At 43.5% G+C, this 120,070-nt stretch overlaps 1 protein-coding gene across 1 annotated transcript; it reads left to right on the forward strand.

The window, feature by feature from the left end:
- Positions 1-11,014: 11,014 nt before the first annotated feature.
- lman1 (lectin, mannose-binding, 1) lies at positions 11,015-100,142 on the forward strand. Its single transcript, XM_085974228.1, has 13 exons — positions 11,015-11,235; positions 20,136-20,290; positions 20,381-20,488; positions 23,220-23,281; positions 25,184-25,283; positions 28,076-28,199; positions 28,368-28,426; positions 43,503-43,635; positions 44,867-45,057; positions 46,810-46,880; positions 73,391-73,535; positions 75,230-75,351; positions 100,006-100,142. The coding sequence occupies exons 1-13, from the start codon at positions 11,052-11,054 to the stop codon at positions 100,040-100,042; spliced, it is 1,491 nt and encodes a 496-aa protein (XP_085830354.1). The 5' UTR covers positions 11,015-11,051; the 3' UTR covers positions 100,043-100,142.
- Positions 100,143-120,070: the final 19,928 nt, after the last annotated feature.

The following is a 120,070-nucleotide window of genomic DNA, read 5'->3' on the forward strand; positions in this document are numbered from 1 at the left end:
GTTGATTTCTCTGAAGGTTTATTGGGTAAAGACACCAATCCCTGATCTGTGTTGATTTCTCTGAAGGTTTACTAGGTAAAGGCACCAATCCCTGATCTGTGCTGGTTCCCCAATGGTTTACTAGGTAAAGGCACCAATCCCTGATCTGTGCTGATTCCCCAATGGTTTACTGGGTAAAGGCACCAATCCCTGAACTGTGCTGATTCCCCAATGGTTTACTCGGTAACAGCACCGATCCCTGATCTGTGTTGATTTCTCTGAAGGTTTACTGGGTAAAGGCACCAGTCCCTGGTTTGCCCTGATGTTTTACTGGAACAATCTTTCATGCTCTGGAATAATACTTCTTTTAACAGCTGGGCTTGGTAAACTGGATCTCTGTCGGCTACAGCTGTGGACAGAAGCAGCCTCCACCTCCAATGAGGTGCTCCCACTTCCCTCTTGCCACTTCCTCTGCTCTGCTCAGCTGTGCTCTGTACATCAGCTATATAGTGCTATTAACATACTGACTAGCTAAATCCCCCAGGGTGAGAATTACAACTTACTCTATCATAACTCTTCATAATCTTGAAGACCTTTATCAGGTTAACCTGAACCTGGTGAAAAAAGCCCTAACTAAAAAACAGAGAGTAGGAATAAACTGGTCATTTTCGGGTTGGCAGGCTGTAACTAGTGGGGTACCGCAAGGATCAGTGCTTGGGCCTCAGCTATTCACAATCTACATCAATGATTTGGATGAGGGGACCAAAATATAATATATCCAAGTTTGCTGATGATACAAAGCTGGGTGGGAATGTAAGTTGTGAGGAGGATGCAAAGAGGCTTCAAGGCATTATAGACAGGCTAAGTGAGTGGGCAAGAACATGGCAAATGGAATATAATGTGGAGAAATGTGAAGTTATCCACTTTGGTAGGAAAAATAGAAAAGCAGAGTATTTTTTAAATGGTGAGAGATTGGGAAATGTTGGTGTTCAGAGGGACCTCGGTGTCCTTGTACACGAATCACTGAAAGTTAACATGCAGGTACAGCAAGCAATTAGGAAAGCAAATGGTATGTTGGCCATTATTACAAGAGCATTTGAGTATAAGAGTAAAGACATCTTACTGCAATTATATAGGGCCCTGGTGAGACCACACCTGGAGTGTTGTATACAGTTTTGGTCTCCTTACCTAAGGAAGGATATACTTGTCATAGAGGGAGTGCAACGAAAGTCCACATAACTGATTCCTGGGATGGGGGGGATTGTCCTATGAGGAGAGATTGAGTTAGACTAGGCCTATATCCTCTGGAGTTTAGAAAAATGAAAGGTGATTGTTAGATCCGTGATTCTTAAAGTAGGATGTTTCCCAAGAACTACACGGAGGCTGTAACTTAACAATCAACAGGTGTTTACTGGAGTAGGGTAGTCTCAAGACTGGGAGTACAGAGGCAGGCTCAAGGCTTATATACAGGTGTGATCACTGCCGGTACTACAGTATACAGGAGCTGCAAAAGTAGTTCTCTCTTAAAGGTACATACACTACAATTCCTCCCCTTTTAGATTAGCAGTACCCATAATATGCAAATAACAATTAACACTTTAACATGCACATTAAACAGAAATAGTCCATTTATAGATTCAGTCTTTGGGATCAGCTTCCTGATCCTTTCTGGATAGCGCCTTACCTGAGGTTCTTGTTCTTGGTGCAGCGGCGATTCTGGCCCCCTTTCATCGGTTTCCACTGCTACTGTTTCTGAGGTAGATGCTACCAGTATGTCGGGTTCATCCCCAGGTACGCGAGACATGGGGTTGACTCGTTCCTGTGATTCTAAGATCTGGTTGACGTGGCGTCTCAAAATGTTCTCCCCGACATTCACTGTGTACATTAATGGCCCCTGCCGTGTGCATATCGTTCCGGGTTGCCATTTCTCTGTTCGGTAGTCACGGGCCAAGACTGGTTGTCCTACATTGAAGCTCCTTGTCGGCTTCTCATTGATGTGCTGGAATTGTTTATCCTCAACATTTCTTCGCACATTTGGTCTGAGCAAATCCAGACGAGATCTCAACCTTCGGTTAAAGAACATCATGGCCGGGGTCTGGTTGGCAACTGCATGTGTCGCATTTCTGTAGGCTAACAGGAAATTGTCCACCTTATGCTGCACTGGAATTTCATCATCGCACATGGCCTTTATCGCCTTTTTAAAGGTTTGTACGAAGCTCTCAGCCAATCCATTTGTGGCTGGATGATACGGGGCGGATGTGTAATGCCTTACCCCATTCCTTCTCATAAATTTCCGAAACTCTTCGGACACAAACTGTGGTCCATTATCAGAGCAAATCTGCTCTGGCAAGCCGTTCCTAGCAAATATGGTCCGTAGGACTGCAATCGTTTTCTCTGTAATGGTTGAGGACATTTTTATCACCTCAGGCCATTTCAAGTGCGCATCCACTGCTATTAAGAACATTGAGTCCATGAATGGACCAGCAAAATCAATATGCACCCGTTGCCATGGAGAGGAGGGCCACTCCCATGGGTGTAGAGGGGCATGTGGTGGTGCATTTTGGACCTTCTGGCATCCTGAGCAGCTCTTAGTTAGGTCCTCGATTTGTTGATCAATCCCCGGCCACCACACATAAGCCCTAGCAAGGCTTTTCATTTTCACCCCTCCCAGATGACCTTCGTGAAGCTCATTTAGCACTCTCTCCCTTAGCTTGGGTGGAATTACCACTCGGGATCCACACATCACTGTCCCCTGGCACACTGACAGCTGTTCTCTTCTGGATGAGAATGCTGGCAACAGTGAGTCGCCATGTGTTGGCCATCCCCTCACCGTCAAATCATATACCCGAGACAGTGTCGGATCATTGCGGGTCTCCTTCTCTATATCCGCGTTAGTTACTGGCAATTGTTCAATTATTGACGAATAAAATATCTCGATAGGGTCCACTGCTGGTGCTTCCTCCACAGTAGGCAGTGGCAAGCGTGATAGCCCATCAGCGTTTCCATGCTGGTCCGTGCCTTTATGTTCTATTTCATATTGGTTCGCCCCTAGAAAAAGGGACCATCTTTGTAACCGTTGTGCAGTCATCACCGGAACGCCCTTCTTTGGATTAAAGATGGAGACAAGTGGTTGGTGGTCAGTCAGCAAGGTGAACTTCTGCCCATGCAGATAGTGGTTGAATTTTTTTACTCCCCATACTAGGCTGAGGGCCTCCCTGTCAATCTGGGCGTAGTTGCGCTCGGCTGAGGTTAGTGACCGAGACGCAAAGGCTACTGGCCTTTCCAACCCGTCTGGGAATTTGTGCGACAGCACCGCTCCAATACCATAGGGTGATGCATCACATGCCAACCGGATTGGTAGTGCTGGGTTGAAATGGGCCAACACCTCTTTTGATGTGATGAAATCTTTGCACTTCTGGAAAGCTCGTTTACATTCGTCATTCCACTTCCATAGTACCCCCGTTTGCAGTAAGATATTCAGTGGGTGTACTACTGTAGACAAATTTGGTAAGAACTTATGGTAGTAGTTTACCAGCCCGAGGAACGACCTCAGTTGTGACACATTTTCCGGTGCTGGAGCCTTGACTACTGCCTCAATCTTTTCAGGGGACTTATGTAACCCCTCTTCATCAATAACGTGGCCACAATACGAGATATGCTTCTGGAAAAACTCGCACTTGTGGCGATTAGCTCGTAGCCCATATTCCTTTAATCTAGTGAGCACCTTCTCCAGGTTGGCGAGGTGATCACTGTCATTTTTGCCCGTGACCAGGATGTCGTCCAAATAACACTGGGTCCCTGGAATCCCTTGCAGGACTTGATCCATTGCCCTTTGCCAAATAGCCGGAGCCGATGCTACCCCGAATACCAGCCGGTTGTATTGATAGAGACCTTTATGAGTGTTGATCGTGAGGTATTGTTTCGAGGCTTCTTCTACCTCCATTTGCAAGTACGCCTGGGCCAGATCAATTTTGGTGAAGCGTTTACCTCCAGATAGCGAGGCGAAAATATCCTCAATCCGTGGAAGCGGATATTGTACCATGTGAAGGACTGGGTTCACTGCCACCTTAAAATCCCCATGGATGTGGACCTTCTTTGGTTCCCCAGGCATATTACTCTACGACCTCTTCATTACAGGGACGATGGGTATAACCCACTCGCTCCAGTCTACTTTGGACAGTACTCCTGAATGTTCCAGCCCTTCCAGCTCTGCTTCGATGGCTGGTCGGATCGCATAAGGCACCGGTCTGGCCTTAAAAAACTTTGGACTTGCATTTTCCTCTATTTTAATCGTTGCTGTTATGCCTTTTAGTGTTCTGAGTCCCTCCTGGACCACTTCTTGTGCGTCAGTTAACATTTTTGACAGTCGTCCAGTTGTGACGTCGTCATCCTTTTTGGCCTCAACCTTCAGTGCCTGTATGGAATGCCAATCTAATTGTATCTTCCGGATCCATTCACGTCCTAGTAGTGGTGGTCCTCCATCTGGCAATACATATAGATCCATTTTAGGTATTTCCTGGCCTTTGTATATAACTTTCACCCTTATTTTTCCTTTGGGGTAGACTTTTTTGCCCCGTGTACGTCTTCAAGACAATCTCTGTAGCTTTCAAGGTTATATGTGAAAATAGCCGCTTGTAGTCCCTTTGGTTTATGACTGTTAGGGCTGATCCAGTGTCCAATTCCATTTTCACTTGGACTCCCTCTATCTTGAGTGTGACCCAGATAGTCTGGTGATCCTCCATTTTAGTTACCTTATGCAGTTTCAGGCAACCCAGCTCCTTGCTTCCGGAGTCTGTATCACTTTCCTGTTCGTCTGAACTACTGTCCATCACCTTATGTACCTTTTTGTACTTCTCCTGTGGAGATTTCTTGCTGTTGGTTTTCTTCCCTGACCTGCAGACTCTTGCTATGTGTCCTGTTTTTCCACACTGTCTGCACACTTGGTCCTTGAATCAACAATCCTTCTGGTCGTGTGTTGTTCTGCCGCAGCGATAACACTTCCCTGCTCCATATGACATTTCATTGGTGCCATATTCTTGCGGTCTCCGTTGTATCTCTGCAGCGCCCCGTGCGGCTGCTTTGTGTGATACTGCCATGCTGAAAGCCTTGTCCAGCGTAAGATCCTTTTCTGATAGAAGCCGTTTCTGGGTTCCTTCACTTTGAAGCCCACACACAAACTTGTCCCTTAACGTATCTGTTAGTCCCACTCCAAACTGGCAGTGTTTCGATAACTTGCGCAGTTCCGTTAAATACTCAGCGTTACTTTCATCTTTATGCTGGTTCCTTTTGTGGAACTTAAATCTTTCTGCTATCAGCAGCGGTGTGGGGCTTAAGTGGTCCTGTAGGATTTCTACTATGCTTTCGAAATTCTTATCCACGGGCTTCTCTGGGGTTATCAGGTTTCGCAGTAAGCCATAAGTTTTTGCACCCATGGAATTTAACAAAACCAGTGCTTTCCTAGCATCTGGCACTTTATTCACCCTGCAGTACACCTCAATGCGTTCCACATATGTCGCCCAATTTTCGACTTCATTGTCGAACGCAGTGATACTGCCACTCTTCGCCATCCCTGGGTGTGATTTAACTGTCTAAAATGGCGTCTCCCGCGCTCTCCCTTCTTCTCCGCTGGCACAAAATGGCTTCTCCCGCGCTTTCCTTCATTCCCGCGCTCGCCCTTCTTCTCCGCTGCGGCTTCTAAAAATGGCGCCTCCCGCGCTCTCCCTTCTTCTCCGCGGCTCAATGGCGTCTCCCGCCCTCTCCCTTCTTCTCCCCGTGGACGCGGTTCTGCCCTTGAGCCCTGGCTGTGCTCTGCACGTTCTCCTGTGCGCCTTTCCCGTTGCCGTTGCTCGGTCCTGAACCCGGCTGCTGCTTTACCCTCTCTCTCTCTCTGTTTGTTTTTTCCTCGACGCCGCTCGGTTTTCAACCCCCGGCCGCACCCTGTACGCTTCACCCTCTCTCTTACCCCGTCGACGCTGCTCGGCTTTTCTACGCCGTCGGTCGGCTCCAGCCGCCGCTGTCCAGGACGGGTGTGCGCTGTACCTGTTGCCAGTCTGTTGCTGGATCGTCGTGGTTGGGGAACCAAGCCCGGCTCTCAACAGCCTCTCCTGCGATATTTACTCTCTGCCGGATGACTGGGCGGTTGCTCGTGGTCGCCGCCCGTGCTTCTGGCCTCGACTTTCTTCCACCGTCCTCCCGGAGCGAATCCTTGAAGGGAAATGCAGAGTTGCAGGCAGATTCTAATCGACCTCGTCGCCACTGTTAGATCCGTGATTCTTTAAATAGGATGTTTCCCAATAACTACACGGAGGCTGTAACTTAACAATCAACAGGTGTTTACTGGAGTAGAGTAGTCTCAAGACTGGGGTACAGAGGCATGCTCAAGGCTTATATACAGGTGTGGTCACTGCCGGTACTACAGTATACAGGAGCTGCAAAAGTAGTTCTCTCTTAAAGGTACATACACTACAGTGATCACATTGAAACATACAAAATTCTTACAGGGCTTGACAGGGTAGATGCAGGGAGAATGTTTCACCTGGCTGGTGAGTCTAGAACCAGGGGTCACATTCTCAGAATAAGGGGTCGGCCATTTAGGACTGAGATGAGGAGAAATTTCTTCACTGAGAGGGTGGTGAATCTTTGGAATTCTCTACCCCAGAGGGCTGTGGAGGCTCAGTCATTGAGTATATTCAAGACAGAGATCGATAGATTTTTGAATATTAATAGAATCAAGGGATATGGGGATAGGGCAGGAAAGTGGAGTTGAGGTAGAAGATCAGCCATGATCTTAATGAATGATGGAGCAGGCTCGAGCTGCTAAATGGTCTACTCCTGCTCCTATTTCTTATGTTCTTATGTTCATAAGTTTAATCCCCTCATCCCTTGTAACATCTTAAAAATCAGCAAGTGGGCAATGGACCATCGACTGTGATATTGAAACATACAGACCAGGAAAATCCTTGGTTTATTCTCTGGTCTGTGCTGAGTTAGCTCTTCAGAAGAACCAGAGGGGAGATGAGAAGAAACTAACACCCATTTCCTGCTCCCTTGACCCTATTCCCACCAGACTGCTGACCACCTAACTTCCCTTCCTGGCCCCCATGTTAGCTGATATTGTTCATATTTCCTTCTCCTCATGTACTGCCCCCCTCCCCTTCAAATCTGCCATTATCACCCCTCTCCTCAAAAAACCCACCCTTTACCCCTCTTTCCTGCAAACTGCCACCCCATCTCCAACCTCCGTTTCCTGTCTAAAGTCCTTGAACGTGGTATCACCTCCCAAATCCGTGCCCATCTTTCCCACAACTACATATTTGAATCCCTCCAATCAGGTTTCCCCCTGCCACAGTACTGAAATGGCCCTTATCAAAGTCACAAATTACATCCTATGTGACTGTGGCCATGGTAAACTAGACCTCATCGTCCTTCTCGGTCTGTCTGCAGCCTTTGATATGGTTGATCACAACGTCCTCCTCCAACGCCTCTACTCCATCGCCAGCTGGGTGGGACTGCCCTCGCCTGGTCTCATTTTTATCTATCCAGTCATAGCCAGAGAATCATCTGCAATGGCTTCTCTTCCCACTCCCACACCGTTACTTCTGCTGTCCCTCATAGATCTATCCTTGGCCCCCTCCCATTTGTCATTTACATGTTGACCCTCTGCAACATTATCCGAAAACACAATGTCAGGTTCCACATGTATGCTGACGGCACCAGCTCTACCTCACCACCACCTCTCTCGGCCCCTCCACTGCCTCTAATTTGTCACACTGCTTGTCCGACATCCAATATTGGATGAGCAGAAATTGTCTTCGGCCCTCTCCACAAACTCCGTTCCTTAGCCACCATCGCCCGACTCCATCCCTCGCCCTGGCAGCTGTATGAGGCTTAATCAGGCCGTTTGCCATCTTGGTGTTGTATTTAACCCCGAAATAAGCTTCCGACCACATATCCAGTCCATCACCAAGACCACCTACTCCCACCTCCATAACATCACCCCTGCCTCTGCTCATCTGCTGCTGAAACCCTCATCCATGTCATTGTTACCTCTAAACTTGATTAATCCAACTCCTCCTGGCTGGCCACCCATCATCCACCCTCCATAAACTTGAGCTCTGCTGCACATATCGTAACTCGCATCAAGTCGCATTTGCCCATCACCCCTGTGCTCGCTGACCTACATTGGCTCCCGGTCTGGCAATGCCTGAATATTAATATTCTCATCCTTGTTTTCAAATCCCTCCATGGCCTCACCCCTCCCTATCGCTGTAACCTCCTCCAGCCCTACCACTCTCCGAGATCTCTGTGTTCCTCCAATTCTGGCCACTTGCGCATCCCCGATTTCAATTGCTGCACTGATGGCGGCCATGCCTTCAGCTGTCTAGGCCTTAAGCTGTGTAATTCCCACCCTAAACCTCTCCGCCTCTCTATCTCTCTCTCCTCCTTTAAGACGCTCCTTAAAACCTGCCTCTTTGACCTGGCTTAATATCTTCTTATGTGGCTTGGTGCCAAATTTTGTTTGATAATGCTCCTGTGAAGCGCCTTGAAACGTTTTACTACTTTAAAGGCGCTATAGAAATGCAAGTTGTTATTTTTGTTGTTGAATGGCAGTAGCATGCCACAGCACCAACAATTACCCTTTTATAGAACTATTTTGCACCACAAGTTGCACAGGTTGCCTGCCACACAATATTGTCTTGTCCAAGTTATCAGACCATATCATTCAGACTATAACTAGTAATCAAACTTATTTCCAAAATTTACACATAAGCAAAGGAACACAGCAAAATACGGACAAGTATAATTATAAAATAACAAAGATTGAATCAGTCTGCAAGAGTTTGAAAACTTATTTTTCAAAGCTATTTGTTACTGACCCAACAAACTGCAAGGTTTGTGCATCAAGCTTTCAAAAACTGCCTGTTATGATGTTCGTATGTGGGTGCAGTAATGTTCCTGTCTACCACTGCAGGTTTCTGCCATTCACCAGGAATTTCCTCGGACCTTCTCCCACTTTGCCACTCTAACTTTGGCGGAAACCCCATTTATGCATATAAATAAAGTTTCTGCCTATTTACTGCAGAACTTCTGCAGAAGATATGGCAACAGAACGGGAGAAGCCCCATTGGAAATTGCTGCCAGTCTTTAGACATAACTAAAGCTGAATTGCAGATTTCAGGAATAGCAGCTATATATAGGAACATAGGAATGGGAGTAGGCCATTCAGCCCCTCGAGCCTGTTCCACCATTCAATGAGATCATGGCAGATCTGTATTTTAACTCCATCCATCTGCCTTGGCTCCATATCCTTTTATACTCTTGTCTAGCAAAAACCTATCAATCTCAGATTTAAAATGAGTAATTGAGCTAGCATCTACTGTTTTTTGTGGGAGAGTTCCACACTTCTACCACCCTTTGCATGAAGTAGTGCTTCCTAACTTCTCTCCGGAATGGTCTGGCTCTAATTTTAAAGTTATATCTCTTGTCCTATTCACCCCCACCAGCGGAAAAAGATTTTCTCTATCTACCCTGTCAGTTCCTTTCAAAATCCTAAAAACCTCAATCAAATCACACCTTAAACTTCGATATTCCAGGGAATACAAGCCTAGTTTATGTAATCCTTCCTCATGATCTAATCCTTGGAGCCCCGATAACATTCTGGTGAATCTGCGCTGCAGTCCTTCCAAGGCCAATATATCCTTTCTAAGGTGCGGTGCCCAGAACTGTACACAGTGCTCCAGATGTGGTCTAACCAGGGCTTTGCGTAGCTGTAGCAAAACTTCCTCTCCTTTATATTGTAGCCCTCCAGTTATAAAGGCTAACATTTCATTAGCTTTTTTGATTTTTTTTTGTACCTCATTACTACATTTTACTGATCTGTGCACGAGACCCTAAATCTCTTTGGAGCTCTACTGTTCCGAGCTTTTCACCATTTATTCCATCAACAGGTCTCTGCAGTGCCTCCACTGGAAGAGGAGTGTAATTACAGCCTGACTCGTTTTTAGAATTGCAGATTCCGTTATAAATGTGGACATAGGAATTTACAATAAAAAAAAGTTGATACGAATTCCAGATGTAAGATTTTAATATATTACGAGTTGATCTCCTGCAGTGTGGCACATGATGAGTCAGAGAATATTGTTACTCTTTGGAAGAAAGAAATATAGGGATTCAGGAGTAGTGTGGGAAGGGGTAAATGTAGTGGGAGGAAGCTTGTGTGGAGTATAAACCAATTGGACTGAATGGTTTGTTTCTGTGCTATAGATTCTATGTAATTCTTACTTATCTCTGATATATTTGTGTTGCTGTTTCTCTCTATCTCCCCTCTTTGCTTCTCTCTCTTCGGCTTTCTCTCCTTTTTGTGACTTATTTCCCTTGAGATGGGGCGGGGTGGTATGGCAGTATTTTAAGGGATTTGTGGAACCCAGAGGTCACATTGCACAATGAGTGATAGCTTACATTGGCAAAACTCATAATAAACGAGGGCACAGGAATTTATAATGGGAAAAAGTTGACACAAAAAGTGTGACAAAAATTTGAGAACAGGAAATCAAGTAGTGCAGACAAGTGCAAGCAGATTTAAGGTTTTTAATAGATAGAAAATTAAATAAATTACTGTTGCCTCTATTAGCAGATGAACTCTTAATGCATTTGTAGGGCATTCCTCTCTCCATTACAGGTAACATTGTTTTAAAAAGGTTAACGCCTCCATGAAAAAAAGTTAAACAAATGCAGTAAGTCCATCTGCTAACACTGCCAACAGTACTTTGTAGTTTTACAGCTGATTAGTTACCAAGCTTGGTTAGCCGCAAGTCTAACTGGTTAAACACAACATTTACTGGTTAAGTAGTCATGTTGACGATGCAGTTGATCAGTGTTGTCAAAGCTGAGACTCTGTGGTCCCCTCTCTCTCCCTCCCCCAGCCCTGCAGGCTGCACATGTTCTACGTGTGGGCTAGTCTGCGTACCCCTTGACCCGGGCTGAGCAGCGGCCGCACTGTCCAATGGGAAAGCGCCGTGTTGGCTCTAGCAGATCTCCCGGCGTGCCTCGGGCGCGGCGTCGGCAGTGCTAAGATGGCGGCGCGGGTAACGGTGACCGGCTTGTTCGTCCTCCTGCAGCTCCAGGTTTTGCTTCAGGGCATCGACGGCGGGGTAACCGCCGAGCTGCCAACCCGCCGGTTCGAGTATAAGTACAGCTTCAAGGGGCCTCACCTAGTGCACAGCGACGGCACCGTCCCCTTCTGGATGCACACCGGCAGTAAGTGGGAGCGGAGCGAGTCACTGTGTACATCACTAGGCGGTGGGTTTAGGCTAAGCTGCTCCCTGGGGGGTCGCGGCAGGTAGCGAGTTCCCCCGTGTCAGTCACTGGTCTAAATAAAGAAAAAGTTTGCGGCCGATCGCCACTTTGGCTTTCATGAAGTTGGTGCAGCTTCCCCAGAGCTGCCAGCAGCAGGAGTGAGAGTGGAGGTCAGAGAGAGCGAGACACATCTGGCTGGCGTTGAGCCTTTCTTTCAAGTATTGCACATTAGAATAGTTGACTTTTTTAAAAGCAAGAGTGCGCGCCACTACCAAATGAAAGCCCCAACGGGCCTTATTTTAACCGTTTTTCTCTCATCACTGGAACTGTTCAGGTTTTCTAAGTCCCTGGCTAACGGAGTTAAATTTAAATTAACATTACGTTATTTCTGTCTGTTTTGTATAGTGAGTGTACACAGGTAATAAAGTGTGTGTCTCTTTTGTTAAGTAAAAAAAGGCTTACTGAGATGAGTAAAAAAAAGTTGTCCAGTGTCTTTTTGTTTTGATGTGACTTTTCAGGCAAATCTGAACATTTTAATATTCCACTTGATTCTTGACTAAACCGTTCTGGGTGCATTCAGACATCCAGTACCTCTGTATATGGACTGCAACATACTGATTCTAGTGTGGAGTTAAAAATGCATGGAAGAAAATTATGTTTTGTTACATCCTTACATTGCTATATGCAACTACTGAACTTTATGGGAATTTTTGTACAAATATAATATTATAGACATAATATGGAGCCTTGCTTCATATAACTGAGTAGCTTGCTAGGCCACTTCAGAGGGCATCAAGTCAACTTTTATTTTATTTGTTCTGAGGATGTGGGTGTTGCTGGCATGGCTGCCATTTATTGACCATTCATAGTTGCCCTTGTGAGGGTGGTGGTGGGACTTCAGTTGCAGTCTGTGGTGAAGTTGCTGCCACAATGCTGTTGCATAGGGAATTCCAGGATTTTGACACAGCGATATATGTCCAAGTTAGGATGGTATTGGAAGGGAAACTTTGAGGTGATGAGGTTCCCATGCACCTGCTGCCCTTTCCCTTCAAGGTGGTAGAGGTTGTGCACTTGGGAGGTGCTGCTGAAGAAGCCTTGGTGAGTTGCTGCTGTGAATCCTGTAAACAGTATGCACTGCAACCACTGTACCCTGACAGTGGAGGGACTGGGTGCTGACCAAGTGGACTGCTTTGTCCTGGATTGTGTTGAGTTTCCTGAGTGGTGTAGTTACACTCATCCAGGCATGTGGAGGGTATGCCATCACACTCATGATTTGTGCCTTGTAGATTGTAGAGTAATGGGCCTGGTTGGAGTTGTCCTGCTGTATTGTGTGGGACATGATGTAATATAAGCCAGATTGGGCGAAGGTGGTAGATTCCCTTTGCTAAAAGACGGTGGATTTTTGACAGTCCAGTGACTTTTATGGTCATTTTTTTCTGGTGCTAGCCCACAAATGACTAAATTTAGTACATTTAATTTCACAGCTTTTCGCTAGTAGGATTTGAAATCAGAACCTCTGGTTTGTTAGTCCAGTATCATGACCACTACACCTACCCACGATGTCATCACAGATCAAGCACTGAGACTACACTGTGTCTGCCTTTGTTAACTCAAAGTAAAAAAAATCCCCAAATAATATATATTAAGTGCTGGACAGCGATGCTCCTGTCCAGATTTTCATAAGGCAGGGAATGTAATCATTGCAGAAAACATTTTCTTTCGCTAGAAATGTTTTTTCTTGCTTAGACAGTTTTATACGCTTAATGTACAAATATGGTAGCAATTCTTGGCATTATCAATTTGTACAGCTCAGTATATAACTTGCCAGTAGGTCAACAAATAAAAGAAAATATGTGGAAATAAAATCTGTAGATATTTTGCTCATGGCCCAGCCCCTGGCGGACTGAAGTCTGATGACCTTGGGCACTCTGTGAAATTCCTTTGCCGATTCCATTTTGAAAAAGCAATGACTGTCTATTCCTAGTAACTCTTAAGTTATAATTTGCACTAAAAGGTTTTTGAATTATCCAGTAATTTGAATTAAGTAATGTGACTAACATAGCAAAGTATAAGTTTAGTGCTGAAAAAATGTTTAAACTATCAGATAATTTGAATTTAAGTGGAATAGACTGTACATCATAACCTATTGCAAGAGAGTAACATGTTGAGAGGTTGGAGTGTTGCCATGAATGGTCAGTTCTCACTTTATTAGCATCTTCTCAACCTTGCTTTATCCATCAGCCTGTGTTCTATATACGATAGCAAAATACTGCGGATGTTGGAAATCCGAAATAACAACAGAAAATGCTGGAAAAACTCAGCAGGTCAGGCAACAACCGTGGACAGAAATTTGAGTTGACGTTTCGGGTCGAACCCTTCTTCAAAACTGGAAAGAAAAGATGGATCGCAGGCAGGGCTGCGATCGAACAAAACTTAATAAAAGAAACAAAAGAAGTAAAAAAGAGACAATGAAAGGTGTTAGAAGTTAGACGAGATGGTAATAGGCTGAGATTGGGTGTAAAGTGTACTGGCAGGGCAAGGGATAGCTGCCAGGTGTGAGAGCGAAACAGAAGGGGGGGGGGAAGGAGTGGAAAAATTACAAGAAAAAATGAAATAGGGGCCGAGGTTATGATCTGAAATTGTTGAACTCGATATTGAGTCCGGAAGGCTGCAGAGTGCCTAATCGGAAGATGAGGTGCTGTTCCTCGAGTATACGTTGAGCTTCCGTGGAACAATACAAGAGGCCAAGGACGGTGAGGTCCGAGTGGGAATGGAGCGGTGAATTAAAATGACAGGCGACCGGAAGCTCGGGGTCACCCTTACGGACTGAACGGAGGTGTTCCGCAAAGCGGTCACCCAATCTGCGTTTGGTCTCCCCAATGTAGAGGAGACCGCATCGCGAGCAGTGAATACAGTATACTAGATTGCGAGAAGTACAAGTAAATCGCTGTTTCACCTGGAAGGGGTGTTTGGGGCCCTGGACAGTGGGAAGGGGGGAGGTATAGGGGCAGGTGTTACATCTCCGCTTGCACGGGAAGGTGCCAGGCGAAGAGGAAGGGCTGTTTGGGGTGATAGAGGAGTGGACTAGGGTGTCTCGGAGGGAGCGGTCCCTGCGGAATGCTGAAAGGGGAGGGGAGGGGAAGATACGTTTTGTGGTGGGATCACTTTGGAGGTAGCGGAAATGCCGGAGGATGATCGTTGAATGTGGAGGCTGGTGGGGTGAAAGGTGAGGACAAGGGGAACCCTATCGTGGTTCCGGGAGGGAGTGGCAGGGGTGAGGGCAGAAGTGCGGGAGATAGAACTGACACGGTCGAGGGCAGTGTCAATCACTGTAGAGGGGAATCCTCGGTTGCGGAAAAAGGAAGGCAAGTCTGAAGCACTGGTGTGGAAGGTGGCATCGTCGGAGCAGATACGACGGAGAAACTGGGAGAATGGAATAGAGTCCTTACAGGAAGCGGGGTGGCCCTATACCTCCCCCCTTCCCACTGTCCAGGGCCCCAAACACCCCTTCCAGGTGAAACAGCGATTTACTTGTACTTCTCGCAATCTAGTATACTGTATTCGCTGCTCACGATGCGGTCTCCTCTACATTGGGGAGACCAAACGCAGATTGGGTGACCGCTTTGCGGAACACCTCCATTCAGTCCGTAAGGGTGACCCCGAGCTTCCGGTCGCCTGTCCTTTTAATTCAACGCTCCATTCCCACTCGGACCTCACCGTCCTTGGCCTCTTGTATTGTTCCACGGAAGCTCAACGTAAACTCGAGGAACAGCACCTCATCTTCCGATTAGGCACTCTGCAGCCTTCCGGACTCAATATCGAGTTCAACAATTTCAGATCATAACCTCGGCCCCTATTTCATTTTTTCTTGTAATTTTTCCACTCCTTCCCCCCCCCCCCCCCCCCACCTTTCCTTCTGTTTCGCTCTCGCACCTGGCAGCTATCCCTTGCCCTGCCAGTACACTTTACACCCAATCTCAGCCTATTACCATCTCGTCTAACTTCTAACACCTTTCATTGTCTCTTTTTTACTTCTTTTGTTTCTTTTATTAAGTTTTGTTCGATCGCAGCCCTGCCTCCGATCCATCTTTTGTTTCCAGTTTTGAAGAAGGGTTCGACCCGAAACGTCAACTCAAATTTCTCTCCACGGATATTGCCTGACCTGCTGAGTTTTTCCAGCATTTTCTGTTATTTGTGTTCTATATACGTTGGCCCAGAATTTGCAATCGATAATAACAGTGAAGTAACGGTGTTTGCCGTTATCGCCCTTTTGAAACTGACTGCAACTTCAGGATGTAGCACATGCGCGTGTAAATGCAGAAATCCTGAAGTTGTGGTCAGACATTTACCGCTCTGACACTGGTTGCGCTGTGGCGTCTCTCTTCCCCACCACCCCCCCCCCCCCCAAAAAAAACCCGGCAGTAGCCAGCAATCAGTGACACTGATGAAAACTTTGGCTTTTCTGCAGTAATATCACTGTTAAATACCCCATTTAAATGTTAGGCCTTGTTGGATTAAGTGTAACCGGGATTTTAACTGCTAAATAAACGTTAAGGCCTTGAAAAACTAATTTAAATTTTGTGGAGTGTCAAATTTCTCCATAATGATAAATTACAATTTTTAAGAAACTTAAAAATAAATTTTTTTTTTTTTTTTTTTTAACTTTGTTCATATTTATTTCAAGTTTACCTTTTCACCATGTGAGAGCCCCAATCTGTGTTTTATTCTAACTTTTTAAAAAAGTCTGAACAAAAGCAACTTCTTCATTTACTGATTCCCTGTCTGAGAGAATTCTGCATTGTGATTGGCTACTTTAACACAGCTTGTTGACATCACAACTGCTCACACTGGGGAGTTCCCACTATTCTACACTGATCTCACTTGCGCATCGAAAGGCAAACTTCTCGTCAGAGATCTTTGTGGGCCCCTTTCTTCGGGGCCAGTGGCGAACACCTTTGCTTCGCAAATTACTGTAAATTCCGGGCCATCATATAAATTGTAAGGTTAGTTTTTTGTGCATTTTTGCCAGTAATTAATGAAGTAGCAGGTGAGACTCCTGTAATTGAATTAAGCGTTTTGAAAATAAATTCTGTTGGGTTTTATTTCACTGCATGTGACTGCATGGCATACCCTGTAAATTCTATTTTTATAATTAGTTATCACACCAGAATTACTACTACAGGTAGACTATCCTTTATCCGAAAACCTCGGGACCAGCCGTGTTTCGGAAAATTTCGGATTTCGGAAGGTATTTTATAAGACTGGGAAATTTGTCGGGGTGGGGGTCGGCGGGGGGGTCGGCGGGAGTCGGGGTCCGCGGGGGGGGGGGAGTCCGCGGGGGGTCGTCGGCGGGGGTCGGGGTCGTGCGCCACTCTGGTCATGTCGTGCGCACGACTTACGCTGAACGAAAAAACCTTCGGTTTTTAGAGGGTTTCGGTTTTCGGAAGTTCGGATAAAAGGTAGTCTACCTGTACTTTTGTGTGGTGAACCAGGAGTGCTCTTCACAGCTAGTCTTGTCTGTTTGAAATCATGTTTTATAACTTAAAATTCACAATCCTTTAACTTTTTAATTTTATTAAGATTGTGCTCCTGATTGTAATGGCTGTGACACCGTTTGATGTCTGTGTATAATCTCCAGTAAAATTGTGAGGAATTATTGCGCTGGAATTTCAACGTGGAAAATTTGTGCAGCTACAACAGCAATAATCGTGTGTTTATGTTGGGGGAGGGAAAGCTGATCATTTTCATTGAACCTTGGAACATCTAGACATAAATTACTGTTGTGAAAACACCATTTGCTACATGATAGACCTGTAATATATGTATACTTTTTTTGTATGAGAGGAATTTGCTGTTCTGCAGCTGCTGTAGACATGTGAAAAGTCAAATACTGGCTGTTGTATCACTAGCAACTTTAATCTGACTAGTCATTTGTTGCTTTGGTGTTCTTGGGCTTCTTTACATTTTATCTATGTTGCACTCATTAGAAATGTTAAAATATTCTGGTGATATTTTGTATTATTTACCTCTTGTAAATTTCTAATAAATTATAACTTTACATGTGAACGGTAATGTGCTGGTTATGTTACTGCATTAATAATCCAGAGTCCTGGACTAATCATCCAAAGTGTGAGTGGTCAAATCCCACCATGGCTGTTTGAGAATTTGAACATTTGCAAATAAAAAGCTGGGAACAGTAAAAGTGACAAAAGAAGCATCGTAAAAGAACAACTGATCCACTAATGTCCTTTAGGGAAGCAAACCTTCTTAACTGAGCTGGCCTATATCTGACACACCACCTCAACTTTAAAGTTGCCTAGTAAGTCACTGTTATATCTAACCACTATACGGACTGCAACGGTTCAAGAAGGCCGACCACTTCCTTCAGCGAGCAACTAGGGAGGGGCAATAAATATGGTCTTGCCAGCAATGCCCAAGCTGCAAGACTGCAGAATAAATTAAAAACCAGTAACTTCTCTCACTTTTAGTTTTCAAATTCCAAAGATATTATTGGTATTCTTCTGACCCCAGCAATTGCTCTGTTGTGAAATCGGAAAGCAGGATAAAAGCTCTTATTGTTTACGTAGCCACTGGCTTGAAAATAATGTGTAGGTTGTTTAAACATGCCCCTAGAGTATTTTTTTAAAGATCTGGAGAAGTCAAAATAACCTAAAATTTTGATTAGAAGTCCTTGGTTGAAATCAGAAGGTAGTAGATTTTGGAGCATGGTTTTGTGGAGAGTTTCTCCCCCCCCGCCCACCACCACCACCACCACCACCCCCAAGTAAAAGCCAACAACTCATTAGAAAGCATCCAAAACATAAATCCAGAGCAATAATCAGGGTGGGCAAAACATGCTTTTGGTGTTAAACCAGCGCAGCCAAAATGTTTATTTAAACATCAAAAAGTAAGAATATATTAGTCTATCGGGCTGATCATTTTGAAAGTAGCCAGGTAGTCATGAAATAAGTTTCTCATTACGAGTTGCTGCAGAAGTGTCTTAAATTTTGAGAAAATTCATTAATACAGAAATGGCTTACACAGCCCAGCTATATGGATGCAATTTGAAACTGAGGTATATTGGTACAAAAAGTGATTTTGAGAATGCAAATGCTGCGTGCAGTCTGCTTACTACTGGGCGAACATTTGTATGGTGAACAATATTCTCCATTTTTTTTCTCTCTTGCCCCTGCCCTTCCTCCTCCCCCATTCAAAATATTGTCAGAACATAAGAAATAGGAGCAGGAGTAGGCCATTTGGCCCCTCGAGTCTGCTCCGCTATTCAATCAGATCATGGATGATCTTCGACCTAATTTTCCTGCCTGATCACCATATCCCTTGATTCCCCTAGAGTCCAGCACCCCTGGGTTAGGAAGGGGAAAGTAGAACACTGTTGATCTATAGTTGATCATCCCTGCTGGAAATGGATGTTGGGTGAAGACAGGATCGGGTTCTGTTGTAAAGCCCCAGGTGGTCCAATAGCTGGCTGATGCTGTTTAGATTTATTTTGCATGAACAATGAACAGGAAAGATTAACTTCAGTTTTTGTTGTACTTGTAACCATTACTACTGCACATGTAAGACTAAAACTTGGGCATTGTCAATTATCCTAGTGGTTTTACCATATCCGGAAAAAAAATGAAATTTGTATTTCACATGGATTGGTACATTTAGTTAGATACTGAGAATTTCAAGCAATTAACCTTTGCTTCATGATTCATTTGATGATGAATTCCAGTCTTTGCTGAAACGTGCGATAATTGAGTTACTGATGAGTCAATGTAAAGCAATCAAAATATCACCGGTATCCAGTATAAAGCTTCCAAATATAACACGGCTCTTAGTACCTGTATGTTGCTGATGGTTCCTTTGTGAATGGTTTAGCTGTATAAACTGCTTGTATGGCTCTGATTTAGGGTAAAGTATACTCTACCAGTAATCAAATTATTTTTTAAAGAAAATCTTTACTTATATGACAGTAATATTTTTTGTTTGGATGTTCTTGTTTTTGGTAACTTCATTAATATATTTTACAATGCTTGCCTTTGTCATATTTGATGCCCATCATTAAAATTTATGAAAATAGACATAGAGGGTCAGTTTAATATGCTGTGAAGAAATCATCTGGTGGAAGGCAGCTGGTCAGATTTGAATATCAAACATAGAAACATAGAAGATAGGAGTAGGCCATTCGGCCCCTCGAGCCTGCTCCGCCATTCAATGAGATCATGGCTGATCATCCAAATTCAGTATCCTGTCCCTGCCTTCTCCCCATATGCCTTGATCCCTTTAGCCTTAAGAAATATATCTAACTCCTTCTTGAATATATTTAATGAATTGGCCTCCACTGCCTTCTGTGGTAGAGAATTCCACAGGTTCACCACTCTCTGGGTGAAGAAATTCCTCCTCATCTCTGTCCTAAAAGGCTTACCCCTTATCCTTAGACTGTGACCCCAGGTTCTGGACTCCCCGACCATCGGGAACATCCTTCCTGCATCTAGTCTGTCTAGTCCTGTTAGAATTTTATAAGTTTCAATGAGATCCCCTCTCATTCTTCTAAACTCCAGCGAGTATAAGCCCAATTGACCCAATCTCTCCTCATACGTCATTCCTGCCATCAAGATTAATATCATGGTGTTTCGCTTGATTACCTTTTAGGCATCAGTGAAACTTCAGAGTTTTATCTTTTTGGAGATCTTGCCTGTAGTTGGTTGCCTGCATCGGGAGATTGAGTGGGCTGGGTCGACTCCAGGATGGGATTATTTGAATGTGGTCTGTAAAAGGAACCGGTTCAGTAGGCCAAATGTTGTTTCATCATTCTATGTATTTTGCATGCGTTGAGGCATTTTCTTTGTTTTTAGGCGCAATCGCTAGTGCAGATCAAATCCGTATCACGCCATCACTGAGGAGTCAGAAGGGATCTGTTTGGACAAAAAGCAAATTTAACTCTGAAAATTGGGAAATTGAAGTTACTTTCCGTGTGACAGGGAGAGGAAGGGTCGGAGCTGACGGACTGGTAATGACATCTTAAAATTTTATTCTATATTGTGGGAAATTGCTGCAGTATTTGCAACTATAATTCACTTCTCCCGCCTCCTCTGATTAGGCAATCTGGTACACCGCAGATCAAGGATTGGATGGTCCAGTTTTTGGAGCAGCTGACTCGTGGAATGGTGTTGGTATTTTCTTTGACTCCTTTGACAATGATGGAAAGGTATGTACAAATACAAGAGACTATTTCACAAAAATCAAAAGCTGAAGCAGTTATTTTGACTTGATCAAGTAAAATCTCATCAATGATTATGTTCAGAAATGTGCACTCTGCATTTTTCCTCTGATTTGGGCAGTTTGGAGTGTACCATTTGACAAAATTTCATAACATAAGAAATAGGAGCAGGAGTAGGTCGCAAGGCCCGTCGAGCCTGCTCCGCCATTCAGTGTCATGGCTGAACTTCTACCTCAACTCCACTTTCCCACCCTACCCCCCATATCCCTTGATTCATTTAGTGCCCAAAAATCTATCGCTCTCGGTCGTGAGGGAATTTGAATAACCATTTGACAGTTCTCCTATAATCTGTTTCTTTTTTGACATACCAATGATGCATGTTCATTTTTAATCCACAAATGGCAAAGGTTCATTATTTTTCAGCTCTCCAGCTTTTCCTCACTCCACAAATTGTGGCTCTTCAATCCTTTCAGACTCCACATTTAGCAGACAAAAAACATTAGTCCATCATAAACAGTTTGCATTGTAGATTCCTCCCCAAGCATGTCGTAATATGTGCTCTACAGAATTGACTTTAACCATATGAATCGAGTCAGTTCAGAAGTATTCTAGGATATACAGCACAGAAATAGGCCATTCAGCCCAATCAGTCCCTGCTGATGTTTATGCTCCACTCGAGCCTCCTGTCTTTCCTCCTCTAACTCTATCAGCATAACCCTCTATTCCCGTCTCCCTCATATGCTTATCTAACCACCTCTTAAATGCATCTATACTATTTGCCTCAACCACTCCCTGTGGTAGCGAGTTGCACATTCTCACCACTCTCTGTGTAAAGAAGTTTCTTCCGAATTCCCGATTTGATTTCTTGGTGACTATCTTATATTGATGGCCTCTAGTTATGCTCTTCCCCACAAGGGGAAACACTCTCTCTGTATCTACTCTATCAAAACCTTTCATGATTTTAAAGACCCCTCCGCCTTCTCTTTTCAAGAAAAAAGAGACCCAGCCTGTTCATCCTTTCCCGATAGGTATAACCTCACATTTCTGGTATATTCTAGTAAATCCTTTTTGCACCCTTTCCAGTGTCTCCACATCCTTTTTATAATATGGCGATGAGAATTGTACACAGTAGAGGCCACACAAAGATGTTTGAAATTACCCCAGTTTGGTATCATTTCTGGACCGGAAAGGATTATTGTATCAACTTGTGTGTATCTATACAATAAAATACAGGTTAAAGAGAAACTCCAAAATCATGCCACAATATTCTATTACTTGAGTCCAAACATTAACTTGATTTGATTTTCTCTTTTTTTGATTGAGCTAAACTTTCAGATAAAACATTTTCACTTTTTGAATGCAACTGCTTTTTGTTTGAGGAGCTTGTTTTGATACCAGATGACACAGCACTTGCTGGCTGAAGTTAAATGTAAATTGAAGAGTACTTTGTTAGTGTACTAGGTAGGGTTCTAGATTGCAATGACATCAACACGGACGTGATGTGATTGCAGAATCTGCCTTTAATGTTTGCCATTCATTTAGATGCCAATGGCTACTATTGTGATGTGATGCATTGAATTCTATGGTTTAAGGTCTGCAATCATGTTTTGGCTCTGTTCTCAATATTGTAATTGTGTAGAGTTGCTTCATCTGGCTTTTGATTTGATTTAAATATTGCTGTTTTAATCCTATTACAATAGTTTACTTCTCTGACCTATCTATTTTTTGAATGTGTTCAGCACAGTGCATTTGTCTGAGGCTGAACCAGACTGTTTGCAACCTTGGTGTCATATTTGACCCTGAAATGAGCTTCTGACCACACATCCGTGGTATAACTAAGACCACCTATTTCCACGCCTCTAACGCCGCCCGTCCCCACCCCTGCATCTACTCATCTGCTGCTGAAACTCTCATCCATGCCTTTTTTAACTCTAGACTTGACTATTCCAACGCACTCCTGGCCTCCCACGTTCTACCCTACTTAAACTTGAGATCATCCAAAACTCGGCTGCCCGTGTCCTAACTCGCACCAAGTCCCGTTCGCCCATCACCCCAGTGCTCGCTGACCTACATTGACTCCCGGTTAAGCAGTGCCGTGATTTCAAAATTCTCATCCTTGTTTTCAAATCCCTCCATGGCCTTGCCCCTCCCTACCTCTGTAACCTCCTCCAGCTCCACAACCCCCCAAGATATCTGTACTGCTCTAATTCTGCCCTCTGAGCATCCCTGATCATAATCACTCAACCATCAGTGGCCGTGCCTTCAGTTGCCTAGGCCCTAAGCTCTGGAATTCCCTCCCTAAACCCCTCTACCTCTCTTTCCTCCTTTAAGACGCTCCTTAAAACCTACCTCTTTGACCAAGCTTTTGGTCACCTGCCCTAATTTCTCCTTGTGTGGCTCGGTGACACATTTTTGTCTTAATACTCCTGTGAAGTGCCTTGGGACATTTTACTACGTTAAAGGCGCTATATAAATACAAGTTGTTATTGTAGTGGTTCAAAAAAAAATTCTTTTGAACATTAATTATGTAAGATGGTAATCATTGAATCAGTGTGTTTATATTGAACTGCTGATGTGGAATCTTTTAAGCTATGCCAGAAGCTGTTGTGCAGTGTTAATTTTCCATCTTCAAAACTAGAGTTTAAAAAAGCAATCAAATGATGTTGCAAAATAATTATTGTGGGAAACTAAGCTGAATGTTTCTTTTTGTAACTTGCAGAAGAATAACCCAGTAATACTAGTCGTTGGAAACAATGGGCATCTTCTTTATGATCATCAGAAGTAAGTTTTTTAGTAATTTATGCAACTACAGGTAGACTATCCTTTATCCGAAAACCTCGGGACCAGCCGTGTTTCGGTTTTCGGAGAATTTCGGATTTCGGAAGGTGGGTCGGCGGGGGGTCGTGCGCATGACTTACGCTGACGCTCAGCGTAAGGCGGGGGGGGTCGGGGCCGGCGCGGGGGTCGGGGTCGGGGGGGGGGGGGTCCGCGGGGGGTCGTGCGCACGACGCTCAGCGTAAGTCGGTCGGGGTCGGCGGGGGTCGGGGTCCGCGGGGGGTCGTGCGCACGACTTACCCTTTATCCGAACTTCCGAAACCGGAACCCTCTAAAAACCAAAGGTTTTTTCGTTCAGCGTAAGTTGTGCGCACGACTTACGCTGAACGAAAAAATTAGAGGGTTTCGGTTTTCGGAAGTTCGGATAAAGGGTAGTCTACCTGTATTTAGCTTTTTCACAATTAATGTAGATATTGTTTGGACTGAGGCACATTGTTGGGTTGGGCGGGTGGGGATTGAAGGGGGTTTACTCTGTATCTAATGGGCTATATCTGACCTGGGAGTGCTTGATAACTGAGACTGAAAACCTGAAATAGTATGTGTTCCATTCCCCAACATGGATAACCCTCCTTGAGCAAAAAAATCATTCTGAAAAAAGGTCTCTCTGTGGTTTTGCAATTTATTTCTCCATCATCGTCCACTGAACCTTTAAATAAAGTCAACAGGGAAAGAGAGAAAATTGACAGGAAGGAAGAAGCTTTGAGACTAGTTCACAATCATCAGAAATTGATTGTTTTACATGGTCAAATTTAACCAACCTATTTTCTGATAAATGTATAAGTGTTGCAACAGTCAGCTTGGCTCAGTTGGGAGCAGTCTTGCCTCTGAATCAGAAGGTTGTGGATTCAAGCCCCTCTCTAGGACTTGAGCTCATAATCTAGGTTGATCCTCTAGTACAATGTTGAGCGAGTGTTGCATTGTCAAAAGTGCCATCTTTTTGGATGAGACACTAAACCAACATCCAGTCTGCCTCTTTCGTGTTTCAGTGGATGTTAATAGCTCCATAACACGATTTGAGCAGGAGATCTCTCTCTCCTGGCTAACTTCTTCCTTCTTCCAACACCACTGAAAATAGACTAACTGGTTATTCATCTTGTTGCTAGCTGTGAGCAAAATAAAAGTGCCTGTCCACATAAGTGACTGCACTTTAGATGCAAGTTCCTTCTCTCTGCTGATTTCACTCTTGTACTTTTTTAATGGAAGTTGTCTTTGCAAAAGTGACCAATCTCTTGGTTTGCTTGTAAATGCACAGTATGATGCAAATTGTTGCATTGCATCATGCTGTGATTGTATGCCAAATTCAGAATGTTCTATTTCTAAATGTTTGTCAACAAATTTTTCTTTAATTGAGTAATTCTTTGAAATATGTTTAGCTCCCAATTTATGAATAGTAACTAAGAATCTGCAGTGTCATTTCTGAATTATGTCCAACTAAGATGTGGAAATTAAGATGGGGGCACATATTTCTCTATAGCAGATAGGCTCTGTGCACAGCAATTCATTGATGAATAATCAAGGTCCCACTGTCCGTGTAAAAGTGATTTTTGTATCATTGGGAAGAGGGGAGCAAAATGATTGTATTTTAAAGAGCCCTTTTAATAATTAAAGGTGTATATATAGACCAAAAATATGTCCAGTACTTGGTCAGTAAAAATGGATAGCACAAAAACAGCAAGAAAACTGCACACTAAATTTTGATTACTTTTAAACCAGATTTAAGGAAGCATATGAAACTATAGTCAATTTTATGTTCAATATATTTGCTGATTGACATAACTTTTGTATAGTCTTCAAAAGATTAACTTATGCCAGTGTCAAAACACAGTAATAACTTACTTGCTTCTGCAGCGATGGTGCAACACAAGCATTGGGCTCTTGTCTGAGAGATTTTAGGAACAAGCCTTACCCTGTGAGAGCTAAGATCATCTACTACAGAAGAACATTGACCGTAAGTCGCTTGTGCTTTGACATGTTCAAAATATATTGCAGCCTTGATGAGATTGCTCCATTTTATCAAATAAATCTGGTCTGAACAATTATATTGGGAACAGCCACAGCTTCTCTGGAGAACCTATATTTGTTTAAAGTTTTTAAAACAGTTTTTCAATAAGTATATCCAAGATTCAGAAGGTAAAATAAAATGTTTTTTGCAAATACTACAAAACATTTAGATTTCCTGTGGTGTTGCTTTAAGACTAGTTGCTTTTTCAGCGTGGCTATTTCAACACCATTTATGAAGTTTGTGTGTTGTATATCTGTCCTTTCTATGTGCAGTACTTTGCATTTGTCTACATTACATTTCATCTGCCATTGTTCTGCCCACTTGCATATTTTGTCTAAATCATTCTGCACTTTCTGGCCTAACTCCTTCAATTCCACTGCCTCTCCTAGTTTGGTACCTTCTGCAAATTTGCTAGTTTTGCATTGAGTTTCTGAATCTGAGTCGTTGGAAGCAGCAGTGGTCCCTGCACCGATCCCTGAGACACACCACTCTACTTTATCCACCTGTCCCCCACTCTGACACAACTCCTCCTCCAAGTACTCATTTGCTACCCTTCGTCCAGTTTCTTATCCATTCCTAGGATTTACCCAGAATCCCCTGCTTTGAGTTTACTTAATAGTTTGTTGTGTTTTTTCTCAAAAGCCTTTTGGAAGTTGAGGGCCACCATATCCTGTGACAGTCCTCTTGGGTTGTCACTTCTTCACAGAAGCCAAGGAAGTTGGTCAGGCAGGATCTTCCCCATCTACATTCATGTTGACTGTTGTTAACTAGGCTATTGTAAAGATAGTTTTCAAATTTACTCTAATCTATTTCATTATTTTACAAGGCATAGAAGTAAGATTTATAAGCCTGTAGTTGACGATGTCTGTATTGTCACTCATTTTAAATATGGGTACCGTTCCCACCATTTATACCTTCCCTGCTTATCCCAGACAGCCACTTGTATCGGGCAAATGGCACAAACCATTTGTCATTACCGTAGGGGTCAATTACAAAGTCAATTGATTGTATTAAGCACTCCGACTATTTTGCGCATTTCAAGCAGCTGTTTGCACCTCGTTATCAGACAGCCCTGCCGCTTTCAGTCACTAGAAGTCATTATTTTACTTGAGGCATATTTATCTGGAATGGGCAGGCTGCTCCTGTTTTCTTGAGAATATTTGGAGGAAATGGTCATTCGGTATATTTATTACTTTATGGTCATTCTGTTTCAAGCCTGTTTGGATCTTTTTATAGTTTTCACATCTTCTGTCTGCTTGCTGTTGTAGTACTGAGTTTTTTTTACTGTTTAGCCTCACTCCTATGTCCGTTTTACAGGTCTTTGCCCTCTAGTCATCCAATTGACTTGTTTTTGCATTTTCTTCTTGTCGTCCCAGTGAGCCACTCCTCTGTTCCACCTGTGGGATTTGTCCAGGCTGTTTTTCCTCTTATCTCACTTTAATTTGGTTGTCCAAATAGGGTCATGTTTATTTCATTTGAGTCTTAAACGCTCTATACTCCTGAATGTTATATTTACAGTATTTCCATCCTCTGTATTTAACCATGTTTCTTCGTCCTCCAGGCACAGTATTATACTGTTAAAAGGTGTTCCACTGATGTGTTGAAGAACGCCCCAATTCATTTGCTTTAGTTGTTCCCTCACTTTTGTTAAACTTAGCCCTTTTAAATGTTATGTACCTAACTCCTGGTCTTAAGTACTTCTGACTAGCCGATTATGTTAAACTTCATCATTCTGTGGTTGCTGTCCCCAGGGTGCCATGATTTCCATATCTTGGACATTTTCTAGATCATAAACAACTATCCGATCAAAATGAGCATGCATGTCATGGTTTTGATGCACTGGTCCAAGAAAGACCTACACTACATTTACCACTTGGGTTTTCTCAGTTTATGTTGGATTGATTAAAGTCTCCTATTAACATTATTTTCCTGTTCTCACAGCCTTCGTGGAGCAAGTTGTCCTTCTTATTCTGATCAAATGGACTATAATAAACCATTAGTATTAGCTTTGAATTTTAGCATTTGAGATCTCTAGCCAGAGTAGTTCATTTTGTAGCTTTCTACATCCCACAGGATCAACTTTTACCTTAGAAATAACTTTAACATGTATGTACTGAGACCAGTGATAGAGAACCCACAGATAATCCACCACAGACAAGAACTGCATTGGGTAGGGCAGGTACTCACTGAGCCAGCAGTGCAGCTCCAATTTATTTCTTTATTTTAAAAAAATTTGAAGAACATAATTCTTTTTGTTTTGCTTCTGAGAGCTTTGAGACCTAGGTTTTAATTGCGGGTTTGTTTTAATATTTATCTGATGGGGGGGGGGGGGAAATAGTGCCTTTTTTTAACCAATTGGATAAATAAAAGATAATCTTGCTCCAGTCTGTTAAGGTTTGTTTGCTCCTATTGGCTTTCATGCCTTGATGCACAAGCTCTTCATGTCGGTTTTTAAAAAATATATTTTTACACTGTTGTATTTTGAAGATCTCTCCAAAATAGGCTATAATATTTTTAGTCTTTGTAGAAAGAACTCACCTGGCTATGTTCCATTGACAGCCAAAGGGGATCCCTTTTAAGTAGTTCTTTTATTCAGGCAGGTCCACAGCATTTTTGATGAAACATGAAGGGAAAAATATAACCAGCCTGCATAATTAAAAAAAAAAAAAATCAAACTTGGGCCACTATTGCACAGTCATAAGACTCACAAATACAAGTCTATATGTTTTCTGTTGTAGGTTATGATACATAATGGCTTTACTCCAAATAATGACGATTATGAACTTTGTGCCAGAGTAGAAAATATGGTACTTCCACCTGAGGGTTATTATGGAATCTCTGCAGCAACTGGAGGTCTTGCAGGTGGGTTTGTAGCAAAAACGTGAAGGTGTGCAAAATTATTTTTGAAGTGTTGTGGAAAAGTTTGTTTGAAGCTGGAACTCGTGCATAGCATAGTATCAACTTCTCAATCACACTTCCCTATTAAGACAAGTTGATTAGAAATGTTGCATTATATTTGTTTCTTGACAGATGACCATGATGTCTTGTCTTTGCTGACGTTCAGACTTTTGGAACCTGGCAAACCAGTGGTAAGATTTTGTAATTATTATTAATTGAGAAAGATAGGTAACAAGCCAAAGCAGGTTATGCAGGTGAATACTACTTAAACTCAGAGAATATGGGTAAATTGGGAAATAGTAACTGAAAGAGAAGGGGAAGACAATTTTGTATCATTGGTGGGGGGTGGTAGAATCCTTTTTTCTTGTCATGTGATTTATTATTCCAAATTATTATGGTAATTTTAATTAATATCCTACTCTTAAAGCTTGTCTGTAGTTAGGTCTTTTAAAATAGGAAGTTTGTAACTAAATTTAGTCTGCTGGATATTAAATTGCCTGGAATGAGATGCGAGACATTTTTATGTTTTTAAAAAAAAAAAAAAGTATCTACAGTAAACTCTTATTTCAACGGCACTTAATCATCCGGAATTCTTTAAAACCGGCAAAATAGATAACCGGTAATCTTACCGAATCCATCCATTTTTCATTTTTCTGAGTCAGTCCGTGGTGTTTTTTTTGTTAAAAATTGCCTACCTCTCTGTTATCTGGAATTTTTCATCAACCGGCACCATCCTGGTCCCGTAGGTGCCTGATACGAAAGAGTTTACTGTATGTAGCTGAGCCAAAGTTTCCTTAACTTGCAGCATTTTTGGATTACACTTTCTACACTACTGAGATCAAAATAGGGAAACAGATATTTTAAATAATTTGGCTAAATTTTCTGGCATTCTAAGAGCTAATGAGTATTTTCATTTTTGGAGCTGATCGTCCATTTTAAACCTTAAACTGCTAACTGGTTCAGAAACAACTCTAATTTCTGTGGGCTAATTAATTTTGTTTGTTTAGTTCATGTACTGAAATAAACCATTAAAGTAGTAAAGTGACTCAACCTTTTTGGAATGGCCTTGTTACTGTAATATGAACTTTAAACCACTGTCATCCGAATCTCAAATAACAACAGAAAATGCTGGAAGCACTCAGCAGGCCAGGCAGCATCTGTGGAGAGAGAAACAGAGTTAACGGTTCAGGTCTGGGACCCTTCAGAACGGGAAAAGGCCGGAGATGTAACAGATTTTAAGCAGGTGCAGAGGCAGGGAGGGGGAGGATCTGAAGGAACAGTCTGTGCTAGGGTAGGAGGCCGGAAAGATTAAATGTTGCAAATGGGGATGGAGGAATCATACAGCCTGAAAAATGGGGGCAGGGGTTATAGTCTGAAATTGTTGAACTGAATGTTGAGTCCAGAAGGCTGTAAAGTTCCTAATCGAAAGACGAGGTGCTGTTCCTTGAGCTTAAGTTGAGCTTCATTGAAACAGTGTAGGCGGCCGAGGACAGAGAGATCAGTGTGGGAGTGAAGCGGAAAATTGAAGTGACAGGCGATCGGAAGCTCGGGGTCACCCTTACGGACTGAACGGAGGTGTTCCGCAAAGCGGTTGCCCAATCTGCATTTGGTCTCCCCAATGTAGAGGAGACCGCAGTGAGTACAGTACTAAATTGCAAGAAGTAGAAGTAAATCACTGTTTCACCTGGAAGGGGTGTTTGGGGCCCTGGACAGTGGGAAGGGAGGAGGTAAAAGGGCAGGTGTTGCATCTCCTGCACTTGCATGGGAAGGTGCTGGACGAAGGGGAAGGGCTGTTGGGGGTGATTGAGGAGTTGACCAGGGTGTCTCGGAGGGAGCAGTCCCTTCGGAATGCTGGAAGGGGAGGTGAGGGGAAGATGCGTTTGGTGGTGGGATCACGTTGGAGGTGGTGGAAATTTTGGAGGATGATCCATTGAATGTGGAGGCTGGTGGGGTGAAAGGTGAGGACAAGGGGAACCCTATCGTGGTTCTGGGAGGGGGTGGGGAAGGGATGAAAGCAGAAATGCGGGATATGGAACAGACGGTCAAGGGCCGTGTCAACCTCAGTAGAGAGGAATCCTCGGTTGAGGAAAAGGGAAGACATATCGGAAGCACTGGTATGGAAGGTGGCATCGTCAGAACAGATGAGACGGAGAAACTGGGAGAATGGAATAGAGTCCTTACAGGAAGCGGGGTGGGAGGAAGTGTAGTGCAGGTAGCTGTGGGAGTCAGTGGGCTTGTAGTAGATGTTTGTTAATAGCCATGTGAAGGTGAGGGAAGGGTGGAAATTGGAAGTAAAGTGAATGAACTTTTCTAGTTCAGGGCGAGAGCAGGAAACGGCACCAATACAGTCATCGATGTACCGGAAAAAGAGGTGAGGGAGGGGACCCGAGTAGGACTGGAACAAAGAATGTTCCACATATCCCATGAAAAGGCAGGCATAGCAAGGGCCCATGTGGGTTCCCATAGCAACAGCTTTAATTAGGAATTGAGTGGAGTCAAAGGAGAAGTTGTTCAATGTGAGAACAAGTTAAGCCAGGCGGAGGAGGGTGGTGGTGGATGGGGACTGGTTGGGCCCCTGTTCTAGGAAGAAGCGGAGCACCCTCAGGCCGTCCTGGTGGGGGATGGAGGTGTGGAGGGATTGGACGTCCATAGTGAAAAGGAGACGGTTGGGGCCAGGAAACACTAAACTGTTAGTGGCGGAGGGTGTCGGAAGAATCGTGAATGTACGTGGGGAGAGACTGGACAAGGAGGAAAAATAGAGTCGAGATAGGAAGAGAGAAGTTTTGTGGGACAAGAACAGGCTGAAACGATGGGTCTACCAGGACAGTCCTGTTTGTAGATCTTTGGAAGGAGATAGAAGCGGGCTGTGTGGGGTTGGGGGACTATGAGGTTGGCAGCCATGGAGGGAAGATCTCCAGAGATGAGGTCAGTGACAGTCTTGGAAACAATGGCTTGATGTTTGGTAGTGGGGTCATGGTCCGGGGAGGGTACGAGGCGGTGTTGGAGAGTTGGCGCATCTTCCTTCACCTCCCCTTTCATCATTCCGAAAGGACCGCTCCCTCCGCGACACCCTGGTCCACTCCTCAATCACCCCCAACATCCCTTCCCGTGCAAGTGCAGGAGATGAAACCCCTGTCCCTTTACCTCCTCCTTTCCCACTGTCCAGGGCCCCAAACACCCCTTCCAGGTGAAACAGCGATTTACTTGTGCTTCTAGTATACTGTATTCGCTGCTCACCAAACGCAGATTGGGCGACCGCTTTGCGAAACACCTCCATTCAGTTCGTAAGGGTGACCCCGAGCTTCCGATCACCTGTCATTTTAATTCTCCGCTTTACTACCACTCTGATCTCTCTGTCCTCGGCCTCCTACACTGTTTCAACGAAGCTCAACTTAAGCTCAAGGAACTTTATAGCCTTCTGTACTCATAATCGAGTTCAATAATTTCAGACCATAACCCCTGCCCCCATTTTGCAGGCTGTATGATTTCTGCCATCCCCATTTGCAACATTTAATCTTTCCTGCCTCCTATCCTAGCACAGACTGTTCCTTCAAATCCTCCCCCCCCCCCCCCACCTCTGTCTGCCTCTGCACCTGCTTAAAATCTGTTACATCTCTAGCCTTTTCCAGGCCTGAAACGTTAACTCTGTTTCTCTCTCCACGGATGATGCCTGGCCTGCTGAGTGCTTCCAGCATTTTCTGCTGTTATTTCAGATTGCCAGCATCTGCAGCATTTTGCTATTGTCGTCCTAACCTCCTTCCCTAGTTTTTGTCTGCTATATTTTGTTTCAAATTTAGTTTCACTTTTCTATTCTAACTGTTTTCATTTTCTCGTTAATTTTTCTGCCTCCACGTTTCCAATGGACAATTTTGAAAGTGAGGACTACAAGTTCAACCATTGGCTGAAAACCAGCATTACAATGAAAACTTTAGCACAGAAAGAAGCCCGGCTCTTCTTGCCTGTACTGAATTTAGACTCCCTTTGGGACAGAATCCCATTTTCTCCCCTGACTCTTCCCATTTTAATGAATTTTGCTCCATATCACGCTTGTGCAGATCATTATACATTCTGGTAACTCTGGAATAAGTATCTTCTGATCTTCCCCTTTGATGTTTCTCGTGCTTATCTTGAGATGATGGCTTGTGCTTGTCTTTAATTTACCTATCAATGGAAATGATTTGTTTACAGTTTCTATTTCTTTATCAAATCCACCCTCAATCTTTAGTTGGAAGGAATGCAGCTCTAGTTGTTTTAGCCTTCTATTGTAACTATACTCCATTGTAACTTGGCTTCCTCATCCCCAGTGTCATTCCAGTAAATCTGATTTGTAAAATTCTATAGAGCATTTGTATCCCTCCTATAGTGAAGAGCCCAAAAATGCACAGCATTGTAAGCATGGCATCATCATTTTGGAGAGTCATCGGCTGGGAATTTCCTGCAACGATGATATGTCTTTTCATCAAGACTATCTTCCCCCATCAGTGATCCAAAATAGTCTTTATGATTTCAGGACAGTACTTGATTCTGCAAGTTGGATCACTCATATCCAGAATTGGTGTGAAGAAGGTTTGGACCAGATATAATGCTCCACATGGTATTTTAAGTCCTCATACATTTTGTTTTCATTTACCCTTGTGCCATTTTTTTGATGCCACGTTGTTGGGAGGAAAATGCAGACAATGTGTCCATTTTACTAAACCTATTCACAACATTCTCTAACTCTTTCCAGTTCTGACGAAAGGTCGTCAAACTGAAACGTCAACTCTGTTTCTCTCTCCACAGATGCTGCCTGACCTGCTGAGAATTTCCAGCATTTTCTGTTTTTATTTCAAATTTCTAGCATCTGCAGTATCTTGCTTTTGTATCATCCATTGTTTTCTGTGTGTGTATATTGACCAGGTCAAAGAACACTTGTAACCCAATTTGGTTGTGCAACTGTAATCAATATTGCTGCATAGAGAAACAATGAGAAGTGAAGGCTGTACTGTACTCCAGCAGTTCTTCATTACTGCATTTGTGTTTTTTTTTTATTCGTATGTGGGAGATCACTGGCAAGGCCAGCATTTATTGCCCATCCCTAATTGCCCTTGAGAAGGTGGTGGTGAGCAGCCTTCTTGAACCACTGCATTCCGTGTGTTGAAGGTACTCCCACAGTGCTGTTAGGTAGGGAGTTCCACGATTTTGACCCAGTGACGATAAGGATCGGCGATATTCTTCTAAGTCAGGATGGTGTTTGACTTGGAGGGGAACTTGAGGTGGTGGTGTTCCCATGCGCCTGCTGCCCTTGTCCTTCTGGGTGGAAGAGGTCGCAGGGTCTGGGAGGTGCTGCCGAAGAAGCCTTGGTGAGTTGCTGCAGTGCATCTTGTAGATGGTACACACTGCAGCCACAGTATGCCGGTGGTGGAGGGAGTGAATGTTTAAGGTGGTGGATGGGGTGCCAATCAAGCAGGCTGCTTTGTCCTGGATGGTGTCGAGCTTCTTGAGTGTTGTTGGAGCTGCACTCATCCAGGCAAATGGAGAGTATTCCATCACATTCCTTACTTGTGCCTTGTAGATGATGGAAAGGCTTCGGGGAGTCGGGAGGTACGACACTCGCTGCAGAATACCTAGCCTTTGACCTGCTCTTGTTGCCACAGTATTTATATGGCTGGTCCAGTTAAGTTTCTGGTCAATGGTGACCCCCGCCCACCCCAAGGATATTGATGGTAATGCCGTTGAATGTCAAGGGGCGGTGGTTAGACTCTCACTTGTTGGACATAGTCATTGCCTGGCACTTCTGTGGCGCGAATGTTACCTGCCACTTAGCCCAAGCTTGAACGTCGTCCAGTTCTTGTTGCATACGGGCATGTACTGCTTCATTATCTGAGGAGTTGTGAATGGCACTGAACACTGCCGTCATCTGCGAACATCCCCATTTTTGATCTTATGTTGGATGGAAGGTCATTGAAGAAGCAGTTGAAGATGTTTGGGCTAAGTACATTGCCCTGAAGAACTCCTGCAGCGATGTCCTGGGGCTGTGATGATTGACCTTCAACCACCACAATCATCTTCCTTTCTGTTAAGTATGACTCCAGCCAGTGGAGAGTTCTCCCCCCCCCCCCCCCCCCCCCCCCCCCCCCCCCACAATTCCCATTGACTTCAGTTTTACTAGGGCTCCTTCATGCCGCACTCGGTCAAAGGCTGCCTTGATGTATAAGGCAGTCACTCTCTCCTCACCTCTGGAATTTAACTCCTTTGTCCATGTATGGACCAAGGCTGTAATGAGATCGGGAGCTGAGTGGTCTTGGCGGAACCCAAACTGGGCATCAGTGAGCAGGTTATTGATAAGTAAGTGTCGCTTGATAGCACTGTTGATAACACCTTCCATCCAGGATTGGGAGCAGTTTAGGATTCAACAAAGGAGAACAAAGGGATTAATTAAGAAAGGGAAAATAGAATGAGAGTAAGCTTGCAGGGAACATAAAAACTGACTGTAAAAGCTTTTATAGATATGTGAAGAGAAAAAGATTGGTGAAGTCAAGCGTAGGTCCCTTGCAGTCAGAATCAGGGGAATTTATAATGGGGAACAAAGAAATGGCAGACCAATTAAATACATATTTTGGTTCTGTCTTCACAAAGGAGGACACCAATAACCTCCCAGAGATGTCGGGGAACATAGGGTCTGATGAAAGGGAGGAACTGAAAGAAATCGGTATTTGTACGGAAATGATGTTAGGGAAATTGATGGGATTGAAGGCCGATAAATCCCCAGGGCCTGATAATCTACATCCTAGGGTACTTAAGGAAGTGGCCCTAGAAATAGTTGATGCTTTGCTGATCATCTTCCAGCATTCAATGGAATCTGGAACAGTACCCATGGATTGGAGGGTAGCTAATGTTACCCCACTATTCAAAAAAGGTGGTAGAGAGAAAATGGGGAATTACAGACCGGTAAGCCTGACATCGATAGTGGGGAAAATGCTAGAGTCCATTATAGAGTCATAGAGTTTTACAGCACAGAAAGAGGCCCTTCGGCCCATCGTGTCTGCGCCGCCCATCCATCCCTGTCCAGTCTAATCCCATTTTCCAGCATTTGGTCCATAGCCTTGTATGCAATGGCATTTCAAGTGCTCATCCAAATGCTTCTTGAATGTTGTGAGGGTTCCTGCCTCTACCACCCTTTCAGGCATTGAGTTCCACATTCCAACCACCCTCTGGGTGAAAAAGTTCCTCCTCAAATCCCCTCTAAATCTCCTGCCCCTTACCCTGAATCTATGCCCCCTTGTTATTGACCCCCCTACTAAGGGGAAAAGTTCCTCTTTGTCTACCCTATCTATGCCCCTCATCATTTTGTACACCTCAATCAGGTCCCCCCTCAGCCTTCTTTGCTCCAAGGAAAACAACCCCAGCCTGTCCAGCCTCTCTTCATAGCTGAGGCGCTCCATCCCAGGTAACATCCTGGTGAATCTTCTCTGCACCCTCTCCAAAGCAATCACATCCTTCCTATAGTGAGGCGACCAGAACTGCACACAGTACTCCAGCTGTGGCCTCACCAGCGTTTTGTACAGTTCCATCATAACCTCCCTGCTCTTATATTCTATGCCTCGGCTAATGAAGGCAAGTATCCCATATGCCTTTTTAACCACCTTATCTACCTGTTCCGCTGCCTTCAGGGATCTATGTACATGTACACCAAGGTCCCTCTGACCCTCTGTACTTCCTAGGGTCCTACCACTCATTGTGTATTCCCTTGCCTTATTTGTCCGTCCAAAATGCATCACCTCGCACTTTTCAGGGTTAAATTCCATTTGCCACTTTTCCGCCCATCTGACCAACCCGTTTATATCGTCCTGTAGCCTGAGGCTTTCCTCCTCGCAATTTACCACCCCACCAATTTTCATGTCATCTGCGAACTTACTGATCATACCTTTTACATTCTCATCCAAATCATTAATGTAGATCACAAACAACAAGGGACCCAGCACCGATCCCTGAGGTACCCCACTGGACACAGGCTTCCAGTCACAAAAGCAACCTTCGACCATCACCCTCTGCCTCCTGCCACTCAGCCAGTTTAGGATCCAATGCGCCAAGGCACCCTGGATCCCATGGGCTCTTACCTTCTTGACCAGTCTCCTATGCGGGACTTTGTCAAAAGCTTTACTGAAGTCCATGTAAACCACATCCACAGCATTTCCCTCATCCACCCCCCTAGTCACCCCCTCGAAAAATTCAATCAGATTTGTCAGACATGATTTACCCTTGACAAAGCCATGCTGACTATCCCCGATTAATCCTTGCCTCTCCAAGTGGAGACTAATTTTGTCCCTCAGAATTTTTTCCAATAATTTCCCTACCACAGATGTTAGGCTCACTGGCCTGTAATTCCCTGGTTTATCCCTGCTACCCTTCTTGAATAATGGTACTACGTTAGCTGTTCTCCAGTCCTCTGGTACATCCCCTGTGGCCAGAGAGGTTCTGAAAATTTGTGTCAGAGCCCCTGCAATCTCCTCCTTTGCCTCCCACAGCAGCCTGGGATACATCTCGTCTGGGCCTGGGGATTTATCCACTTTTTGGCCTGCTAAAACCGCTAGCACCTCCTCCCTCTCGATGCTAATATGTTCAAATATGTCACAGTCCCCTTGCCCGATTTCTATGTCTGCATCGTCTTTCTCCATAGTGAACACAGATGCAAAAAATTCATTTAAAACCCCGCCTACATCATCTGGCTCTACACACAGATTGCCACTTTGGTCCCTAATGGGCCCTACCCTTTCCCTGGTTATCCTCTTGCCCTTAATATACTTATAAAACATCTTAGGATTTTCCTTTATTTTGCTCGCCAGTGTTATTTCATGGCCCCTCCTCGCCCTCCTAATTTCTTTTTTAAGTATGCCCCTGCATTTTTTATACTCCTCTAGGGCTTCTTCCGTCTTTAGTCTTTTGTAACTGCCAAAAGCCCCCCTTTTATTTCTAATGCATTTTTGTATATCCCTTGTCATCCAAGGTTCCCTTTGCTTGTTGGTCCCACCCTTGACCTTTACAGGAACATGTTGGCGTTGTACTCTCTCTATTTCCCTTCTGAAAGTCTCCCACTGTTTTGATGCGGATTTTCCTATAAGTAGCTGCTCCCAGTCCAATTTGGCCAGATCCTGCCTTATCATATTAAAATCGGCCTTCCCCCAATTTAGAACCCTTATTTCCGGGCCGTCTTTGTCTTTTTCCATGACCACCTTAAATCTCACCGAATTGTGGTCACTGTCGCCAAAATGCTCTCCTACTGACACTTCCACCACTTGCCCGGCTACATTCCCCAGAATTAGGTCCAGTACCGCCCCCTCTCTTGTAGGACTTTCTACATGTTGGCTCAAAAAGCTCTCCTGGATGCACTTTAAGAATTCTGCACCCTCTAAGCCTTTCACACTCTGACTATCCCAATTTATATTGGGGAAGTTGAAATCCCCCACTATTATTACCCTATTATTTTCACACTTTTCTGAGATTTGCCTACATATCTGTTCCTCTATCTCCCCCTGACTGTTTGGGGGCCTATAGTACACTCCCAGCAAATATTATAAAAGATGTAATAGCAGAGCACTTGGAAAGCAGTGACCGGATCGGACAAAGTCAACATGGATTTACAAAAGGTAAATCGTGCTTGACTAATCTACTGGAACTTTTTGAGGATGTAACTGGTAAAATAGATAAGGGAGAACCAGTGGATATGGCGTATTTGGACTTTCAGAAGGCTTTCGATAAGGTCCCGCATAAGAGATTAGCGTGTAAAGTTAAGGCACATGGGATTGGGGGCAAGGTATTGACTTGGATAGAGAACTGGTTGGCAGACAGAATGCAAAGAGTTGGAATAAATGGGTCTTTTTCCGAGTGGCAGGCAGTGACTAGTGGGGTACCGCAGGGATCGGTCCTTGGGCCCCAGCTATTCACAATATATATTAATGATCTAGACAAGGGAACTAGATGTAATATCTCCAAATTTGCAGATGACACACAGCTGGGTGGGCGTGTGCGCTGTGAGGAGGATGCCGAAAAACTCCAGGATGATTTGGACAGGTTGGGTGATTGGGCAAAAGCATGGCAGATGCAATATAACGTGGATAAATGCGAGGTTATCCACTTTGGTGGCAAAAACAGGAAGGCAGATTATTATCTGAATGGCAATAGATTGGGAGAAGGGGAAGTGCAACGAGACCTGGGTGTCCTTGTGCACCAGTCGCTGAAGGTAAGCATGCAGGTGCAGCAGGCGGTTAAGAAGGCAAATGGCATGTTTGCCTTCGTAGTGAAAGGGTTTGAGTACAGGAACAAGGATGTCTTGCTGCAGTTATATAGGGCCTTGGTGAGACCACACCTTGAGTATTGTGTGCAGTTTTGGTCGCCTTATCTGAGGAAGGATGTTCTTGTCATGGAAGGAGTTCAGCGAAGATTCACCAGGCTGATACCTGGGATGGCAGGAATGACACATGAGGAGAGATTGGGTCGATTGGGCTTGTACTCGCTGGAGTTTAGAAGAATGAGAGGGAATCTCATTGAAACTTATAAAATTCTGACAGGACTGGACAGACTAGATGCAGGAAGGATGTTCCCGATGGTCGGGGAGTCCAGAACCAGGGGTCACAGTCCAAGGATAAGGGGTAGGCCATTTAGGACAGAAATTAGGAGGAATTTCTTCACCCAGAGAGTGGTGAACCTGTGGAATTCTCTACCACAGAAGGCAGTAGAGGCCAATACATTAAATATATTGAAGAAGGAGTTGGATATATTTCTTAAGGCTAAAGGGATCAAGGGGTATGGGGAGAAAGCCGGGACCAGGTACTGAATTTGGATGATCAGCCATGATTGCATTGAATGGCGGAGCAGGCTCGAGGGGCCGAATGGCCTACTCCTGCTCCTATCTTCTATGTTTCTATGTTTATCACTTTGCTGATGATTGAGAGTAGACTGATGGGGCGGTAATTGGCCGAATTGGATTTGTCCTGGGTTTGTGTTGCAGTTATCTAGGGTCTTCAGTTCTTAAATGCCAAAGAGCAATGTTTAAAATTATAATATTGTCTACGGAGCACTACGTGACTAGATCTCGTTTTCTGTGTGTGGATTTTGACCAGGTCAAAGAACACTCGTAACCCAATTTGGTTGTGCAACCATAACCAATATTGCTGCATAGAGGAATAAATGAGAAGTGAAGGCTGTACTGTATTCCAGCAGTTCTTCAGTACTGCATTTGTGTTGCACAGTTGTCTAGGGTCTTTGGTCTTTAAATGCCAAAGAGCTAAAGTTTAGAATTATATTATTGTCTGCTGAGCACTGCGTGACTAGATCCAGGTGTGGCTGTTTTTTGAAGAAGAGGCTTCTGGACTGGAATAGTTTTGTGCTCCTCAGTGTTAAGAATGTCAGTACTGGGGAGAGACTTTTTTTGGGTTCTCCGCCCCCCCCACCTGCCAGACAATTATCAATTGTCTGTATCCAGAGTTCAGTATTGCTCAAGTTACATGCTATAATATATTGTAGAGAATCAAAATGGAGCTCCCAATATCCAAGTAAGAACTGGTCTATGGAGACAAACATCACCCATTCCTGGAACAAATTGAGGTATTTATTCAGATTGCATATTGTTTAGATTATATTGTAAACAGAGATTCTGCAAAATAGAATAAAAAAAACAATGATTTATCTAATGCAGTGGTCAGCTCCAGAATTGAAATGTGTAATTAAAGGGCTGTCAGTAAGCTATGCAACCTTATGGTGTCTGACTAAGCACCTGTATATTCTCATTAAAATTTTGCAAGTTGCTTTGTGCCAAAAGCATTGATTGAAAGATTACAGGTCCACTATCAACAAAATGGCATGACCCTCAAAACGTTCAAGGCTGTCCAAGTGTGTAGATCCATGCCAGCAGACCTAATATATTAATGTAGGCTCCTGCAAATACCATGTGAAAAAAAAATACAATGACTGAATCCAAATGTACATCCAGTAAAACTGGAAAAATAGTTAATTCTTTAGTATCTTTCAAATTTATAGTGGTATACTTTTAACCAGCTACGGTACATATCAATTCTTAAGTCTAGGGTTTCATGATAGTTTGTACAGAACCAACAACCGCATACCACTGGAACATTTTGCATTTGGCATATAATTGGCTTTTCCTATCTAATAACCCTTTTGAATATCACTTCTAAACAATTTGTCTGATTTTTATGTGCTATGTGATTTTCAATCCAATATATAGAAGCTAGCAATAGAGAAATTACTTTGGTGTTCATTAGCAGTTCATGTGAAGCAACGTGCAATGATCAATATGCTGGAACAAAATGCTGTCATCAATCCTACTGTTGCTGCATTTCCTCTTCAATTTTGTGCTAACAGGAGGGAAATATTTAAAATGGCTACAGTGTGGCAGCTGATCTGTTGGGCATTTACAGGGTCTTACAAATACTAGAATTTTAGCTTTTATAGTTTAAATTGTAAGAGATGGCTAAATGAATTACTCGCTGTAGAATTAAAGTCATGTGTCTTGAGTTTAAACTTTTTTTTTCTCTTCCATATCTCCTCCCCCAGAGTTAGCCACTCATTTCTGGGGGCTGGTTCCACAGATACGAGCAACCCTCACCCAAGTGGCCACTCGTGAATTCACACAACTGTCCAAGCCCAGGAAAACTGTGACCCATTGTACCACCTCCCTGCTGTCTTGGTTGAGATCAGCTGACTCAACAAAGACCAGGGATTGAACTGGGGTCCTTAACATAATAAGAACATAAGAAATAGGAGTAGGCCAATCGGCCCCTCGAGCCTGCTCCGCCATTCAATAAGATCATGGCTGATCTGATCCTAACCGCCAATCTACTATCACAGAACCATCTCCTGAATCTAACAGAATTAGACACACAAAATAGGAGCAGGATCAGGCTACACGGCCCCTGGGCCCACTCCGCTACCCACAGGGCCATGTCCGATCCGAACCTAGACTCATGTCCAAACTTCTGCCCGTAACCCTTAATTCCCTTTACTTCTAGGAAACTGTCTATTTCTGTTTTAAATTTATGTAATGATGTAGCTTCTACAGCTTTTTGGGGCAGCATATTCCATGGACCTACCACCCTCTGAGTGAAGTAGTTCCTCCTCATCTCAGTTTTGAAAGAGCAGCCCCTTATTCTAAGACTATGCCCCCTAGTTCTAGTTTCACCCATCATCGGGAACATTCTCCCCGCATCCACCCGATCCAACCCCTTCACAATCTTATATGTTTCAATAAGATCGCCTCTCATTCTTCTGAACTCCAATGAGTAGAGTCCCAATCTACTCAACCTCTCCTCATATGTCCATCCCCTCATCCCCGGGATTAACCGAGTGAACCTTCTTTGTACTGACTCGAGAGCAAATATGTCTTTTCAGTATGGACACCAAAACTGTATGCAGTATTCCAGGTGCGGTCTCACCAATACCTTGTACAACTGAAGCAATACCTCCCTATTTTTATATTCTATCCCCCTAGCAATGAAAGCCAACATTCCATTGGCCGCCTTAATCACTTGCTGCACCTGCATACTAACCTTTTGAGTTTCGTGCACCAGGACCCCCAGATCCCTTTGTACTTCAGTACTTTCCAGTTTCTTGCCATTAAGATAATAACTTGCTCTACGATTTTTCCTGCCAAAGTGCATAACCTCACACTTTCCAGTATTGTATTCCATCTGCCAAATCTCTGCCCACTTACTTAGCCTGTCTATGTCCCGTTGCAGGTTTTTTATGTCCTCCTCACTCACTACTTTCCCTCCCATCTTAGTATCATCTGCAAACTTTGATATGTTACACTCGGTCCCCTCCTCCAAATCGTTAATATAGATTGTGAAGAGTTGGGGACCCAGCACTGACCCCTGCAGAACACCACTAGTTACTGATTGCCAGTCTGAGAATGAACCATTTATCCCAACTCTCTGCCTTCTGTTAGATAGCCAATCCTCTATCCATGCCAGAATATTACCCCCAATCCTGTGATTTTTTATCTTAAGCAATAATCTTTTGTGTGGCGCCTTGTCAAATGCCTTTTGGAAGTCTAAATACACTATGTCCACTGGTTCCCCTTTATCCACCCTATATGTTACTTCCTCAAAAGAACTCCAGCAAATTTGTCAAACATGACTTCCCCTTCATAAAACCATGCTGACTTTGTCCTATTAAATTATGATTATCCAAATGTCCTGTTACTGTCTCCTTAATAATGGACTCCAAAATTTTACCTACCACAGATGTTAGGCTAACCGGTCTATAGTTTCCAGCCTTCTGTCTACTGCCCTTTTTGACTTGTATGGTTCGATACAATATGGTGTATTTAGTTACAGACCCATAATTGAACTTAATCTTTATCGAACAAGCATTGTTGCACTTTACGCTGGTTTTTACAGAGCTATGGAAATATTAGCCTGGATTGTGCAGTCAAATGCGAAGTGACAGCGCTCGCCACTGACCTTGAAGAAAGCTGCCCACAAAGTTCTAGCAATCTCTGGCATTAATTTCACCTTTCCTGGTAATTTGATTCTGGTGCCAAGTCTAGGGGATCTCCAGTGTCCAGCAACAGTGATGTCATCATGCAGGCTAAGCAGCCAATCACATTGAAGAATTCTCACTGACTGCAAACCAAGAAGTAAAATGCACTGATTATCCTTCACTTTTAATAAATTTTACAGCGAGTGAAATAAAGATTGGGACATGCACATGGGATTAAAGTAGAAACTGAAATATAAACTTTAAAAAATTTGACATTCCACAAATATAAAATCAGTTTTTTGGGGCCAGAGAGGTTGTACAGCAGTAATTATGACTTAGTACATCATTAAAAAATCCAATTACACTTCATTGAACAAGACAACTTTTTTTGGGGGGGGTGGGTGGTTTTACAGCGATACTACAATGTATAAGTTGAAGTTCAGTGATTTCTCAAAGATTGCCGTCTGTGGGGTCTTCAACAGCGCACCCTGTGGAGGAACAGGGAATCACTGACAACAACTTGAATTTCCGCGTTTAACTGCGCATATGTGGACGCCAAAAGTTGCTGTCAGTTTCACAGGGTGATGACTGCGAACCTTTGACAGTTTCACCTTCATTACAACTGCAAAATCCGGGTCAATATTCCGTCTTGCATGTGCTTTGAAGATGTAGTTGCTCTAATAAGTAACTGGTCCTGTTTGGTTTTTAAATCATTGTCCCTAAGTTGCATTTGTTGTTAAGATTTTTATATTTTGGTTTAAATATGATAACTTTTGGTGTCTGGTATAGGAGCCTGCTGATTCTGCAATTCCCCAAGAAGAAAAGGAGAAATATCGAGAGGAGTATGAAAATTTCCAACAGGCGCTTGATAAAAAGAAAGAAGATTTCCAAAAAGATCACCCCGATATGCAAGGAGAACCAGGTTGGGAGAAGATTTTTTTTTAACAATTAAATTCATGTTTGATTGCATATATATATTTTAAAAAAAAAAGTTGAGGTTTTGTTCCCTTGCTTGTGATTTATAGTTTTGTGCAGGAAATCGTTGAAATTTTAATGTAAATTCCTCTTTTCCCTCTTAACACAAGGGAGTAAAAGCTCAGTTTTGAGTCTCGAACTAGTACTGTAGTAGAATGGCTAAATTCCACATGTACAAGAATTATTTAATGAAAATTTCAATGTGTAGTTTGTATTCGTTAAAAAGATCTTCTCTCTTGTCCCCACCTTACATGTACATATCAGAAGATTGGATTGGGATTTTCCATTCATATCTAGGATTTATAGAATACCTAACCTTTGGACTGTCCCACACTCATTATATCAATAATTATCCAAGCCAAATCTAATCTCCACAGTACAGCAGTACACTTGTAAAGTTATTTAACAGCATGATAGCACAATTAATACCATCACGAGGTTAAGCACTGAGGATTACTTAGTGATGCATTATCAGTGAATATTGACGGGCTCTTTCACCATAGGGCAGCATCAGACCCACACCTGATCCTGTCCTTCCCCATGTCCACACAGACACACATTTGACAGGGATAGTGATCAGGAACTCGGAACATTTTTATACCTCTCTATAACTCCGCTCTAACACAACACCAATTGTAATGCCCCTGTTGCGGTGCAAACTAAAATCGGCTAACTGCACAGACCAGAGAATGAATCTGGAAACTACTTGCTCTGTGTGGCTCGGTTTCTCACTGAATAAATTCACTATCATTGGAGCAGCCCACTAAAGGGAAATTTCTTGAAGGGAATCCAATTCTCACTTGGTTGGATAGTTGTCAATATCCTCCTATTTGTGGATGTAGAACTTCAATCCAGTAATGAAGAAGACCATACCTAAGGTAGGGTAATGTAAGGTTCACTTTGGAATTTTTTTCTCTAAAGGTGAAACTTTTTTTTGTGTTTCTAGCAGGGAGCCTCATCGGCCAAGAGCATTTATCAGAAAAGTGGGCGCATGTCGTCCATGATTTTCTGGTCATTTAAGCTGATGGTTGGATAATCATGGGCAGTATGTGCCCAAATTTCCGATTATGCACTCCTGAAGTGCAAGGTTCGTAATGAGTATAAATAGTTCTGCAACTGGCAAACAGTAAATCAAAGTGACCAGAAGCCCAACCGAAGTTTACTTTACATTTCTGTAGCTGATTTGTTTGAAACTGTGAATGAGCGAGAGTTGAGACAGATCTTTGAAGGTCAGAACCGCATCCACCTTGAAATCAAACAGTTGAACAGACAACTCAACATGATTCTGGATGAGCAAAGGAGGTATGTCACCCTCGTGACCGAGGAGATGTCGAAGAGGGGAATTAATACTGCACCACAAACGGGACAAGTGAGTACTGCTCTTTAAGTTAGTTTTTCAGACTAAAAGCAGTGCTTCAATTTTCTTGTCACTAAGTTTTTAGGTATAAGCCAGATCAGGGGCTGAGTGGTAAGCTGTCAGCAGTGGCTCAGTAGTAGCATTTCTGAAGATGTTCCTCTTGTACCTCTCATCAGTTTCAACTCCGTTTTGTAGGTATCGGGCTGAAGAACAAACTGCCTTCTATGCCCGCAAGTTGATACTAAGTTGGACAGCCTATGAAAATAGCTCTGTTGGAATTGAGGAACAAATTTGGTACAAAAGTCCAAGAATCTTTACTAATCATCTGTGTCTGTTCTATAGCCTAGACACTGGATATCCTGATCATCACTCAGTTGAACTCAATTACAAAAAAGTAGTTTCAAATCATTTTCTCTGCTGTTCTGTAAATTTTTGTCTAGTTTTCCAGAAGTTCAGTGTAATGTTTGAGTCAGAAAATAAGCTGATTTTAATGTAATTAGAAAAGAAAAATCACTGTTAAAAGGATTTCAGTTCTGGCCTAACTATTTCTTGCCTTTGTGGGTTGAATTTTGTGCTCATTTCTCCCTTCTGCTGTCCTGTATCAGCATTAAGCAGGCTTGGGTTGAATCTAGCAGGCAATGGGAGCAGAGTGCAGCTCTTGCTGTTCTCGCCCATCAATATGGCTTAACCGCCTGCTTGATCAGCCCTACTGAGACATTATCATTTGCAGACCAGAAATCCTTGTAACCACTCTAAGGCTTCCAATTTATACTAAATTATATTATATGCAGTTTTTTTGTGTGTACTGTGAATCAATGCCTATTTGGAGATAGATTGAGGCTGTCTCAAACTTTCACTTGCAACCAAAGGTGAAAAGTGACTTATTCCAATAGTCTAGGTAAGATTCAAGCTCTAGTTTCATAGATGTGGAAATGCTGCAACATTTTTACAGCAATGATTAAAAGAAACTTGAGACCTTTACAGACGTTTGTGCAAAATGAGCAAGAAACTAGTGCTTTTATTATGTCGGCATGAATATTTTATGGAGTTATTATCAATCAGCTCACTTATCCATTGTGCCAGATGTGCCTGGGGTTTAACATTTATTTTTAAGTGTATTTGAGTTGGTGAAATTGTGGTTTATCTAGATTTAATTGTCTTATTAAAATATCCACTATGGCATTACTAATAAAATTTTAAAATCTAGTTGCACATTCGCGATTGCACATGAGGTGGGGGGAGGGGGAGAAGAGGGAGGAGTTCAAGACAAAGGCGTCAGGTGAATTAGGGTTAGAGGGTAGAGGATAATTGGACCATGGTGCAGAGATGTACTTTAGTCCCGATTTTGAATTGATGCATTCTGTGCTTATTTTTATATTTCCATTCTAAAATCCTGTCTTTACATTTATAATGGAAACTGCTTATGCAAACTTGGCACACTAAATAGTCTCTCGCCAGTAATGCTGCAGCGCCTCCACTGGTGTGAAGGTATTATTAGTGACAAATTTGCATAAGTAGTTTGCTTTATAAATGTAGATGTAGGTTAACATGAAGTGTTCAGGTGCAAAAAAAATCATATTGATAAACTGACTTTTTAATCCACTTTATATCTACACATGTGAAACTGACTGCTTTTTAGAAGTTGTCAGTGTGTACTAATTGATACAAAATATGGGAAGAACAATCTTTTTAAAGCTGGTTTGTATGTAACATTGCTGTCCTGTTAAAGTTTAAAGAAAACTTATTTTCTGTATTCTATTTTAGCTCCCTCAAGGAGAACTCGACAATATTGTGAGATACCAGCAAGAGGTGCTTAGGCATGTTGGTGAATTGAAGTGAGTGACTAATGGTTTCCAATAATACTTTTTCTTGTGACTCTCGTATTGCATGTAAGATGTAGCTCAAGAAAATCATTGTATTGTAAACATTTTAAAACTTGTGTTCATAATATCCTCTTTTAATTGTGTTTGGTGAGTAAAAGAAAGACTTGTATTTATATAGCGCCTTTCACGACCTCAGGACGTCCAAAAGTGGCTTACAGCCAATTAAGTACTTTTAAAGTGTAATCACTGTATGAAATGCAGGTGCCAATTTGCGCTCACAAACAGCAATGTGATAATGACCAAATAATGTTTTTGTGATGTTGATTGAGGGATAATATTGGCCAGGACACTGGGAATAACTCCCCTGCTGCTCTTCGAAATAGTGCCATGGGATGTTTACGTCCACCTGATGGCACCACCAACAGTGCAGCACTCCCTCAGTACTGCACTGGAGTGTCAGCCTAGATTTTTTTTTTTTTTTTTGTGCTCCAGTCTCTGGAATGGGACTTGAACTCACAACCTTCTGACTCAGGCAAGAATGCTACCAACTGAGCCATGGCTGACGGGTAATTAAATGCTTGCTCTTCATCCAACCACCCACACCAAAAATCAAGGAATTCTAAAATGGTAACCCTCTTAACTTTCAGCAAGAAGTTATTACACTGATGTTGGCAATTGGTGCAGTTAATGAACGGCTCTATAAAGAATCCAATGGATCAGATTTTGAACAAGTCCTAGTTCAAATTTGTGTGCCATACCAGCTGGCAAACTTCAGTATCAGTAATGAAAGAAAAATATGCACATTCTTTGCAGTTGATTGGCTCAAATTTCATATTCCTAAAATAACAAATGATAGCTGAAGAGGTTGTGAATGAATCAAACACAAGAGAAGATAAATTTCCAAAAAACTACAAGGAAATATAAAACAGATCCAGTATGAACAGTGGATAATCTACCAATAAAAGAGAGAAATTAATGGTAGCTTCAGATATTGGGCCGGATTTTCCGATCGGAGGCTTCCTACGGGCGGATGCCTCAGATCGGAAAAAATTTACGCACTTACCTGCTGGCTCCGCAGGTCCCAAGACTTCCAATCCTGGGCCTCTGCTCTATGAAATGCACAGGGGCCCAGGTATCCCAGGGGCGCGTGCGCTTCGCAAGCGTCCCTGGGATCACGTGGGCCATGGGGAACCAATCAAAGAAGGGAATCCCCCTTCGCACTTTAGACCGGTTTCTACGCATAGATCTGTCAAAAGTATGAATGGGGATCACTTAAACAGTTAAACATTAAATACATTTTTAAAGAACATCTCATTTAAAATTAGTTAAAATTACATTAAATATTTTAAACTAATTAAATTTTTTGAAAAAAAACTTTTTTTACAGGGCTAAAAATAAGCTTTTTTAAAAGTATTTTTAAATTATAAATGAGTGGGGTGGGGGGGGGGAAATATTTTTTAAAACCCTTATGCTGGTAAAAGCAGGCCTTGCGTGTAAGATTTTAAGATTTTCAGTGGGCAGAAATTGTGCAGAAAGCGGAACTCTCTGCCTGCAGGGACCCTTCTCCCGGGCAGGCAGATGATCTGTCAAGAGGATTCTTGGCAGATCGTAAGTGCCGGGTTTTAGCGCCTGCGATTCGCATGCCTGAAACCGACACTTGCGAGGCCCCTACGGGTGCGTACACACCCGCGGGGGTCGGAATATCTAGCCCATTGTTTGAGCATCCTTTCAGCTGCCATCTCGATTTCTCTACAAAGCTAAGAACTTGCTAGAGGCGATGAAGTTTGTAACATAAACATAAAATTACAAAAGAAAATGATTAACATTACATGTTCAATAGTACTTTTTGTTTGAATTTCCTGTGTCCTAACTCGCACCAAGGGCTGGATTTTCTCTGCGGAGGCGGGATGGTGGTGGGATAGCTGGTTGCCGGGTTCCGGTCCCGCTCCCGGCTGAAGCCGCTCTGTCAAAGGGATTTTCCTTTGATTGGCCTTGTTAAGCCCAGCCAATTGACAGGAAGCGGGTCTGATGATGTCATTTGATGACGCGTCATCAGCTGGTTTCCTTGAAAGGACCCACGGGCACCTTGAGTTTGACAGCTGTTCTGTCAGTGTTTTACAGCATTGAGATGCTGCAAACGCTGACGAGCACTGCACAAAGGTGGACGCTTGCACCCAGGCTCTCCAATGACTCCCTCCATATGCTTATGGAGGGAGTCACAGCACGCAGGGTGGTTCTCTTCCCTTCCAAGGGCGGAAGAGACCTCCCCAGGACGTCAACGGAGCCTGGTTGCACATTGCACATGACGGCAAAAGCAGGGATGTCGAAAGGAGTCCCTGGCTGCAGTGGCGCCAACCTTTCAATGATCTCAGTGGATCACGAAACGTTACTGCAAAGCCACACACAAACTTACTCTGCTGTGCCACTCAGCACATCCCCATCACTCTGCCTTCCATACCCTTCTACTGCACCTCCTTACTCACCAACTTACCTTGCACCTCCACCCATCCCTTTCTATCTACATTATCACTTCCCCATCTCACTAGCCACCCCTCACACTCCCCCTCATCCTACTGCAAGCATACGAACTAACAGCACAATGGTAGGCACTTAAGAGGGTTAGCCAATGTTCATGTGACGTTTCTGATAATGTGTTGTCCTACAGTGAAATCTATATTTTCAACACTTCACCTTATTGGACAGATCTGTGTGCACCTTGAGAAGTGTCTTAATGAGTTCCAGTGAATGTTGAGACATAACTCCTCCTCCCCCCCCCCCCCCCCCCCACCCACCCCAACTATAGTGATGAGTGCCCAATGGAACGGCTTGGACATTAAAGGGATGCTTTACGGTGCTGGTGTGGGATGGTGTCAACCTGGCACATCATGTGGCAGCCAGGGTTTATAGCGTCAAGTGAATTAAATCTAACTATGGAGATGCCATCGCTGGCCTCCTGGGCAGCAATGTTGTCGGGCTGATGTCCTGTGCAGCATCAGGTGATGGCGGAGAAGGTTGGTATTGTTGTTGGTGTTGGGGCTGATCGTGGAAGGAATCAGAGGAGCAAGGTGAGATAGTTTCAAAGGCACAGATGTTGCTACAATAGATGGCAGCTGCAGGTGAGATGACGAAAGCGATCTGTCAATGGTGAAAAGAGGTTATTCCAGTGAGGTGGCACTGGACATACAGTTGGCTCTAAACACTTGCAAGCTGAAGAAATGTCTACGTCTTACAAATGCAGTATCCAACAGTTTCTGCATTCTGAAACTGACCATCTGCAACATGGCGTCCTTTACACCACTTCTGCAGCTGTCCGCTTATCAGATACATCAAAGCAGACTCACCTCCCGACAGGGTGAGCTGGCGTGTTTCCCGAGCAGCAGGTAACCCGTGGGGGAGCACGTAAAGTAGGAAGGTAGCCTCAAAATAGCATTAAATTGGCTGTTAACAAGCCATTTAATGAGCTCAATTGTCTCCCCCGCCGCTTGGTGTCACGGTCAGTTCTCTGCAGACAGACCCGACACCTGGGAGACTCGCATGGAGGCAGGTTGACGGCGGGTTTCCTACCTATTTTGACAGCGGACCCGCTCCAAACCCGCCCTCAGTCCTGGCAAAATCCAGCCCCAAATCCCGTTCACCCGTCACCCCTGTGCTCGCTGGCTTATATTGGCTTCCAGTCCGGCAACGCTTCGATTTTAAAATTCTTATCCTTGTTTACAAATCCCTCCGTGGCCTCGCCTCTCCCTATGTGTGTAACCTACAGACCCCTGAGATTTCTGCGCTCCTCCAATTCTGGCCTCTTGCGATTTTAATTGCTCCAGCGTTGACTGCCATGCCTTCAACTGCCGAGGACCTGTCCCCTGGAATGCCCTCCCTAAACCTCTCTGCCTCTAAATCCCTCCTTCCTCCTTAATGCGCTTGTTAAAACCTGCTGCCATCACCTGTCCTAATATCTCCTTATGTGGGTTGGTGTTAAATTTGTTTGATAACGCCCCTGTGAAGCACCTTGCGACATTTTACTACATTAAAAACACTATATAAATGTTCTTATTGTCTATAACATCAAAACAAAGTGAAGCATGAATCTCTCTTACTTGCAACAGCGTAACTTCTGACTCACTGAGCAACATTATGGGTGATCTATTAGTGAAAATAAATTTATATATAATACATTTTGTATTTCTTAAATCTAATCTGTACTAATATTCCAAAAAAAAGCTCAAACTGGGTTAGCACATATTAAAATTAGAGCTGTATTCTATCCAAAATTAGGTAATTTAGACTGCCAAATGGATTAGTTGAAACCCAGGGCACAAAGTTCTGGATATTTTTTGTGGCTTTCTCACGGTCACAAGGTGATCAGATGTTGCTGTACTTTGTGGAATAGCTCTACTAAATTACATTTTTATTTGTTAATTGTACAGTAGAAGCCTTGGGTAGAGGAGATTATCTGGATAAATTCTTAATGCTGTAGGATATGTCTACACAGGTGGCTTCACAATTTTTCTGAAGGGACTAGTGCCAATGTTTCACAACATTGTGGACTGAGTTAATCCTTGTTTTTTAAAAAAAAAAAAATCAAAATCTGCTGTGAAACTGCTGCATCTTGAAGTTTTCTCATTCTTGACCATTTATATCTGTATTTGCCCACTCACACAGCAGTTCCATCCCTTTCATCTTTAGGACCACAACTATTCTGACTATTTTGAGCAGCTTAAAATGTCTTCTTTATATCTTTTTTGAATTCATTATCTTGCTGTGGGTGCTGCAGGCAAGGCCAGCATTTATTGCCTATAACAAGTGGCTTGCAAGGCCACTTCACAGGGTAGTAAGAGTCAACCACATTGCTGTTTGAACTGGGGTAAATATAGGCCAGACTGACTAAGGACAGCAGGTTTCTTCCCTCAAGGACAATTGTGAACCAGTTGGGTTTTCACAACTTCATGCTTACTTTTATTACTGGAAGCAGTTTTTAATTTCTATTTTTTTTTTTTAAACTGAATTCAAATTCTCAAACTGCCATGGTGGGAATAGAACTCAAATTTTCTGGATTATTAGTTCAGTGACTTAACACTATGCTGTCGTATCAGATGAATAAATGCATATTTGTATTTTTAAATAGTCAGCTGTAATCAAATTAATGCCAAGACAAATTGCTCGCCCATCCAAAAACGTTTGCAGTTGAATATGGACATCCATGAGGCGCTGTGGGCCATCAGCAGAATTGTATTCCACCACAATCTGTAACCTCATGGCCCGGCATGTTCCTCACTCTACCATTACCATCAAGCCAAAGGACCAACCCTGGTTCAATGAGGAGTGTAGAAGAGCATGCCGGGAGTGGCAACAGGTGTACCTAAAAATGAGGTGCCAACCTGATAAAGCCACAAAACAGGACCGAATGTTGTAGACAGCTGAGCGATCTCCTAACCAACGGATCAGATCATAGCTCTGCAGTCATGCCCCATCCAGTCATGAATGGAGGAGGAGGCTCCATGAACATCCCCATCCTCAATGATGGCAAAGCCCAGCACGTGAGTGCAAAAGACAAGGCTGAAGTGTTTGCAACCACCTTCAGCCCAGTGGATGATCCATCATGACCTCCTCCTGAGGTCCCCACCATCACAGAAGCTAATCTTCAGCCAATTCGATTCACTGCACGTGATATCAAATGGCTGAGTGCACTGGATACAGCAAAGGCTATAGGCCTCAACAACATCCCGGCTGTAGTGCTGACTTGTGTTCCAGAACTAGCCGTGCCTCTAGCCAAGCTGTTCCAGTACAGTTACAACACTGGCATCTACCTGACAAAGTTGAAAATTGCCCAGGTATGTCCTGTCCACAAAAAAGCAGGACAAATTCAATCCGGCCAATTACTGCCCCATTGGTCTACTCCCAATAAACATAGAAGATAGGAGCAGGAGTAGGCCATTCGGCCCCTCGAGCCTGCTCCGCCATTTAATGAGATCATGGCTGATCATCTAAATTCAGTGCCCTGTCCCTGCTTTCTCCCCATATCCCTTGATCCCTTTAGCCTTAAGAAATATATCTAACTCCTTCTTGAATATATTTAATGAATTGGCCTCAACTGCCTTCTGTGGTAGAGAATTCCACAGGTTCAACACTCTCTGGGTGAAGAAATTCCTCCTCATCTCTGTCCTAAATGGCCCTGTACAACTGCAGCAAGACATCCTTGCTCCTGTACTCGAATCCTCTTGCTACGAAGGCCAACATACCATTTGCTGCCTTAACCGCCTGCTGCACCTGCATGCTTACCTTCAGCGACTGGTGCACAAGGACATCCAGGTCTCGTTGCACTTCCCCTTTTCCCAATCTATTGCCGTTCAGATAATCTGTCTTCCTGTTTTTGCCTCCAAAGTGGATAACCTTGCATTTATCCACATTGGGCAGATGTATGGCAGACCCAACCTGTCCAAATCATACTGGAGTTTCTCTGCATCCTCCTCACAGCACACACGCCCACCCAGCTCTGTGTCGTCTGCAAACTCAGCAAAGTGATGGAAGGTGCTGTCGCCAGTGCTATCAAGTGACACTTACTCACCAATAACCTGCTCACTGATACTCAGTTTGGATTCTGGTAGGATGACTCGGCTCCAGACCTCATTACAGCCTTGGTCCAAACATGAACAAAAGAGATAAATTCCAGAGGTGATGAGAGTGACTGCTCTTGACATCAAGGCAGCATTTGACTGAGTATGGCATCAAGGCGCTCTAGTAAAATTGAAGCCAGTAGGAATCAGAAAACTCTCCACTCGCTAGAGTCATACCTAACAAAGGAAGATGGTTGTGGTCATTGGAGGGCAATCATCTCAGCCCAGGATATCGCTGCAGAAGTTCCTTCAGGGCAGTGTCCTAGGCCCAGCCATCTTCAGCTGCTTCATCAATTACCTCTATCATAAGGTCAGAAGTGGGAATGTTTGTTGATGATTGCAGTTCTGTTTGCAACTCCTCAGATAATGAAGCAGTCTGTGCCCGCATGCAGCTAGACCTGGACAACATTCAGGCTTATAAGTGACAAGTAACAATCACACCACACAAGTGCCAGGCAATGACCATCTCCAACAAGAGAAAGTCAGACCACCTCCTCTTGACATTAAATGGTATTCCCAGCTTCTGATCCCCCACCTTCAACACCATGGGTGTCACCATTGACCAGAAACTTAACTGGACCAGCCACAAAAATACTGTGGCTACTTTAAGAGCAGGTCAAAGGCGAGTGACTCACCTCCTGACTCCCCAAAGCCTTTCCACCACCTACAAGGCACAAATCGAGTGTGATGGAATGCTCTCCACTTGCCTCGCTGAGTGCAGCTCCAACAACACTCAAGAAGCTCAACACCATCCAGGACAAAGCAGCCTGCTTGATTGGCACCCCATCCACCACCTTAAACATTCACTCCCTCCACCACTGGTGCACCGTGGCTGCAGTGTGTACCATCGACAAGATGCCCTGCAGTAACTTGCCAAGGCTTCTTCGACGGTACTTCAAAAACTCGTGACCACTACCACATAGGACAAGTGCAGCAGGCACATGGGAACCCACCACCTCCAAGTCACACACCATCCTGACTTAGAAATAAATCGTTGTTCCTTTATTGTCACTGGGTCAAAATCCTGAAACTCCCTCCCTAACAGCACTGTGGGAGTACCTTCACCACGTGGCCTGCAGCGGTTCAAGGCGGCGGCTCACCACCACCTTCTCAAGGGCAATTAGGGATGGGCAATGAACACTGGCCTTGCCAGCAATGCTTGTGAATTTAAAAAAAAAAAAAAAAAAAAAAGTGTTGAATGGAAGTCCAATATTTGCTGGCAGCTCAGGATGTCGTGAGGTGAAAAAATTATTTGTTCTGAAGAGTGACCTCCATTCCTCCCCTGATTTGACTTGCTAATGCAGCCTATGAACAAGGGAATAATTGAGATTGTTGACAAAAAAAAAATGCATTATTACCTGTTACCTCTTTCTGGTGGTGGAAGAGAAATCAAGGATGATGAGGATGTTTAATTTAAAAGATGTCACCTACTAGGTCATATCAGCATGGATCAGTGTTTCTCTAGCCAGTTGTGTTAGAAGCAGTTGTACTCCCAATATCCAAGATTGATCACACTGCTAGTAAATTCAAGGTTGTAAACTCTTCCCTGGCAGATGGATGCTGCTGTGTTGACCAGCATAGCTATCTTAGTTAAACTATTCAAACCAGGTGTGCTGAGGTCAAAGATGGTGACATTGTGGAATTGATTGTATGAGGAAGTTGCCCGGGAGATGCAAGCTCTTTTTGGACAGATAATGACGCTCAAGTCCATGGCAATGCTAAGTATAATGACCTAATGGAAGAACATCCCAAGATAGAGATGTCCTATGCAAATAGAACTGCTGCACTTTTTTGCAGAAAACCAAGATAAAACTACATAGATGTTATGATCATCCATCAGGGGTGGGACATGACCACATAGTCCCATTGTCAATAGAAACATTCTGAATTTTATTTGGCACTAAACTAGTGAATTTCCAAATTTTATTAAATATTCTTAATATTTGTTTATCTTCAATCTTTTAGAAAATGCCCCCTAGACCTTTTTAGAAACAAAAACGTCAAACTCTACACATTGGTGTCAGCCTTGGCTCAGTGGTGGCACTCTTGCCACTGAGTCGAAGGTCATATGTTCAAGCCCCGTTCAAGAGATTTGAGCATATATATGGTGACACTTTAATGCAGTACTGAGGGAGTTCTGCACTGTTGGAACCCCCTCTGCTTCCTCAGGTGGATATCATGGATCCCATGGCACTATTCAAAGAAAAACAAGGGAGTTCTCCTCATGTCCTGACTATAGTTATCTCTCAACTAACATCACTGTCTGATCATTTATCTCATTGCTGTTTGTTGATCCTTGCTGTGTGCAAACTAGCTGCCATATTTCCCTACATTACTTTTGAAGTGCAGTCACTGATGTTCATTGACTGTGAACCATTTTGGGATATCTTGAGGTCATGAAAGGTGCAAATAAATGTAAGTTCTTTTCTTGTCACATGTCAGATCTAGGAAGAGCTTCCAGTCCAGTTTATTAGTAAGATGACATCCAACTCGATTTGCTTTTTAATCTGTGGTTAAGTTTCTGTCATGATTCATGTTCTTTTAGTAATTTTTGTGTACTTGAATGGCTCCACAACTAACTAGAAAATGCAATTTTCCATGATGCTATAGAATTGAAAGACATTTCATCTTTGGATAGCTACTTAGCATCAAAGCACGATAGGCTGGTTGTCATATGAGTAACTTCTCAGGCAGTTCATTGAGGTCTGTGTTTGTTCTAACCAACTATTTAATTTTGTGACTGCACAAGTGCCAACAAAAAGCAAAGTTATAATTATGCATGTTCTTTCTTTGGCGCTAGTTCTAATTTTCCCCCTCCGTTCCTAAAGACATTGTGGAAAAAATTTGTATTTTTTAAAAAACATACAGAATTTTCAAGAATTTGAAGGCAAATGGGAGCAGTATACTTTAAAGTTATTTTTTTGGCAATGAAATGCATATTAGCCATGGTTCTTGCAGTGAGTTGCTGAAGTTTGTTCTTAAATTTATGAATGGAAAATGTGATGAGTAAGGTGAAAGGTATTTTTTTCTAGTTGTGTCCTTCATATGAGATGTAGTGCTGGCTAATTTTGAATTTTGGGGTTCAATCTAAACATACAGCTAGTTGCATTTTCAAAGTTAGTGCTTTCAACAAAAGCACAATTTTTGAGTTGGGAATGCAGGGCACCTGCTTCTCTGCATTCTCTTAACTCATCATTAGAGACATTTTGGAGAAAGGATGCCACTGTTGTAAAAATATTTGTTATGCTTGTGCAGCTCAAAGTGTGGAAAATTTGCTTTCTATTTCCTACTTAAAAGAAATGATAAAGTACTGTACTTTTTCAAAATGGGACACTCAAATGTTTCTCTTCTATAGTGCTGTCATTGCTTTCCACTCAATTTATGGACAGGTAGGTTGACATTATTTGTAGCCAATGGGTAGCTTATATTTGTCCTGTCAGAGAATTCCATGTTTTTACAGTACAGTAAATGTTATTGAATTACTGGGACAGCTGAGCAGCGACGATCATCTCTGGAAAATTATAGATTAGACAAATCGGCAACCTTATTACTTCATTCAACAGACTTTGATTTTAATAATCTTGACTTTTATTTGAAGAAAACAGATTAGATTTCCTTGCAATTACTGCCATGTCTCATTCCATCTTTTTGTTATACACTGGCATGCATTGCAGAGATGGCATGTCTGATCACAAAACTTACTGGATTACAGAAATGTCTGATGATAAAAACATGAGCAACAATCGCAGTCATTAATTTTTAAGTCTTAAGACAGCAACTTCTTTAGGTTTCTAATGGATTTGCTTGTTGAATTTCTGAGAATTATTAATCACTTTAATCAGAACAGCAAAAATATATAGAACAAGTTGTAATTCTGAAGGCAACATCATCTCTTTATTAAGCGGTGATCTCTATCAGAAGGATTAGGAAAATTGTCATCTGTAATGCTCCCAAATTATAACTCTTACATTGTCCAAGAGGTTTGAGGCTTAATTTCTTGCATGTCCTTTTATGACTTCTTTATATTCAATCTAACAATTTAATTTATAAATATCATTCCTAATGCTTTTTGATAAGATGCTGTGTATATGTAGATGCCTATTTATTAATCTGCAATATCCTCTTCAAAGGACACAGAAACTAGGATTGTTCTTTCCAGAACTAACATTTTACCCGTGGCTATTTTTGTTCAATTTTGATGTTATTTGACCAACTTTTTAGTGGTATGAAGGAGTTGGAATTTGGGTCATTAATTATTTCAGGAAATTTTCCTTTCCAGTTTAAAAACCAAATTTTTTTTGACCTGTACTTTTCCCTTTTCTGTTGGTCTCCTCCTAAAGCCAACTGAATCAAAAGGGGTGTTTAGAGAACTGGCTGCTGGGTGGTACTTGAGAGCACCTAGGTGACAATCCCATGTTTTCATTGCCCTCCTTCTAGTGAAGTAGCACCTTCCCTCTCTGTCCTGTGAAAGCACCATAGCTAAAATTGATAACTCACTGGTGAGTGGTTCTTCAAACAAAAATTCCTTGCAATTGTGATAATGGCTGCTAGTGAGTTACCATGTAGTAATTTGACAGCACCATGTAGTCATTTGACAGCACTGATGAGATGGAAAGGCAAAGAGTTTGTGAACCTCAACAGAATCTTAAAACCAAAATACTGCTGTACACTTGTAGCTAGCTATTTTATAAATTTAGGCAAGTATTTTAAGGGGTAATTCCACAACCCGCAGTGGAGAGCTATGCTCAGAGAGGTGAGGGGGGAGAAGCGGAAAATTGGTGTTGAGTGTTGTAGCTCTACCTCTAATCCACATTCCCTGTGAGTGTAGTTGTTTGCTGGAATCCCAGAATTAGCCCTTTAGAATCTCTCCTCGAGGGCATGAGGTAGAAGTAGTATTTTAGATGAAATGGCAGCAATCTAGGACCTAGAGAAATCACTAAAAGCTAGTGGACAGGTACAAAAAATAATTAAAACAAGAATGTTCTTTTTATCTAAAGGGGGCTGGAATACAATGGGTGGAACTTTATTATATTTATATAAAGCTCTGGTTGGACCCCATTTAGAGTACTGCATTCATTTCTAGGCACTGCACCTCAGGAAGAATATATTGGCCTTGATGGGGATAAAGAGGTTAAGTAATGAGGACAGGTTGCATAGACTAGTTTCTTGTAGTCTGTGCAACCTGTCCTCAAAACTTAACTACATTTCTTGTAGATCCCCCCCCCCCCCCCAACCTTCTTACTAGTTTTAGGGCAAAGGCTTTAAACTAATAAGAACGAGGGAGGGATCTACAATAAATGTAAGTAGCCCCTAAATATAAACAAAACAGGAAAAGTGAGCATAGGAAAGAATAAAGTAAGGGAGGACATTGACAGCAAGGGAGCAAATAGAGTTCTAGAAGAGGAGTTTAAAAAGATGGTTAAACAGTCAGAGGAAAACCTATTAAAAATGAGTTAAACTGTCTGTACAGCAATGCACAGTGTCCGTAATAAAATAGGGGAGCTGGAGGCAATCATACGTTGAGAGGAACCAAACAGTAGGGATTACTGAGACTTGGGGCTGGATTTTCTGCCCGGAGGAAGGATGGTGGCGGGTCCGCTGTTCTGCGGGTTCCAGTCCCGTTCTCGGTTGCAACCGCCCTCCATTAATGATTTTCCCGAGATTGACCTCATTCAGGCCGACGTGCGTGCTAGCCGGTCCAATTGGTGGGTGCGGGTCGGCTGCTCGCGCTTGATGACGCGTGGAAGCCTCTATATTTAAGGGGGCCATGCCCCCTTTGATCTTCATTTGCTTTCGTCTGCTTCCGAATGCTGGTTGCTGCAGGCATGGCAGCGCAACGGTCCAAGGCTGCTCCCCGGTTTGATACTGACTCCCTCCATGCGCTTGTGGAGGGAGTAAGAGGACGCAAGGAGGTCCTCTTCCCTTCCAATGGATGGAGGAAGCCTCCTCAGCACACCAAGGCAGCCTGGCTGTAAATTGCCACGGTCAGTGTGTACGCTCACCTGGGTGCAGTGTAGGAAGAGGTTTAATGATCATCTGTGCTCAGCAAAAGTGAGTATAACATCACACTTGTCTTCAATCTGCTTCCCATCTCCTCTTATCCCCAGCACTCTGCATTGGCAACCTATCACCCATTTCCCCCCCCCCCCCCCCCCTCTCTATGTACAGAATCACTTCATCATCCTACTATGCACCCCTCACACTTGCTCTCACTGTTATGCAATGACAACAACTAACAACGCACAGGGAGGCACCTTGGTATTGCCACCTCACTCCATCTTTGTCTCCCTCTAAGCATCTATGTTATCCATTCTTTGCACTCACTCCATCAATCTTGCTGAAACTCCACTTGTGTCCCTCATTGCAGGAAAAGGGAGCCCACAATAAGAGGGAGAGGAGGAGGAGGAGTATAGAAGGCCCACCATCTGTGGCACATCTAACGGACGCTGAGGAGGCCGCTCTGGAGATCGTCTGAGGTGCAGTGCAGCTGGAAGTGGGGGATGGAGAGATGGGCACAGTACAGCAAGCTGGTGACAGAATTGATTTGCGACCCTATGATGTAACGTTCATGAGTGACTGATATGGCATCTGATGCTCACAGAAATTGAGTTCTGATCATCTGCACAATGGGATGTGTCTGCTACCTAAATATCACATGTCTAACTCATGCCTTTAATCCCCCACAGGACCATCGAGAGCCCCCCTCCCCACTGTCCAGGAGGAAGAGCCGGAGGATTCCTCAAAGGAACCTCCAGCCTCTGAGGGTGCAGCATCAGCAGAAATGAGCGCAGCCAGCACCAGCACAGACGCACACCTCGGTGGGTCGTTTGTGAGATAGAGTAGTGTCACCTGATGTATCACCGTTCACAAGTCAGCATGTGCAGATGGTGGAGACAGGGGCAGCAGTGGAGAGTCCTCATCTGAGGCCACAGGGTGCTCCTAGCTCTGCTTAGCTGCAAGTAGACGCTGTGCCTCTGGGGCAATCCAGAAAGAACGGTGTTGGAGCTTCAGGAACAAATGCAGGAGGCTCTGACTGGGTTTGCAAGCACGGTAACTGCAAGTGTGCAGAGAATGGAGGAGTCCATGTCAAACATGAGCCATGCCATGGTGCACACAATGGCGAATGTAGATGCCGCCATGGGAAAGGATGGCAACCTCCATGGAGGACATAAATCGCCAGACTCAGGAGAACATGGTAGCACTTCTAAATAGATGGTCATCTATGGAGGATAGATGGGCATCTATTGAGGAGAGAAACCAGAGGTTCATGGAATTCCTCGTTATGAGGAATGTCAGCACAGAAATGGGTCCTCATGGCCCCACTGATGAGCAACAAGGTGCTCTCCAGCTACTTGCTAGCAGTGAAGTGAGAGTGACCCATGAGAGGGATGGTGGTGGTCGACAACAAGGAAGTGGGGGTTCCTCTCCAAGCGCACTCACTCCCATGCCACTGCGGAGCCCTCGGTCATTGATAACATAATGGCAGTAGAAAAAAGTGACGCAGCTATCAGCAAGACAAAAATAGAATCCATATGGATAGAGATAAAAGATAATAAAGGATCAATCATACTAAATGGCGTAGTCTCCAGACCACCTAATAGTGAAAGGGAGGTGGAGGAAGAAATATGCAGACAAATTAGAGAAATGAGTAAAAAAAACATAGAATAATAATCATGGGTGATTTCAACTACCCCGATATTAATTGGGCAGAAGAGGTCGGTAAAGGGGATAAGCGAATGGAGTTCCTGCAATGTATACAGGACTTTCTAACCCAATATGTAAAAAGCCCAACGAGGGAGGATTCGTATTGGATCCAGTTATGGGGAATGAGCCAGAGCAGATAAGAGAAGTAAAAGTGGGGCAACATATGGGTAATAGTGACCATAATATAATACGATTTAAGATGATAGAGAAGGACATAAGTATGACAAAAAATAGGTTAATAGATTGGAAAAAAGCTGATTTTGAGGGGCTGAGAATAGAACTTGGGAAGATAAAATGGGCAACAATATTGGCAAACAACGATGTAGAACGACAATGTTTCACACCATTTTAAATGTTTTCCAGAGTGCAGGAAAAATATATTCCACTAAAAGGAAAGAACAAACTAAATACTAATGAGACTCCATGGATGAGTAAAGATATAAGGGAATAATTGAGGGTAAGGAAAGAGGCATACATTAAGTACATAGACAGCAGAGGCGTGCATAAGAGAGAATACGAAGGGATTAGGAGAGAAGTCCAAAAAAAATTAGGCAGACAAAGAGGAACAATGAAATTAAATTATCAAGAAACATAAAACAAAATAGTAAAATATTTTACAGGCACATCAATTTAAAAAAAAAAAAAAAAAAATGGTTGGAATGGGAATAGGACCATTAAGGGATAGACAGGACAATACCACAGATAACGATAGAGAGATGGCAGAAATATTAAATCACTATTTCGCTTCAGTATTTACCAGGGAGTTCGAACGGGTGGACGTGACAGGAGATGAAATGAGATAAGTGCATTTAATATTTTTAAAAAAAAAGGGGATATACTAAATAAACTAATTAAACTCAGAGGATACAATCCCTGGTCCGGATGGATTGCATCCACACATTTTAAAAGAATCTAGGGAAGAGATGATAGAGGCATTACTACACATTTAATCATTAGTTAGAAAAAGGTGTACTGCCAGAGGACTAGCGGATAGCTAACGTAATACCTATATTTAAGAAGGGTGATAGAACATGTCCAGGGAATTATAGACCAGTCAGCTTAACATCGGTGGTAGGAAAAATAATGGAATCCCGACTAAAGGAGAGAATAGAAGAACATCTCGAAACAAAAAATATAATATTGAATAGTCAGCATGGATTTCAAAAGGGAAAATCCTGCTTGACCAACCTTGTTGAATTTCTGAAGAGGTAACAGAGAGTAGACAATGGTAATGCAGTAAATAATTTATCTAGATTTTCAAAAGTCCTTCGATAAGGTTTTTTTTATTCGCTTATGGGATCTGTGCATTGCTGGCAAGGCCAGCATTTATTGCCCATCCCTAGTTGCCCTTGAGAAGGTGGTGGTGTGCCGCCCCTTTGAATTACTGCAGCCCGTATAGTGATGGCACTCCCACAGTGCTGTTAGGCAGGGAGTTCCAGGATTTTGACCCAGCGACGATGAAGGATCGGCGATATACTTCTAAGTCACGATGGTGTGTGACTTGGAGGGGAACTTGCAGGCGGTGGTGTTCCCATGTGCCTGCTACTCTTGTCCTTCTAGGTGGAAGAGGTCGCGGTTTTGGGAGGTGCTGCCGAAGAAGCCTTGGCGAGTTGCTGCAGTGCATCTTGTAGATGGTACACACTGCAGCCAAGGTACGCCGGTGGTGGAGGGAGTGAATGTTTAAGGTGGTGGATGGGGTGTCAATCAGGCGGGCTGCTTTGTCCTGGATGGTGTCGAGCTTCTTGAGTGTTGTTGGAGCTGCACTCATGCAGGCAAGTGGAGAGTATTCCATCACATTCCTTGTGCCTTGTAGATGGTGGAAAGGCTTTGGGGAGTCAGGAGGTGGGACACTCGCCACAGAATACTTAGCCTTTGACCTGCTCTTGTTGCCACAGTATTTATGTGGCTGGTCCAGTTAAGCTTTTGGTTAATGGTGACCCCCAGGATGTTGATAGTGGGGGATTCGACGATGGTAATGCCATTGAATGTCAAGGGGAGGTGGTTAGACTCTTGCTTGTTGGAGATAGTCATTGCCTGGCACATCTGTGGTGCGAATGTTACCTGCCACTTATCAGCCCAAGCCTGAACGTCGTCCAGGTCTTGTTGCATGTGGGCATGCACTGCTTCATTACCTGAGGAGTTGTGAATGGTGCTGAACACTGTGCAGTCATCAGCGAACATCTCCATTTCTGACCTTATGTTGGAGGGAAGGTCATTGATGAAGCAGCTGAAGATGGTTGGGCCTATGACACTGCCCTGAGGAATTCCTGCAGTGATGTCCTGGGGCTGTGATGATTGACCTTCAACCACCACAACCATCTTCCTTTGTGCTAAGTATGACTCCAGCCAGTGGAGCATTTTCCCCCTGATTCCCATTGACTTCAGTTTTACTAGGGCTCCTTGATGCCAGACTCAGTCAAATGCTGCCTTGATGTCAAGGGCAGTCACTCTCGCCTCACCGCTGGAATTCCGCTCCTTTGTCCATGTTACCCCATCATGGTACCCCGTAATAGACTAATGTATAAGGTCAGAGAATGCGGAGTCAGGGGACAAGTAGCAGAATGGATTGCTAGCTGGCTTCAAGACTGAACGCAGAGAGTGGGAGTAAAAGGTAGCTATTCAGAGTGGCAGAAGGTGGGTAGTGGTGTTCCACAAGGATCAATGCTGGGACCACTGCTGTTCACAATTTACATTAATGATTTAGACTTTGGAATCAAAAACACAATTTCTAAATTTGCAGATGATACCAAATTTGGGGGGGGATAGTCAATGCTGAGGAGGACTGCAACAAATTACAGGAGGACCTTAATAAACTTGCAGAATGGGAAAATAATTGGCAAATGAAGTTCAACACAGATAAATGTGAGGTATTACATTTTAGTTGGAAGAATAGGGAGGTCACTTATCAGTTGAAGGGTGCGAGTCTAGGGGTAGTGGAACAAAGTGATCTGAGTATAAATACACAAATCACTAAAAGTTGCACCACAGGTTAGTAAGGCCATAAAACAAGCAAACCAAGCATTAGGGTTTATTTCTAGACGGATAGAATTGAAAAATAGGGAAGTTATGCTAAACCTGTATCGAACCTTGGTTAGACCACACTTGGAGTACTGTGTACAGTTCTGGTCGCCATATTATAAAAAGGATATAGAGGCATTGGAGAGGGTGCAGAGAAGATTACAAGGATGGTACCAGAAATGCGAGGGTATACGTATCAGGAAAGGATGAACAGGCTGGGTCTCTCTTTTGGGGTGGGGGAAAGGCTGAGGGGTGACCTAATAGAGGTCTTTAAAATTATGAAACTAGAGGCCATCAATACAAGAGAGTCACCAAGAAATCCAATAGGGAATTCCGAAGAAACGTCATAACCCAAAGAGTGGTGAGAATGTGGAACTCACTACCACAGGGAGTGGTTGAAGCGAACAGTATAGATGCATTTAAGGGGAGGCTAGACAAGCATAGGAGGGAGAAGGGAATAGAGGGTTAGGCTAATGGATTTAGATGAAAGACTGGAGGAGGCTCAAGTGGAGCATAAGCGCCGGCATGGACAGGTTGGGCCGAATGGCCTGTGCTGTATATCCTATGTAAGACTGGGATTATATTCCCTTGAGTATAGAAGATTAAGGGGTGATCTAATTGAGGTATTTAAAATAATTAAAACAGTTGATAGTTTTTCTCTATCTACCCTTTCCTCTGGTGGGGGAGTCAGAACAAGGGGGCATAACCTTAAAATTAGAGCTAGGCTGTTTGGGGGTGAAATTGGAAGCATTTCTTCACACAAAGGATAGTGGAAATCTGGAACTCTTCCAAAAAGCTGTTGAGGCTATGCCATTTGAAAGTTTCAAGACTGAGGTTGGTAGATTTTTGTTCGGCAGGGTTATTGAGGGTTACGGAACCAAGGCTTGGTAGATGGAGTTGAGATACAGATCGGCCATGATCTAATTGAATGTTGGAACTGGCTCAAGGGGCTGAATGGCCTACTCTTATTCCTATGTTCCACTAACACACAGGAGCATGAAGAATCTGCAATGTAGGTGTATAATTGAAATTTTTTCGAGTAACATGTACATTCTTGAGTTCCTTACACTTTATGAAATGAGTTGTGTATACATTCGCATTATGATGGACTTTCTTTGGTTATGTTTGGAACCAGTTATATTTATATTTTTTTAAGTCTCTAACTTTGGAACTAACTGTTACTGAAATTTTCATATAAATATTGACCTTGTATATATGGCATGCACGATCAGACTACAAATCTTACTTTCTGTAACACCTTGTATGTGAGCATTTATAAATGTTTACAAAGGAAGTTTGCATTATAATGGGAAAAGCATAAACCAGCATTTTATAATGAAGGGGAAAAAGCAGATGCCAACTTTTGCCATCGTATGGGTTGTTGACAAACCATTGAAATTACTGTGCTTTTTAAGTCCATTTTTTTCCGTTGGTACTTAATTTTTTTATTGTCACATGCATTTCACAACCGAGTGAATTTTATCCATTTGAATTGTATTTTAATACTTTGTTTTTACTTCAAGGCCTATTTTCATCTCCACAATTAGACAGAGCTTTCAACCATAATCTGCATTCCAAACATGTGCAGTTTGCAGAATTTATCAGAAGTCAATCCTATAAGAATTTAATTGCTTTTTCCAAAAGACTTTCAAACAAGTTAACATTGAATGCTTGAAGCTTTATTTCAGGCAATTCTGACATTTTGTTTAAATTTATTAATAAATATAGTTTTTCTATTATGACTCTCTCGGGCAACATATGATTATAACAGTGTGGGTTCTTTAAAGATTATAACAAAATTATTATCTTGATATATTAATGACTTGGATGTGGACACTATTTCAAAATTTGCAAATGACACAAAACTTGGAAGTATAGTGAACAGTGAGGAGGAGAGTGATGGACTTCAAGAGGACATAGACAGGCTGGTGGAATGGGCGGACACGTGGCCGATTAAATTTAATGCAGAAAAGTGAAGTGATCCATTTTGGTAGAAAGAATGAGGAGAGGAAATATAAACTAAAGGGTACAATCCTAAAGGGGGTGCATGAACAGAGAGACCTGGTGGTACATGTGGACAAATCATTGAGGGTGGCAGGGCATGTTGAGAAAGCAGTTAAAAGAGCTTACGGGATCCTGGGTTTCATGAATAGAGGTATAGAGTACAAAAGCTTGGAAATTATGATGAACCTGTATAAAACACTAGTTCGGCCTCAACTGGAGTATTTTAGGAAGGATGTGAAGGCCTTAGAGAGGGTGCAGAAAAGATTTATGAGAATGAGTCCAGGGATGAGGGACTTCAGTTACGTGGATAGACTGGAGAAGCTGTGGTTGTTCTCCTTAGGGTGGAGAAGATCGAGAGGAGATTTGATAGAGATGTTCAAAATCATGAGTCTGGACAGAGTAGATGGAGAGAAACTGTTCCCATTGGCAGAAGGGTCGAGAACCAGAGGACACAGATTTAAGGTGATTGGCAAAAGAACCAAAGGCGACATAAGAAAAAAACTTATTTACTCAGCGAGTGGTTAGGATTTGGAATGCACTGCCTGAAAGGGTGGTGGAGGCAGACTCGATCATGGCTTTCAAAAGGGAGTTGGATAAGTACCTGAAAGAAAAACCATTGCAGGGCTGCGGGGGAGTGGGACTAGCTGAGGTGCTCATGGGCTTGACTGGCCGAATGGCTGCCTTCTGTGCTGTAACCATTCTATGATTATCAAATTATTTTTCAATGAAGAGATCTTTTTTGAAGCTTAAGGATACTTTGTTTAAAATAAAACATTTTAAATACTTGGAAACTGAGTAAATGATCAACTTTGGGTAATTCTTTATGGAAATGTATGCTTATTAAAGGCCACGTAAGTTGGCAAATTCGCTAATGGTGTATGAAAGGATACATTTTCTGCCTCTGGACTCCTGGTGCATGTTCGATGCTCATGATGGGTAGTTGTGCACTCCCCGGCCTGATTAATTTTAAGAAGCAGAAAATATACTGTTAAATGAATTAAGACAGGAACCAGCTGCTGGAAAAAGTTGGAGAACCTAACTTCAACCGCTCCAAATCCCAGAACCCACACTGGGATCCAGTTCTAAATCCATTATCAATCTTGAGATCTAATTTGCCAATGCTCCCAGATCCAGGACTTCTCTCCCAGTGATCTCTGAACTTCCCTCTCCAATGTCCCTGGAACTGTTGGGACCACCCTCCCAGTGCTCCCATGCTCTACGACACCCCTCAAAATACTACGAGGCTCCAAGACCCAATCTCAGTACTGCCAGACCCTAAACCCCCTACTACATCCTACGGCTGACCCCGCCCGCCCCCCAGCCTCACAAGCACGGATGAATCAGTGTCTTCAGTAATACTGTTTGCCAAAACACCTTGGGCTAGAAATTCACCTCCTTTGCTCCTCCGGGGGGCGATAACGGGGCGCTAACGACTTGCTGCCCAGGCGCAGTGATAGTACCGCCACCCACGAAATTCACCTGGAGGTTTGCGGCAGCGGTAACCCCATGCGCCACAATCTCCTGCACCCGGCAATCGTGACGTCATCCGGCTGCGCAGTGCTCCAGACCCGAAATCGATTTCGCCCCCTGCAGCATTGCCGGGTGTAACACCGACAGCTGCAGCAGGCGTTGTACAGGAGGCCGGGCACTTTGGGAGCGGTAATTAAAGGTAAGGCCGCTGGTCTGCAGAAAAAAATTTGTATCCATCCCTTAGGTTGCCGTTTGAAAATTTTAACTGTTGCGATTGATCAGCCCTGCACTCTGTTGGAGTGCTTGGGGCAGATCCCAGATGATGTCGGTGACTAGCGACATGGTTGAAATGCAGAGCCTGCAGCAATGGTCCTTCCCTTTAAGGGAGGGAAGGAACCTCTGATCCCTGGCAGCGCTGCACCTCTACCGCCCCTCCTGCGTGGTTTAGCGCTCCAGAAGGGAAGTGGTAGCGCTTGATTTAGCACTCCGCTTCCTTCCTGGAGCATGAACGCCCAATTTAGAGAAAGCTGAGAATCATTAGCGCCTGGCGCTAATTTTTTCAGCTTTCAAAATTTAGCGCCCCAAACAGGGCGATACCGAATTTCTCCCCCCTTGTTCTTCTAACACCTGAAACTTCTGTGACTGATGGCATGGGAAGTCTGGTTTGAATATCCTGCGTGTTATGCTGCACTTACTTTCCATTTTTAACCTGCCATAATTCCAGTTGTCACAGTATTGCTAGGTGAAAAGTGAAGAATGGGAAATCTTTTCTTTGAAATACTACCCATTATGAATTTCTTTAATGTTAGTAGCGGTACAGTTCAAAGTGTGATTTACAACAACTCCATTGACTCCTAATCTTTGCTGCGGGTTTCTGCCAGTTGCAGAAATGGAACCCAAGGCAATAATTCAATGGTATAGTTATGTACACTGTGCTGTCATAACATCTGAAAATCTTCATAATGGATGTCACTAAAGATGAAATGATTAAATGGCTTCTTCAGTTTTTGCCTTTACAGTAGGTGATTTTTGGATTGCCTGGTTTATAACTGCCATCACCTCTGATTATACCAAGTCCCTCAAGGATGTACCAGAGTTAAAAACAGAAAATGCTGGAAATACTCAACAGGTCAGGCAGCATCTGTGGAGAGAGAAACAGTTAATGTTTCTGGTCGATGACCTTTCGTCAGAACTGGAAAAAGTTAGAGATGTAACTGGTTTTAGGCAAGTGCAAGGTTGACTGCCAGACTCTCTCCTCCCGTTTATTGTACTATAATTACTTGCTTAAACTTTTTTCTTTCCTACCCTTCCATTCAGTTCTTAAGCTCTGCATCCAAATGCACCATTGTATTTGCTCTTCCGCTTCCCTAAAGCTCCATTTGAGACTCCTGCTGCCATTCCTTTATGACTCATTGGCCCTGCTGTTTTGGGATGGGAGGTGGCGGGTGCTGCTTGCGGTCAGGAAATTGGTTTCTCACAGGCCCTGCTGAATTTCACAGCGGGGACTGATTAAAATTTTTTGTCTCTGTTTCCAGATTGAGAGGCTGGCTGGCAGGCAAGAAAGGCCTGCGGCACCAAGCCACAGCCGGGGAGAGGAGGGAGGGATGGAGAGATTATGGGTCGGAGACGTGGACAATCTGTGGGGGTGGGGCGGAGAGACAACGGGGTGTTGGAGGGGGGATTGAAAAGGCCAGGGGGGTGGGTGTGGAAATGGGAGATCAGAGGTGGGGGTGGCGAGAGGAGAGTGTGAGGTCGGAAGGGTTGAATCGGTGGAAGGTCATGGTTCGTAGGGGTGTTCGATCGGGGGTGGGGGGTGCGGGTGGTGGAACTAGGCAAGCTGTATCCAGCAAGTAAGTTGAAAGGCAATTACCTGCTGGATCTAGCAGTCCATGCTACCTTTTAGCTGCCGGGTTTCCTGAGGCCCGGGAAACACGCCTCCTGGGAGCGGGTTGGTCGCCTCCCTACCCCCCCCCACCCCTGTCCCACCTGTTAAAATCGGAAGTAGGCGGGTTGGGGTTGAGATTTTTAACACTTTTACATCCCACCCGACCCAAACCCACCTGTTTCGGTCTTCAAAACTGGAATTCTTCACTTTCCTCGAGTCTTCCTATCCTCCTGTAGTTTGTAGGTTTTAAAACCAAAGCTTGATGTCCTTGTATTCACTACTTAATTTAAATCTCTTCTTTACAACCTTGGTGGTGATCCTTATGATGGGACTTGACCGTTCAACCAGATTCTCAATCTTTTTTTAAAAAATCTAAAATTTATACAATTAATTTGAGGCATAATAACTATTTTTCAGTGTACAGGAAACTTCGCGATATCCGGCACCGACGGGACCGAGCTGCTGCCGATCTATCAAAACTTCCGGATAGACCAGTGCTAATGTTGAAGGATACGGAGGTTTTCATCTCCGTATCTGACAACAAACACTGTTGCTTAGCAACAGCTTGTAAACACTCGGCCCGTACCTTGGAAGTGTCTCTGAAGCTGTTGCTAAGCTACAGAGACGCTTTCCAGAGCCTGACTGTTAAAAACAAATGCTAGGAGAAGAAAAAAAACCTAACCAAACGGCTGCTGATTTCTGCCGTTCGATCGAGGTTTCCGGACATACAACCTCCGGATAAACCAAAGTTTCCTGTACTAAGAAACTGAAATTCACAGTTGTGTTTTATATAATTTATTTTTTAGGACGGTTTTGAATGTATACCAGATGTTTTCCAGCTGTACGAACTGCAGCAATTCTGTGTGAAGTGTTATTGGCACAGTCGATAATGCTTTGTTACAGTTTTGAAGTGAACAGGTTTTTCCAGTTAAGAACATGCAACTGTAACAGCATGAGCTTTTGTAGATCAAGGCTAGAGTTCCTGTTGCTGGATTGTCAAGTGTGACATTTTGCTCTGCTAATGCACTAAATCTACTGCAGTCCTACCTAATATTCTCATTCTATCCTTAGTGTCTCCTTTTCCCCTGTCTTTCCAACAGAGATAAAAGTCCAACTAGTTCACTTCATTCTCAAGATGTGGGCATCACTGGCTGGGTCAGCATTTATTGCCCATCCCTACTTGCCCAAGTTTTATACAACTGTGTGGCTTGCTAGGCCACTTCAGAGGGCACTTAAAAGTCAACCACACCAATGTGGGACTGGAGTCACGTAGCCCAGACTGGATAAGGACGGCAGGTCTCCTTCCCTAAAGGATATTGGGTTTTTACTACAATCGGACCGCTTCATGGTCACTTTTACTGCTACCAGGTTTTTAATTCCAGATTTTCTTTTCACTTACTTGAGCTGGGGTATGGTTCCGTAGACACTGGCAATTCTCTGGTGCCTTACCCAAGTGTTCATTCATCATGTTTGAGCCTTGATGGTGAACCTTAGCAGTCTGTTCAACCATACTGGGTACCACAGCTGAGAACCATCCTATCATCGCCCAATATGCAATCAGGAGCAGTAACTACCTCTCCCACTTCCCCCAAAACCCCTTGGAAGTTCTGCTTTTTTGGGGGCTATTTTCAAAATCAGTGTCTTGTCCCAATCTTGCTACGTAATTGTCTTTTAAACATTTACTATATTTAAAGTACGCCATTTTTTAATTGATCTAAATAGTCCTTTTTGATTACTTTAAAAATTATATAACTTTAATGTTTGTGCTTCTAATGGCAAAGTCCATGGAATGTAAAGCCTCAATCTAATCAACTTCTAATCACTGCATTTGTTTGAATTTGGAAAGTGTAATAAAGAAATCAGTTTTTAAAAATAATGGTATTGGTTTGGTAACTTTACAGGTCTATCAGCTATGCTATTTAACACATTATTTTGCTGTACAAGAAGTATAGAATACAAAGAGAAAGGAGTATTCACTCTCTAACTGCATAATTACAGATCTATAATGAAAATAAAGGTTGACCACAGGTTTCTTAATGTCAAACAATACTTGGTTCTAGTGCTCTCTCTGTCTTGAGTATTTTTATTTTCCTTTTTCCCCTGCCACAAAGTGCTGCTTTGGTTTGAGTTCAAATATTTTTACCACCTTTTTAGAAGTGTTCAATTTTAGCAGCTGTATACTTTTATTTTAAAATGACATTGAAACACAGAACAACTGAATCCTTTATAGCTGTAAAGTGAAATACACGACTGTACCAACACAGTTGCCATTTACTACCACATTTGCTCTGGTATTGCTGTTAGACGAAGTGAGTGGAGATTTATGAGGACCCAATTTGAATGAAATATATGGTTTCAGACAGATTAACTGAGGAATGGTTCGAAGATCAAATTCATGATTGTGTATTACGTTAACCGACACAAAGCCGGATTAAAGACCCAATAAAAATGCCTCTAGCTTTCATTTTAATCTACTTTGGAACAGTGAAGAGGCATTGCACAATCTCACAATGTCTTGTATTTGTTAAAATCAAGTATATCTCCATAAAATCATTTATTTATGTATTATGAATTTGAAGTGTTGCCTTAAAAATTGAAACAAAGCATTTTAAACTCCCAATATTTTTTAAAAAATCTAAGGATTCATGGATTAAAAACAAAATTGGACACTGCTTTCCCCTTGTGTGTGTACTTTGCAATGCTTTTGTATGTTTATTTTCTAACAAACCATTAAATTACTGTGAATTCATGTGATTCAACACTGCAGTATAACTACAGTGATCTCAGTCCAGTTTTACCATAAGCAGTTTGATCCTTCATTAAGGAAGTAATCTTCTACTATAGCCTTGTTGTTTTGCTTCAATTGGAGCAGTTGAATTTCTTGGGCTGTCCAACTTTTAAAGCAAAGCACTGACCATCAATAGTGTCTTTGCCACAAGCTGTAATTTTTGTTAAACTATTGTAAATTGAGAACTATAATAAAATTGATCGATCTCTACTTTTTAGCATGAGCAGCAATCTTGAAGGATTATGTCATCTCAATTGGACTTGAATTTTGATTAGGAGATTTGACTAAAATTTCTACAGACTGGATCGGAGAGTTTCCTAGTCTTGCGGGTTTGTCTGGGAATGACCACTTTCCTCACTGTAATTGTATCTCCTAGTGGTTAAGCAGAAGAACAATATTGATGGATCTGCTTAATGGAATAATCTGAACCAGGTGGGCCATGGTAGATTTAGTGGTGGAAGGGAAGTGTCCTAAATTACAAAATTAAGTGACATTAGCTTGCTTGCAGTAAGGGTGTCGGCCATGGCTCGCTTGGTAGCACTCTTGACTGAGTCAGAAGGTTGTGGGTTCAAGCTCCACTCCAGGGACTTGAGCATAAAATCTAGGCTGGTACTTCAGTCTAGTATGGAGGGAGTACTGCACTCTGAGGTGCCGTCTTTTAGATGAGATGTTCCAACATTGACCCCATCTCCTCGGGTGGATGTAAAAGATCCCACGGTACTATTCAACGAGGAGCTGGGGAGTTCTCGGTATCCTGGTCAATATTTATCCTCAACCAACATCTGAAACAGATGATCTTGTCACTTTATTTTACTGCTGTTTGTGGGACCTAGTGCGCAAGTTGGCTGCTGCGTTTCCTACATTACATCAGTGACTACACTTCAAAAGTATTTCATTGGCTGTGAAGTGCTTGAGGTCCTGAGGTTATGGAAGGTGCTATATCTTCTTTCTTTGCAGTAATCACATCTGTTCTGAACAGTTATAAATGTGACCAGATGCCTTTTAAGCACTCTTAACTGGGATTTGTATATTGTATCTGTTACAGGAATTCCGTAACTAATGCCCTGAATCAAGCAGCTCAACTTCCAGGTGGTGCAACTGGAGGCTATGAAACAAGTCAACATTTCAATGACATCAAAGAACACCTTCATATAGTAAAAAGAGACCTTGGTGCATTAGTACAGAGAAATGTAAGTCTTGCTTTTAAATCTAATGTTTTATATATTTTGGAAAAATAAAATTTTAAAATATACAGTAAAATATTTCATGCCCCAGAGGATCTTCAATTTAATGTAATTTCCCCTATGTACTGTTCAGAAAGGAAACCTTAATTTATGGTCAAAAATGCATGTAGGGATCTACAACATGTTGCCCACTTCTGCATAATACAAGAAAGTTCAGAAAATCCAATTTTGGGTGAGATGGAGAGAACAGGAAATTCAAAGTATATCATTCTGTTGTGCAATAGTAGATTTTAACAACGCAGAACTCTTAACCATTGCTCACTTGCTCAACGCAACTTAACTGTCCAGCATTTGGTCCACTCCAGTAGGTCAGCTGAAGCCACAAAACTGCTTTGTGTATTCTTTTCCTTTTGATTAAGTGGTAAATTAGTTACAAAATACAGTATCCAGCCAAATATCACATTTCTATCATGCTCTTAAATTTAGGTAGAACAACTTCCTTCTCTAGATTTATGACAGTTGAATAAGTTATTTGTGGATACGGTGGCATAGTGGTTAGCACTGTTGCCTCACAGCGCCAGGGACCCGGGTTCGAATCCGGCCTCGGGCGACTGTCTGTGTGGAGTTTGCACATTCTCCCCGTGTTTGCGTGGGTTTCCTCCCACAGTCCAAAGATGTGCGGGTTAGGTTGATTGGCTATGATAAATTGACCCTTAGTGTTAGGGGGATTAAATATGTGGGGTTACGGGGATAGGGTGGGATATGTGTTGGTGTAGGGGTTACGGGGATCGGGTGGGATATGTGTCGGTGCAGGCTCGATGGGTCGAAATGGCCTCTATCTGCACTGTGGGGTTTCTGTGAAGTTCTGTGAAGAAGTTTAACATTTCCCTCACTTCACCTCCAGCCTTGTTCACCTCTTCTCTATGCTGCCCATTTGCAACCTTGCACACTAGTTTTGTCTCCCAAGTTCTTTTGGGCAGGGAGACATCTAAGGATCTGACTTCAAATCCCCAAGCAAGAGGATAGGTTAAATCTTCCTAACTTCATGCACAACTACAATTTGGCATAACGCCAGGCAATCATCAAAATGCATAATACTGCAAATGCTGGAGATCTGAAATAAAAACAGAAAATGCTGGAAACACTCAGCAGATTAGGTAGCATCTGCAGAGAGAAACATTTTAGTTAAAGTTTTAGATCAGTGACCTATCCATCAGATATCCTGGAACACAACCTGTGCACAAAATCTCTGGTTATGTATGGCGGTTCCCCTTGCTGATGCCCCCTGCCCCATCTCGTGTATACATGCACGCCCACCCACCTTTCTTTACATAGATTCCCATGATTTCCAAGCAGCCAGTCTACCACACGCATTCTGGTCCGCCCTTCTGCAAAATCTTGTGTAGGGTACAAGGGACTATGACTGACTTTTAACATCTCTTGATCCTGACTGATTCTGTGCAGCTGCAATTTAATGTCCATAATAGGGAATGGCTAGATTGAGTGGCCACAATAGAGCAGTTGCCTGGGCATTTTATATCAGCAAACTTGCATTGGTGTATTAATTGATGGTCCAGACAAGCACGCTCACTGCAGACAGGTTTGTGCTTAATAAAGGCAACTTTGAGGGCAGGTTCCACTGTATATTAACTAATACTGGTTTTAATTCAGGACTAATGTGTGGTTATTGTCTTTAACAGGTAAACATTGAAAAGCCTAAATGCCCAGAATTGCCCCCATTCCCATCATGTTTGTCTACAACTCATTTCTTCATGTTTGTGGCAGTTCAAACTGTATTGTTTATTGGTTATATCATGTATAGGTAAGTATAATCTTTACTGATGAAGTAGATTTTACTTGCACTTTGTAGCCTTTCTAGGAGTGTAAATGGTAAATCTTATTTCAAATGCTAATTTAGATGCTATGCAAATTGTCAGAAGAATAATAGGTGTTTAGATATGCTATATTCACTACCACTAATTTTGTTTTGACTAAATGCTGTGAAGTTCAATGTCAGTCCAATTCCTCTAAAGAACATCCTTTAGAGGAGTTGGGCTGAAATTGAACTTTACAGCACAAAATCAGCTTAGCATCATTGCTGCTACTAAAGTCTTAATGTTGCACTTATTCAATTAACCTTGTGTATGGATGTCTGTTGCATTTCTCCTAATGGTGCATGCTTTCTATTGATCAAACCCTAGAGACATGATTTTTTTGTAAATACCTGATACTTTGCATATAGTAAGGGAAAGCCTTGACAAGCCTAATGCCTCAGTGCATTGAGCCAGTTAATTTGCAGGAAATGAGGGGAAATGTTGGTGGGTGTAATCCAGTCATGAACATAATGTCCAGAACAAGAAAAGGGCATTAACCTGTCAAACTTGCTCCATCCAGAGTCCACTTCTGATTACTGTCATGGACTTTCTTCACTGCCACCAATTGATCCTTACTTTAAGGAATACTACATTTCTTGCCCTAAAAAAGAAAATCTAGCAAAGCTGCTAATCTCTCAATTGCCCTTCTCAACATTCATCTCTCCTCCTCAATTTTTTAAGGTGCAAGTTCACCCCAAATCAAATATTTACTCTGAAAACTCTTCCACCTGCTCAGTAATCTTTTTGGAGAGCAGTTCCTAACCTCTAATTGTGCTCAGAGATTGAATTTTACACTTTTTTTCTAGTCGTCTTCTCATTGCCCACAGTTTGCTTGCTTTAGCCTTCTCTATCTTTTTGCTTTAAAGACCTGTATAATGTCTTCTTCAGTGAAAATGTTTAATTGCTTGAGCCTTTCTTCACAACTTGGTCTCCTGACCGTCCTGTTCACCTTCTGATTCATTTCTGATGCAACTATATGCTTTTCGAGATAGCGCCAGTAAAACTGCACATCGTACTCGAGAACTGGCCTTGTGATTGATCAACATGATAAAGAACCTAAGCAAAAGCAAAATACTGGATGCTGGAAATCTGAAATAAAAACAAAATGCTGAAAATGCTCAGTGGGTCAGACAGCATCTGTGGAGAGAGAAACTGACTTAACGTTTCAGGTCAGTGATTAAAGTGCACTGGCCTGAAATTCTCCATGCATCCCAGTTGCTGACTTGCTCAATTAATTGCTTCACACTGACCTAACTTTTTGGGGTATGATCAGTGTTTACTCCCAGACCCTTTTCCTATCCAACTTCTGTCAATGGAGTTGCAATGTAAACTCCTTTCATGCTGTGCATGTTTACTCTTTCTGTGCAATTCTTACCTGTTCTTAAATGCACTACCCTGCATTTTTAAACCTTAAAATCAGTCTGCTTTATGTCATACCATCTATATAATGAATCCAACTCTTTCTGAAGATAGTGGCCCAGATTTTGCAGTGGTAATGACAGTGAAACTGTCAGCGTTCGTCGTCATTACCCCTCTGAAACTGACCGTAACTTCAGGAATTAGCGCATACACAGGTAAACATGGAAATCCTGAAGTTACAGTCAGTCATTCCCTGCTCCGCCACAGGCTGTGCTGTGGAACTCCCCATAGCTGGCGATCAGTGAAATCACTTGAACTGATGAAAACTTCCCCTTTTCTGCTATAATTGCTGTTAAACACCCCATAAAAAGTTAAGTCTTGTAGGAATAGGTGTAACTGGGGTTTTAACGGCATATCCTGAAAAACTAACTTTATATTTGTGAAATGTCAAATACAGGAAACTTTTTTATCTGGGACCAGCGTGGTGCCGGTTTATCAAAGTCCGGATTACAGAGAGGTATAGTAAAAGGTACGAGAGCCCCGTACACAGCAATAGATCCAGGCTTCCCTGTTGCTCAGCAACAGGTGCAGGCACCCCGGCCACTAGTTCCGAGCATCCCTGTTGCTTAGCAACAGGTGCAGGAATCCCGGCCACAAGATCCAGGCGTCCCTGTTGCTTAGCAACAGGTGCAGGAACCCCGGTTACACAGCCACAGATCCAGGAACGGCCACTAATATGAAGTAAAACTTACCTAAACCTACTCCTGAATTTTGCCGGTTGAGATTTCTGGTTATTTAGGTGCCGGTAAATCGAGAGTTTCCTGCATCTCCATTATGATAAAAAAAATTACTCTTTTTTTTTATAAAATGTAATTTTTTTTAATTGATATTTCCGCTTCTACCTTCACTCCATGTGTATGTCCCAATCTTAATTTTACAGAATGAAATATTTAAAAAGTAAATTGATAATTGCTTTTTATTTCCTTGTTTGCTGTCTGAGAATTATTCAATGTGATTAGCTGCTGAGACAGCTTGATTACATCACTGCTAATGTACTCTGGGGATCCCCTTTTGACAGCACTATAAATTAATGTCGAGGAAGCTAAAATTTTTGCCACAGAGATCGAGATCTTTGTGGGCAGCTTTCTTTGAGGTCAGCGGCGATCGCTATTGCTTAGCCACTGATCGCAAATTCCGGGCCAATTTTTTTAAATTTACTGTCGCTCCATAGTTTTGTCATCAGCAAATTTAAATACTATTTCTATATCCTTCATAAATATGGTGAACAGAATGGGTCTTGGAACAGACCCCTGTGTAATACAGCTGGTTACTTTCTGAAACAGAGCATTTTCTATTTATCACCCTTTTCTGTTTAGCGGCTGCAGAACATTGAGGGGGGAGGGTGAACAGCCCGTGGTCGTCAACGACATAGATAGAAAGAGGGATGAGGTGCTGCAGGCAGATTTTAGGGAGCTAGGAAAGAGATTAAAAAGCAGGACCTCAAAGGTAGTAATCTCCGGATTACTCCTGGTACCAGGAGCTGGTGAGTACAGAAATAGGAGAATAGAGCAGATGAATGTGTGGCTGGAGAGATGGTGCCGGAGGGAGGGCTTTAGATTCCTGGGACATTGGGACTGGTTCTGGGGAAGGTGGGACCTGTACAGACCGGGCAGGTTGCACCTCAACAGAGCCACGAAAAGTATCCTCATGGGGGAGTTTGCTAGTGCTGTTGGGGAGGGTTTAAACGAATTTGGCGGGGGGATGGGCACCTGGGTGTAGCATTAGAAAGGAGAAACAAGGGCCCCAATTTTCCCCGAGCCGTTGGGCGGGGTTTCAGGCGTGTGTGTGTGTGGGGGGGGGGAAATCCCTAATTTGGGGGTCCTGACACCATCCCCGCCCCACGCAACTTTCAGGGGCGGCGGGTACCTGCCCCGCACTGGGACCCGCCGAAACCAGGCGGGAAGGGATTAGTGCCAATTAACTGCCTGTTAACAGGTAGTTAACAGGCAGTTTTTAGCCTAATCCCTATTTTGAGGGGTTTCGTGTGGGATTCCCGACGGCTCCAAACCACGCCAGGTTGAGCAGGCGGGCCGTCGGGTTGAAGGAGTTGGAGGGGTCGCGATGTCGGTGCTCGGGTGAGTGATGGGTGCATGAGTGCAAAGGTAAGTGTGTTTGGTGTGTCTAAAGTGTGTAAAGAACTTTTACTTACCTTAACAGCCTTTCTTCCTGTAGCCGTCGGGAGCCCATCACTCAGCCAGAACTTAAAGCTGAACGGCTGCGATCTGTGAAAAGTGACAGCCTTCAGCTTTGAGTGATGCTGAGAGTTCTATCTGAGTCTGTGCAGAAGGACTCATGTTAGAACTCAAACTGTCAGTGTTTCACAGCTTCAAACAGCTGTGAAGCACAGATATTTCATCTGTCAAGAAATCTTGCCGGGTGGCCCTTAATTGGCTTGCTGAGCCCGCTGGGCGGGCTTAACAAGGTCAATCAAGGGAAAATCGCGCGGATTGGCCGGACGTCGATGTAGGCGGGTCAAAAACCCGAAAGTTGAAGTCCCGCCTTCTTCCCGACAGGTTCGGGAAAATCTACCCCAAGGTGCACAAAGGAGTGGGAGCGACAGATAGCACTAGAGTAAGAGATAGTACGGTATTAGGTGGGGTCAGACTAAGAGAGAATACAAGAAAGCCTGAGAGAGGTTTACAGTGCATGTGTGTAACCGCATGAAGCGTGGTAAATGGGGTTGGCGAGCTGCAGGCGCAAATAGCCACATGGGAATATGATGTTGTGGCGATAATGAAGACCTGGCTCTCAAAAGGGCAAGATTGGATGCTAAATATTCCTGGAGATAAGGTGTTCAGGAAAGATAGGAAAGGAAAGAAAGGAGGTGGGGTGGCAGTATTGATTACGGAAAATATTACATTGCTGGAGAGAGAGGATGTCCTGGAGGGGTCAAGGACAGAATCTATTTGGTTAGAGTTAAGAAACAATAGAGGTGCCATTACACTAGATGCATTCTATAGGCCACCTACTAGTGGGAAGGATACGAATAGAGGAGCAAATTTGCAGGGAAATTAGAGAGGTGCAAGAACTATAGAGTAATGATAATGGGGGACTTCATTTATCCTAATATAGACTGGGATAATAGTGTAAAGGGCAGAGAGGAAGAAGAATTTCTGAAGTGTGTTCAGGGGAACTTTCTTGACCAGTATGTTTCCGGCCCAACAAGGAAGGAGGCATTGCTGGTTCTGGGAAATGAGCTGGATCAAGTGTCAGTAGGGAAACATTTAGGGAACAGTGATCATAGTATCATAAGGTTTAGATTAGCTGTAGAGAAGGATAAGGAGCAATCCAGAATTGAAATACTTAATTGGATGAGGGCCAAGTTAAGTGGGTTGAGAATGGACCTGGCCCAGGTAAATTGGAATCAAAGATTGGCATTGAACAATGGGCTGCCTTTAAAGAGGAGATGGTTCAGGTACAGTCGAGGTACATTCCCACAAGGGGGGAAAAAGTAGGGCAACCAAAGCCAGAGCACCCTGGCTGATGAAAGAGATAGAGAATAAGATGCAGCAGAAAAAAGGGGCTTATAACAGATGTCCAGTTGAGAATATAAGTGAGAACCAGGCTGAATGTAGAAAGTTTAGAGTGGAAGTGAAAAAGAAAATAAGAGGGGCAAAGAGAGAGTATATGAATAGACTGACAGCTAACATAAAAGTGAATTCAAAAGTCTTCTATAGGCATATAAATAGTAAATGGGTAGTAAGAGGAGGGGTGGGGCCGATTAGGGACCAAAATGGAGACCTACGCATGGAGGCAGAAGGCATGGCTGAGTTACTAAATGAGTGCTTTGCATCTGTCTTTACCAAGGAAGAAGATGCTGCCAAAGTCATAGTGAAAGAGGAAGTAGTTGAGATGCTGGATTGGCTAAAAATTTATAAAGAGGAGGTACTAGAAAGGCTGGCTGTACTTAAAAGTAGATAAGTCACCAGGACCGGATGTGATGCATCCTAGGATACTGAGGGAAGTAAAGGTAGAAATTGCGGAGGTACTGGCCATAATCTTCTGTAAGATCTTACGATTTCCGAGTTCTTGGACAAGACACCAATAGGCAGCAGCCAGTATGTTTGAGCAATAGATCAAGATTTATTAAGCATACAGCGTAATATACTTAATATTAGGCGATCGTTTTAACGAGTAGCTCGCAGCCCTAGGTCTCTGGAACCTCTCGGACACAGATGACGTCGTCTTAAGTCTGTTCCTTTGCCCTTGCAGTACGTCTGTGTGAAGTTGTTCTTTGGGTATCGAGGTTTTAACCCTTGCTTATCAAAAGTTGGTTTGGCCAGTGTCCATATATGGTCTTTAACAAAGTCACCTTTTTTAATTGGTTCTAATGGTCAAAATGCCATTGTCACTCAGGTTAAGGTAGCATCCTGCCTTTCCAGTATTTTTCCACCAACTTTTGCTGTTTGGGAACTGTTTGCCCTCTGGTAATTAACCACTCAGAGTCCAGGGTTTCACTAAAGTAAAATAGCCTTTATTACAAGTTAACAGGGGAGACACTCATCCGGGGACAAATGCTCTAAGAACACAGTTTCTCTTCAGGTTTTGTACAGCCTGTGGCATAGTGGTGCTGTGTGCAAAACAGTTCGTACCGAGTGCAATGCCCCTATGCCAGGTGCATAACAAGTCCTTGATGGACATCTCAGGGCGTTCAGCCAACTTTCTTATCACCGCATTTCTGTTGAGTCTTAGAACGTGTTCTCTTATTCAACAGTTCCTTTGTTCTGTTGTTACTGACAATACTTATATGTATTGTGCATATTAGCACAAAGTTGTTAACCCTTTAGTTCCCTTAGTGTCCAATTTTACCCCCTTTCAGTCCCCTCTCTTGGTCCTGATTAATCATTAATCATTGATCAACCTAATTTAATACTAGCTGTCCTGCCAAGATGGTGATCAAATCCATCTCTTAGGGCGAGTCCTTGTGAGGTTATATTATATTGTTACCCTGGGTGATTGTCAGGTTTTTTATAATACTGGATATATAGGTATATATACATTCTTCAGTGTATTCAGATGATATCCTCGTCTTCCTCATTGTAATTAACTTCGTCGTTATTTCTTATGGGAATTACCCAACAATTTAATTGCAGCTCTAGTTGGCACATCAACCATCCAAGGACATATGTGAGGAACATAGCTGCCATCAATATAAGTAGTCCTTCTAATAACTCCAATTCCCATTTTGAACGTTGTCTGTAGTAATAATCCATTTCTTTGATGCGTACTCGCTCGGGCTCCATCTGTAAAGATCATATAGTCAAGAGTTCTGCTTGTTGTTTTAATTGTGTCACTCGATTATATAATCGCCTTATCCAAGATATGAAGCAAAGTTGGATGATTATACACAGTAGCACACAGGCTAACATGATTATTACCGGATGCCATGCCATGGCAATTACGGCATTAGCTTTGGGTGACCAACCCTTAAACACATCCCACCAATGATGGATAGTCAAGTCCGATAGTTCATTTGTCACACGGGTCAGCTGTCTCTCTGTGTAGGTCATTGCCACTCGTTGCCATAGCAGGCGTGTCTTGTCCTTCAGGTCGTCAATTACTTGTTGGTTGTCTTTCAAGAATTGCTGTAGCTTCTCCAAGGTTACCGTTAGGGGTGTGTGGTGGATTCCTCTTGTTGTCCTGTACCTCGTGATATCCCTCCAGTATCCAAGCTGGAACACCCTATTTGTCCTTGCATCAAAGATCACATATACATTTTCCCTACACTCATTTATTGGTGGTTCCAATCGTCCCGCATTTACATATACTGTCAGAGTACTGGTTATACATACATGATTCTGTCCTATTTCATGAAGGACAGTGTCATTAACTGGTTGCATTTGCCAGTAACACGTACCCGTGCGCGCGCCCCCCCCCCCCCCCCCCCCTCATGGCACATGGTTCAAATACCGGGGTGTGTAAAGGACATACCAGGCCAAATGGCCATTTTACACAATCCTTTCCCTCATGGGTTCTATTTTGTGTGTCTATCCATCTACCATAAAATTCTGGTTTCCACAATTTCTGACCAAACAGTTGGGGTAATATTATAAATTCACACCATATATCGTACTTAGACATGTTTGCTATTAACATAGTAAAACTACATCCTTTCGTGTCACATTTTTAGCCTCGGGTTTAATGGTTAGATTTCGTTTAGTGTATCCAATCAACTCTGCCCATCTGGGTGCATTCACAGAGAATGCGATCCTTCTAATTCGGCCCTTTGTTCTTTTATTAGGGCCCTTATTAGACAGCAAGTCCAATTGTTAGCTGTTGTCATATCCTTGTCTACTTCAAGTTGCTCCCATATCATTACATCTGAGAGCCAACCTTGTAGGTCATTCTCATTTAGGGATTTCGTCCATACAACCGATAGTCTTACAGCGTCTTTGGTTAGCTGACCTGCTTTTTGTATTTTATTCTGTAATATTTCAATATCCAATCGCGTTCAATGCTCCTAATCCGGTCCTTAACCCTCCTAAGACAGTGTCGAGTAAACTCCTTTTTTGTTCTTCGGCTGGTTTTAGTCAGTTGCAAACTTAGATCAGGGAGTTTACAATAAGTGGGTATAATGGTGGTGTCACATTTTACCACAATAGTCAGGTTAATTATTCCTGGTGCGGTCAAAGTCTTTTCACATGTGTCGTGTAATCTTTGGAGGTGAGGCATTTCTCTGATTTTCAGATTCGGGTGTCTCACACTTGAGATTTGTCCCCAAGGGCCTCTCCCCACGATTGGGGAGCTATTCCTACATATCCACCAGTCTCCATTTCCCAGGGTGAACTTATTCCAGTAACTACTTGGTGTATAATTACTACTGGCGGTGTATAACTCTAGCTTTATTTTTGCCCTATTAGTCGGGGTATCATTGTTGCCCTTTTTACACGTTATATTGGGCCCTCCACTTTCCCATTTTACAGCCAAGTTATTTTTATTAGCTTTAATGATCACATTCTCATTAGTCTCGGTGATTATCTCCATGTTTACGGGTTTTGTCAGTAGGGTACATTGCCTGCAGCTGTAGGCTATGTCCACCACTGCGCACCCATTCCCACCTGGGCATGTAAACTTACCCTGGGTTCTGTTTTGTTCGGACAACGACCAGCCTAGGTTTATGTTGCCCCTGTAACTCTGGGGGCATTAGTCTTGTGGGTCTGCCCCAACATCCCAGGATTATTCCCAGGGCTGGGGTTATTCCCAAGATTACTCTGGCCATCCTACTGGCTTACTTATCTTATTCCATCTTCTGTTGTTGGTGCCCCATTCCTAGAAGAGAAGGGGGAAGCGGGGCATTTAGTACTATATGGCTTAACCTGCGTCCAATGCTTCCATCTCATACCTGTGGGTTCCTGTAGACAAACACATGTATCACTTGTCATTAGTAACATATACGGCCCCATCCATCGGGGCTCCATCCCTCTCCTTCCTATGACCTGTGTCATTACCTGCTGACCTATTTTAGGTAGCTTATCTGGCATAGTCCCGGCATTTTGTTTTTCCAGGTCCTTAATTTGTTGCTGATTTAATACTTCCTTGTTCAGAGTTATTCCTGATTTAATTGTATTAGATACCTTCTTAATTGTATTAGATACCTTCTGAACCTATCTTGTATTGGTCCTGTCTCTCCTGTTCCCCCTACTAGGTCTTCTGGTAGCCTCATTGCTCTGCCTGTCATTAATTCATAAGGTGTTAGTCCGGTTGCTGTTAATCTCATTAGTATACTGGGGAGTAATTCTGACCACCCTTTTCCGGTTTCCTGTCTTGCCTTTGCCAGGGTGGTTTTTAAGGTTCTGTTCATTCTTTCCACCATCCTGGACCTCTGCAGGTGGTACGGGATGTGATTCTTCTGGGTTATCCCTAGCAACTTACAAGTTTGCTTCATTTTTTTTTTCCAGTAAAATGCGTACCATTATCAGTCAATTTGGAGTGGGACTCCCCATCTTCTTCTTGGGCAGTCCCTCGGAACTGAGGATGACTTGCTTCCACGTTAAAAATGAGTTTGCAGGTGACTGATGAGTCCAATGCGGGACCTACAGTCTCTGTCACAGGTGGAGCAGACGGTGGGTGAGGTGCTTGGGTTGATGTGCGCTGCCTGCGCTTGGCTTCCGCTTGCTCCCGGCGAAGAGACTTGAGATGTTCGGAACCTTCCCGGATGCTTCTCCTCCACTTTGTGCGGTCTTGGGCCAGGGATTCCCAGGTGTCGGTGGGGATGTTGCACTTTTTCAAGGAGGCTTTGCGTGTGTCCTTGAAGCGTTTTCTCTGCCCACCTGGGGCTCTCTTGCCGTGCTGGAGCTCCGAGTAGAGCGCTTGTTTTGGGGGTCTCCTATCGGGAATGCGGACAATGTGACCCGTCCCTCGGAGCTGATTGAGAATGGTCAAAGCTTCGATGCTGGGGATGTTGGCCTGAGCAAGAACACTGACGTCGGTGCGCCTATCCTGCCAATGGATTTGCAGGATCTTGCAGAGGCAGCGTTGGTGGTACCTCTCCAGTGCTTTGAGGTGCCTGCTGTACATGGTCCATGTCTCTGAGGCATACAGCAGGGCGGGTATCACTGCTACTCTGTAGACCATGAGCTTAGTGCTGGGTTTGAGATCATGGTCTTCAAACACACTCTTCCGAAGGCGACCGAAGGCTGCACTGGCACACTGAAGGCGGTGTTGGACTTTGTCGTCGACGTCTGCCCATGTTGACAGTAGGCTCCCGAGGTATGGAAAGTGGTCCACATTGTCCAAGGCCTTGTCATGGATTTTGATAATCGGGGGGCAGTACTGTGTGGCGGGGGCAGGTTGGTAGAGGACCTTTGTCTTATGGATGTTTAGTGTAAGGCCCATGCTCTTGTACGCTTCGGGTATTACTTCACTGGCTAGTATTTGTGCTACTGTCCTTGCTGAGCAGTCTCGGTTGGCAAATGCTTCCACCCGTCTGGTAAATTGGTCAGTTATTACCAGGCAGTACTTCTTTCCCCTGTCCTGGGCTAGTGGTCCGGTAAAGTCGATTTGTAAGTTTTCCCAGGGCCCCTGTGGTCTTGGTTGGTTTCCCATCCTTACCTTACAGCCTTGTCCCACATTATTTCTAGCACATATACATTTCTGGCAATACTTTGCCACATCCCTTCCCATTCCGGGCCACCACCAGTATTGGGATAGTAGATGTAGCATGTTACTCCTTCCAGTGTGTGTTATCCCGTGATATAGTGTCAGTAGTTGTTGCCTGCAGCACTCGGGTGCTACTACCTGATTCTGTACTCCCCATTTCCATATCTCATCCTGCTTTTGTGCCCCCGCCTGCTTCCATCTTTCTTTTTCCTCTGTGCTTGTGTCCTGTTGGACCTCAGCTATGTTTACCTCCTTTATTCCGCTAGTGGCCATTACCATGTTTACTTCAGCCCTAAAGGCTGGTTCTGGCCTTGGGTCCTCTGCAGCCCTTTTTGTTGCTGTGACAGCATATCGGTTTCCAAGCAGGGGCAGATCTTGAGGTTTCCCTTGAGCCTTCCGCTATCTCAGTATGGGCTTTAACTTTTATTACGGCTGCCTCCAAGGGTGCCTGCGCTGCCTTCACTAGCCTTTCTATTTGTCTTCCATGTTTTACTACCTCTCCGGTTATGGTTACATATCCCCGTCGAGCCCACGAAGCCATATAATCATGAACCACCCCAAATGCGTACCGACTGTCTGTGTATATGTTCACTTTTTTGTCCTTTGCTGATTCTAATGCTTTGATCAGGGCCACCAATTCAGCCACCTGTGCTGATTTATCCCCCTGTAGTGCTCCAGTCATTAAGGTTTCCCTCTTCTGATTTACCATGGCCCATCCTGTTCTAGGTTCTCCATTTATGTATTTTCTTGATCCATCCACGTATAATACCTCATCTGGGTTCTCGAGGGGGTTCTCTTTTACCCCACTACTTACTACTTCCTCTTTTTACTTGGCAACTATGCTCATCCCCTTCTGTTAATATTCCGGATGCTGTGTTTATTCCAGTATGTTTTTGTATTAATACTGATCCATCTCTTGGTAGGAGGATTGCTTCCCACTTTGCTTTCCGGCTATCTGATATGGTTCTCAGTTTTCCAGTGTTGAGCAATTCTACCAATGTATGCTGGGTGTGTAGGATAACTTGTCCCATCATTACCACGGGTTCACTAACCCTTACAGCCCATGTGGCATAGCTCTTGCTACTGGATCCTCCTTAGTGGAGTAGTATGCTATGGGCCTTTGTCTATCCCCATGCACTTGGGTTACTACTGCTGAGTAACTCTCATGATCTAAATCACAATATAGGTGGAAGGGTCAAGTGGATTCTGGTAATCCCTAGGGCAAGGGCTGTTATTAGTTCCTTTTTAAGGGCCCTATATGCTTCCTCCTGCTCTGTTTCCCATTCTATCTTATCAGTGGCGGGTCTACCCCCATTTAATTAACCGTTGAATCGGCTCTGCTTTCCCTGCAAAGTCTGATATAACATTCCTGCAGTAGTTAAATAGTCCCAACACTTTCCTCACTCCCTGGACGGTCACTGGCCTTGGCATGTCTTTTATGGCTGCCTTTTGTTCCTGTGGGAGTGCCTTATACCCCTGGCTAATTTCGTGTCCTAAATACTTTGGACAGTCCAACCTGTGCCTTTTTGGATTCAATTTAAAGCCAGCTTTCTTAAGTGTCTGGAGGGTGGCTAGTGTCCTTTGGCATCCTCTGATGCAATCATTATGTCATCGACATATTGGAGTAGGGCACTCTGGCACTTTGATAGGTCTGATTCGTCTAAGGCTTAACTCAGTACACGGTGGAATATATTTGGACTATTGTGAAACCCCTGTGGGACCCTGGTCCATGTATACATAGAAACATAGAAGATAGGAGCAGGAGTAGGCCATTCGGGCCCTCGAGCCTGTTCCGCCATTTAATGAGATCATGGCTGATTATCCAAATTCAGTACCCTGTCCCTGCTTTTTCCCCATATCCCTTGATCCCTTTAGCCTTAATAAATATATCCAACTCCTTGAATATATTTAATGAATTGGCCTCAACTGCCTTGTGTGGTAGAGAATTTCACAGGTTCACCACTCTCTGGGTGAAGAAATTCCTCCTCCTCTCAGTCCTAAATGGCTTACCCCTTATCCTTAGACTGTGACCCCTGGTTCTGGACTCCCCCGCCATCGGGAACATCCTTCCTGCATCTAGTCTGTCTAGTCCTGTTAGAATTTTATAAGTTTCAATGAGATCCCCTCTCATTCTTCTAAACTCCAGCGAATATAAGCCTAATCGACCCAATCTCTCCTCGTACGTCATTCCTGCCATCCCAGGTATCAGTCTGGTGAATCTTCGCTGCACTCCCTCCATGGCAAGAACATCCTTCCTCAGATAAGATAACCAAAACTGCACAATACTCAAGATGTGGTCTCACCAAGGGCCTTACAACTGCAGCAAGACATCCTTGCTCCTGTACTCTAATCCTCTTGCTATGAAGGCCAACATACCATTTGCCGCCTTAACCGCCTGCTGCACCTGCATGCTTACCTTCAGCGACTGGTACACAAGGACACCCAGGTCTCGTTGCACTTCCCCTTTTCCCAATCTAGTGCTGTTCAGGTAATAATCTGTCTTCCTGTTTTTGCCACTGAAGTGGATAACCTTGCATTTATCCACATTGGGCAGATGCATGGCAAATGCAGTTTAATCACCCAACCTGTCCAAATCATAGTGGAGTTTCTCTGCATCCTCCTCACAGCACACACGCCCACCCACCTATCCCCGACAGTAAAGGCGAATTTCTCTTGTGATTCCACTGCCAAATGGTATGGACCAGAACCCATTCTGTATCCAAAACTGTAACTATTTTAAAGTCTGGTTTCAGACCATTAAATATCTTATTCAATGCAGTCTACACAAATTTACACCAACCAGAATTTCACCGTGGCCACAATAAAAGTCTGGTTTTAATAGGTAAATTAACCTCCATAACTCCAATTCAATCCAGATCAATTTTTTTTCAAACTAACCAGTATCACTTTGAAAAAGAAAGAAACCATACCCACATTAACAAAGAAACAATCACCCATGCCTTGTAAACATTCAAATTAATTTTCTTCCAGGCACATTGGCAACTGTAACTTCAAGGTTAAATCTTAGACTGAAACTTAATCTTTTGTTAAACAAACGTTTTGTTTTTCTCAGTTTTTATTCACACCAGCTTAACTTAAATTGTAGTTTGGAGTTTTGTTTCAATTCTGGGTGCACATTCTTAAAACTTCCAAAATTCAAGACAAGACAAACATAGAAGATAGGAGCAGGAGTAGGCCATTCGGCCCCTCGAGTCTGCTCTGCCATTCAATGCGATCATGCCTGATCGTCCAAATTCAGTATCCTGTCCCTGCTTTCTCCCCATATCCCTTGACCCCCTTAGCCTTAAGAAATATATCTAACTCCTTGAATATATTTAATGAATTGGCCTCAACTGTCTTCTGTGGTAGAGAATTCCACAGGTTCACCACTCTCTGGGTGAAGAAATTCCTCCTCATCTCAGTCCTAAATGGCTTACTCCTTATCGTTAGACTGTGACCCCTGGTTCTGGACTCCCCTGCCATCGGGAACAGCCTTCCTGCATCTAGTCTGTCTAGTCCTGTTAGAATTTTATAAGTTTCAATGAGATCCCCTCTCATTCTTCTAAACTCTAGCGAATATAAGCCTAATCGACCCAATCTCTCTCCATACGTCATTCCTGCCATTCCAGGTATCAGTCTGGTGAATCGTCGCTGCACTGTCTCCATGGCAAGAACATCCTTCCTCAGATAAGGTGACCAAAACTGCACACAGTACTCAAGGTGTGGTCTCACCAAGGCCCTGTACAACTGCAGCAAGACATCCTTGCTCCTGTACTCGAATCCTCTCGCTATGAAGGCCAGCATACCATTTTCCGCCTTAACCGCCTGCTGCACCTGCATGTCTACCTTCAGCAACTGGTGCACAAGGACACCCGTGTCTCGTTGCACTTCCCCTTTTCCCGATCTATTGCCGTTCAGATAATCTGCCTTCCTGTTTTTGCCACCAAAGTGGATAACCTCGCATTTATCCACATTATACTGCATCTGCCCAATCACCCAACCTGTCCAAATCGTCCTGGAGTTTCTCTGCATCTTCTTCACAGCACACACGCCCACCCAGCTTTGTGTCGTCTGTAAACTTGGAGATATTACATCTAGTTCCCTCATCTAGAATATTAATATATATTGTGAATAACTGGGGTCCTAGCACTGATCCTTGCGGTACCCCACGAGTCACTGCCTTCCAGTCGGAAAAAGACCCGTTTATTCCAACTCTTTGCTTCCTGTCTGCCAACCAGTTTTCTATCCAAGTCAGTACCTTACCCCCAATCGCATGTGCTTTAACTTTGCACGCTAGTCTCTTATGCAGGATCTTATGAAAGTCCAAATACACCACATCCACTGGTTCTCCCTTATCTATTCTACCAGTTACATCCTCAAAAAATTCCAGTAGATTAGTCAAGCATGTAAATCCATGTTGACTTTGCCCGATCCTGTCACTGTTTTCCAAGTGCTCTGCTATTACATCTTTTATAATGGACTCTAGCATTTTCCCCACTACCGATGTCAGGCTTACCGGTCTATAATTCCCTGTTTTTTCTCTACCACCTTTTTTTAAATAGTGGGGTTACATTAGCTACCCTCCAATCCATGGGAACTGTTCCAGAGTCTATAGAATTTTGGAAGATGACCAGCAATGCATCTACTATTTCTAGGGCCACTTCTTTAAGTACCCTAGGATGTAGAATTTCAGGCCCTGGGGATTTATCGGCCTTCAATCCCGTCAATTTCCCTAATGCCATTTCCCTACAAATACTGATTTCATTCAGTTCCTCCCTCTCATTAGACCCTGTGTTCCCCAACATCTGAGTTTATTTGTGTCCTCCCTTGTGAAGACAGAAATAAAGTATATATTTAATTGGTCTGCCATGTCTTTGTTCCCCATTATAAATTCCCCTGATTCTGACTGCAAGGGATCTACGCTTGACTTTACCAACCTTTTTTTCTTCAGATATCTATAGAAGCTTTTACACTCATACTCTATTTTCCCCCTCTTAATTAATCCCTTTGTCTTCCTTTGCTGAATCCTAAACTGCTCCCAATGCTCAAGTTTGCTGCTTTTTCTGGCCAATTTATATGTCCTCTCCTTAGATCTTATTCTATCCCTAATTTCCCTTGTTAGCCAATGTTGAGTCACCTTTTTTGTTTTATTTTTATGCAATTTTCTGTTTCCCATCATATCCTTTTTTTAACGGGTTAAACGCTTTTTTTAAACAAGTGGGTGGAGCTACAACACAACAGACATTTTTTTTTTAGGACAGACTTTCAGACACGGAATACTATAACTTCTTAAACATCCATAGTCAGGAAAACTTTCACACTTTAACACACACTTTCACACAAACTGGGATCCCAGCATTCTTTTTAAGATTCCTTTCACTCAGCAAATCCTGGATTTTACTTGTTTTGGACAGAAACTGATAGCATCTGTAAAAAAAAATTTCTTATTCCCTTTCTTAAAATACTGGTACTCGGGTACAATTTTGGCACCCATTTTTGGTCCAAATTCAAGTACGTCTACTCAACTCATCATATTGTAGAGGGACCTGCCATTATTGCCTCATCCTCCTTACTCCCTTTCTGTTGCATCCACCAATTGTTTTTCCACGCAATTTTCTGTTTCCCATCATATCCCTCTTTTATCATCTTTTTCTTAACTTTCTCATTCTCATCGCGCTCACAAATTCATACGGCAAGTTACGTTATGCCGTCCTGTTTGTCCGTCGCTTTCTTTCCCGGCCACACTCTAGCCGCTTGGGAATTTCCGTGAGGTTTTCACACTTCCCCGTGGTCTTTATAACCCGTCCCTATCGGAATTTCCGTTATCCGATACTATCGCGTACGAATTCATACGGCAAGTTACATTATGCCCTACTGTTTGTCCGTCGATACTTATCGCGCACAAATTCATATGGCAAGTTACGTTATGCCATCCTGTTTGTCCGTCGATACCTAATCAAAGCTTTGTCTCTTACAACGACATTTTCATACTTACAATGCCTGGTGCGCACCCGCCCTGGCTATTTTACTCATGGTCCGGACTCTGCTGTTTCAGATTCGTTGGATCTCCGGTGTCAGGCTCCTTTAGCGAGGAGAAGTCTGTAAAGCAGTTCTCAACTCGCCTGTCCCGGAGATCCTGCCGACTATGCCAAGTTGTTGGGGAACTGTTCGCCCTCTGGTAATTAACCACTCGGAGTCCGGGGTTTCACTAAAGTAAAATAGCCTTTATTACAAGTTAACAGGGGAGACACTCATCCGGGGACAAATGCTCTAAGAACACAATTTCTCTTCAGATTTTGTACAGCCTGTGGCATTGTGGTGCTGCGTGCAAAACAGTTCGTACCGAGTGCAATGCCCCTATGCCAGGTGCATAACAAGTCCTTGATGGACATCTCCGGGCATTCGGCCAACTTATCACCACATTTCTGTTGAGTCTTACAGCATGTTCTCTTATTCAACAGTTCCTTTGTTCTGTTGTTACTGACAATACTTATATGTCTTGTGCATATTAGCACAAAGTTGTTAACCCTTTAGTTCCCTTAGTGTCCAATTTTACCCCCTTTCATTTGCCATGTTCAGTGTTAAAATGTTTATAGTTTTTCACCCCATTGGAATTTACTTTATCTCTTTCATTTCTAGCTTCCCTGGTACAAGGCCTTTATACCAAGGGCCCATATCAGCGCTGTTTCACTAGTCTTGAGATATCCAAACTATCTCACTTTAATCGACCAGATAAATACCTTATCTCCATGATCTCTCTCTCATTTTATGTCCTTATACTAATTAGTTTTTAAATATCGTTGCAATTAGTTTTGTTAAGCGAATTCTAATTTTTACTTGACATCATATGTTATTTAATGATTTAACCTTCAATCGCAGCCTGTGACTATTTGTTATCAAAGCTTAGTCAAAACTGCTTTTGACCGTCCTTTGCAGCTGCATTTTGAACAAGTCTTAGCTTTCTAGTTACCCAGGAGTAAGTATGGGTAATATTATTTGGTCAATGGCTACACTTGAAGTTATACAGGAAACTTTCGTTTATCCGGAGGTTAAATGTCTGGAAAGCTCTATCCACCGGCAAAATTCAGGAGTTGGTTCAGAAGTTTTTTTTCTTTCCGTTGCTTTTTTTCTGCAGTCGTGGCTCTGCAAGGTCTAGCTGAAGCTGTTGCTTAGTTACAGAGACACTTGCAAGCTACGCTGACTGTTTTGAAGCTGTTGCTAAGCAACAGGGTTTGTTGCTTCACACGGAGCTCAGAAGCTCCATATGTTTTAACATTAGCGCTGGTTTCTACGGCAGTTTTGATGGGATGGCACCAGCTCGGTCCCATCAGTGCCGGATACCAGAAAGTTTCCTGTACATACATGATTCTCGTCTACTAAATATCTTTAAATATCAACCTTTCATACACTTCCAATCCTCCTTGGATACGGGGGTGGTGCCAGAGGACTGGAGAATTGCAAATGTCACACCCTTGTTCAAAAACAGGTGTAAGGATAAACCCAACAACTACAGGCTAGTCAGTTTAACCTTGGTGGTGGGGAAGCCTTTCGAAACGATAATCTGGGACAAAGTTAACAATCACTTGGACAAGTGTAGATTAATTAAGGGAAGCCAACACGAATTTTGATGAGATAACAGAGAGGGTTGATGAGGGCAATGGGTTGATGTGGTGTACGTGGACTTCCAAAGGGTGTTTGATAAAGTGCCACATAACAGGCTTGTCAGCACAGTTGAAGCCCATGAAATAAGAGATAGTGGCAGCATAGATACAAAATTGGCTAAGTGACAGGAAACAGAGTACTGATGATCGCTTGTTTTTCGGAATGGAGGAAAGTATACAGTGGTGTTCCTCGGGTCAGTACTGGGACCACTGCTTTTCTTGATATATATTAATGACTTGGGTGTACAGGGCACAATTTCAGAATTTGCAGATGACACAAAACTTGGAAGTATAGTGAACAGTGAGGAGGATAGGGATGGACATAGACAGGCTGGTGGAATGGGCGGACATGTGGCAGATGAAATTTAACGCAGAAAAGTGCGAAGTGATATATTTTGGTAGAAAGAATGAGGAGAGGCAATATAAACTAAAGGGTACAATTCTAAAGGGGGATGCATGAACAGAGAGACCTTGGGGTATATGTACACAAATCATTGAAGGTGGCAGGGCAGGTTGAGAAAGCGGTTTAAAATGGGATCCTGGGCTTTATAAATAGAGGCATGGGGCTCGATTATCTTGGAGTCATGCAGGGGGTTAAAATCGCAAAAGCTGGCTGGCGGGACCCCCCCACCCTGGCCTGGTTCCCGACTCCGAGCAATTTTAACTCGGGCGTGTCTGATGGTCCTGACTCCGTCCCGCATCCAACAGGTGGGACTGGTCTTTAAGGCCCTTAATTACCACTAAATGGCCTCTACAATCCTATTTTAACAGGCCCTTGCAACTTTAACCCTTTTCCCACGTAAAACATGCCTGGTGGGAATCACGAATGTGAAACCTGGTGGGAGCACTATTGGATTGCTGACTATCAACTGCAGGTCAACCATTAAAGAGGAGATTTGATCAGCCATCATTTGCAGGTGTCAGGACTTGGTGGTCTCCGGTCTGGGGAAACTTTTACAAGGCTTAACCACACCTGTGGAAGGTTGGAGCCTCACACCCATCTCCAGCGTGACCTCCTGGGAAACCCCTCTCGCCACCTTCAGTCAGCGCTTCCTCAACGGAGGCATATACCAGAAGCATGGGAGCCATTTATTTCCTTCCCATCTGGTCATTAGAGGAGCTCGAGCACCAGCCGCGGCGGCAGCAGATCTAGGAACAACAGCAGGAGCGCCAGGCTGCTGCTCACCCACCTGAGGCTGCACAGGCTAGAAGGGGCCAGCGTCTGGAAGCCCGTCGGCGCAGGAGATATCCCCCAAACAGGGTCTACAGACGCAGGGTCACCTATCTCAACATGTCTGAGCAGCAGTGCCAAAGGCGGCTCCGACTTTCGCAAGAGGTAGTGACTGACATCTGCGCAATGCTACAGCAAGACCTGCTGCCCAGAGGACCAGATGGACAAGCATTACCAGTGGCTGTTAAAGTCACCACCGCACTCAACTTTTTTGCCTCGGGTTCATTCCAGGGATCAGCAGCAGACATCAGCGGCATCTCCCAGGCTGACGCACACACTTGCATCATGCAGGTAACCGATGCCCTCGCGCACAATCACATCCATTTCACCAAGGATCGAGCAAGTTGTCACGGCACGAGTGGTTGGATTAGCTCACTTGGCAGGCTTTCCAAGGGTGCAGGGCGTCGTTGACTGCACACATGTGACCCTTAGGGCACCCCATCGCAATCTAGGTATTTTTGTCAACCGCAAGGGCTTCCACTCCCTCAACGTTCAGCTGGTGTATGACCACAAGAAGGAGATTTTGCATGTTTGTGCCATGTACCCTGGCAGTTGCCATGACTCCTTCATACTGCGCCAATCTAGCATGCCTCCGCTATTCAGTCCGCCAGACCAACTTAACGGATGGCTACTTGGAGACAAGGGCTATCCCCTGAGGACGTGGCTAATGACACCGTTGAGGCCAGCCAACGAAGTTGAGGAGCGCTACAACTCTAGCCACATTTCCACCAGATCCATTATCGAACAAACCATTGGTTTGCTGAAGATGCGCTTCAGATGCCTGGATAGATCAGGTGGAGCCCTGCAGTACTCAGCAGCCAGGGTTTCCAGAATCGTTGTGGTTTGCTGTGCACTTCACAACATGGCACAGCGTCGTGGCTTGCAGATTCCTGAGGACCAAGTGGCTTCTCGCATATCCACCTCAGATGAGGAGGAGGGTGAAAACAAACATCCTGCAGAGGCCCATCAACCAGCGGCAGCATTATGCGAGAACATTGCTGCCCGGGATGCAAGGAACGCACTCATCCTGGCCAGATTTGCTTAGCCTAGTCAAACGCTTTTGCCTCGCAGCTTCTTACCAGAGGATTGATAATGGCTAAGAACCAGAGGATTCCTAGCACTCTGACCACCATACTGACAGTTACATGTATTCCTAAGGCCTTAATGTGGATGTCCCAATAGCAAAATGACAGACACCACAACTGCAACATTTGCCATCAGAATTTTTATGCACAATTACGACGTGGTGGCATTTTCACACTAAACACAAAATTCCACCCAAGTGACTACCCTTGTGACTACTTGTGCTTTATCTTCCTCTTACGCGTGTTCCTACGTAGTGCTTCCCCTGTGGATTCGGCAGTTGTGGAGGCCCCTTGCTCACTTTCCTGCTGCTCCTGTCTTGACACCTTTGGCAGGCGTCCTCTGGGGTTGCGAGCCTGTGAGGGCTTGTCAACAGTCTGCTGCTCCTGCGGCTGCAGATGTTGAGACGTCTATCTCACTTGGGTGTGGACTCCGGTGGGGCTCTGACCGAGGGCTCAGCAGTGGCATGGAAGTGTGAGCGCTTGGAGAGGAGCCCCCACTTCCTTGAGGTCTGCCACCAACCTCCCTCTCATGGGTCAGAGCCCCCTCCGCGCCTGCAAGTGGCTGGAGAGCACCTTGCTGCACATCAGGGGGGCCATGGGGACCTGTATCTGCAATGGCAGTCCTACTCCGAAGGACTTCCACGAAGGTCTGGCTTCTCTGTTCAATCGCCCCTCCAGCGATGTCATTCTATTCTGAACAATGACCATGTTTTCCATACCCTGGCAACTAAGCTTCTCCATGGCCGTAGCCCTCCTTTCCTCTACCGTAGCCATCCTCTCCTGTATGGTAGCCAGACTTACCACAGAGGTAGCAATCGTTTCCATGGAGGTAGCCATCCTTTCCGTGTTGATGCGTTCATGCGCCAATGACTCCACAAAGGCTCTGCTCATGTTCACTATGGACTCCTCCATTCGCTCCACACTCGCAGCGACCCTAGAGACAAAACCTGCCAGAGACTCCTGCATCTGTGCCTGGAGTTCCATCACCTCTGATCTTATGGATGGACCCAGAGGCAGAGGGTCGACATGCTGCTGAGCCGAGCTGGCAGAGTCCTGCGCCCTCCAATTAGGACTCTCCACTGCTGTCCCTGTCTCCACAGTCTGCTGATGCTCACTTGTGAGCTGTGATACACCAGGTGATAACACTACTCTATGTCCCGAAGGTCCCACTGAGGTGTGAGTGTCTGCGCTGGTGCTGGGTGTGCTGAATTCTGCTGACGCTGCACCCTCAGAGGCTGCAGCTTCCTCTGAGGAGTCTGGCTGCTCAGCCTCTTCCTGGCTAGGGGGGGCAGATGCTTGTGATGGTCCTGTGGGGGAGTAAAGGAAAGAGTCAGAAATGTGATGCAAAGGCTACATGCACATAGCTTTTTGCAGATGCTCATAAGTGCATCTGTTAGAGCTTCACAATCATGATCAGCGACTCATGCAATGTCAGAGAGAGAGAGAGATGGGAAACTTTTCTGTCACCAGCGTGCTGTGTTGCACCCGTCTGTCCATCCCCCCACGCGTGAATCATCCTCAATGCCCATGATTTCCAGGACGGCCTCCTCCCAGGGGGTCAGGTGGGCTTTTGAGGGTGGACCTCCTCCTGTCCTGGCTCGCTCTCTTGTTGTGAGCTCTCTTTTCCTGCAATGAGGGAGACAAGTGGAGGTTGAGTGAGAATGAAGGAGTGAGTGTAGAGATTGCATAGCATAGATACTTGGAAGGAGACAAAGATGGAGTGAGGTTGCAAGACCAGGGGCCCTCCCTGTGTGTTGTCAGTTATGTTCAAAGCATCAGAGTGATAGGGAGTGTGAGGGCTGCATGGTCAAATAGTTATGTGAATGTGAGTATAGAGAGAGAGAATGGCTAAGGGTGCATGGATGTCAGTGTCGAGTGGGATGTGGAGGAAGAGATTGCTAAAGCTGAGTGCTGGTGAGGAAAGGTAATGGGGATCAGTTTGAGGGTGATGGGAAATTCATACTCACTTTTCCAGTGCGCTGAAGTTCATGAAATCTTTTCCTGCACTGTATCCAGGTTCTGCGGGTGACTCCCAAGGAGTTGACCTCCTCATTCACCTGCATCCACACAGCCTTGGTCTGAGTGGGAGGCCTCTTCCTCCCTGATGAAGGGAACAGGACCTCTGTTGGCCCTAGCCCCATCCACCAATGCCTGCAGTGCCGCCTCGTCAAAGCGAAGGAGCTGCTCTTGCCCTCCCGCTTGTCATCTTTCCTGCAGGTCCCTCTGACACCAAATGGAGAAAGCTTGGAAGCCTGCAGAAGAAGCAAGGCTTGCTGTGGACCTTAAATGCAGCAGCAATGATGACGTCATCCGAGGGGCCTTTCAGTCATGAAAAACCCCTTTGCAAAGGCTTCCCACACGTTGGAAATCAATTGGCCAATTGAGTTAAAATTGCATCAATCTCCCACATCCATTTAGATTCGTGTGGGAAATACGAAATTCGGATGACACGACAACAGCCCACACTGGAGTTAAAATCGAGCCCATGGAGTGCAAAAGCAAGGAAGTTATGATGAGCCTTTATAAAACACTGGTTCGGCCACAACTGGAGTATTGTGTCCAATTCTTGGCACGGCACTTTAGGATTTTCCCTGATTGACCTTGTTGAGCTCGCTCAGCGGGCCAATTAAGGGCCACCCGGCAACAGGTGACGTCACAGACTGAAATTTCATCTGTCAAGAGTTTTTGACAGATGAAATATCAGTGTTTCACAGCTGTTTGAAGCTGTCAAACACTGACAGTCTGACTTCTAACCTGAGTCTTTCTACGCAGATTCAGCTAGAACTGTCACCGGCACTGAAAGCTGAAGGCTCTCACTTTTGACAGATCGCAGCCGTTCAGCTTTCAGTTCCGGATGAGTGATGGACTCCCGACGCCTAGAGGAAGAAAGGCTGTTAAGGTAAGTACAGGTAAGTAATACTACTTTACACACTTTAGACGCACCAAACACACTTACCTTTGCACTCATGCACCCATCACTCACCTGAACACCGACATCGCGACCCCTCCAAGTCCTTCAACCCGATGGCCCGCCTGCTCTAACCTGGCGTGGTTTGGAGCCGTCGGGAATCCCATACGACAACCTTCAAAATAGGGATTAGGCTAAAAACTACCTGTTAACAGGCAGTTAATTGGCACTAATCCCTTCCCGCCGCGGGTCCCAGTGCGGGGCGGGTACCCGCCTCCCTTGAAACTTACGTGGAGGCAGGTTTTGGGCAGGATGGTGTCAGGACCCCTGAATTCGGGATTTTTGCCCCCTGTACGCCTGAAAGCCTGCCTCATGGCACACTGTAAATCTGGCCCAATGGGTCTAAACTGTTCCCATTGGCAGAAAGGTCAAGAACCAGAGGACTCAGTTTTAAGGTGATTGGCAAAAGAACCAAAGGCGACATGAGGAAAAACTTTTTAACACAGAGTGGTTACTATCTGGAATGCACTGCCTGAGAGGGTGGTGGAGGCAGATTCAATTGTGGCTTTCAAAAGGGAATTGGATAAATACCTGAAGGAAATTTTTTTGCAGGACTACGGGGAAAGGGCAGGGGAGTGGGACGAGCTGAATTGCTCTTGCAAGAGAGCTGGCACAGGCACTACTGTGCTGTTATGATTCTATAAAAACATTTTTACATAGATACTGGCATATTCTGAGAAATGACTACTAATTATTGCCTTTATCTTGTGATACATCACTGGTTAATTCTTTAGTGAAGACGTCTTCACAGATCAATTGATATGGTTCTGGTCTTCATTGTCAGCCACAACAAAAGAGAACTTAATGAAGGATTCACAGGCATCGCAAACTGCTTGAGTTGCAGTACTTTTGTTTATATCATATGAGCTCCTCAATAAGAATACTGCTTGGCAATCTGTTGTTCGTGATATTCGATTTAAGTAGCTGACTCAATAAAAACCATGAATTGTTCTTTTTTATAAATGTTAGAAATGTACAGAAAAACACTTTTTAAAAATGGAAAGAAGTTATTCCTGTCAGTCAGTCCCCCACCCTACCTTCTGCAGCGTACTTGGGAACTTCCCTTAATTTGCTTAGTAGATCTCTAATCTGTTTAATCACATTTTTCATACACTAATAATTATTCCTTTCTTACACAGGAGCCAGCAAGAAGCAGCTGCAAAGAAGTTCTTTTGATGTAATTGTTCGTAGTTTTTACTTTGTTAGTGTCCTGGAATGAAACAAAGGAAAACTGTAAATGATGGAATTTTTTTTAAAAATAATATTTTTCAACAAACTTAAGTTATTGTGGTATGTTATTTCCTTGTGACAATTGTAAAGGCTATTTTGGGCATATGAATTATTTTTCTACAGCTAAAGGTGAAGCTGTGGACAGTTTTTTAAATTCTGCATTGTGGAGTTACAAAGTTACAGAAGAATTAAATAGACGTTTATATGATAAAGAAATACACTTTATAGGAAAAAAGCAATAGCTAAGAAGTTGCCAATTTCTGTTCATTTTGAAGATGTTTCTCAAATGAGTTAACAAGCACTGGATGAAAATGTTTAGGTGCCAAAAAGCATTTTGATTTTACAACCATATTGCTACACTGCTTTGTGTTTTCTTTAAATGCTTCAGTTCGAATACTGTAAAAGTACCCATTTTATGACCATGTTCAACTTTATATTTTTTCCTGTAACTCAGTTTTGACTTTTAAATACTGCCACATGTATTTTTTTTTTGAATCTAGAATTTTTTTCTTGCCCATCAGGATGAAGTTGTTCTTTGGAAAAAATAAAATGAGGTTTTAAAAATAAAATTCAATTTTATAATTTACAAATTATTTTTTGCCGGACCTAATCTTTGTCATCAAATAGAACTCCTTCATTGTTAGTGACCTTTAAGTAACTTAATTTCCCCTCTTTTTTTGTCAAATGTTTTCCTCTCAACAATTCAGTGCTTTATAAAGCCTAAGTATTCTGGAATTGACTGCTGCTCCCATACCTGGCAGGTACTTCTGACCCCTTTTTTCTCACTTCTAGATAGGATGCAGGAAAAAGTTGCTGAAAAAGTATGATGCAGATCTTTAAAACAATGAAAGGTACCAAAATTTTCCTCGTCTGTAGTCTCAAACTATCTCAGCCTTTTTTTACGTCAGTGTGGTTAGTGCTTCTTTGAACTTTCCCCTCTCGTTTCCTTTAAGCTCCAGCTGTGCCATCCTACATACGCTTCCTCTGCCCTATAGTCTCACTGTTTTGAAATCCAGATTCCTTATACTGTCGCCTGCTCTTAACTCATTCTTTCCCAGTTCCTTAACTGATGAACTTCCTATAATGTTGGTCTTTTAAAACGCAAGCCCCTTACCTAATCACTGTTTTAAACCTCTACCATGGTTTTTTTTCATCCTTGTTACTATTCCTCACCTTATAACCACTGGCACAGCCATTGTAATAATGAGTGAAGAGCAGGCGACAGTATAAGGAATCTGGATTTCAAAACAGTGAGACTATAGGGCAGAGGAAGCGTATGTAGGATGGCACAGCTGGAGCTTAAAGGAAACAGAGGAAAGTTCAAAGAAGCACTAACCACATTGACTTAAAAAAAGGCTGAGATGGAGTTTTGAGACTACAGACGAGGAAAATTTTGGTATCTTTCATTGTTTTAAAGATCTGCATCATACCTTTTCAGCAGCTTTTTCCTGCATCCTATCTAAAAGTGAGAAAAAGGGGTCAGAAGCACCTCCCAGGTATGGGAGCAGCAGTCAATTCCAGAATACTTAGGCTTTATAAAGCACTGAATTGTTGAGAGGAAAACATTTGACAAAAAAAGAGGGGAAATTAAGTTACTTAAAGGTCACGTGTCATTCATTTTATTTGAAGTGTGAAGTTTTGAGAACCACTTCATATTAAGACAAGATAAAGTATTCAAGCACTTAAGGATAAATATGTTTTACACATTTTTGCATTTGATACTATTAAAAACTCATACATGAACTAAAGTTACTTGTAAGAAATTTAGGGGATTAAATTGGGCTCTAGCACCCATTTTTAGACCGTACGTGTCAACCTAACACGCGAGATAACGAGCATACAGAGCAGGCAGATTATGACGTCAATCACTGCAACGCTGATTTGATGCCATCGCTGCCATTTTTGAACCACACTCCAGCCAATGCCTTGTCTTGACCTCTCCCAGCTAAACACGACGTTAAATGGAATGGAGGACCCCCTACCAGTGTTATTTAAAAGGGATCATGGACTACTTACAGGTTAGTTGCTAGCTTATTTCTTCTGGCTGCTGGTGCAATTGTATGCATTTTGGGGGCTTTCCTGTACTGGCTAAAATTTGAAAAGTCTACAGGGAGTGGTCTGGCTGGTGTTGAAGTACTTTTCCAATTCATTTATAAGTTTGTGCTGAAACAAGTTGCTTCCAGACATGGATGGCCTGGTTGGCCTTCGTCTGGGAATTGAGCATGACTGGGAGAATGAAGAGCGGCCACACCGAGCTGGACAAGCTGCTAAGAGGGGAGGGATGGGCTTTCAATAGGAGGCCATATCTGGCGAGGCTCTTGCCTCAACTTAAGCGAGGACCAATACATGAGACATCTTCCTGTCACAAAAGAGTCCATGAGTGAAATCTGCCAACAACTACAATTTCAAAGCAGGGCAAGGACAGCATTGGATGTGACTGTCATGGTTGAATAGCTGCCAGTGTGTGCGAGTTGTGGGTGTAAGGCTTGCAACAGTGCCAAGTGTGTGAGATTGAGGGTTGAGTACTGATTAAGAGAGATTGTTGATAGCTGGGTGATGGTGTGAATTGAGCAATGGATGAGGCTAGTGGTGCAGTTGGTAGGATACGCCATTTGAAGATGAACTCCCTGTGGTAAACCACTGTTTGTATTCCACTGTGTACATGCCTCGGCTGACTCCTCCCACAAGTCCTAGTATAAAGGTGACTGCTCCCCAGCCCCTTTCTATTCTGGACCGGTCGACCACTCGAGGCAGACCTTCATTCTTTTGTTAATAAAAGCCTTTAGTTACCCTCTTAACTCTCAGTCTTTTATGAGTAATTGATAGCGCATCACTCCCACACCTTGACAACTCGAGTCAGATCGTTAAATTTCTTCCTCCTTAGAACAACACGCCTGGCATTGACCTCTGCCACTACTTCCCACTGCCAACTGAGCATATGTCTGGAGGGTTTCCTGCCCTGCTGTGGATACAGGATGCCTCTCCTTTCCATGTCTTGCATCAAGACCTCCAGTGCATTGTCAAAAATCTGAGTGCTCGCTCTCATGTTCAGCCAATTCTCAAAGTATCACAGCCCAGATTCACTTTTCGAGTGTGTGAGTTGTGGGTGTAAGGCTTGCAACAGTGCCAAGTGTGTGAGATTGAGGGTTGAGTACTGATTGAGAGATTGTTGATAGCTGAAACTCTCATCCATGCCTTTGTTACCTCTAGACTTGACTATTCAAAAGCTCCCACTACTTCTTTCAGCTACAGTGCACCTCCCCTTTGAGGTCCAGGCTGCCTTGTAAGTAGCGGTAGTCACTCGCAATATCTGGCCCCCTGCTGATGCATGCAGCCAATGAACAGTGCAGGTAACGCTGGCTCCAGGCAGAAATCATTTAAAACAGCAGGCAGCACCAATTTAATTTGCTGCTTGCAATGCAATGAATGGACATGGGTTAATGTCCATAATGGGATACAATCTATGTATCTATAATTGCGGACTGTGATACCCATGCCCATTTTGGGAGTTATCCAATTTTAACCCCCTTGGTCTTTAATAGAGTGGCACAGAAAGGTTAAACTTTAATTTAGGAACAACTATCTACTATGTGGCTTGAGATGTCTACCCATGTGTATCCAATGTTAAGCAATTGACTAGAAGATCCATTTATATGGCACCTTGTCTCTCAAACATTTCAAAGTGCTTCACGTACTTCGAAGCGTGTTAACTTAATTTAGCTGTTTGCACACAGCAGCCATTTTGCACACCGCATGATCCCACAAACAACTTTGTGTTCAGACTTTACCCTCATCAGTCTCGATTGCTTGGGAACATACTCCATTAGGCCTTACACTACACAATGCACATGTGGGTATATATATGTATTTTAAATAAATATGAGATAAATACATCTACCTAGCAGGAAAGGATGAGCAGGCAAAGAGAAGGCTGAGGGGTGACTTAATAGAGGTCTTTAAATTTTATGAAAGGTTTTGATAGAGTAGGCAACAACAACTTGTATTTATATAGCGACTTTAACGTAGTAAAACGTCCTAAGGCACTTCACAGGAGTATTATAAGACAGAAAATTTGACCAATCACAGAGAAATTAGGGCAGATGACCAAAAGCTCGGTCAAAGCAATAGGTTTTAAGGAGCATCTTAAGGGAGGAAAGAGAGGTTTAGGCAACAGATGGCACAGCCACCAATGGTTGAGCAATTAAAATCAGGGATGCTCAAGAGGCCAGAATTAGAGGAACGCAGATATCTCGGGGGATGGGGGAAGGGAGGTGGGCAGGGGTTGTGGGGCTGGAGGAGATTACAGTGATAGGGAGAGGCGAGGCCATGGAGGGATTTGAAATCAAGGATGAGATTTTGAAATCGAGGCATTGCTTAACCGGGAGCCAATGTAGGTCAGCGAGTACAGAAGTGATGGGTGAACGGGACTTGGTGCATGTTAGGACACGGGCAGCTGAGCCTCAAGTTTACGTAGGGTAGAATGTGAGAGGCCAGCCAAGAGTGCGTTGGAATAGTCAAGTCTAGAGGTAACAAAGGCATGGATAAGTGTTTCAGCAGCGGATAAGCTGAGGCAAGGGTGGAGACAGGCGATGTTACAGAGGTGGAAATAGGCGGTCTTAGTTATGCTGCGGATATGTGGCCGGAAGCTCATTTTGAGGTCAAATATGACAAGGTTGCGAACAGTGTTGTTCAGCCTCAAATGTTAGGAAGAGGGATGGAGTTTGTGGCGGGGGCCAAAAACAATGGCTTCAGTCTTCCCAATATTTAATTGGAGAAAATTTCTGCTCATCCTGAACTGGATGTCGGACAAGCAGTCTGAAAAGTTTAGAGACGGTGGAGGGGTCAAGAGAAGTGGTGGTGAGATAGAGCTGGGTGTCGTCGGCATACATGTGGAAACTGACACTGTTCTTGGATGATGTTGCCAAGGGGCAGCATATAGATGAGAAATAGGAGGGGGCCAAGGATAGATCCTTGGGGGCCACCAGAGGTAATGACACTGAGCCGAGTGGTTCCACTTGTGGGGGAAGAGCAAAACTAGAGGCCATCAATATAAGATGGTCACCAAGAAATCAAATAGGGAATTCGGAAGAAATTTCTTTACCCAGAGAGTGGTGAGAATGGAACTCACTACCGCAGGGAGTGGGTGAAGCAAATATATAGATGCATTTAAGGGGAGGCTAGATAAGCATATGAGGGAAAAGGGAATAGAGCGTCCTGCTGATAGATGAGGAAAGAAGGGAGGCGGCTTGAGTGGAGCATAAACACTGGCATGGACTGGTTGGGCCGAATGGCCTGTTTCTGTTCCGTATATCCTATGTAATGCTCTGATGGTCAACGTTGCATTTGAATATCCAGTGCAGTGCTTTGAGGTCAGTGGTGATGGAGAAAAGAAGAAATCTATTGGGGTGCTTGGAACTGTGCAAGTGCTCTCATTGTTCCCCTGAACAGACCCGCTGCCGCAATTTTCCACCCCGTTTTGTAAATGTAAATAAGCCCGAGACTCGAAGTTCAGCTGGGCTTGAGCATGTAATTCTTGTGGTTGAGAAAATTCTGTCCTGCTGGTGATGCACTCCAATCAGAGAGGACCAGAAAAAAATGGTCACCGTTTGGTGATAGTGAAAATTGCCTGCAGAAGTATCCCTTCCCAAATGGCTTGGTCTACCACCTAAGGAACAGTATGGACCATTCATGCAAAGGTTGGTTGTGAGGACTGTACCATTTTCCACAGAGAAAGGAATTGTATGGTGTCCAATATCAGACTTTGAGAGTCGTCCATGAAGTTTCCTGAAATCATGGTTTTTGTTGCCCTCTCTTCCCAAAAAACACATGCATATTAATTTATAAGAAAAAGTATTTGGATGTTGAGATGCTTTAACCATCCAGCTTTAAATCATGTTTTAAAAAAATATCTTGTTATAGTGAAACAGCAAAAAATGGTAAAACATAGTTAATCTTTATAGTTTCAAACAGTTTAAATAAAGGCTTTCATTATTAAGTCCCTTACACTATTTCCTGAGTGATCCTCTGATCTAAAAACTTGCAAACTCCAGGCAATGAAAATGACTTGATGACTTTGTGTCCTCTAAAGCCTCCAGAGAATATGCAGCAGAGTGCATAAGGAAACATAAAGTTTGGATGAATAATATGTTTGTAAAACATGATCTGCACTTGTTTCAGTCTATGGGGAAAACAGCTGCTACTGTCTACAGTGCCAAACATCCCTATAGTGCTGCAATTAGCTAATCTTGAAGTGAGTCAGTGAGCTGAAATTACTCCATCTCTAGTCTTTGATGGTAACTGAATGCAACATCACACTAAAACTTCAAAAACTGATATCTACAAACTTAAGGAACAACTTCAAAAACTTTATACCAAATGTACTGAAGTATTGCAGATGAGTACTGACTTCCCTCAACTCAATGAGCATCATCCCCATCTTCCTACTATAATTCTATAGTTATTAGTTGGCAATTCCTAAATGTTAACCACTCTAAGTTGATGTGACTTTTTCAAGAAAAGTAGAAAAGAATGGATTAGAACATAGAATACTTTGATGCACGACACACAACTTTCAGAATTCTGTTTGGTCACAGGAAGAACATCAAACATAATTATAGCCCCTTGTGATTTCACGCGGCGATGGCATTAATTTATCACTGAAGATAGAGGTGATCCTCTCAAATACTTAATCCTGAAATGCATTGATCACGGATGGAAATATATGCACTTTATAATGATTTATATCCATAGTTATGGACATGTCCTACACAGGACTTCCAAAGTTTTCTTTCCTTTCATTCCACTACCTCACAAAGTTAGAAGGGAAGTGACTACCAGTTTGTCATTTAGACATGTCCAATCTGAGGGTGATGATTTCACTCCAACTGGAAAGTCTACAACTTCAAAGCATATCAGTAGTCACAATCATTATAAGGAACTCTGCTTTGTGGTCCATATTTAATAATTCTGATATCAATCTTTAGGATATTGTCACTAATGCATCCTTGCACAGTCCTCGGTCATCTTGTAAACTGGACTGAGCCCCATTTGGTTGAAGCATGTACAGCAACTATTTCAACTTTTCATGTTTGTCAAAGGTAACTTGGGGGGAAAGTATCATTCTATGCTGTCATTTTTTAAGATGGCTGTAGATTTGTATATACATATATTCGCAACACTCCCCCAATTGAAGCTCAGTTTTATTCTTTACAAAATTGAACTCTAATTATAAAATGTAGGACCTAAAAGACAATCCTATTGATTTCATCCAGGAATGTCAATTATTTAATGATAACGTATTAAAGGGGAGATCCAGCATTTAATTGTAAACCCTCCTCAAATTCAAATATTTAAGGAAAAATGGTTGCTCAGTCTCATGATAGCAGCTGTTTTGTGAAAGTTTAACTTTTGCGGGGTAGGAGTGTCCCTGCTTTGTTGTAACTCCTGTTGTGTTACAAGATAATAAACTTTTACAGATGGATTTTCAGAAAAGCAATGACAAGCTGATCGGAGAAGTTTGGAACTTGCTCCGAGCAGTTATATTGGTGAGGGTCGTGACTTACAAATTTGGGGTTTTTCCCCAATATTCTCTATTCAAATTCACAGCAAAATAGGCAGATCCAAGATCTCCTATGATCATAAACAAAACTTATGCCTTTATGTGAACAGGAATAGCATGCCAAATGATTGACTATTAGCCTTTTACTGAATTATCGAGCTAAAGGCTGCATAGCCTCATCACGCACTTGTATCTTTTTTGAAAGGTGTTTATACACCATATCATTCAGGCTAAAACTTTATTTACACAGAAGCAAAAGATTATAAAGCAGATAATTTGTAATACATTTTTTGACTTGCATACGATTGCAATCTATTTGGGAAACCAAAATATCAAAGTCTCCAAAATCAGTTATTTTCAGAATATTTTAACTGAGTCTTTTAAAGTCAAAATTATTTACAGAATCTCATCTCGCCAGTGTAATATAGAAACATTAGTCCATAATTTCCACTTGCTTTCTCCTGATTGTCGTAACTTAAGTAACTTAAGTGGAAGATTCTCAGCAAGCCCGGAGAAACGGTGCATTTGCAATATGCTGGCCTATGTAATATTTCACATAGAAAGGACATATAATACATAAATGTTATTGTATGAAGCACAACAGGTCACTGCTCCCATTACTGTGAATTATCTGTGATATACCTATCAATTCATTCCATGAAAAGCGACGAGTTAAGATTGTAACTATAGGTTTTTATTGGCTAAATAACAGAGCCCACCCTCGTGGGTGATCGGTTCCAACAAGGAGGAATACCAGCCAGTCGATCACCTTTATACCTGGGCAAGCAGGCTGAGCCATGGGCGGAGTCAGCTGAGGTCAGCCCAGGTATAACAGCGTCGCAAGAGGTAACCTTGTGTAGTGATACAACAGTGTAAACAGTGATAACCATAGTGTAACGATATAAACAGTGATAACCATAGTGTAACGATAGTGAACGATAACAGTGGTTTACCACATTCACCCCTTGTTTAAATTTGAGTCCGGCGGGGTGAAGTGTACTACCAGTTCGGGTATGTCAGTCTATCCGGAGGCCTCGTAAGCCTTTCTGATCGGCGCAGCAGCGGCGGCGGAGGTGCAGTATTCGAAGTTAAGGCTGGTGTCTGCGTGGTCAGCGAAGGCTCATGGGGTTCCGGCATGCCGTCTACCGGGGCTGGATTTGGGGGAGTGGTGGGGGGTAACGGTGGTGTCTCAGGGGTGCCCGAGGGTGTGAGGTCTCGCAAGGAGACTGTGTCCTCCCGCCCGTCTGGGTATGCCACATAGGCGTACTGGGGGTTGGCGTGCAGGAGGTCCACCCTCTCGACCAAGGGGTCCATTTTATGGGTCTCCACATGCTTCCGCAGCAAGACGGGCCCCGGAGAAGTCAGCCATGTTGGTAGCGAAGTTCCCGTAGTCGACTTCCTGGGGAAAACAAACATTTGCTCATGGGGGGTGGCGTTAATGGCAGTGCAAAGCAGTGACCAGATGGAATGCAGCGCTGCCGGGAGGACTCCCTGCCAGCGAGAGGTTGGGAGGCCCTTAGACTTTAAGGCTAAGAGAACGGCCTTCCAGACTGTCGCGTTCTCTCTTTCTACCTGGCCGTTCCCTCGGGGGTTGTAGCTGGTGGTCCTGCTTGCAGCAATACCTCTCGCTAGTAGGAACTGGCAAAGTTCCTCGCTCATGAAGGATGAGCCCCGGTCGCTATGTATATAGTTCGGGAACCCGAACAAGGCGAAGAGGTCGTTCAGGCATTTGATGACCGTGGTACTGGTCATGTCTGGGCAGGGGAAGGCAAAGGGGAAACGGGAGTACTCGTCAATAATGTTGAGGAAGTACACATTATGGTCAGAGGACGGGAGGGGCCCCTTAAAATCGATGCTCAAGCGCTCGAAGGGGCGGGTGGCCTTGATCAGGTTTGCTCTGTCCGGCCTATAGAAATGCGGTTTGCATTCGGCACAGGTTTGGCAGTTCCTGGTCATGGTCCTGACCTCCTCGATGGAGTAGGGCAGGTTGCGGGCCTTAATGAAGTGGTAAAGTCTGGTGACCCCGGGGTGGCAGAGGTCGTTGTGGAGGGTCTGCAGTCTATCAACTTGCGCGTTGGCGCATGTACTTCGTGATAGAGCATCTGGGGGTTCGTTCAGTTTACCAGGCCGGTACAAGATATCGTAATCGTAGATGGAGAGCTCAATTCTCCACCTCAAGATCTTGTCATTCTTGATTTTGCCCCTCAGCTTGTTATTAAACATAAAAGCGACCGAACGCTGGTCGGTGAGGAGGGTAAATCATTTGCCTGCCAGGTAATGCCTCCAGCATCGTACTGCCTCCACGATCGCCTGGGCCTCCTTCTCGACAGAAGAGTGTCGGATCTCAGGGCCCTGGAGGATCCTTGAGAAGAAGGCCACAGGTCTCCCCGCCTGGTTAAGGGTTGCAGCTAGGGCGAAGTCGGATGCATCGCTCTCCACTTGGAAAGGGATAGACTCATCCACCGCGTGCATTGTGGCCTTAGCAATGTCTCCTTTTATGAGGGAGAAGGCTGCGCATGCTTCTGCTGTCAAGGGGAAGGAGGTGGACTTCATGAGGGGTCTGGCTTTGTCCGCATAATTGGGCACCCATTGGGCAGAGTAAGCGAAGAGCCCCAGGGTTCTCTTCAGTGCCTTTTGACAGAGGGGAAGGGGAAGCCCCATGAGGGGGCGCATTCTTTCGGGGTCGGGGCCAATGACTCCGTTCTCTACTACGCAGCCGAGGATGGCAAGGCGCGGGGTGTTAAACACACATTTCTCCTTATTGTAGGTGAGGTTCAGCCGTTGGGTCGTACAGAGGAATTTCTCCAGATTAACATCATGGTCCTGCTGGTCGCGGCCGCAGATGGTGACGTTATCTAGATAAGGGAACGTGGCATGCAGCGCGTTCTGGTCAACCATCCGGTCCATCTCCCTTTGGAAGACCGAAACCCCGTTGGTGACGCCGAAGGGAACCCTAAGGAAGTGGTAGAGGCGGCCATTCGCCTCGAAGGCGGTATACTGGTGGTCCTCAGGGCGGATAGGGAGTTGGTGATAGGCAGACTTAATGTCGATGGTAGAGAATACCCGGTACTGTGCAATCTGATTGACCATATCAGATATGCGGGGAAGGGGGTATGCGTCCAGCTGGGTGTACCGGTTTATGGTTTGGCTGTAGTCGATGACTAGGCGGTGTTTATCGCCGGTCTTAATGACTACGACCTGGGCACGCCAGGGGCTGTTGCTCCTCTCGATGATGCCCTCCTTCAGGAGTCGCTGCACCTCGGAGCTAATAAAAGCTCTGTCCCCGGCGCTGTACCGCCTGCTCTTGGTAGCGACGGGTTTACAGTTGCGGGTGAGGTTAGCGAACAAGGAGGGGGGCGGGACTCTGAGAGTGGAGAGGCCGCAGGTGGTTTGCGGCGGGCGGTTTAAAACCTGCTGGTTGTAGACTGTGAGTGGGGGGAGGGGTCCACCGTATGCCAGAGTGACACTTTGGAGGTGGCATTGGAAATCCAGCCCTAGTAGGACGGCAGCGCAGAGCTGGGGCAGGACGAGAAGTTTAAAGTTTTTATATTCCGTGCCCCTAACCGACAGGGTCACCACACAGTCCCAGGGTCGCGCAGCACTGTACCTGGAGTACGCCTCGAGGTCCCGATGGGCCACTTCCAAGGAGCGAGCGAGGATAGCAGCTGTTTTCAGGTCGAGGTCCTTTGATTCCAGCAGTCTTTGCCGTGAGTAGTCTGACCGAAGGCCTTTCACGAAGGCATCGCGGATATTTCCATTGGTATGTTCTGCAGCTGTTACGGCTTTAAAGTCACAGTCCCTGCCGAGTATTTGTAGCGCCCGTAAGAAATCATCAACCCACTCTCCTGGCTGTTGCGAGCGGGATCTTAGGAGATGCCTGGCGTACATTGAGTTTACTGGGCTCCGGTACTGCTCTTTTAGCAGGTCGAGGGCCTCCTCGTATCTAGCAATGTCCCGGATGAGTGCAAATACTTTAGGGCTCACCTGGGTGGTCAGAACTCTTAGTTTAGCTTCCGAGGGCACGCTGGAGGCTGCCAGGTAGGATTCAAAACAGCTCAGCCAGTGATCGAAGTCTAGGGCTGAATTCGCAGCCTGTGGGTTTAGATCCAGGTACGGCGGTCGGAGGGCTCGCAGCCAGGTCAGTTGTGGCTGGCCATTTGGCTGTGGCTGTTGTGGTTGGTCGTTTGGATCCATTTCAAAATTTAGCCAATAAAATTGATATACCTATCAATTCATTCCATGAAAAGCGACGAGTTAAGATTGTAACTATAGGTTTTTATTGGCTAAATAACAGAGCCCACCCTCGTGGGTGATCGGTTCCAACAAGGAGGAATACCAGCCAGTCGATCACCTTTATACCTGGGCAAGCAGGCGGAGCCATGGGCGGCGTCAGCTGAGGTCAGCCCAGGTATAACAGCGTGGCAAGAGGTAACCTTGTGTAGTGATACAACAGTGTAAACAGTGATAACCATAGTGTAACGATACAAACAGTGATAACCATAGTGTAACGATAGTGAACGATAACAGTGGTTTACCACAATCTGGAAGAAAATAGATTTGTCTAAAAAGTAGAAGCTAATATTCTGGTGAGAGAGCTTGCAAAATGGTTTGCTGTTAAATACTGGATTGGTCTATTTCCTTTCTGAAAGCAGAGAGTGGGAGTAAAGGGTAACTATTCACAGTGGCAGAAGGTGGGTAGTGGTGTTCCACAAGGATCAGTGCTGTTCACAATTTACATTAACGATTTAGACTTAGGAATCAAAAACACAATTTCTAAATTTGCAGATGACACCAAATACTGAGGAGGACTGCAACAAGTTATGGGAGGACATTAATAAACTTGCAGAATGGGCATATAATTGGCAAATGAAGATCAACACTGATAAATGTGAGATATTACATTTTGGTAGGAAGAATAGAGAGGTCATCACTTGGAGAGTGTGAGCCTAGGTGGGGTAGAGGAACAAAGGGATCTCGGAGTACAAAAACACAAATCACTAAAAGTTGCGACATAGGTTAGCAAGGCCATAATAAAGGCAAACCAAGCACTAGGGTTTATTTCTAGAGGGATAGAATTGAAAAGTAGGGAAGTTATGCTAAACCTGTATTGAACCTTGGTTAGACCACACTTAAGAGTATTGCGTACAGTTCTGGTCACCATATTATAAAAAGGATATGGAGGCACTGGAGAGGGTGCAGAGAAAATTTACAAGGATGGTACCAGAAATGCGAGGGTATACATATCAGGAAAGGATGAACAGGCTGGGTCTCTTCTCTTGAAAAAAGAAGGCTGAGGGGTGACCTAATAGAGGTCTTTAAAATTTTGAAATATGTTGATAGAGTGGATACAGAGAGAATGTTTCCACTTGTGGGGAAGAGCATAATTAGAGGCCATCAATATAAGATAGCCATCAAGAAATCAAATAGGGAATTCAGAAGAAACTTCTTTACTCAAAGAGTGGTGAGAATGTGGAACTCGCTACCACCGGGAGTGGTTGAAGCGAATGGTATGGAAGCATTTAAGGGGAGGCTAGACAAACATATGAGGGAAAAGGGAATAGAGGGTTATGGTGATAGATTTAGATGAGGAAAGACGGGAGGAGGCTCGTGTGGAGCATAAATGCCAGCATAGACTGGTTGGGCCGAATGGCTTGTTTCTGTGCCATATGTCCTATGTAATCCTATGACATGCCTCAAAATATGTAAGTGGGCAGAACAATACAGATGAGAAAATAAATGGTATGCATACTTCATGGGCTGACTGCTGACTGGAAGACTTTTGTGGGGCAGTAGGAGCTCCTTTTGGCCCTACAAAAATCTTATAAGCACAGACGATTTACCTGTTTGAAGTGTGTTCTCCAGAAGCCCCTTTAAGAACTGTTGCTCAGTACCAGTAGGTGGAGTGTGCATGGCGCACACTCCACAAATTGATACACAAAAATGGCACTGGGGTTCCACAACCAGTGTAGAATCCCGATTTAAATATTGAATAAGGCATTAATAGATGGTCCCCAAATGGCCACACCAGTGCCATTTATTGCACCTTGGACCTTGGGGAACCCAACCACTCAATAAAGCTGCACTGCCCTCTCCTTCTGGGGTCAAAGTATGTGCCAAAGTTGAGGAACAGTGCAGCCTTGCTGAACAGTGCAATGGTGACCAGATGAATGTAGTTGTAGAGAGTAAACTGACCTAAAGTCCCCTGTTTCACCCTGAAAAGAGCAGGTGACAAAGAAGTTGAATGCTTGAACTAGATTGAATGTTTGCCTACAGCCGATCACATAGCTCCTGCAGTGCTTCATGCATGAAGTGCACCTTCCTGATGCACAGCTCCTGGCTCATATCATGGCAGGAGCACTGGGGTCTATACACTTGTAGATGAATAATGACAAGTTGATCTCCACCTCCTCCTATGATGCCATTTAAGTGTTGCCACCATTAATTTCTCCTTCTGCTATTCTTCTTTCTCCTCCATTAAAGTGGGGTGCAGAGGAATCCGCATTGAAAATTCCATCTTGAGGGGTTGCTCAACACTGAACTATCACTTCCCTTGTGTTCCTAAACACTTGGGTCACTGCCAAATTGTAAAGCCCCTGAGTAGCTGCATGGAAGCAAGATATTGTTTGCAAGTCAAGACCTGCATAACATCACTAATGTTAAAAAAAATTAAGTTGCACTTATCCTTAGAGCTTCTGTTCCTGGCCATCTTTTCTAACACTGGGTGCAAGTCTGGTAGAAGTTATGGGATTTGGAAAGGGTGATGCCATCCTGCCATTATCCTGTTATTTCCATACGTACAAGGCATTGGGAACAGGTTCTCCTTCCACCTGGCTACAGTGGCTGGCAAATTTCAAATGGATGTAAAAGGAGGCAGAGACTCAGCAGAACCAAATTCCACCTCAAATTCCTCCCTGCCTTCCCAGATGGTGCTGACAAGATATGCCTCCTCAGTGAGGAATTTCAAGGCATGAATCTATGGATTGGAAGATAAATTGGAGTTCATTAATAACTTCATTAATAAAATAACTTCATTACAGAATCCAAGATTAGAACTAAGCCTAGTATTTTGCTGTAGGCATCTGTACAAAGCATTTTGCACCTGCATTTACTTTCCTGATGTACTTCTGCAGTGCTTCAAGCAGCACACACAGCTTAGTTAAATGAGCTACATGAGCTGGCATGACCAGTTCAACACTCTGCCTTCCTGTGCCTCGAGTCTCGAGTAGCCGTCCCAGTGGCACTTGCTGAATGGACCTTGTATTCTTATTTAGCCGCATTGGCCTTTGTCATCCTTTAATCTGTTGATTTACCCAGAATGAATTTCAATTATGTTAGCAGTTGGTAAAATGCATTTTTTTTGTAGATTTTGTAACAATTTTTGTATTCCAATATGCTTTAACTTAATTTGTATTCTCTTGAAATCTGCTTTTTTTAAACTCAAGAAGTTTTTGCATGCTCAGATCAGCATTTGAGTTCTGATATTATATTGATCCCTGGATCCTAGCTTTTCCTCTCTTATACTAATCCTGTGTCATTACTAATGATTAGATGCAGAGTAACATCTGTCCACCTTGGCTATTTGATAAATTGAGTAAGAAAGCAATCCTGCACCATCACTTTCTTAATTTTATTTGTCTTCTCTTTTCACAGTCAATATTTGTGTAGACAACAATGACAGCCAATTTGCACATAAGAACCTATAAACAGCAAATTAAAGAATGACCAGATAATGTTTTTCATCACATTGGATAAGGGAGAAATGTTATACAGGATAATTGCCTGCTCTTATTTGAATAGAACTAGGGGATCTTCTGCATCCACCTAAGCAAGCAGGTAGGATCATGGTTTAACATCTCATCTAAAATGTGTCACCTTCAATAATGCAGTATTCCCTGTAATGCAGTATGCACTGAATCTTCATATAGAGTGGGCAAATCAAATTGGCAAAGGTAGTCTGGAGGATGAGTTCATGGAATGCATTTGTGACAGTTTCCTAGAACAATACATCATGCAATCAACCAGGGAACAGGCTATTTTAGATATTGCACTGTGTAATCAGACAGGGTTAATTAGTAATCTCATAGTAAAGGATCCTTGGGGGAAGAGTGATCATAATATGATAGAATTTCAGATTGAGTTTGAGAGTGAAATACTAGAATCCGAAATGAGAGTCTTAAATTTAAATAAAGCCAAATATGTATATGCATTATGTGAATGCATATACATTCCATTGAGAAATAAAAACTCTATAGGAAAAGTGATCCGTCCATGGCTAACTGAAGAAGTTAAGGATAGTATTAGATTAAAAGAAGAGGCTTATATAATTTTGCGAAGAATAGTAGTAAGCCTGAGGATTGGGAGAGATTTAGAAACCAGCAAAGAATGACCAAAAAATTGATTAAAAGGGTGAAAATAGAATATGAGAGTAAACTAGCAAGAAATGTAAAAACAGATTGTAAGAGCTTCTACAAGTATGTAAAAAGGAAGAGAGTAGCAAAAGTAAGTGTTGGTCCCTTAGAGGCTGAGACAGGTGAAATTATAATGGGGAATAAGGAAATGGCAGAGATTTTAAACAAACATTTTGTATCTGTCGTCACAGTAGAAGACACGAAAAGAATACCAAAAATAGTGGGGAATCAAGGTGCTAATACAAGTGAGGAAATTAAAGTAATTAATATAAGTAGAGAAAAAGTACTTGAGAAACTAATGGAACTAAAAGCTGACAAATCCCTTGGACCTGATGGCCTACACCCTAGTGTTCTAAAAGAGGTGGCTGCAGAAAAAGTGGTTGCATTGGTTATGATCTTCCAAAAAATCCCCAGGATCTAGAATGGTCCCAGCGGATTGGAAGGTAACAAATGTAACCCTGCTATTCAAGAAAGGAGGAAGCGAGAAAACAGGGAACTACAGGCCAGTTAGCCTGACATCAGTTGTTGGGAAAATGCTGGAATCCATTATTAAGGAAGTGGTAACAGGGCGCTTAGAAAATCATCATATGATTAGGCAGAGTCAACATGGCTTTATGAAAGGGAAATCATGTTTAACAAATTTATTAAAGTTTTTTGAGGATTTAACTAGCAGGGTAGATAAAGGGATGTAGTATATATTTGGATTCTGAAAAGGCATTCGATAAGGTGCCACATAAAAGGTTGCTAGCCAAGTTAAGGGCTCATGTGGTTGGAGGTAATATATTAGCAAGGATAGAGGATTGGTTAATGGACAGAAAACAGAGAGTAGGGATAAATGTGTCATTTTCCAGTTGGCAGGCTGTTACTAGTGGGGTGCCGCAAAGATCAGTGCTTGAGCCTCAGCTATTTACAATCTATATTAATGACTTAGATGAAGGGATCGGGTGTAATGTATCGAAGTTTGCTGACAATACAAAGCTAGGTGGGAAAGTAAGCTGTGAGGAGGACACAAAGAGCCTGCAAAGGGATATACACAGGTTAAATAAATGGGCAATAAGGTGATAGATGGAGTATAATGTGGGGAAATGTGAGGTTATTCAATTTGGTAGGGAGAATAGAAAAACAGAATATTTTTTAAATGGTGAGAAACTATTAAATGTTGGTGTTCAGAGAGATTTAGGTGTCCTCGTACAGGAAACACAGAAAGTTAGCATGCAGCTATACCAAGCAATTAGGAAGGCAAATGGTATGTTAGCCTTCATTGCAAGGGGGTTGGAGTACAAGAGTAAGGAAGTCTTACTACAATTGTACAGGGCCTTGGTGAGACCACACCTGGAGTACTGTGCACAGTTTTGGTATCTATCTGAGGAAGGACATATTTGATTTGGAGGCAGCGCAATGAAGGTTCACTAGATTCATCCCTGGGATGAGAGGGTTGTCCTATGAGGAGAAATTGAGTAGATTGGGCCTATACTCTCCGGAGTTTAGAAGAATGAGAGGTGATCTCATTGAAACATATGATACTGTGGGGGATTGACAGGGTAGATGCTGAGCGGTTGTTTCCCCTGGCTGGAGAGTCTAGAACTAGGGGGCATAGTCTCAGCATAAGGATTCGGCCATTTCAAGACTGCGATGAGGAGGAATTCCTTCACTCAATCTTTGGAATTCTCTACCCCACAGGGCTGTGGATGCTCAGTCATTGTGTATATTCAAGGCTGAGATCAATAGATTTTTGGACTCTAGGGGAATCAAGGGATATGGGGATCAGACGGGAAAGTGGAGCTGAGGTCGAAGATCAGCCATGATCTTATTGAATGGCGGAGCAGGCTTGAAGGGCCATATGGCCTACTCCTGCTTCTAATTCTTATGAACTATCAGCCTAGATTATGTGTTAATGTCCATAGTGAAAATTGAGCCCATCAGCCTTCGGTCTGAGGTGTGAAGTCCACTAACATTAATATTGCAGCTCTTTTACATGATTCCTTAATCTTTTAAAACCATCTTTGTTTATTGCCTCCTCCTGTTCAGAAGGTCTATACAGCAATAGTATCAGTCTAATTCAATTAGCAACACTCTCACCTCTCAGACCTCAATTGAGCTCAATTTTCACTATGGACATTAACACATAATCTAGGCTGATAGTTCAGTGCAGTACTGAGGGAATACTGCATTATTGAAGGTGACACATTTTGGATGAGATGTTAAACCACGATCCTACCACCCTGCTTAGGTAGATGCAAAAGATCCCATAGTTCTATTCAAATAAGAGCAGGCAATTATCCTGTACAACATTTCTCCCTTATTCAATGTGACCACAAACATTATCTGGGCATTCTTTAATTTGCTGTTTATGGGTTCTGGTGTACAAATTGGTTGCCACTGTTGTCTACACAGCAAAAGTTACTGCATTTCAAAAGTACTCTACTTTCTGTAAAAGATTTTAGGATGTCCTGAAGGATGTGATAAGTCACTATGTAAATGCAATTTATGAACATCGGAACAAACAATGATAAACAGAAAAGGACCCTTTGATCCATTGCCTGTCCCACACAATATATACAGTCTCCACCCCATCTGTGTGATCTCCTGGGAGAGGCGAAAAAACAAATAAAATCCTGGGCCAATTTGGGGGGGGGAGAAATCTGGGAAATTGCACTCCAGCCCCCTTAGATGATTGAAACTGGTCCAGAAGAACACACTGGCTCTGATAATTCTATGCTGTATTTACCTTATGTAAGAGGTGATCACCTCCCTAGCCAGAAACAGGTCCAGCTCTCGCTTGGAGGAATTCTAGTTGTATTTTTAAGCGAACCAAGCTTTCATTCAGCCCCTGCACAGAGCACTACTTTCTGGAATTTGAATGCCATTAAATGTAATGTTCGGAGAGAGTCGACAGGACAGTAAGCATTAAAAGATTAAAAATAAAGTTTAAAGAGTGCCTCGTCAATCCATTGGACCACATGGGAATATTATAAACGTCACTCTGCAATGGCTGCTGTCAAACTGCAGCTGTTGTGAAGGTGAAGTAGACTGAAATTGATTCCTTGAGATAGTCTTATGTTATTTGTTTCTATTTGATATGGGAGGCTTCCCACCTGAATCACACTACACAGCCTATATTGAAGCAAAGTCAAAGTTGCTTCACATTGCACAAAATGTGTTGCATAACTGGCATATGAATGAAACTTTAATCAGGAAAATACTAATGTAATGAACCTCTTTTGAGATTACCTACAGCATCAAAACATAATATAAACAATTAGGAATTACATTTGGGACCTAGGTTTCCACATTTGTAAATGGTTTTAAATAGCAATGTTCAAACCATTTGTCTCCTCCTACAGCTCAAATACCCTTATGAATAAAAACCTTGTGGTTTTAAATCCTATGCAATAGCATTTCATCAAATAATACCCATTGAGAAGATAATACTTCCATAATGGAAATGTAGTCTGTTGCACTTATTATTGAATTGAATTCCATGGCTTTGAAAATTGAGCTGACTCTGTATTGAAAATAGAAAAAGATGATACCATTACGCCTACCTAAATTGAGAGTAAACACATTATAGAATTCACTGTAGTAAATTGTTATTCATTTCTTTAGTTAACTGGGAAATATTCTTTATAGAATGTTATCATAAATGTCTTTTACAAATTATCCTCAACTACTATACAATCTTCTGAATTTATAAACACACACAAGCCTGAAAAATATTGAAATAGTAGAATACAAGTGTGATCAATCAAATTCATGGTCTTTTATTTTACTTGTGATTGTTATTTGGTTATAACACACTGATATACATTACAGTCACTAAACATTGTGCACATGGGACATTGTGGTAGTGAGTGAATGATACCAATTGGCTTGAGTTAAGAACTTTCCTGAGAATGGCAATGGTGCTAATGTGCCCTGGTATGCTGTGCTAGTGTATATATTCCTTTAAATACAATAGTTCTCGGAAACAGATTGCTTATCCAGCTTTGACGAGCATCTGAATACAGC

Source organism: Somniosus microcephalus, chromosome 2 (assembly GCF_052327205.1).
Source record: "Somniosus microcephalus isolate GS21.2 chromosome 2, FLI_Smic_1.0, whole genome shotgun sequence".
In the NCBI taxonomy this organism is placed as follows: domain Eukaryota; kingdom Metazoa; phylum Chordata; class Chondrichthyes; order Squaliformes; family Somniosidae; genus Somniosus; species Somniosus microcephalus.

Excerpts from the sequence above, each read along its gene's own strand:
- lman1 (XM_085974228.1), top strand. The coding sequence starts at position 11,052 with ATGGCGGCGCGGGTAACGGTGACCGGCTTGTTCGTCCTCCTGCAGCTC. Across the intron at positions 20,489-23,219 it reads CCTTTGACAATGATGGAAAG|AAGAATAACCCAGTAATACT; the intron begins GTATGTACAAAT and ends TGTAACTTGCAG. Across the intron at positions 25,284-28,075 it reads ACTACAGAAGAACATTGACC|GTTATGATACATAATGGCTT; the intron begins GTAAGTCGCTTG and ends TTTCTGTTGTAG.